The sequence below is a fragment of the Meriones unguiculatus genome, chromosome 1, assembly GCF_030254825.1.
Source record: "Meriones unguiculatus strain TT.TT164.6M chromosome 1, Bangor_MerUng_6.1, whole genome shotgun sequence".
Lineage (NCBI taxonomy): Eukaryota > Metazoa > Chordata > Mammalia > Rodentia > Muridae > Meriones > Meriones unguiculatus.
This window is the reverse complement of record NC_083349.1, coordinates 5,597,778-5,710,402: the sequence shown is the minus strand read 5'-3', so window position 1 is coordinate 5,710,402 and position 112,625 is coordinate 5,597,778. Positions and strand designations below refer to the sequence as shown.

At 50.1% G+C, this 112,625-nt stretch overlaps 9 protein-coding genes and 1 long non-coding RNA gene across 19 annotated transcripts; 7 read left to right on the top strand and 3 right to left on the bottom strand.

Annotated features, from left to right (window-relative positions):
- Positions 1–19,402: 19,402 nt before the first annotated feature.
- Positions 19,403–29,328, top strand: Siglec10 (sialic acid binding Ig like lectin 10). Of its 3 annotated transcripts, XM_021645827.2 has the most exons (11): positions 19,406–19,685; positions 19,763–20,140; positions 20,277–20,555; positions 21,344–21,391; positions 21,717–21,980; positions 22,181–22,228; positions 22,327–22,584; positions 22,653–22,937; positions 23,157–23,244; positions 23,340–23,451; positions 28,592–29,328. In XM_021645827.2, the coding sequence occupies exons 1-11, from the start codon at positions 19,433–19,435 to the stop codon at positions 28,865–28,867; spliced, it is 2,289 nt and encodes a 762-aa protein (XP_021501502.2). In that variant the 5' UTR covers positions 19,406–19,432; the 3' UTR covers positions 28,868–29,328. The 3 variants fall into 3 exon arrangements, with proteins under 3 accessions (XP_021501503.2, XP_021501502.2, XP_021501504.2); XM_021645828.2 differs by lacking the exon at positions 21,344–21,391 and having other exon boundaries at positions 19,403–19,685; XM_021645829.2 differs by lacking the exon at positions 22,653–22,937.
- Positions 29,329–38,331: 9,003 nt separating this feature from the next.
- Positions 38,332–39,355, top strand: C1H19orf84 (chromosome 1 C19orf84 homolog). The gene is made up of 2 exons (XM_021645809.1): positions 38,332–38,366; positions 38,824–39,355. The coding sequence occupies exons 1-2, from the start codon at positions 38,332–38,334 to the stop codon at positions 39,353–39,355; spliced, it is 567 nt and encodes a 188-aa protein (XP_021501484.1).
- A 1,197-nt stretch (positions 39,356–40,552) lies between these two features.
- On the top strand, positions 40,553–46,476 carry Lim2 (lens intrinsic membrane protein 2). The gene is made up of 5 exons (XM_021645822.2): positions 40,553–40,610; positions 40,935–41,115; positions 43,958–44,107; positions 45,782–45,916; positions 46,129–46,476. Exons 2-5 carry the CDS (start codon positions 40,941–40,943, stop codon positions 46,188–46,190), a joined length of 522 nt encoding a protein of 173 aa, XP_021501497.1. The 5' UTR covers positions 40,553–40,610; positions 40,935–40,940; the 3' UTR covers positions 46,191–46,476.
- Positions 46,477–47,550: 1,074 nt separating this feature from the next.
- On the top strand, positions 47,551–48,675 carry Nkg7 (natural killer cell granule protein 7). Its single transcript, XM_021645818.2, has 4 exons — positions 47,551–47,894; positions 47,972–48,118; positions 48,207–48,341; positions 48,453–48,675. The coding sequence occupies exons 1-4, from the start codon at positions 47,738–47,740 to the stop codon at positions 48,509–48,511; spliced, it is 498 nt and encodes a 165-aa protein (XP_021501493.1). The 5' UTR covers positions 47,551–47,737; the 3' UTR covers positions 48,512–48,675.
- LOC132653125 (uncharacterized) lies at positions 48,664–54,229 on the bottom strand. 3 transcript variants are annotated; one of them, XR_009590841.1, is made up of 4 exons: positions 54,105–54,229; positions 53,533–53,652; positions 53,170–53,312; positions 48,664–50,024 (listed from the first exon to the last, which is right to left on the bottom strand). It is a non-coding gene; the product is annotated as an uncharacterized LOC132653125 (long non-coding RNA). The 3 variants fall into 3 exon arrangements; XR_009590839.1 differs by lacking the exon at positions 54,105–54,229 and adding an exon at positions 53,937–54,086; XR_009590844.1 differs by lacking the exon at positions 54,105–54,229 and adding an exon at positions 53,937–54,086 and having other exon boundaries at positions 53,533–53,648.
- On the top strand, positions 52,013–53,857 carry Cldnd2 (claudin domain containing 2). Of its 2 annotated transcripts, none has more exons than XM_060380427.1 (4): positions 52,013–52,181; positions 52,485–52,625; positions 53,200–53,290; positions 53,568–53,857. In XM_060380427.1, the coding sequence occupies exons 1-4, from the start codon at positions 52,013–52,015 to the stop codon at positions 53,767–53,769; spliced, it is 603 nt and encodes a 200-aa protein (XP_060236410.1). In that variant the 3' UTR covers positions 53,770–53,857. The 2 variants fall into 2 exon arrangements, with proteins under 2 accessions (XP_060236410.1, XP_021501452.1); XM_021645777.2 differs by having other exon boundaries at positions 53,200–53,319; positions 53,568–53,641.
- A 66-nt stretch (positions 54,230–54,295) lies between the features above and the next one.
- On the top strand, positions 54,296–67,570 carry Etfb (electron transfer flavoprotein subunit beta). The gene is made up of 6 exons (XM_021645791.2): positions 54,296–54,454; positions 62,431–62,589; positions 62,778–62,924; positions 64,427–64,489; positions 66,352–66,510; positions 67,352–67,570. Exons 1-6 carry the CDS (start codon positions 54,398–54,400, stop codon positions 67,520–67,522), a joined length of 756 nt encoding a protein of 251 aa, XP_021501466.1. The 5' UTR covers positions 54,296–54,397; the 3' UTR covers positions 67,523–67,570.
- A 4,644-nt stretch (positions 67,571–72,214) lies between these two features.
- Positions 72,215–80,802, top strand: Vsig10l (V-set and immunoglobulin domain containing 10 like). Of its 2 annotated transcripts, none has more exons than XM_021645788.2 (10): positions 72,215–72,450; positions 72,540–73,340; positions 73,915–74,208; positions 74,323–74,607; positions 75,432–75,686; positions 76,264–76,542; positions 76,783–77,079; positions 77,480–77,593; positions 77,795–77,949; positions 79,580–80,802. In XM_021645788.2, exons 1-10 carry the CDS (start codon positions 72,411–72,413, stop codon positions 79,631–79,633), a joined length of 2,574 nt encoding a protein of 857 aa, XP_021501463.1. In that variant the 5' UTR covers positions 72,215–72,410; the 3' UTR covers positions 79,634–80,802. The 2 variants fall into 2 exon arrangements, with proteins under 2 accessions (XP_021501463.1, XP_060236351.1); XM_060380368.1 differs by lacking the exon at positions 79,580–80,802 and adding an exon at positions 78,709–78,894.
- A 1,979-nt stretch (positions 80,803–82,781) lies between these two features.
- Iglon5 (IgLON family member 5) lies at positions 82,782–96,874 on the bottom strand. 4 transcript variants are annotated; one of them, XM_021645778.2, is made up of 8 exons: positions 96,721–96,874; positions 88,205–88,283; positions 87,655–87,887; positions 86,741–86,860; positions 85,464–85,598; positions 85,171–85,291; positions 84,706–84,860; positions 82,782–83,387 (listed from the first exon to the last, which is right to left on the bottom strand). In XM_021645778.2, the coding sequence occupies exons 1-8, from the start codon at positions 96,797–96,799 to the stop codon at positions 83,299–83,301; spliced, it is 1,011 nt and encodes a 336-aa protein (XP_021501453.1). In that variant the 5' UTR covers positions 96,800–96,874; the 3' UTR covers positions 82,782–83,298. The 4 variants fall into 4 exon arrangements, with proteins under 4 accessions (XP_021501453.1, XP_060236368.1, XP_060236362.1 ...); XM_060380385.1 differs by lacking the exon at positions 96,721–96,874 and adding an exon at positions 88,784–88,907 and having other exon boundaries at positions 84,683–84,860; XM_060380379.1 differs by lacking the exon at positions 96,721–96,874 and adding an exon at positions 88,784–88,907.
- A 1,474-nt stretch (positions 96,875–98,348) lies between these two features.
- Positions 98,349–110,205, bottom strand: LOC132653118 (sialic acid-binding Ig-like lectin 10). The gene is made up of 7 exons (XM_060380394.1): positions 110,110–110,205; positions 106,363–106,692; positions 105,703–105,984; positions 104,422–104,703; positions 104,180–104,282; positions 101,974–102,108; positions 98,349–101,414 (listed from the first exon to the last, which is right to left on the bottom strand). The coding sequence occupies exons 1-6, from the start codon at positions 110,147–110,149 to the stop codon at positions 102,003–102,005; spliced, it is 1,143 nt and encodes a 380-aa protein (XP_060236377.1). The 5' UTR covers positions 110,150–110,205; the 3' UTR covers positions 98,349–101,414; positions 101,974–102,002.
- Between the last annotated feature and the right edge of the window lie 2,420 nt (positions 110,206–112,625).

Here is a 112,625-nt window from a genome sequence, read left to right as displayed (position 1 = left end):
GGTCATGCCCTTGGTGACTTTACAGACAGTAACAACCTTACCTACTTATCTATCACACCAGCCGAATACCTGACCAAGACTGCTTAAGGGAGAAAGGATTTATTCTGGCTCACAGTTCTAGGATACAGCCTATCATGATAGAAAAGCGGGAGCAGGAGTTTAAGGTGGTTGATTACTCTGCATTCTGCTGGGAAGCAGACAAAGGTGAATTCTGGTGCTTCACTGACTCCCTCCTCTTTAACCACAACCCCAGATTATGGGCTGGTATTGCCCACATCCAGGGTGGTGTGGATACCTCAAACAAGGCATGGGCTTTTGAAACTTCAAAGAAGATGTCTTCTCCAACAAGGCCACACCTCCTAATCCTTCCCAAATAGTTCCATGAAATGGGGACCAAGTCCTCAAATATATGAGCCTACAGGGGGCTTCCTCAGTCAAACCACCACAATAAGCAAATGTCTCTGTAGGTGGGGTATCCTTTTGGCCGATGCTCAGGGGTGGTATTGTCAGTCATGGGGTAGTTCTCTTTTTAATTTTTGGAGAAACCTCTGTTACCATTACTATGATGACTATAGTAGAATCTACTCCCACCAGCAGAGGATAAAGGCTCCCCCTCCCCCCCACATCCTTTCCAGAATTTGTTGTCATTTGTTTTTTTAATGGTAGTCATTCCCACTGGGCTGAGATGGAATCCCAAAGTGATTTTCATTACTATTTCCCTGGTGGCTAAGGATGTTGAGCACTTCAAAAAAATATTTATTGCCCATTTCTGTTTCTCTTTTGATAACTGCCTGTTAATTTTATTATCGTCCATCCTAATTGGCAGTCTTGTTTGTCTTGTGTTTAGTTTTTACCCAACCTGCTATGTGAAGTACAGCTGACAAAGAGTTTCTTCTCTTCTATAGGCTGTTTGTGCTCATGATAATTCCCTTTGTTATGAATAAAGTTTTAATTTTATTTGCTAACTTGTTTTTTTCAAGGGCTTTAATATAATATAAATTTAATTTCTCCTTTAAGAGTTAGATACATACATACCAACATACATACAATACATTTCTATTGTATTCATTCCTGGCTCCTATTTCCAGCTCCTCCAAACCCCACCTCCCAATCCCCTTCCCAATTTCAAATTCTTCTTTTTTTTTTTTTTTTTTTTGACACAGGGTCTCCCTTGGATATCCCGGTACTTGCTCAATAAACTAGACTAGCCTCAAAATCACAGAGATCTGCCTGCCTCTGCCTCCAAGTTCTGGGATTAAAGGCGTGTTCCACTACCACATGGTACCCTGACCCCCCTTTCTGTAACACACTGAGTCCGGCTAGTTCTGCCCACGTTTGCTTGGATAAGGGGACCTTCACAGGAGCATAGCAGTGCACCAGGGACCACATCCCTTACGGAAATAGATTCTTCCTTTGCTAGCAGCCATCACCAATGCTTAATTCTTCAAATTGTTTGCTGTACGCTTGGAATCCTGTTCAGAATATTATTGTCTATTACTATATCTAACAGTTTCAGCATTTCAGGTTTCAAAATAATACCCTTGATCCATTCTGAATTAACTTCTGTTCGGGATGAATTAACTTCTGTGGGGCTAATTGTATTCTTCTGTAAGTGGAGAGTCCATTTCGCCAGCAATGCTACTGACAAGACTGTGATGAATTTGCAACATGGAAGGAAGTGCTCATCTTCGTGGTGAGGACACAGACCCAAGACAGATGAAAGGTTGACCCTTTCCTGTGCCCTGTTTCCCTTTTGTGCCACACGAGGGCACTGTGGTTCCTACAGCTTTACCCAGTATGCCACCGTGGCAGCTGGCTAATTCCTTCGCCTGCTTCCTTCAGATGGATGATCTGAAGATGGGGCTACGTGTGTGGGGTAAAGTCACAAGTCTCCTGCACATGGACATCTCAGGATATAAACCAGAAAACAGGATCCCCTGTTTTTTTGTGTCCGTTTCCCGATGCACAGGACTCACTGTGTGTTTGTAGAATGAACAGCCATGTTTCTGCAAATGAATAGATGCAGACACGCAGTCCCCAAAGCATCTTACATCCTGCAGGCTCGCCACCTGCTGAATCTAGAGGAGGCTTTGATTCTGTGGGGCCATGAGAGATGAGAGGACCACAGACTGCTCTAAAGAAAATCTTTCTAGAATGGGGAAAGCTTACATTCACCTCATGCCAGGGAAACGCATGAGAACATCTTTGCGGCTAGGTCTCTTGGGTCTCTTTAATGTCTGGCTTGCTGGTTTTTCCATCTCCTCTCTGCAGACAGGAAGACACCTGTGGTAGCTAGTTCCCCTTCCGTGAATGAAATCTGTTGATTCTCTACAGCTTTCGCAGTTCCTGCAAAGCTTTGCCTGTTTTCAACAGGCAAAGCTCACTCACAGGAGGCCAAGACACCACTGCCTCCCATTTGGGTGCTATGACCCCTGCTGCACCCTGCTCTGGGTGTGTGAATGTGCATCTGAGAACCACCTTCCTCTCTACAAGGTGTGTGGTTACATATCCAATATACAAGCTGGAATTGCAGGCGTCAGGGGCAGTGCCAGAGAGTGTGCATCCTGTGCCCTGTACAATTTTCTTTCCCTTCTGGTTCTACAGTATTGACCTGGTTCTGGCAGCTGGTTCCATGCAGAGTCCAGTACAGATTGTAGCCACAAACAACCCATATAGACCAGAATAAGACTCATGGCTGATTCTTTGAGCTCTGTTGGTTACAGTTAGTTTCTGGACAACAGAGATGCTCACAGAGAGTCAAGAGCAATTCTTTATTTCTTTTGGATAGAGAAAGAACATATAAGATGAAATTACTTTGAGCATCACATCTCTGTATCTGTTAGAATCAGACAAGATTCTAACTCCAGCAACCACAGCTAAAAGTCATTGGTGCCCTAGGGCAGTGCTGGTATGGGGTCTGGCACTGGGAGTAGCTGGGGTTGGATCATCAGGGCTCATGAGAGGAATTGGATGAAGGCATGGACTTCTTTCCCAAAGCTGCACCTTTAACCCCATTTGATCCTTCGTGTCCCCCTCTTCTCACCACCCCTCACCCAGAACCCCTACATTGACATCCAACAGACCCTGGAGCCTGGCAATGCCAGCAACCTAACCTGTTTTGTGTCCTGAGCCTGTAAGCATAAGACAACCTCCATCTTCACCTGGATGTCAGCTGCCCTCACCTCCCTGCACCTTAGCCCAACCCATTCTCAAGGCTGACTCTCACACCTCAGCTCCAGGACCCTGGCACAACCCACCCACCCCCCCGTGAGGTGGACTTTCATGGAACAGGTAGATGTGACTGTGGAGACATCCAGCCCAAATCCACTCCCCAGAAATCTCCACCCTGGAAAGCTCTGCCGACCCCTACCCCCACCCCCACCCCCACCCTCACCCCCACCCTCACCCCCACTCTCACCCCCACCCTCACCCCCACCCTCACCCCCACCCTCACCCCCACCCTCACCCCCATGAAATGCTGTATAAATCCTGTCTTCTGCTCAGTTCTCTGTTGCTTCTTGCCAGAGCAGAGGCAGCTACACTCCTGTATTTTCTCTCCCGGTGTCTTTTGGGTGAGGTTTGTTATGAGGCACGATTTTCTGGTATTCTTCGGCTCCCAACCGCCAGGATACTTCTCCCTACAGAACTGTAGCACTTTAAGGAAAGCTCCCCCCACCCTGGAGCAGAGCTGTAAGGCTTCCACTGGGAAAGCCTGAAGTGGAAGTTTCTGGTTTCTTTGGAAACTCAGCTGTGTCTTGTGAATATGTTTCTTGGTTTTGGTCCCAAGGGTGGAATGTAGACGTGTTTTTTCCCCCGCAAGAAGCAGCCTCCTTGAAAAGCTGTGTGATGTTTGTCAGCCGGAAACTACCTCGTGGGAGAGGCACAGCTTTTGCTTGCTGGAAAACATCCTTGTGTGGACTCGGATAAATAGAATTTCACAGACAGTGAGACAACATTTTTTTTTTTTCTTTTTGCATTGCTACACTTTGCAACTGTTCACATCACTTTGCTGGTTTTCTGCAGAGAGAAACTCTTCAGAGAACTTTTCATGCTGCTTTGGTGGAGTCTGGCCACTTCGGCTGAGTGGTGCCACTGCTGTTGCTGTTGCTTGCTGTTTGCTGCTCCTTCTGTGGTTTGCTGATTTGCTGTTTATCGGACTGCTGGTATCCTGGGGACTGAGATTGGTATATCCCTAATCAGCAGTGTAAGACCTGGGGTCTCACAGCTCAGGAGTTCAATCCCGCCCTTCCCAGAAACTCCCCCAGACCAAGACTCGTTGCAAAAGCAAGAGGTTTATTAACCATTGTATAACGGGGTCACCCTTGCTGGTCAGCAAAGAGTGGCACCGGGAGACAAAGGCCTTTAGGTTTTTAAAAGAAAAATTGCGGGAGATTTGAAGTTTAAGTTTTGGCAATTTAGGATTGGATGAGGAAGCTATAAAGTAAGATAATTGGTTAGGCTTAGTTGCTCAAGCTTGGCCAGTCCTGCCAAGTGTGGATGCAGCTGCACTTTAAGGTGGGGGTGGTTAGCTCATCCTTGAAGATTAGGGCTGCGGCTCTTGGCTGGAGGTCAAAAGCTACTCAGAAGAAGTCTAGGTTTGTTGCTAAGAAATGCTATCTCAAGGACAAGGGTCTGGTCGTTCTTTTGCTGAGTGAAGGTCATTGCTAGCTTGCCCTTTTTTTATATCTGTCCTCACAGATAGGGTCACATTCCTTCACTCTCTGGAAAGGTACTAAGAGGCTTTAGCTTAACCTGGACCTAAAACTCAAAACTATAGGCTTTAGAGGACATATAGGTTACAAAGTTAGCCTAACCCTTTCAGCAGGAAGTAGCTAAAAGAGGTCTACAGACTGTTTCCCTACTAATCTCCTCCCTAAGGTGGGGGGGGGGGGGTTGGAAGAAAGATAGAGGCATTTAAAAACATTAAATAAAGTAAATGTTTTTTAAAAAAATTAAGCCAGCAGGTGACACCCAACATGGGGCACGAGAATGTTAAAATTATTTTTACAAAACTGTGTTTGTTTCTCAGTTTCTCTCTTAACCCAACTACCACACAAACTACTGAGACTCTTTTATATTTGGTTAGCAATAGGCTTCATAACACAATGATTGAGCAGTTATTACTTTATTCTGAACTCTCAAAGCTAATCTGGTTTCCTCCTCGCATACCTCTCAGAGATACTTGCACTTTGTAGCTTTCCTGATTTCAGCTCCTCTCCTGATTTCATTTCAACCTTTTCTGTGGCTGATCCCCCTGCTTCCTCCTCTAACTCTTCCTCCCCTGGCTGGCAGGAAGTCCAGCCTTCTTCTCTCCCCTGCTCAGCGATGGGCTGTAAGCCGCTTTATTGGCATACCAGGGGGACAGTTGTGGAGCCGTGTTTACACAACACTGAGCCAGGAGATTCTCAGAGCAAGGATTGCAACCAGATACGTGCAGAACAGAAATCAGGATGCTACTTACACAGTAATCTTACGCCTACAGGAGGCTTTCCCCCCAGAGCTGTACTACTTACAGAGAATTCCGTTTATGTCTCTACCACCATTTAATTGGATTATTTGCTTTGCTGATGTCTAGTTACTTGGTTTTTTTTTAATGTATTTTGCATACTAGCCCTTTATGTTGACTTGGAGTTGGTGAAAATCTTCTCTGTAGGCTGCTGTCTTATTATAGTTACAGCGTCCTTTGCCTTATAGAAGATTTTTAGTTCTATGGGGTCCTATTTTGCCCTTAGTGACTGTGCCACTGGTGTTTTGTTTGGGAAGCTAGCTGCAGTGCCAGTGCTTTTAAGGCTAGTCCCCACTTTCTCTTCTATCAGGTTTCATGTGCCTGGTTTCACGTGGAGGTCTTTCATCTATCTGGGCTTGAATTTTATGCAGGGTGATAAATATAGATCTGTGGGCTTAGATTTTTCAAAAACCTACTTTATTTAGAATTCCTAAGTACTTTTACCTCTCTTGCAGCCCACTGACTAGTGGTAGGGGAGAAGGTTATTAGGAAAAGGGGGTTGTGGACCTTTTTAGTCATAGTTCCTTGAGGGCATTTCCACTCTTCATTGTCCAGACGCCAGCAGTCCGGTCAAATAGCAAACACCAAACACCAACACGAATCAATAGCAGCAGCACAATTCAGCAGAAACAGCAGGACTCTGTCAAATCGGCATGAGTCAGCAAAAACGGCAAGACTCAGCCAGGGTATCATGAAAAGTTCTCTGGGGCATTTCTGAGAAGTGAAGTGTAGAAAAATGAGGACCAGTGAAGTAATGTGAACCTTACAAAGCGGACTGATGCAAAAGTGAGCGCTGTCTCTGTCCGTGGGCTTCTATTTATATCCCTTGTCCAAGTCCACACAAGGCTGCTTTCCAAGCTGGCAAAATGTGCTCATTGCATGAGACAGTGTCCAGCAAAACATCACGTGTCCTGTCACGTGACTGTTTTCAGAAGACCAAGATCATGTGCTCTCTCATGCGCTTATTTTCAAGTGAGAACGAACTAAAAACACTTCCACATCCAAAACAAAAAAACACATAAAAGAAACCAAAACTCTCACTAAGTGGATCTCTTTGCACTCTTTTACGTGCAGACATCCAGCCAGAGGAATGTGATTTGTTGAGGATGCTTTCTTTTTCCCATTCTGTGTTTCTGGTGTCTTAAAAAACAAAACAGGTATCCATAGGCGTGCAGACTCAGGTCTGGGCCTTTGGTCCCCACGATCAGCCTGTCTGCTTTGATGCCATAATACTGTAAGACCTGGGGTCTCACAGCTCAGGAGTTCAATCCCGCCCTTCCCAGAAACTCCCCCAGACCAAGACTCGTTGCAAAAGCAAGAGGTTTATTAACCATTGTACAACGGGGTCACCCTTGCTGGTCAGCAAAGAGTGGCACCGGGAGACAAAGGCCTTTAGGTTTTTAAAAGAAAAATTGCGGGAGATTTGAAGTTCTAGTTTTGGCAATTTAGGATTGGATGAGGAAGCTATAAAGTAAGATAATTGGTTAGTCTTAGGTGTTTAAGCTTGGCCAGTCCTGCCAAGTGTGGATGCAGCTGCAATTGAAGGTGGGGGTGGTTAGCTCATCCTTGAAGATTAGGGCTGCGGGCTCTTGGCTGGAGGTCAAAAGCTAATCAGAAGAAGTCTAGGTTTGTTGCTAAGAAATGCTATCTCAAGGACAAGGGTCTGGTCGTTCTTTTGCTGAGTGAAGGTCATTGCTTGCTTGCCCTTTTTTTATATCTGTCCTCATGGATAGGGTCACATTTCTTCACTCTCTGGAAAGGTACTAAGAGGCTTTAGCTTAACCTGGACCTAAAACTCAAAACTATAGGCTTTAGAAGACATATAGGTTACAAAGTTAGCCTAACCCTTTCAATACTACGCTGTATTTCTTTATTACTCTATATCTGTAACACAGCTTGAAATCACAGATGGCGATACCTCTGAACTTTTTAATTTGTTTTCATTTCGCTATCTGTTTTTTTTTTTTTTTTCTTTTCATATGAATTGAGTACTATCCTTTCAAGGTCTGTAAAGAATTGTGTTGAGCTTTGATGAGGACTGCACTGGATTTGTAGATTGTTTTTAAGAGGTTGGCCATTTTTACTATGTAACTCTACTGATCCATGAGCAGAGGAGGTCTTTCCATCTTCTAAAATCTTCACTTTCTTTCTTCAAAGATTTGAAGTTTTTGGCATTCAAGTCTTTCACTTGATTGATTAGGGTTACCCCAAGATATTTTATATTGTTTGTGGCTATTATGAAGGGTGTTGTTTCTGTGATTTCTTTTTCTTTCTTTCTTTCTTTCTTTCTTTCTTTCTTTCTTTCTTTCTTTCTTTCTTTCTGTTTTCCAACACAGTCTCTCTGTGTAGACTTTGCTATCCTGGATTTTCCTTCATAGACCAGGCTGTACTTGAACTCACAGAGATCCATCTGCCTTTAAAGGCATGGACCACCATTCCCAGTTCGTCAGTGTTTTTCAAAAGCAACTACTCAATACAGGAACAGTACCATTTAAAAACAGTTCAAGGACACAGACATCTGTCTAAAGATACACGCATTGGCAATACACACATGTCAGAAGGCTCAAAGTCACTGGTAATTAGAAATAAAAGCCTGAATGATACAGAGATGGCTCAACAATTAAGAATGCTTAAGCCTCTCCATCAGAGTTCCATTCCCAGCACCCATATCTGCCAGCCCATTTGTCGTTTGCATTTAGGCGTACTACTGATCTCTTTTTTAGTTAATCTTATATCCAAACACTTTGCTGAAGGTGTTTGTCAGCTGTAGAAATTCTCCAGTAGAATTTTTAGGATTGTTTATGAATACTGTCATATCTTCTGCAAATGGCAATACTTTGGCTCCTTCCTTTTCAATTTGTATCCTCTTGATCTCCTTTAGTTGTCTTATAGCTCTAGCTAAAATTTCAAATACTTCATTGAATATATATGGAGAGAGCAGACAGCCTTGTCTTGTTCCTGATTTTAGTAGAATTGCTTTGAGTTTCTCTCCGTTTAATTTGATGTTGGCCATACCCTTGCTGTAAAATATCTTTAGGTATGTCCCTTGTAGCCAAGACTTTTAATATAAAGGGGTGTTGGCTTTTGTCAAAGACATTTTCAGCATCTAATGAGCTGCTTACGTGATTTTTCTTTCTGCTTGTTTATGTAATAGATAACATTGATGGATTTTCATATGCTGAACCATCCCTACATCTCTGGGATGAAGCCCAACTTGGTCATGGTAGGTGATCTTTTTGATGTGCACTTGGATTCAGTTTACAAGTATTTTATTAGATATTTTTGCATCAATGTTCATAAGGAAAATTTGTCTGTACTTCTCTTTCTTATATCATTTTTAAGCACAGTAATTTTAGGACCAGAATTGGAAATTAGATATTTTCTTTAAAAAATGTAAATAAATAAAAATAGCTTCAAAATAAAATTTAAAAAATCTACTGGGTTTTTTTGTTTGTTTGTTTGTTTGTTTGTTTTTAGATAATTAAGAGTGTTTATGACTCTCCATCAGAGTTCCATTCCCAGCACCCATATCTGCCAGTTCACAACATCCTATAATTCCAGCTCCTGGGGATCAGAAACTTTCTTCTGCACACTCGAAACCTATAGTAGTCAGCGAGATGCCTCATGGGGTAGAAGCCTTTCCCATGCAAGTCTGGAGACATGAGCCTAAGCTTAATCTTGCAAAAGAAAACCAACCCCCTCAAGTTGTCCTCCGACTTCTACACGCTTCATGGAGTGTGCACATGCTCACACCCACACACAGTGACAATAAAATAAAATTAAAAATTATAATAAAATTAAATTATAATAATATAGAAATATAAATTATAATAAATTACATAAATTATAATAAAATTAAATTATCATATAGAAATATAAATTATAATAAATTACATAAATTATAATAAAATTTAAAAAATAGGCCATAATCAAAATATAATTTGCATTGTAACTAAGTAATAAAAATAGGAAGTATGTGTGGTGGGGAGGGGACGCCATTCTGTTAGGTAAAATAAGCAAGACTGAGAATTGCAAGTCTAAAAAGAAACTTCTGTTAGGTTCGGAATCTAGGAAAAGCAAAATGATATGAAAGTAGAAGAGAGACCATTAGAGATGTTGGGAGGAAGAGAAGAGAGGGCAACTGAGGGTCAAATGAGATAAAATCAGACAGCATGCATGACATATGCCAACAACCTAAGATCAAAACGAGACACCGCTTCACAGCCATTTCAAGAAAAATTGCCAAAAAAATGGGAAGTGGCAAGTTCTGAAGGGGAACAGAGGAACTGAAACTCTAGGTTGTCACTGCTGAGACCAGTGCAGGTGCTGCAAAAAGCTTGATGGTGGAAACTCCAACAGACACAGACACAAGGCACGTCTGACCCAGTGACTCTACCTCTGACCATGTCTGCTGGAGGCTGAGACCAGGTTTTTAAGATAACGCCATGATTGGGAACCCGAACATGGGAGTTTCTTCTCATGTTCGGCTGACCAACTGTTCAGAGCTCAGTGTATGTGTCATTGATGGGTGAGTAAGTAGATGCAGGCTTCAGCTACCCGAGGGCCCTCTTCCTGCCAAGACACTCACCACAACCTTATAGCATCCTGAATCCTTCAGTACCCACCACTTGCTGAGTGTGGACTGGGTTGTGACAAGTGAGGCCAGGCATGATGGCCCTAGCCGGTGCACAGAAAGTCCCTCAGAAGTTAAGTGTAGGGCAGTGAAATGCTGTCTTCAGGACACCACATGCCGTCACAAATAAAGTCTCTCGGCAGCTGTGGTTGTCTGCGGTGGGCCTGTATGGGGCCTGTCCACAGTCCATCACAGACTGGGAAGAAACAGATGGGGACCTGCCCCTTTGTTGGTTAGGTTTTGTCAATATGACACAAACTAGAGCCATCTGAGAAAGGGAACCTCAGCTGAGGGATTGCCTCCTTCATCAGACTGGCCTATGGGGCATTTTCTTGCTTGTCGATTGATGGGGGAGGGCCCATCCACAGTGGAAGGTGCCATCCCTAGGCAAGTGTCCTGGGTTGGATAACAAAAAAGGCTGAGCAAGGAAGAGAAGGCAAGCCACTAAGCCACAACTTTCCATTGCCTCTAGTTTAGTTCCTTTCTCCAGGTTCCTATCTTGAGTTTTTGTCCTGACTTCCCCTAGTGATAGAGTATTATCCGAAAGTTGTAAGGTGTAATAAACAATTTCCTCCCTAAGTTGCTGTTAGTCACAGTATTTTGTTACAGCCCAGGAAACCAAACCATTGCTGAACTAGTTTCTACGATGGATTTTATGGGAGGACAATTGTCTTCAATTGAGTGCCCAAGGGTGAGCCCGCCAGGCCCCAATGGACGGCTCCAAACCTGTAGATACATACACAGCCGTGGTTAAAATTCACAGGTCACAAACCAAACCAAAAAGACATTAATGTGGGAAAAGGACCTGTAGGGAGGAGGATGACAAAGAGGAGAGGGAGGTGAGAGGGTGGGAGTGAAAGAGAAAATGATGTATTAAATACATGTATGCCGAAGAACAAGCTCAATCAATAAGAAAAAGAAACTGAGTGTGTGGTGGGTGCCTGCAATCCCAGCAACGGAGAGTCTTAAGTCAAGGGAAAGCTAGTTCAAGGCCAGCCTGATCTACATAAGAATGTCAAGAACCAAAATCACCAAGAGACACTGATGAGTTCTGTGGGAGAGTTACGAAAGGCCCAGGGTAGGATCCACAGCACTGCAAGAAATGAAAAATGGTTGCTCAGAGTGGAAGGGCCTGATATGACTCCTGTGTCTGGTTCCTACTCAATGAAAGCATCCCCTTCCCCTGTCCTTCCCTTCCCTCCCTCCCTGGAGGACCTGGCTGTCTCACAAACCTAACCTGCTTCGTGCCCTGGGCCTGTGAGAGAGGGACACCCCTATCTTCTGGATGTCACATACTCTCACCTCCCTGGGCCCCAGGACCATTCTCTGACCCTCATGCCCAGGCCTCAGCACAATGGTTCCAACCTCACCTGTGACTGTCCCTAATATGACTGTGGAGAGGGCCATCCAGCTCAATGTCACCTGTGAGTTAAGCTAGGACAGTCTGTCCATGAAGACGTAGAGATAGGAAGGTGGGGCTGGACCACCATGCTGGGTGAATCCTGAAGCCGTGGTGAACTAGGGACACCGAAGGGCGCAGATTCTGCCCCTCTGAGCTGATTTCTGAGATTCCTAATTTCTGTGTCAGAGATTGTTGCCTTACCTCATGCTCACCCCTAAGAGATGAGAGAATCTCAATATCTATGCACGTGCTACAGAGAACTCTCAATCCCCACCTCTCCGGGTGGAGCCGGCTGCTGGAGACTCAGCTGAACCAGCGTGGCTCAGAAATGGTGTGGGAGGTTCCTAGTCAACCACCCGTCAAGCCTCCTCCCGGGGATCTCTGATACTTGCAGGGATATTCATGGAAGACCAGCAACTTCTTCCCTGTTCTTCTGTGTGGGCTTTTTACCTCCAGTCAGTGGACCTCCTGAGGAGGTTTTAAATGATCTTTAGTTTTCAGATTGGCTTAATTTCCACAGTAGAACTGAGTGGTAAATACCAGCATTTCCTACGTACCTGCTGCATACATGTATACAGCCCCTCCCCCCCCCCCCCGTTACCGTAAGATATTCTATTGTCACAAAGAATGAACAGCCAGAGACAGGTCACTCTCACCCAAAGACCACAGGTCTCATCAGGGTCTATACTGGCATTACATGACCTTGGGTTTGACATGAGTATGTTGGCCTCTACCATAATGGTGTCAAACCAAATATTGACTCAGCTCTAAAAGTCTCTTGGTGATGCTTTGTTGTTATTGGTTGCCAATCCTCAAGCTCTTAACCCTGACCTCTGCCCAACCATCACCATTCCCTATCCTGCCCCATTCACACTGTTAATGGCATGTGATCTTAAAGAGGCTAAACAAAGCAGACTCCATTTTTGTCACTGGCTTCCATCTTATACGTGACCTAAAACTTACCCTACCTTCAGAAAAACATGTTTGTTACACTTGCAGAAAACTACCACATTTCTGAGAATGTGCCAACCCTGAAGCTAGCTGATCAGAAAACAGGTCAAAATGACCTTTGCCCTTGAGGTGACTAAAACAATTGCATGTTATCATTATGGTTGCCAAAACAGTTACTCCCGTTGGTTACAGCTTGCCTCTAACCAATCACTATGTAACAAGCTTGCTCTTGCTAAATACCACAAAGTCTGGAAGCCCCTTCCCCTTGCTAAAAACCCTATAAAACCTAGCTTCTTTCCAGGCTAGGGGCTCCTAGCCTCTGACTGCTGTGTCAGTTCATGCTGGGAGCCAAAGCTTAAGCCCAAAATAAAGGCTCTTTGCTTTTGCATATGACTTCTGACTCCTGGTGTGGTTGATGGTCTTTTGGGGTCTCGCAAACTGGAGACAACAATTAGCTTGTAGTGCGAGGCCAGAGGACAGCAAGTTCCAGGCCAGCCTGGACTAAATAATGAGATTTTTTTTTTTTTTTTTGTCTTTAAGAACAAAATAGAACTCAGCATCAGAGACGTTGACACAGTCCAATCCCAAAAGATGGATCTAGGTGAGAGTGATTCCGCACACGTCTTGAAGGAAGACTCAACGGGTAAATGAGCACCCGCGTTGTTTATCAAAAGAAGCTTGCTGTCTGTCTTCATCCCACATGTGTCCTAGCGGTCAGGGATGACTCAGAGACATTGCTAGATGTCATGGGTGGCTACAGAGGTCACACACCACAACTCTGTGGTCGCCCTGAGTAATTTGAAGAACCAAGCTGCCAATGACTCCCACAGCCAGCCCTGCAGATGGAGGAAGGCCTGGGAAGCACCATTAGTCTAGTTCACCTGGTCTAGGACGAGGGGCCTGAGATAGCTGCTGGCATTCCCGATCAGATGCAAAGGTATCCTGGGACTCAGAAACACAGGAACCGCACAGGTCTGGGGTGCGACACTGTGCCAGGGAAAGGGTCCCCTGAGACATGGGAGCCCAGGAAACACATGGCTCTGAGAGGAAGCCCCTCCAGCAGAGGCGTTGCAGCTGTTAGGCCCAGCAGGGAGCCTAACTACCAAAGAGGCTTGCTGCGAAGGAAACTCAGAGGCTGCAATCGATGCAATTAGCAAGAGGTTTTTATTTATACCAGCACGCTGGGGCTAGCTCTAGATTTGGGCTAGAGTCAGCAGTGATTCTCAGTAGCCTCCAGTTTTTAAAGGGGTAGACGAGGGGGTTACAGGTCTGACATCATGGGAGCGGATATAGGGTCTATTGTGGGCACCAGGTCCGGTCGGCTAGACATCTGGGGTTTCTGATATGTGCAGATTCAGCTATTGTTAAAGGTGGGGAAAGGATTAGTACATTGGTGCAATGGTCAGACTAGGCCATTGTTAAAGGTGGGAAAAGCAATCTGCTCATCCTGTGGTCTCTGAGAAACGGGGCTACGTGCCTTCAGTCAAAAGGTAAGGGGCTATTTGGGAGGGGAAATAGGACCATCTGGATCCGCTGCTACTTCCTTCTGCAACTGGGTGGAGGTCTTCTCATCTCCATCCGTGCAGATGGCTAGGGTCAGGAGGGGCTGTTACATTCTCCCATTCTCTGGACGAGTACTGAGAGAATTAAAAAATATCAGTTATAAGGCTAGTCTGAGTCTTTCACAGCCTTGAGGGAGAGTATCCCTGGCTGAACTGGAGTGCCAGAGTGTGCCAGCTCTGCTTCACCACGCCTCTTCTTCACATCCCCAGCTGAGCTGAGGAGCCCAGAAGCCTCCACCCGACTCTACTTCTTCTTCTCTTCCCTTCCTTCTTTGCTTCCTGGCTTCTTCAAATGAAAGAGTAACATGAAGCAACAAATCCCGTAAAAGAGATTTATTGGGAGGGACAAATCCAGGGTTTGGAGAGACAAATTCAGGGGTGGCTGCCTTTGTCACCCGGGAGTAGACAACAGGGAACTGAACAAAAGGCAGGGCTTACATAGGATTTCCTGGAGTGGGGGGTGGGTGCTTTCCTGGGTGAGGATTGGTGGGATTTCAAGTCCTGAGCTTGGGGAGCTCAGGGATTAGTGGGTTTTCCTGTTCAGAGATTACTGGGATTTTTCTTGTAGGGCAGGGTTTGGGCACTCTTCTGCCTTGGGGCTGGGAAAGACAGGTACAGCCCTTAGAAAATGAGCATAGGGCCATTAGGGAAGTCTGTGGGGGGTGGGCCTGACTGCTGGAACTCTTCAGGCAGGGTTCTGGCTACTTTCCGAGTGTTTACAAAGTTTACAAAGGGAATGCTTCCCCGCTGCTTGAGTTGGCATGAATGGCCAACAATATGCAGATGGAAATGGACAGTAGAATCCAGAGCATGGAGTCAGGGGAGGGGTCCAAATTGGATGGAATCTGGGGGCTCCCCACATCCAGGTCTAACGTGGTTAAAACCACACATACAAGGAAAGCCTACATAAAATGCACTAAAGCCTCTGTCATTCAAAGTCAGAGACATGAGGTAGAAGAAGCAAGAAAACTGGGAGGAGAAGCCACTGAGCAGAGTCCAGATCTGGGTCCTGTGGTCACAGGTGATGATGGGGTGTCAAGGAGGGGACTGAGAGTCAGTCTCAGGTGTGACTGGAGCAGGTGGCTGGGGTGAGCATGACGCTGGTATTTAACTGAGGCAATCAAGATGATCTTGGTTCTCAAAGCTCTAGGAGCTGGGTTGGAAGAAATTCCTCTGGGCAGTACCTGAAGAAAGAAAGGAAGGTGAGGCGGTGGGCACTGTGGGTGTTAAGGATGCTTTTGAAAAAACCTGCAGCTAATCAGAGCTGGAAAATGGACCAGCAGCAGGAAGGGGCTGTTCTCTGTAATCTTCAGCCATTTCTGCCAAGGCCCAGTGCTACGTCTCCAGGGCATGCCACCCACTTGTACGTGACAGACATCTCATGCTAGCGGTAGCTGGACTCCCCTGGTGTCCCCACCACGTAGAGACCCAAGAAGAGAAGCTAGGGTCTGGGGAAACTGCTGTCCTTTGACCATACATGACCGCAATGTCAGCTATCATGAAGATTTAGCCTATGTCTCCATCCCTCTAATACCTGAGTCACATGACACATCTTTTGCTTCTCTGTAGATTCATGTTCAGCACGTGAAATATCTCAGAGAGATCTGTGGTGCGGGCTCTTTGACCTTCCCATCCCCGAGGGAGGAGCAGTCTTGCTAGGCCACAGACGGGGACATTGCAGCCAGTTCTGATGAGACCTGATAAGCTAGGGTCAGATGGAAGGGGAGGAGGACGTCTCCTATCAGTGGACTTAGAGAGGGGCAGGGAGGAGATGAGGGAGGGAGGGTGGGATTGGGAGGGGATGTGGGAGGGGGCTGCAGCTGGAATACAAAGTAAATAAACTGTAATTAATATAAAAAATAAAAATGTAATAATAAAAAAGACACTGACTAAAACAACCTGGGGGAGGAAAGGGTTTATTTGGCTTACATTCTCATGCCACAGTCCATTACTGAGGGTGCCAAGGCAGGGACATTGAGGGAACTGAAGATGAAACTATTCAGGAGTGCTGCTTGCTGGCTTGTTCCCTCTGCCTTGTTCAATTTGCTTTCTTATATAGCCCAGGACCAACTACTCAGCAATGGCACTGCCCGAGGTAGCCTGGACCAGCTTAAGAAAATATTCCATAGATGCGTCCACAGGCCATTTCAATGAAGGGAACTCCTCAGTTGAGGTTTCTTTTTCCTGGGTGTGTCAAGTAGCAGCTGCAGCTAACAATGACACTATGGATGGGGTGTGCATGCCTATAATCCCAGCACTCAGGAGGCTGAAGCAGAAGAACTCTGAGTTCCAGGTCAATTTGAGTTAAATAGCAAGTTCCCAGCTGCCCAGCCTACATACATAGCATTAGATAGATAGGTAGATAGGTAGGTAGGTAGGTAGGTAGGTAGGTAGGTAGGTAGGTAGAAGATGGATGGATGGATGGATGGATGGATGGGTGAGTGGGTGGGTGGGTGGATGGATGGGTGAATGGATGATAGTAGCAGACAGATAATAGGAAATAGTGCTGGCAAGCAGCCTCTGTATATCAGCCCATGTACTTTAAGACATTTCTGAATTGTGTGTGATCCCTGACACAGTGTAAGCTCTGTGCATGCTTTAGTATTCAGGGAGTATTGGTCAGGACAAACTTTGCATACTCTGGATAGACACATTATTTATGCTTTTAGTCCGTGACTGGTTGTATCTCTTGAAGCAAAACCCAGAGACCAACGTATTTTCCTACCACACTTCACACCAGCCAATCCAGCGAACATGAGAACCAAACATGGTGCAAAGATCAAGCCAGGAAAACTTCCACCCCAGCAATGGCTGGGGAAGAGCCTAGGGCTCTAACCCTGGTAGAGAAACTTTTGGCAGCTGTGCAACAACCACCAGATAAGTGAGCTGCACAACTTGCAGACGCTCAACAGGAGAGTGTCTCTTCCAAGCAGTTCACCAGGTTCCCTGCTTCTTCTGGGTGGCTCAGGTGGGCTGAGCCTCTTTTGGATGCCCAGTTTGTCTGAGAGTACCTCTCAGAAGCCCTTACTGCTTCTATACGCCTGGAGAAGGAGAGAGCTAATGAGTCTGCTATGTTTCAGAGACTTCCTGAAGCCTTTGAGTTGTATGTTTTCTGAACTTAACAAGCTTCTTTACAGAATGGAATGTTTCATCTCTTCTTAGAACCCCTAATGAGCTCCCCTAGAGGGCAGAAAATTTCGTACGCTACATAGCATGGGGAGGATGGGGGAACACTAAGGGTATTTGGAGGTAATTAGTAGTGGGTAGATATGATCAGTATTCAATGTATAAATGTATTATTTCTTTCAAAGAATAAATAAAACATTATTTCTAAAGGGATGCAGGCAGAAACAGCTAATGGTCACTTCCTCCAGGAAAGCTGTTGTGACTTCTTTCTAACAGGAATAAATGACCACTCCATCCATAAGGCCTGTCATGAATGCTAGGCCCAGAACCCCCATATTATGGGCTTTTGAAGTTTATAGATTCTTTATTTGCCAAGCCAGATACTCCTGAGGTCAGACACCTTGTGGTGTTCACTGTTGTACTCCTCTCCCATCAAGCACTGTGCTGGATCCACAAATGCACAGCGGTTGATGATGAGCACAAAGAATCATTTTGGGAAGGATTAGGTAAGGGTGCTAGAGAGATGGCTCAGTGATTAAGAGTCATAGTGTTCTTCCAGAAGACCAGAATGTGGTTCCCAGAACCCGTGTCAGGTGCCTCACAACTGCCTGTAACTCCAGCTCCAGAGGATCCAACACATCTGGCTTCCAAGGGTGACTGCACTGATTTGCACACACGCATGCACACACACACACACACACACACATGAAATTCATACACAAACACACAGAAGTAAAAGTAAAATAAACCTTCCTTTAAAAGGAGGACCAGGTAACAGGGCAGCATCTTGAAGAAAATCTCAGTTGCTCTTTTCACTGCTGTGATCAGATACTGCACAGAAGAAACTTCAGGGAGGAAACATTTTGACTCACAGGTCAGAGAGCGCAGCCCACGGTGGCAAGGAAAGCAGAGTGTGGGGACCCACTGGCTCCTTTCTGTGCTGAGAGCAGGAGGCATCTGGCCACACGTCAGTCATGGAAAGGCATCAAGGCAGACCTCTAGCCCTGGGAGACCTGCCCCATCCCAGTGAGCCACCTCTATTAACCTTTGACCCTGCCCCAAAGGTTCCACGAAATTTCAAAGCAGCAACACCAGGAATTAAGCTTCAAACACAGGAGCCTTTGGGAAACACACACACTGCACACCCTTTGGGTTTTGGGGTTCCTGGACTCCTAGTACCAATGTCAGCCCCAGATATAGAAAACCTCATCAATGCAGAGATTACAAGCAGGATCTTCAGCTCCCTGACCGAAGAGGAAAGAAAAATGGGGAATTGTATTGAAGCCTATGGGTACTTCTGGAGTTCAAAGTGTTCTGTATGAATAGCCTCACAAACTACCCAGACTCTGATCTCAGTTAGGTATGGATGGTTTATTGGAACATCTTTTCCAGGCTGATCGATCAGGGCCACAGACTTGGGAGCCTACCTGTGACATCTACAAGACCTCACAACAGACTTTTTATAGAAAATTAACCAAATGCAAAAGACATGGTAGGAGCAGTACAAAGCAATATTACGTTTCTGGCTAGCCAGACAAAATGTTATCAGCTAACTGTTAAGCTGATTGGTTCTAGGTGAGGTGAGTGAGGGTTTTCTACTCTATACAACTGACTGCAACCAGATAACAAGAGTGCAACCAGATTGTAGCTAAGTGTATAGATAACCAAATATGAGTGGTGACACTATTGAATCACAAGGTCAGCTATGAACAACCACTTCTAGGAAGCAGAGTTGAAAAGTTTAAAATTTTGACCTCAATTTCCCCTTAGAAACAAAATGGAAGCTGAAGACAAAGATGGCTGGGGCTTTGTCTCAAACAGCAGGCTGCAACAGAAGGTCAGTCGCACGTCAGGGGCGGTGAAGCGGTAGACTAAGACAAGTCTGTACTTCTGGAGTTAGCACAAGGAAAGAAAAACAGTGCAGTAAGGAATACCCAGTTACATTTGAACATCAGACAAAAGAAACTTTTTTTTTTTGGCATGAGTAGGATCCAACAAGTGTTTGGGACATTTTCCTACCAAGAAATAAAATGATTATCCATTTTTTAAAAAATCTGAACATCAGTTTAGCCAGAAGTCTCACTCCCCTGCACCCACCAGAACTCCCTTCAAAAGGCACCAACCAAAACTTTTACTTCTGCTTTCTCACTGACCTAGCACCTAAAGGAAAGCCCCCAACCAACAACCACCCACAGCCAGGTCCCCAGGCCAGACATAGCCCTGTCCCTTCCTTCCCAGCTGGGAAGGAAGACATGGCTGGGAAGGACCAGTTCCAAATTTCCCACAACACATTCGGTGGGCAAGTAGATGTGGGGGGAGTGGAGAGAAGGAAAAAGATCAATGGCCTCACAACTTGCCATCAGCAGGGCGTCTTGCACCACTTCCCAGGGCTCAGCTTCCGCCTACATTTCCCCTTCTTTTTCACCCCAGTCAAACACCAACCAGATGGGGAAGGAGGCCTCTTTACGATGTCACTGCTGCTGCTTCTGCTTTTGCTGTTGTGTGGTGAGTAGGCCAGAGGCCAGAGTGACCCAAATTGGGGCTGGGGTTGGGGCTGCAGGTTAAGCCTCTGTCTCCTACAGGGTCTCAACTTCAGGCGGGAGACTATGCCCTACAGGTGAAGAGAGTCGTGAAGGCACAGGAGGGTCTGTGCATTTTGGTGCCCTGCTCTTTCTCTTCCCCTGAAATCCACTGGTATAATTCTTTCTCGGCTTATGGCTACTGGTTCAAAGAAATCAGAAAATCATCACTTGACTTTCCAGTGGCCACAAATAATGAAAACAAAATACTAGAACCAGGAACCCAGGGGCGATTCCAGCTCCTTGGGGATCTCCTCAAAAGGGACTGTTCGTTGCTGATCAAAGATGTGTATTGGAGAGACACAGCAAAGTATTTCTTCCGGATAGAGAGAGGATTTGAGAAATACAGTTTTCTGGATGGGTTCACTCTGCAAGTGGAAGGTAAGAGGTCAACATGACAGGCAGGGACTCCCTGTCTCTCCCTGGGGGAGGGGCACTGGAATATAAACTCTGATGCAAAGAAGACAGCTCCTGGGAGCAGCAGCTGGAGCCACAGGGTTGGTGCCCTCTCCCTCAGCCCTGACTCAGAAGCCAGATATCTTCATCCCTGAGATCCTGGAGCCTGGGCATCCAGTGACAGCTGTCTGCCTGTTTTCCTGGACCTCTGAGCAATGCCCAACTCCTTCTTTCTCCTGGACGGGGGCTGCTGTCTCCACCCAAGAACCCAGACAGCAATCCTGCTATTACTCTGTGCTGAGCTTTACCGCGAGACTTGAGCACCATGACACTGAGCTCACGTGTCGGCTGGAGTTCTCTAGGAAGAGCATGAAAAGGACTGTCCAACTAAGCGTGGCCTGTGAGTGCGATGTGGTATTTGGGGCCAGGTAGAGTTCGGGAGGTGGGAGGTGGAGAGTGCCCCCAGCTCCACGCTCGGAAGAGTTCATGGCTGTGCGCTGGGGATGTGACTTGGCTGGTAGAGTGCTTCCCTGGCTCCCATCCCCATCACCACATAAACTAGAGGTGGTGTTGCACTTCTGTATGCCAGCACTTGGGAGGTGAAGGCAAGAGGCTCAGGAGATCTAGGTCATCCTTGGCTGCACAGGACATATGCAGGCCAGAATCTATGAGATCTTGTCTCGAAGGACAAGAGATGTCTCAGCTGATAAAGAGTTTGACACACAAGTATGGTGGAATGAACTGTGAACCCTCAGAACACACGTAAAAGCTGATCAGTCACTGTGGTCCTACTGGCAACTTCTTTACTTTGTGGGGGGAGCAGGGTGCAGAACAAGCGGGGCCTGAGGAAAGTTAGCTGGGAAGACTGGCCACCTCACTGGCAAGCTCTGACTCAGTGGAAGACCTTGCCTCAGCAAACAATGTGGGCAGTGAGCCAGGAAGACACCCTACCTCAACACCTGGCACCACACACCAATGTGCACCCGTACACATACCCATGCTCACCACCTACATTCAAAAAGAAGGGAGGCGGGCACACCATCCTGGGTGCGCCTGTGGTGTGCCCGTACCCTGGGAGGCAATGGTTGCTTCATTTCTGGCTGGTCACTAGCCTCCCCTGGGATGGTGGTGCTTTTCTTTCGCTGAGATACTATTCCCCTCTGAAGCTGACATATAATCTTCTCCCAGATGCCCCCAGATCTCTTGCTATCAGCATTTTCCGTGACAATGTGTCAGGTACGAGGGTCTCCTGGGATGGTGTAAGGTTGGCCCAGTCCTCTTTGAGAAATGACAAGGGCAACAGAGAAGTGGGGGCAGGCCTGAACTCTTTCTGCTGCCCCCTACCCTCTGTCCTTCTTCCTCTCCCTTTCCTTATATCTGTCTTTCTGCCCATCTTTATCTCTATCTGTGTCTATCTATTTCTATGTCTGTATCCATCTCTATCTCTATGGCCCTCCTCTTCCTCTGTTTCTATATTTCTGTGTCTCTCTACTGCTCTCCTCATTCCTCGCTCTCTCTCTCTATCACTGTCTCTGTCTCCTCTCCATGTGTGTCTCTTTAGTCCCAGAATTGCTTGGAGACACTCCACATCTGGAAGTCCAGCAAGGCCAGTCTCTTCGCCTCCTCTGTACTGCTGACAGCCACCCCCCTGCGGCACTGAGCTGGGCCCTGGAAGACCGAGTCCTCTCTTGGTCCAGCCCTGTGGGTTCCAGATCCCTGGCACTGGAGCTGCCCTGGGTAAAAGCTGCAGACGCTGGACGCTACACCTGCCAAGCAGAGAACACGCTGGGGTCCCAGCAACATACCCTAGACCTCTCTGTGTTGTGTGAGTGTGACCTAGGGAAGGCTCCTGGTCCTGAGGAGGGGAAGGAAGGGACAGGGAGGGACAGGGTTATAAAACCACTGTGCAGCTGTGCTGCTTGTGTGAGGGATTTGCCCACCCATGGCCTCCATTGCTGGGAGGAATGCTCTGCCCAGGGAGAAGGCCCTGGCCTGCCTGGAGCCAGTTCCCTGTCTTCATTGCAGATCCCCCAGAGGACCTGAGAGTAACTGTTTCCCAAGAGAACAGGACAGGTAGATAGATGGGCAAAGGGAGCTGGACATCTGGGTGGGGGATGGGAGGCGTCCCAATTGATGAGCCTCCTGTTGACTCTGCCTCCTGTCCTCCCCAGTGTTGCAAATCCTCAGGAATGTCACCTCCCTCCCAGTCCTGGAGGGCCAGAGCCTGTACCTGGTCTGTGTCACCTATAGCAACCCCCCAGCCAGTCTGAGCTGGGCTGGGGGGACACAGACCCTGATCCCAACCCAGTCTTCAGAGCCTGGGGTGCTGGAGCTGCCTCTGGTCCAGAGGGAACACGAAGGGGAATTCACCTGTGCTGCACAGAACCCACTGGGTGCCCGGAGCATCTCCCTGAGCCTCTCTGTGCACTGTGAGTGGGAGAGGGCTGCCTGGGACCTGTGATGAGAGCCGCCTGCTGACCCTTCTCCTTCCCCACAGACCCTCCGCAGATGTCTAGCCCCTCCTGCTCCTGGGAGGCTGAGGGCCTGCACTGCCACTGCTCCTCCCTAGCCTGGCCCGCCCCCTTCCTGCGCTGGCGCCTGGGGGAGGACCTGCTGGAGGGGAACAGCAGCAATGCCTCCTTCAAGGTCACCTTCAGCTCACTTGGACCCTGGGTCAACAGCTCTGTGAGCCTCTTTGGGGAGGTGGGGCCCAGCCTCTGGCTCAGCTGTGAGGCCAGGAACACCCATGGGGCCCAGACCACCTCTGTCCTACTGCTGCCTGGTAAGGACCCTTTGGGACCAGGGGACTATGGAGGAGGTATTCTCTATAGCTAAGTGGGGTCTGCAGCGGGGCTCTGTGGTTAGAGCAAAGATGCCCAGCCTAGGATGTAGACATGTCTTCTAGAAGGAAAAAGGAAGGAGCTTAAATACAGTATGCAGTAGGCACTGGAGTCCAGCATGCCCAGTGCTGTGGGCATGGGATACGCTCATTCTTTTGCAGATAAGGACAGTCCCTCAGCATTCTCCAAGGGAGCAGTTTTGGGCTTTGGCATTACAGCCCTCCTCGCCCTCTGCCTCATCATGATCCTGTGAGTTGGAAGGAAGTGTTGAGGGAGCGGGATCTGGGCCTCCCGGGAGAGGGCAGACAGAACGGTACATAGCAAGGCAGACGCCCTCCCCTCAGTGTGAAGACCCTACAGAAGAAAGGAGCCCACGACGAAACCTCGAGACCCAAGCTGTCACGCGGCAGCACAGTCCTGGATTACATCAATGTGTTCCCCAAGACCAGGTCCCTGGTGAGTGGCCCACTGTGCTTTCACAGTCAGTACTCCCTCTAATTCTGTCACATTCCCCTTCCCTAACCTCCTGCAGCTTTGCCTTAGAGACATGAAGGTGGGTAAAGCATCCAAGACCAAGTCCACGCCCTGGCTCCCTAAAGACCCTCACATCTTCCTGTTTCCAAGCCTAAGGAACAGAACAGAACCTTTCCATAGGTGGCCTCCATTTCTTCCATTATGTCACCACCAAGCACATGACTAACTACGTGTAACTACTTAATTTGTAGTTGCTGTGCTGGGGATAGAACCCAGAGCCATATGCGTGCCTGGCGCACTCATCCCCTCACTGGGGGATTCTAAGCAGGTACTCTACCACTGAGCCACACTTCCAGTCTCTCTTTGGTAGATGCCAGACAAGTTCTGCACCACTGAACTTTATCCTCAGCCCTACATAATAATTATTAATGTCCTTGTGAGATGGTGCATCCTACTGATTAAACATAGAACTCGAAGTCATCTGCTTGGGCTCATATGCCTTGCTCTTCCCCTTTTTTTGTCATCACTTGGGCCTACTTCCGATACTTCCATAACCCTTTGATCATTCCAAAACATAAAGGTGAAGAAAATCACAGATCAAAGCACCCCGATTCCCTACTTTGGATTTCTGATGCCATCTTCAGGAACTTCATAGCAGGCAGCTTCCACCTGTGTCTTACAAGACGGACCGTGTGGTCGTCACACAGACAATCCTGTTTTTTTAATTTCCAATTTTAACTTTTCTTTAGTAGTGTTTGTTAAAAACTAAAAATAAGAAGAAGCAGGGGGACAAGCGGGATTCTCTTCGAGAGGTTTATTAAGGGGGTATGGAGGAAGTGGGTAGCAGGGCATGGTAGGGAAAGAGAGGGAAAGGAGGGATGGGACGACCCAGAGAAAGAGAAAGAGAAGAGTGTAAGAGTAAGAGAGAGACCACGTGTGGGATCGGCCCTTTTAAGGGGCACGATAACCACGCCTTCCAGGTGTGGCCACTGGGTGGCGACATATGATGACATCATAGGTCGCTGGGCAACCCAGAAGCAGATTGTGTTCCAAAATACTAACATTCCTCCCTTTTTCTATAATTAAAAATAGGGAGCTTGGGCTGCTTTTTATAAGGTAAGTTAAAGTATATAAATTTAGGCTCATTGGAAGCAGCTCTTGGTTGTCATGCAAGAGGTTGAGAGAGAGAAGAATTATAGCAACAAAATGGTCAGATTGCAAGGTCAAGAGTAGGGGAAGCTTCTGCCCTGGAAAATTTAGGGTAGAGGGTTGTTAACAGAGAGAATTGCCAGCCATGCAAGGCAGCAGCAGGTAGGGACTGCGGAACACTAGGAGAACCTGGAACCACTTGTCCTGGTCCTGAAGCACACCATTTCAGCCTTTTGTTAACAAGTGAATAACGGGCGTAGATTCTTTTCTGGCTACTTCCTGCTGACACTGGGGGTGCTGTAGGGAGGTCAAAAGGCTGAAATGTTGGCCAAGTCCAGAAAGAATAGGCTGTTTTGATGCTTTCCAGGGTCTGTGAGAACATCCATGGCTGGGAGGGAAGGTGCAGGTCCAGCTTGTTGGAAGTCTGTGAGGTCAGAGCTGAACACCTGTAGCTTGTTGAAACTTACTTGATCTTAACTTTAGTGTAAGCATAGACATTATGGCGGCGGCGGCATTGTGGCAGATGGCGGGTGGAACTCCTTAGATTGAGGTTTTATGGTTAGAAGTTTAGTAGGAGAACAGGAGGAACAGAGAGGAGATTTAGAGCGAAGGAGAAAGAAAGCCTGGGTACCTCCTTCCCTTTACCAGTTTGATGACAATGTTTGAGATTACGTAAAATACTGGGATTTAATGTGCCCTTAATCGGCCAGTTTGGACCCTTACCTAAGAGTATGTAGGCCAGGTTTTATTATACAGGCGTATGAGTTTGGAAGTTTTTAACTGGGGTTGTAAATGCAGTTTTAATATTTTTTTTAGAAGACATCTCAGTGGAGAAGCTGAGGGAATAGACGGTGTCGTATGGGCGTTCCCCATCGGGAACGAGAGAGATGTGACCTTTAATGGTGTCCCAGAAAAAGGCGAGCCTCTAGAGAGACCGGTCCAGTCTGGTCCAATATCTCGTCAGATTTTGGCCAGGGACTGGGGCACGGTGCCCCGTGGCATGGCCGAGAGAACACGATTTTGCCTAGCTAGGGCTTTATGCAAGAGCAGGTAGAGAGAAACCGCGTGTAGAAAGCTCTCCCAGGGGAAACTGAGGCCCTAGTAGAGACGGGGTCTAGCAATAGGGATTAACCATAGTCAGAGGAGTGGGGAGGTGCCGGACTCTCATCAGTCACTCTCCCCTTGCCCAGAGAAACGTTTATGCTGACCAAAAGGGAAACTCACCAATCCAGCCGGTGTTGGATGCCTCCGTAGCAATCTGGTAGCAAGAAAGTGGAGATCTTGGGTGGATTTGGAGAAAAATAGGTCTCCAGAAGCCCCGGTGGGTGCCGGCATTACCCGTTCGGTGTGGTTACTGGAGGTAACCTATCCCGGCCAAAATGCACCGATGTTAGGAGCAACGCACCAATGTTGGAAAACGTGCGCCTGTGCACCTGTGGAGGTTACACGCGGGTTCACAAATCACACCACAAGATCGGTTCCACGTGGGAGGTTTATCAGGGGAAGGGGGTTTGCAGAGAGAGAGAGAGAGAGAGGAGGAGGAGAGAAAGAGAAGAGAGTAAGAGGGAGGAGAAAAAGAGAGAAGAGAAGGAGGGGGGTCTCCAGTTCTCTTATAGGGTGACCCAGGACATGTGCAGGTAATTCCAGGTGGTCTGGGTGTCTTCACAAATGCCTGATAACCGGTTTGTCAGGTCCCTTGGGGCTGGCTGTAGAAGTGCCTGCCTACTGATCTCTACAGTTGGCCAAGTCCAGGAAGAATAGGCTGCTTTGATGCTTTCCAGGGTCTGCGAGAACATTCATGGCTGGGAGGGAAGGTTCAGGTCCAGCTTGTTGGAAGTCTGTGAGGTCAGAGTTGAACACCTGCAAGCTTGTTGGAAGTCCGTGAGGTCAGAACTGAACACCTGTAGCTGCTTTGGCGCTGTTGTGGCTATAGGAAACACCTGTGTCTGGCAGGACACTGAAACACATATATAGGCAAAAGATAAAGTTGAGTATGGAGAAAACCCTGTAGGTATACATTGAAAGGTTTGGATCGATGAGGCTTGTACATGGGAACCTCTGTCTACCTGGAGGGGACTTTTATTTACCCAGTCACTGGCAATATTTAAAGAAGGCTTTGTTTTCGATCTGTCATTGAGGTGAGGTTTGGTTACAGAAGCATGTGAACTTAGAGGCCCTAATGCCAGCTGGCACTAGGTGTAGAAACCTGAAATTCTCCAGCCTGTCTGTAGGGATGGGTGTCTGGGCATCTCTCATTGGGGGCAGAGAAGTCAAGACCTTCCAGTGGTGTCCCAAGGGAAAGTGACTCCAAGTGAGGGTCCTGCCTGGTCAATAGCTCGTCAGCTCTTAGCCAGAGACCAGGGCACGGTGCCCGGTGAGGCATGGCCAAAGCATGACAGTTTTCCTAGTGCTAGGTCTTCCCACAAGCAAGTGAGAGAGGGCCCATGAGCAGGTGAGAGGGCAAGCTAGTGGGGAGAGGAACCGTCTGCGAGAGGGGACGTACTGCCCAAGGAAGAATGTGGCCCTAAAATGGAGGTCAGCATAGAGGGTCAACCCTAGACAATTAAGGCTACGGCTGAGGGGGGGTCCCTCCGTCTCAAAAGATAGTAGGAAGTTGCCAGAGCTCTGTGGTCAAACTTCCCCTACCAAGAGAGGTGTTTATGCTGAGAAAATGGAGTGAACTCATCAATCCAGCCAGTGGTTGCATGCAGTAAACAGCAGTCTGGTAGCCAGGAAAGGAAGTCCCAAAACCAGGGAAGGGGAGGAGTCCCACCTTTTGAGATAGGCAATTGGTGCAGTACTTATCTGGAGTCCAATTGACCTGAGAGGTGGATTTAGGTGGAGTTTTTGCAGCTTACAAGAATTACTTTTAAGTTTTAAGAAGGAGATAAAATTTTAGACGTGTTAGTATCACAATTGTACTCTGCGCAGAGAAAAAGGCAGTAGACATACATATGTGTTAACGGCATAAGTACTTTTTAAGGTGAACTCTGAAAAGGCAAAAGCCTTTTATGAAGTAAAAGGGAAACTCACTTGATCTTAACTTTAGTATAAGCATACACATTATGGAGGCTTGCAATCTTGAGCTTAGGACCATAATAGTGGAATAGTGGTATAGTGGAATGTTTTTGTATCAGAGTTAGATTAATAAATTAGAGTCCTATTAATAAAGGTCAAAACTCTGGACAGTCAATATAACAGTAGCATAACAACAGTAGCATAACAACAGGAAGAAATATTAAGCCTTTTTACCTATTTAAGATACCTTAAATCACCTTAGACCTTGTAATCTTTATAACTTGCATTTACCAACCTTAAAACATTTTTTAGACCCTCAAACATTTATAAGTTGCATTACCAATCTTAAGACACATTTTTAGACTCTCAAACATGTATAACTTGTATTTATTAACCTTAAGACATCTCTCAAATATGTTTTTTGAGAGGGACCTTTGCATTTAGTTATTTACCATGAGACATAGTTGAAACTGCTATGAACATTTATTGTCCTTTTAGCTAAAGGGATGGTAAAAGGTTTCATTTAGGCCTGTTTCTTGAGTCTGGACTGTGTCTAGGCCTGAAAATAGCAGCTCTAGGACTTAGGCTTAAGGCCTGGTTCTCCTGCATATGAAGAGAGCTGGGAAGGCGTAGGTGCAGTTTTGTAGGGGCCAAAAGAAGGTTCAGATTCTCTGCAGTTAGGTGCCAGAAAGGGGTGCTGATAAGAAAACTTGGGTCCTCTGGAAGTGTAGCAAGCACTCTTAACTGCTGAGCCATCTCTCTAGCTCCAACCCCTGCTTTTTATTTTTTTCTTCACAACATTCATGCTTGCCTTTATTACATCATTGTTTATGTGCTGTTTCCCTTTTTGTTCCCCCAAAGCTAGATCCCCAGTTCCTAAGTCAGTGTCTGGCAAATGCTAGGTGTACAGCTGCTTGCTGAGTTAGTAAGTGAAGGATGTTTGCTCTCTCCTCAGGCTCGGAAGTGCAAGGCCAAACCAGAAACTCCTTCCAGGGTCCCACCCCTGGATGCTCAGTTCCCCAAATCAAAGAAGAACCAGGAGGAGCCACATGTTACATCTCCTGGCTGCCCAGGCCCCAGATCATCCTCTCAGGCCCCAGTCTCTGAGAATAATCCAGAGGAACTCCATTATGCTGCTCTCACCTTCTCCCGCCTCAGACTGGGGGATACCCAGGATCCCCAGGATGCCCAGGATGCCTCTTCTGATTATGCAGAAGTCAGATTCCACTGATGGCACCTTGGACTTTAGGACTGAGACCACCCACAGGGAAAATGGTACAGCAGTGAAGAAGGCCTCCAAAGAGCGCAGCTTCTTAGTTGGCCATGATAACACAAGCCTTTGATTCTAGCACTTGGGAGGCAGAGGCAGGCAAATCTCTGTGAGTTCTAGGCCAGCCTGGTCTACAGAGTGAGTCCAGGACAGCCAGGGATGTTACTCAGAGAAACCTTGTCTCGAAAATAAATAAATATAGATTCTCTCCTTAAAAATAATCCTGAGCGGGAGCAGGGAGCAGGTGGGTAAATGTGCTTGTCACCAAGACTGATGAACTCTGAGACTGATCTCCAGGATCCACAGGGTGGAAGGATCCTCCCACAAGCTGCTCTCTGAGTCCCCCCGCCCCTCATGTGCATCACGGCTCACACACATGCATGCACATGTAAGTGAAACAAATAAATGCGCAGAACAACTTACTTGAAAGATGACAGCTCTTGTTTGGGTATGCTCTAAGTGTGTCTCTCAAAGGCTTATGTGCTAGACATGTAGCCCACTTTTTGGCAGGTGGAGGAGTGATGTGCTCTTTCAGGGATGGGACATGGCGGAAGGTGTTAGGTCAGAGGCATTGCACAACCCTTGGAAGGTGTCAATGCTAGTTTCAGAGTGGACTGTGGGCTTAGATTTTTCACCAAACCTACTTTATTTAAGGTTCTTAAGCAACTTTTCCTCCCTTCCAACTCTCCTCCACCCGTAACCTTAGGTAGGAGATTAGTAGGGATTGTAAAGAGTTGTAGTTCTCTTTTATCTACTTCCTGATGATTAGGGTTGGTGGGTCATTAGGGGATTACCGGACTCAGTCATCATGATACCATCACATGACAAAACTCAGCCTTCAAGGAAATCAGAAATTTCCACTTCTGTGTACCAGTTCTCAAGAGAAGTTACAAGTTTGGTAGGGTTGGTGAAGATCCTTTCCCAATCTGTGGGTAGTCAATTTCTTCTGATGACAGTGTCTTTGCCTTATACAAGCTTTTCAGTTTCATAAAGTCCCATTTATTGATTGTTGCTCCTAGAGCCTGTGCTGTTGGTGTTCTGCTCAGGAGGTTGTCTCCTGTGCCAATGAGTTCCAGGCTCTTCCCCACTTTTTCTTCTAACAGGTTTAGTGTATCTGGTTTTATGTTGAGGTCTTTGATCCACTTGGACTTTAGTTTTGTGCAGGGTGATAGTATGGATCATGCATTTTTCTACATGTAGCCACCCAGTTAGACCAGCACCATTTGTTGAAGGTGCTATCTTTTTTTCCATTGTATGGTTTTGGCATCTTTGTCAAAAATCAGGTGTCCATATATGTGTGGGTTTATTTCTGGGTCTTCTATTCAGTTCCATTGATCCACCATTCTGTTTCTATGCAAGTACTATGCAGAACTAAACAGAGAATTCTCGATAGAGGAATATCAAATAGCAGAGAAACACTTAAAGAAATGCTCAACGTCATTAGTCATCAGGGAAATGCAAATAAAAATGACCCTGAGATTTCACCTTACACCCATCAGAATGGCTAAGATCAAAAACTCAAGTGACAGCACACGGTGGAGAGGTTGTGGAGAAAGGGGAACCCTCCTCCACTGCTGGTGGGAATGTAAACTTGTACAACCACTCTGGAAATCAATCTGGTCTTTCTCAGACAATTAGGAATAGTGCTTCCTCAAGATCCAGCCATACCACTTCTAGGCATATATACAAAAGCAGCTCAAGTACACAATAAGGATATTTGCTCAACCATGTTTGTAGCAGCTTTATTTGTAACAGCCAGAAGCTGGAAACAACCAAGATGCCCCTCAACTGAGGACACAGAAAGTATGGTACATCTATACAATGGAATACTACTCAGCAATAAAAAAACAAGGAATTCATGAAATTTGCAGGTAAATGGTGGGAACTGGAAAAGATCATCCTGAGTGAGCTGTCCCAGAAGCAAAAAGACACACACAGTATATACTCACTCATATAGACATATAATATAGGATAAACCTACTAAAATCTGTACACCTAAAGAAACTAATCAAGAGGGAGAACTCTGGCTAAAATGCTCAATCTCCATCCAGAAAGGCAAAGAGGATGGACATCAGAAAAAGGAGAAAAGAGGGAACAAGTTAGAAGCCTGACACAGAGGGCCTCTGAAAGACTCTGCCCTGCAGACTATCAAAGCAGATGCTGATACTTATGACCAACCTTTGAGGAGATTGCAGGGAATCTTATGAAAGAAGTGGGAGTTAGTAAGACCTGGAGGGGGCAGAAGCTCCACAAGGAGAGCAACAGATCCAAAAAATCAGGGCACATGAGTCTTTCCTGAGACTGATACTCCAACCAAGTAGCATGCATGGAGATAACCCAGAATCCCTGCACAGATGTAACCCATGGCCTCCATAGTAATGGGAAGAGGGACTGCCTCTGACATAAAGTGATTGGCCTGCTCTTTGATCACCTCCCCCTGAGGGGGAAGCAGCCTTACCAGGCCACAGAGGAAGACAATGCAGCCACTCCTGATGAGACCTAACAGACTAGGATCAGAAGGAAGGAAAAGAAGACCTCCCCTACCAGTGGACTTGGGGAGGGGCATTCGTGGAGAAGGAGGAAGAAGGGAGGGATTGGGAGGGAGGAGGGAGGGAACTATAGGGGGGATACAAAGTAAATAAAGTGTAATTAATAAAAAAAATTTGAAATAAAAAAAGCAAAAAGAAATTACATTTTGTATCTGAAGGTCAGAGAACAACTTAGGGAAGTCAGCTCTGTCCTTTCATCAGGTAGGACCTGAGGCTTGAACTCAGGCCTCCAACTTGGTTGCAAGTATCCTAACCTGATAAGCCATTATACTGGCCCAGGAAAGGGTTTTAACAGAAACAGGCCTGGATCTGCCATTAGTAAAATGAAGCTTTCTTGTGCTTACACATCTTGAAGGTAATGATCCCTGATGGGCTGGTTGAGGAGGGGTCCTGGCCATTCCTCAAGTTCAAGCTGGCTCTCCTGACTCCCAGCCTGATGTTCTTCCCCACCCCGACCCATTAACACAACACTTCTGGGAGTTCTGGGTGCTAACAGCTCTCCCTCAAGTCCTAAGCCGTTATTGCAGAAGTTACAGCCTTAACACACGTATTTTGAAATAACTGACTTCTGCCCAAATCTGTTACTTACTTTTTTTCCAAGGATAAAGAAACCTTCAAGTGTGGCTTCAGAGTTGACGCAGACTATAATAGCATCTGCTATCCCTTATGCTGCTCACGGACACCCAGCCTGCTTTCCCTGAAGAGCCTTCCAGTGTCCAGCCTGAAAACGGCAGTGTTCCCCCACTCCAGGGTCTACTTGGGCCTCTCCCACCACCCATGTTTATGTGTATATTTGTATGTGTGTGGATACACACGTGTTAATGTGTGTGCCTGTGTGTGTGTGTGTGTGCAGCTCTGATTTTTTTAACACTCTGCCTGGGCTGGTGACAGTTTAGCAGGTAAAGGTACCTGCTGCCAAGCTGATGACCTGGGTTCTATCCCTGGGATCCAAAAGATGAGAGGAAAGAATTAATTGAAATGCAGTGAATAGAATAAACAATAAAGCTTAACCCAGCCCTAAATCAAAAGCTTAAACCCAACTCAAATTCCAGTTTCTCTCCCACAGCCAACTGTGGTTCACCTGGCGCCTGACCTAGAAGAGGTAGACCAGTTGACTTGAGAGAACTTTTATTTATCTCATCCCCACTTCTGAGCCTTGTCTGAAAAGTCTTGGGGATACAATGACTGCTAATGGGACAAGCAATTCTTGACCTAAATGGCCATAACTGTGGCTTCTCTTGGCTCAAGCTGCATGGTGAGTATCCAAAAATGGGCTTTCCTTGGAGCAAAAGCAGGAGGATGTGTGCAGCAGAATGCCACCTGTAGCGGTCTTTTTCTTAACTCTACTTTATTTGGGGTGTTTAGGCCTCTCCCTCCCTTCCACCAACACCCCAACCTTAAACAGGAGAGAGAAAAGGTCAGTGGGTAGAGGGGGCCCAGACTCCTCTACTTCCTCTGGCTGCTGAGGGTCAAGGGGTTCTTTTAGGTCTTTATACCAATCTCCCTCAACCCAGACACAGCCAAAAGCCTCCTCCACACTGCCATACCCCGAAGCATTTCTCTCCGTGTGTCTGCTCCAAACCGCTACATTGTCTCTGGGACTCTGGGACTCTGGTCTCTGGTCTCTCCAAACTTTTCCGCGCCACGCGCCAACACTGAGCGCCACACTGAATGCCACCATATGTTTTCCTTCTTGACTGCATATTTACACTCTCAGGGTCCTAGACCATGCCCCTCTCTGTGCTGCACGAGGAAGGCAGTTGCCAGCTGCCAAAGATGATGCCAGCACGTGACAATTAACAGGTGTGGCCAAACGATAGCCCAACTAAAATCCCACACTTGGGACTAAAACAAAAGCGTATTTACATAACATACAAAGAAACCAAAACTTCCATTACAGACATGGTTGGCCACAAGGAAATTTCCTCAATTTTTTTGTCTGGGGGGTATAGATAAGGATTTATTCACTTTATGGCTAGGAGTGTTTTGCCTGCATATCTATAAGAGTACTATGTACAGGCCTGCTGCGTGGGGTGCTCAGAAGAGATCACCAGATCCCCAAACCTGGAGTTACAGGTGGTTGTGAGCTGTCATGTGGGTGCGGGGAACTGAACCCAGGCTCTTTGGAAGAGCAGCCAGTGCTCTTAAGCACTGAGCCATCTCTTCAGCCCCTCAATAGAGGGGCGTGGGCACTAAAGTTAAAAGACCCAGACAGAAAGATGAACTACCTGAGGGCACAGGTGTGTGCATCTCCAAGAGGGAGTCACCAATTCTTTTGTCTTTTGACAAGAAAACAAGGGCCTCTTGCTAGGCATGATGGTGCTCGTCTTTAAAGCAGCACTTGAGAGACAGAGGCAGGTGGATTTCTTTGAGTGTGAGGCCAGCCTGATCTACATGGTGAGTTCAAGGGACCCTGAAACAAAGGGGTAGAACTTGTCCAGTCCCACCACTGTATGATAACACATAGCTCCTCAGTGTGTGGGGGGGGAACTCAGCTTAGTTAGAGGGGAGTGCTTGCCTAGCACGCAGGAAGCCACCAGCATGGCAGAAAGAGGCCATGGCGGCTCACTCTTGTAAGGAGAATGGGGAGGTTAAGGTCATCCTCTGCTACATAGCAAGTTTGAGGCCAGCCTGAGCTACATGAGGCTCCGTTACAGGTAGCACAGGGATTAGTCCCTTTAATCTGAGCACTTGGGAGCCATGTCTCTGTGAACTTGAGCCCAGACTGTTTTACGTAGCGAGTCCCAGGCCCATCGGGGGTTACCATAGTGAGACCCGTCTCAAAACAAAACAACCAAAACATTTCAATCCACAAAGTAAATAAGCAAATAAACACACCCAAGCCTAGTCTTGCCTTCACACTCAGCCCAAACCCTTCATCTGCCTTTTCTACCTAACACGAGTCCACACTGGTACCTTGCCAGATCTTGAGCCTTCCGGCTGGCAGAACAGTAAGGAAAAACTTTATGTCTTTTATAAGTCACACAGTTTGTGGAACTCTCTTATGGCTGTAAAAACAGCTTCTGAAGCAGGAGACGGTGACAGTGGTCGCATCCCCATCCCACTCTGAAAAGAAATGAAGAGAAAAATGAGGACTTGGGAACCGAGGTGAACCGGCAAGGCTCCCACACCTGCACCGATGGCCTCAGCCTCTAGAGGGCAGCACAGCATATGTAGCTGTGAAGCAACAGCCTCCGCGCCCCCTCCCCCCCCCGAAGGTACTTCCTGGGGCCACTACCCACCGGCACCCATCTTATCATCCCACTACCTCCCCCGATGCCCTGACACAAAATCTAGAGTTGCCGAGAATTCTCCATACTGAATGTCAAAGGGTGCCGCTTCCTCTACTATCCCAGATACTGCCGATCTGACCTCCTGTCATCTGAGCTGCCCGTGTGTTTGTCTGTGCATCTGTGAGTGCTTGGGGAGGGGTGTGTCTGTGTGTCTGTCTCTGAGTGTGTGCTTGCGTGTGTTTGATCTCCAGGTTGAAAGACAAACAATAAAGGCCTTCAAGATGGTTAGTGGGTAAGAGCACATCCTGCCGAGCCTGGTGACTTGAGTCCCCAGGACCCACCACGGTGGAAGGAGAGCACCAATGACCACAGCTGGTCTCTGACAGGTGGATTCCTAGGGGGTGATGGCAGCCTACCCACTTGACTAGTGAGGAACCTGTCTCAAAACAGGTGTATGAGGTTTGAAGAATGATATCCTTTAACCCCCACACATAAGTGCATACACATACATGCACAAAGAGAAAAATATAGATGCCCATGCCCAGAACAAGCCACAAACAGCTTACTGAGGCCTCTCTACACTACTGCTTCCTAGCAGTGTAAGACCTTAAAAGCTAGAAGAGAAGTAATTTGGCTGAGGGGCCGCAGCTCTGCAGAGCAATGAAAGGAGAGACCTCACTTTAGCAGGTTGGAGGTCACCCCATGATCAGCACATCCTCCCCAGGTCCTCCCTCTCTGCTGATTTCTAAACCACTGTGACATTCACAGTGACTTAGGGACAGAGCAAAAGAGAAATTGGAGTTTTGCAGCAAACTCCAGAGCTTGCTTACTGGTTTACTTACCCAGATTAGGAACTGGGTACAACACACTTCCTGGGTACAAGGAGGTACGGCCTTCACCTACCCAGGGCCAGAGCCAGAACCAAGGGAAGGAGGCTGTCCTTAGAGGGCCAGGTACAAGGAAGCTTCCCTTGTTCAAAGTGGATCTGAACCTGGAGGGTAGCAATTAGAAAACAAACAAACAAACAAACAAACAAACAGCTAGAAGAAAGCCCTTCACTCTGGAAATGGATGCACATAAGGACTCTGAAAGCCTCTGTGGCTTTCTCAAAGCCGTAGGCTAGTTAAGCGGCAGAGCAGGGGACCAAAGAGGAGTTGGAGATTTGGTTAGTGAGAGTGACTCTAACATGTGCCAGTCCTGTATCCGGCCCCTAACATCGAGAAGACAAACAAGAGCTCTTTGTCATCTTTGATTTGGGGACACCTATTCCAGCAGTCCAATAGGCTCCCCAAATGCTTCTCAACTTGGCCCCTAGCTCCCGGGTTCACTACACATCAAAACCTGCTCTCCAGCCACAGGCAAGGTCTCAAAGCACAGGTCAAAGTATGTCATACATGACTTTAAAATCATTCGAAGCGTGTGTGGGACTTGCCTGGGTTGACCCTAGCCATCCTGTCTCTGCCTGCTTCCCCAGTGCTAGGATTACAGCTGTATATCCACGGTCCAAGCTCTTCCATTCTCTTACAGTGAAAGTGGGCTGAGGGATACAGCTACAGAGGGCTTGCCTGGCATACCAGAGGCCCTAGGTTCCATCCCAATAGTGCTGAGAGTGAGGGGGGTGGGGCTATTTTCTGTAATGCCAGTACTGGGAAGGCAAGAGACAGAAGACTCAGGAGTTCATGGTCACCATCAGCTACAGAGCAAATCTGAGAACAGCCTAAGCTACATGAGACTCTGGAAAGAGAGCAAAAGGGAGGAGGGAAGAAAGGAGAGGGAAAGAAGGCAAAGGGATGGGGGATAGCTAGCTGAAGAACAGAAGAGCATTTGGAAAGCACTTTCTGGGCAGGTGAGGTCTGAAACTAGAGAAATGGCACAGCGATTAAAAGCACTTGCTGTTCTTGCAGAGGACCAGGGTCTGAGTCCCACTGCCCACACAGCAGCCTGCAACCACCTGTTTACGCCAGTTCCCGGGGGATCTGACACCACCATCTAGCTTTCTCAGGCACCGCATGCATGTGATACGCAGACAGGGCAGGCAAAACACCACACTTAGGAAATTAAAAAATCATAATTAAAAAAGAAGTCTTAGGTTTTGTTCTCTGCATCACACACACAAAAAAAAATGGGGGGCGGTAATCAAAGGTTCAAAAGTCTTAGGCTGGGGCTGTAGCTAGTAGGCAGAGTGCTTTCCTGGCATGCACAAAGTCTTGGGTTCAATCCCCAGCGCTACCTAAGTGGTGGCACATGTCTGCAATTCCAACTCTTGGGAGATAGGAGATCCGAAATTCAAGCTCATCTTTAGTTACAGTGTGTGGGGGGGACTGAATTGAAAACAACAACAACAACAAAATCCAGCCTTTTCCTTTCTCTTTGCTGTGCTTGCTGTGACCAGAGCCCAACCCTGTTTGGTCCACTGGACCAGTGAACCTCTGGGTGCTGAGTGTTCTAGGACCTTTCTAGATATACTTTTCTAAGCATGCCTCCCAGTACCTCCATAGTATTGGTTTAGTATCTTCAGATCCTCTGGTTGGTTGAGTTTTGGTTTGTTTTTAAAACAGGGTCTATGTAGCCCAAGCTGCCCTGGAATTCCCTATATAGCCATTGGTTGTTCTCATAATGTTGCCTGGTCTCCTACAGTTTTAACGAAACTATTGCGTATGCAAAAAAACAGTCTTAAGGTTAACTGCTGCTTTTGCTTCTGTAAACAGAATCTTGTTTTGCTCCAGAAAACCTTCTTCCTGCAGGTAAACAATGTAATCTTCTGTTCCTTGATTCTCTAAATCCCTGACTGATGTGGTTGCGCTATATTTGGGAGTCCAGGGTCCTAGGTGTGGACCTGACACCAGTAGCTGAATAAAAGCCTCTTCTTTGTTTAAAATCTATTAACGGTCAGACTGCTGGATCTTAGAATGACCCCCGACCCATAATAGCAGCTAGACAGTATTTACACATACTGTCAAGAGTCTCACCAGAACCGGTGACATTCGCCCCATTTTAGAAACAGGGAAACTGAAGCAAAAAGACTAGGTAGCCTTAAAGTCACAAAGCAAGTCAGAGATCACTGGTAACAGAATCCACCCCTAGGAAGCCTAACTTTATCATGACTCAGGGTCACCAGTCTAAAAATCACAGCAATTCCTAAGAACATCCTGAGGAAACGGCAGAACTACAGAGAGAGCCATAAGCATCTAGGCCTACATCTCTGGGTCTGAAGGAAGAGGCTGGGGTCTGAACCTCTGGGTTCAGAGGCACTCCTCGGCCTTGGGGAGGAGGCTGTGTCTGAACCTCTGGGTCTAAGTGAGAAGGATGAGGATCTGAAGGAGGGGGCTAGATCCTGGGCCGCTGGGTCTGAAGAAAGAAGGCTGCGGCTGGACCTCTGAGTCTGAGGGAGGTGGCCTGTGGCCTAGAACTCCAAGCTCCGAGTTGGGATTGCAGAGCCCTTGGTTCCTCACGCGCTACCTGGCTTCTGTCTAGGTGGGCGTCTACTCTGGGCTGCCCAATGGCAGCTCCTTGCATTCCGGTAGCCACGCCCAGAGCTTCACGCTTTTTACCTATAGGCCCTGCCCTGTTTCTTCTTTTGCCCCTCCCTTTTCTGCTAAAGCTCCAGAAGGATCTAGAGAAGACTTTAGACACGGTTGAGAAGATGGACAAGCCAAAAGATGAGGCTTTGTGTAACGGGTGAGTGAGATAAAAAAAAAAAAACCTTCTAGGAAAGAGAGCCTTGCAAAGAAAAGGGACAGACAACTTTAGCGCAAGGAGTGTCTTGACCTGAGCGTACCGTTTAAAAACCAAACAGACTCAGGTATTATGACCTAGGAGCTCTCGAGGACTTTGGTGGCCGACTGTTGAGCAAGATACTTCTGGATAAGGGGGCAAAGGGGACAGAAGTTCGAGGTCACCCTCAGCTCCAGAGCAGCGTATGAGACTAGCGTGGCTCCTTGAGACCTTGTCTCTAATAGGTAAAATAGTTAATTACACAGTTAGGCCTTAGACACAGCAGCTGGGAATTGGAACTGACGTGTTGGGTCCTGGAACTAATGGGAAATGAGACAGTGGGTGGAGGGAGTCCCAGGGGCTGTCTCCCGTGGAGGAGGTGCAGTTGGTGATGTACTGACCGGCCTTATTATCTTCCTAGGGACAGCCCTTCTCTGCCGTTGGCTGGGACTGAGGCATGGCCTGCTTCAGCTGCCCCAGCCCTACCACCCTCGCTTCTGAGCACCCTAGACCCAGCCCACCTAGGGCTCCCAGAGCAACTGGCCTCTGTCACTGTCCCCATCCGCCTGGACACTCTGTCCTACCTCCTACACAGTGCCCTGCTGGGGACCTACAACCTCCAGCAGTCCTTACCCCCTTGCTCCTGCTCCACCCAGCCATGCCACGTCGGGCCAGACACAGTCAGGAGGCCACCCCGGAGATCAGGCCAGGCCCGTGGGGGCTGGGAGGTTGGGCACAGGCCCTCCCGGGGCCGGGGCAGGGGCCAAGGGCAGCCACGATGGGGGCCTGGGAGAGCCGAAGAGCTGGAGAAGAGCATGGCAGGGCCCCCTGGGGCTGGCCCCAAGACCCTGCCAGTGACACCACCATCCCAGGATAGGCAGAAGGAAGCTGGAGGACTGGAGCCACTCGTGCCCCCAGCGCCTGTTTCTGAAGACTGGGAGACAGACTACTAAGGACCCTGAAGAGCACCCAGTCACCTCGGGGCGTTCCCAGAGCCCCATGTTCTTAATCCTTCAGATGTACCCCAAGAAATACCATCTCTACCTTCTCCTCAGCCCCCAAACCACAACCTCTAACAGCCTCCTGAAGATCACCTGGTAAAGCCTGAACCTGACTTAACATCCCAAATAAGAAAACTCCCTCACCCAGACTCACAGCATCCCAGCGTCTGCTCCTATCCGAGCTTTTTCTCAGTGTTCTCACGGCCGCCCCAATCCCATTTCCAGACCCAAAAGCATTTCCTTTCTCCATTGCACAATCAACCCATCTTCACCAACCTCCCCCTACTCCGTTCTTGGCCTTCAACCCAAACCCATGTTCATTCCTAATTTGTTTATTTGCTGGTTTTATTTTCCATACTAGCCTCCGAAATGCCAGTCAAACTCTGAAGTAAACTGCAGTCCTCTTTTATTTTTATACTGAGAAAGGGTCTTGCCAAATGTCCAAGCTGGCCTTGAACTTGCAACCCTCCTGCCTCAGTTTTCCAAGCATCTGAAACTGAAGGTCTGGGCCACACAGTCTCCCATTATTCCCAATCTGTTTTGCTTTGTTTTAAAACCAGTCTCACCAATTCTCCTCTCTCAGTTGGCTGGGTGCTAAGATTGTACGGAACACTAGAGGGGACTGGGCTCACTCCCCATTTCTTCATCCTCATTTCATATTCACCTCCTTTCATGCCACCTCCATATTCATCTTCATGTTACAACAGCACCCTGCTCAACTCCGGCCCTGGACCCAGCATCTGCCATGGCCCAGTCCAGCTCTGACAAGCCCTTTATCCTACCCTACAAGGAACCCCTTGGCATGACAGCTATACCACACCGGCCACTGCTGTTTTCTGTCCCTCAGGCTGGGAAGCCCTGGTTGAACAATAAAAGGATGTCTGCTTGATCTCCTTTTATGGACTGTGATTTCTGTGAGGCACAGGCTACCCAGAGTGAGGACCGGGTAGAAGCCTGGGAGGTGGAGGGGTTCACAGACAGAGCTTGGTGGGGCCCCTTTGTCCCCTGCTTCAGCAAATTCCATTGGGGCCTCTGCTGCCACTGTGTTTCTGCCTACTGGAAGCTGCTGGGCCGTGCAGCCATTGTGTGGGGAGGCTTAAGGGATTTGGGGGAACCACGAGGCAGAGACGGCAGCAACCTGGCTCGGCTCAGTTTCCACAGAGGGGCTGTGGCAGAAGGAGGGCTCAGGACAGACTCTACCACTCAGGTAGGCACCGGAATGAGACCTTCAGCCCCACCCCAAGAAGTTAGGCTCCCAGGCCCTACTCTTCTGGGAACTTGAACCCCAGGGCCAGTCCTTCCTCTCCAGAAGCCAAGAACAGAGGCTCATGGGCATTTTCCTGTCAGGAATGAAGAATCCAGGCAACTGCCCTCCACCCTCAGACCCAAGCATCCAATCTGCTGTACCCTCCTCTCCTCCTTTAGGCCCATAAATCCATTCCCCAGCCTTCCTCTCAAACCTGGGGGTCCAGACTCTCCTCTCTCAGTCCCAGGATAGCCACTTACAACCTCAGCTCTCCCCTCTCCACAGATCACCATGTACAGCTTCATGGGTGGTGGCCTCTTCTGCGCCTGGGTAGGGACCATCCTGTTGGTGGTAGCCACAGCGACGGACCACTGGATGCAGTATCGGCTGTCGGGGTCCTTCGCACACCAGGGCCTGTGGCGTTACTGCCTGGGCAACAAGTGCTTCCTGCAAACGGAGAGCATCGGTGAGCTTGAGGCCAGGGTCTGAGTGGTGCTAGGATCTAACCCTCCCCCAGAGCACAGCTCAGAGCCATCCTCCCTCGTATTCTGAGGGAAAGCACAGTGGCTCAGAGAGGCAGAGGCACTGCCACGGGGATACTCAGCAGGGAGTGGAACAGTCTTGGCATCTCTGGATTATTTCCTAGTTGCAGGGACAGGGTGTAAGGTTTTGTGGTTGGGTTAATGGGGTGGCATTTTCCCACATGAAAAGGCGTCAGATGCAGCAGTGGGGATGGAGTTAGCTCACTTTTTTATGAAAAGCATTTTATAAACATCTGCTATGAGCTGAGTATGATAGTGTATGCCTATAATCTTAGCACTTGGGATGTGGAGACAGGAGTATTGTGAGTTTGGGGCTCCATATTGAGACCCTGTCTCAAAATAAAAATTAAATAAGTAAATGCTATGAGCCAATAAACAGTGTTAGGGACAGGGACCACAGAGCCTGTTAATAGGCTGCATGCCAGATAAAAGGCTTTTTGCTACCTGCTGTGTACCAGGCCATGTAATTATAGATGAATGGATCCATGGATGGATGAGTAGGTGATTGAATGACTGATTGGTGATTGACTGATATAGATAGGATAGAAAGATGATGGGTAGATGGGTGAGTGAATGGATGGATGGATGGAGAGATAGGTAGATAGATGATAGATAGATAGATAGATAGATAGATAGATAGATAGATGAGATAATAGAGTAGATGGATTTGTAGTTACATAGGAGAAATATGCATAGAATGGGTGGATGGTTAGGATAGGATAGCTGTATGTTGGGCTGGATGGAGATGTAGAAATATAAAAAGATAAAAAGATGATGGGTAGAATACATAGATAAATGGATAGCTGATAGATAGATAGATAGATAGATAGATAGATAGATAGACAGAAGGATAGGACTAACTAGATGATAGAGATAGGAAGGATAGATAGATGGGTGGATGCATCAATAGGCAGAAAGCATCTTAATTACTCTTCTACTGCCATGGTATTCAAAACACCATGACCAAGGCAACTTATGAAGAGAGAGTTTATTTGGTGCTTTCAGTTTCAAAGTGTTAGAGTCCATGACCCTCGTGATAGAGAGCATGATATCAGGCAGGTAGGCATGGTGCTGCAGCAGTATCTGAGCAATCACATCTTAATCCTCGAGTAGAGGCAGAAAGAGAGACATACACTGGGCCTGGCATGGTCTTTAGAAACCTCAAAGTCCACCCTGAGTGGCACACTTCCTCACAAGAAGGCCACACTTCCTAATCCTTCCCAAAAAGTTCCACCAACTGGGGAACAAGCATTCGAACGAGTAGCCTACGGGGTCTATTCTCATTCAAACCATCAGAGGTAGGTAGGCAGGCAGGTAGGCAGGCTAGCCAGCTGGCCAGGTAAAATGACCTACTCCTGTAATCCCAGAACCAGGATTGCCTGTCACCCAAACAAACAAATAAAAGGCACTTAAGTTCTAACCCGGAAGCAGCAGAGAGAGAGGCAGATGCCTGCGGTTCTCCGGCCAACCAGCTTAGTCTACTTGGTGAACCAGGCCAGTGAGACTGTATTTCAAGAAACAAGGTGGAGAGCTCCTGAGGCATGACACCTAAGGTCGACCTTGGGCCTCAACACGCATATGCACACACGTGCCCACATAAACAGCGCAGGCATGTGAGAAAGAAGGGTGACGTGGAGAAATACATTACATAGTATATATTAGATATGAATGTAGAATATTAAGGAATAATACTGTACATAATATGCTCTCTAAAGCATGGGAAACTGGTAATACCTAATATATTTTGTTTAAGGTATCATACAATATAGCGTATGATAAGCTAATACATCAGGATACAGTGTTGCACTGTACAAGATCTTCGACAGGATATTAATTATAATTAGTATAATTAAAAATCATTGGGTCTTATTCCTGAAAACAACAGTAATAGGCTGACCCTACTAGGTGCTTACCTAGCTCAAGGGCTTTCCATGGGTCATCCCCCTCCCATCTCCCAGGAATGATGGCAGACAATTCAGTTGCGTGTAAGGATTGGGCAGATGCAGACGTGATGGTGCACACCTACAATTTCAGCACTTGGGAGAAGAGAGGGTCTTAAGACGTTCAGGAAAACCTGGGCTACGTAGCCAGAGCCTGTCTTAAAAAAGAGGAAAGCAAGGTATCGCAAGCCTGTAATTCCAGCACGTGGAAGGCGGAGGCAGGAGAGTCAGGAATTCAAGGTCAGTTTTAGCTATGTCATCAGTTCAAAGACAACCTGGGCTACAAAAGGCCCAGTCTCAAAAATTATTACTTAACATCTATCATGTGCCAGACAAGTGTCAGGGGCCAGGGATGCAACAGAGAGTGAGGGAGTCAGCCCTGGTCTTTCCAGACACATAAATACAGTTAAAACAAAAGAACAGGACTTTGGAGATGCAGGAAAGTAAGATGGATGAGCATCAGTAAGATAGAGTTTATTGTCAAGAGCGTATGGGGAAACAGTCACTCGGTAAACACTTCACAAGGCCTTTGTGTAAGCCAGCCTCTGCTGGGGGTATGCACAGCAAGAGCCAAGCCAGCCCTTGTCCTCAAGGAGAAGTCAAGCTGGGGTGGGTGACATAGAAGAGACCGTTAGAACCCAGAGCAGAGGGCCATAGTCAGAACAATGCTTCCCAAGAAGCAGGTCCTGAGAGCTTGGGTTTTGAGGGATGAGTATGAGTGCACCAGGTGCAAAGACGGAAGAGCTGAATTAAATACATGGAGGAAAAGAAGGCACGGTGATCCCAGAGGCAGCTGCTCGGGAATGACTGCAGTGTGTCCCCACAGCATACTGGAATGCCACCCGGGCTTTCATGATCCTGTCTGCCCTGTGCGCCACCTCGGGCATCGTCATGGGGGTCCTCGCCTTTGCACAGCAGTCCACCTTCACCCGCCTCTCCAGACCCTTCTCGGCCGGCATCATGTTTTTTGCCTCGAGTGAGTGGGCACGCCCTTCCTTCCCCACCCAAACTTTCTAACTCCTCATCCCCACTGCGCCCAACACCCTCTTCTTGTCACTCTCCACTCCGCTCCCTCCCTCATCCCTACGCCCAGATCTACTGACTTTCTTCTTTGCTTTTAACCTTACTTTTTAATTCGAGGCAATCACTCCCTCCCTTCTTTCCTTTCTCCGTCTGTCCTGGCGTTGAGGAAGGTACATACACCAGGAACGTGCATACACTAGAAAGACACTCTACTGCGGAATCACAAGCAGCCTCTCACTGAGGGATTCTAGGCAGGGCTTCCGACACAGTCACAGTCTCCTTACAGGTGTTCACCTCAGGGCCAACAAATGAAGAGATATATAAGGTGAGGCCTGTCAGAATTTCATTGCACAGGTGATGAGCAGTACATTAGTGACATCTCTCATTTCTGTGACCAAATATTTAACAAGAAAAAACCTAAGGGAGGTAGGGTACATTTGGTTCACAGTTTGAAGGCACAGACCATCATGGCAGAGAAGTCATGGTGTAGAAGCACGAGGCAGCCGGCCACATTGCAACCAGAAGTCACATTGCATCACATTGCAGTCAGGAAGCAGAGAAGACAGCTGGTATTCAACTCACTTTCTTATGTTTTTATTCTGTCCAGGACTCCGGCCCTTGAGATACTGTTGTCCACATTCATTGTGGATATTTTGCCTTAGTTCAGATGCTCTGGAGGGCTGCTGAGATGGCTCACTGGCTAAAGACACTTTTCTGTCACCCCTGTCAAACTGAGTTTACATCCCCAGAAACCACATACTGGAAAGAGAGAATAAACTCCTACAGATCATTCTGTGACCTCACAAGTACTGTGGCACACAGACATGAATAATAAAGTGTTTCTCTAGAAATGCATTCACACACACACAAACACAGAGAGACAGACAGAGACAGACAGAGAGATGTCTCTCAGCTGATTCTAAATCCAGTAGAACGACAGAGACCAGCCATCACAGATGTACTCACTGCAGTGGGCTGGGTCTAACCCCCAGCTTCTTCTGCCACAGAGACAGTGCTGATATCTCAGGCTCAAGATCTCAATAGCGTTCTGTCTTAGTCATTGCTGTGAAGAGACACTGTGACCACAGCAACTCTTCTAAAGGAAAGCATTTAATTGAGGCTGGCTTACAGTTTCAGAGATGTAGTGCATTCGTTTCACGACGTGGAGAATGATGGCATTCACAGCTCTGCAGAAGTAGCTGAGAGCTACATTCTGATCCGTTGGCCAAGAGAGAGACGCTTCCTGATGACTAACTATTCAAAAATGTGCGCCTATGGAGGCCATTTTTATTCATATCCCTACACCCTCCCATCCCCTGGTAGGTGTTTCTGATAGGTACCTTGAGTCACCTGTTAGTTCATACAAACTCTAGTGTGATCCAAGGAGCTCTTTAGAGTAATGAGGCACTCAGAACACTGCAAGGATTTAGTTTTCTCCCAGAATCCAGAAACAAGGACCTGTTAAATGCTTTATTGTGCTTCCCAGCCTTGTCCTCACCCAATCCCATCTCCACTGAATCCCATATCACCCTTATTCTCACCACTGTCCCCACCCCCGTCAACCTCCCTTCTTCCTTATCTCTAATTCTTTTGCCCAACTACACCCCATGTCATGATCTCTCCCCAGCCCTATTTGTCCTGTTGGCCTTGGCCATTTACACCGGAGTCACCGTCAGTTTTCTCGGCCGCCGCTTTGGGGACTGGCGCTTTTCATGGTCTTACATCCTGGGCTGGGTGGCCCTGCTCATGACCTTCTTTGCAGGTACTGAGGCAGAGGGGTGGGAAGGCTGAAAACGTGGGGCAAGGCAGGCAACTTCAGAGGGTGAGTTGACAAGGTATTCTGAAGGCAGACTGTAGGCCTAAGGGGTCTGGGAACTGGCCATCCTAAGGGAGGGAGTTAGTAAGGAGTCTCTTGGGGTGAAAAGGTAGGCTCAAGAGGGTTTTGGATATCAATGGAGATTTCTGTCCACACAGGAATTTTCTACATGTGCGCCTACCGGATGCATGAGTGCCGGCGCCTATCCAACCCGCGCTGAGCCCTGGGGTAAAATTTGCAGCTGGAAGTTACAATGAGGGCAGCGAAGAGAAGGGGGAGAACCTAGAGGCTGGAAGTCCTGACTCCTGAGGGAATGATGGGGCTCAGTCCTCGATTCTAGATAGGAAAGCCCCGGATCCCTCTGTCCTGTGTGGGGAAGAAAAGTCGGGTCAGATGGGAGGAAGCTGAGAAGACATGAGCCCCCACCTGCCCCGAGGGGTGGTAGAAAAATGGAGACTCCTTTAGGGGGCCATTTTGGGATCTAATAAAACTGATGTGAAACTATCGAAGTGTGAGTCCTCGAGGGGCTGGTTTGGAGAGAAACGGGCCAGTGTGGCAGGGGTGTTTTGATGTGGTGGCCTCACTTCCTCAGTCCTTCAGGGAGGGGAAGGTAAATGGGTCCCTACCTAGAAGACAGCCATGGTGCAATGTCTAGAAAAGGTTGTGTGGTATAACAGGATGGGCGAATTGATCTCTGAGAACATAGCCTACCTGCTTCCCACCCACCCAAGCTCCAGGCAACTCCTCATCTCCCCTCCCCTCCCCCTTCATTAGAGAAAGCATACCTCTGGCCCCCTCTCTATTTTATTTTACTGTTTTGGAAGGACAGGGTCTCAGGTAGCCCAGGCTAGCCTTAAACTCAGAATGCTCCCTCGTCAGACCTCCTGGGTGTTGGGAGGACAGGCCCCTGTGAGCATGTGAAGAGATGGCGCATACATCTGTGCTTCCCGCCACTACTGGACGGCACGAGGCAGAGGACCCTGAATTGTCACCCAGACACCCTCATCTTGGGGATAAGGACACCCATGCTGGAGGGTCCAACATAGTGGGGTGACTTCTCACTATCTCTGCAAGATTAGGCTATGGGAGGGTCTTCCCCTCCTCAAGCTTTCCGGAATCCTGTCTGTCGTGGACAGAAGCCTTGACTGGGAACTCCGAGTCTCTCTTCCCACCTAGTCAAGTCCTTCCTCCCGTGGAACTTGTGTTTTGACCCCACTGCCCCTTTGCTGCTGGGAACTAGTGCTAGAGTCTAGGAGCTAAGCGTAAAAACCACAGGAAAGTGTGACACAACTCTTTCCTCAGCCGCGTCGCCCCTTTCGGTTAACTCACACCCTCGTAGGATTAGCCCACCTCTCACCTCTGAGACCCCCAAACTCCTCCCTAAGGCCTTCCAGGAAATGTGCTGTCTCCATCTGTGGAGGTGCAGAACCTGTGAAGACAGTTCAAACCACTAACTAGACCACTGAGGGTGGACACCCCAGAGCAGCCAGCAAGTTATGACATCAGCAGGACCTCCTCCACCCCACAGAAGAAGAGCCAATGTGAGAGGGGAGGGGAAGCCACTCCGGAAGGGAGGGTGTGAGAAGAGTCAGATGCCAGGCCTGAAGCCACAGAGGACTACCAGCCAGAGTGACTGCTTGCTGGCCGCTTCTCCGGCTTGTAGGACCTGGGAGTCTGGGTGCATGGTCCTTTCCTTTCTCTAAGACCCAACAGTCTGGGTCCTCTGTGTCTTTATCCTCTAAGAAGTGGAAACCCAGAGCTGTGCTCATGGAGCCCTGCCGGTCCCTGGCCCTGCTTGCTGGCTGCCTGGGCCTGACTTCTTCTCTGATTGCTTTGAGCACTGACTACTGGATAGTGGCCACAGACTCCAAATTTTCTGCCCACTCTGGCCTCTGGCCAAAGAGCCAAGGGATCCAAGTAGCAGGTAAAGGGGCAACGGGCTTTCTGGTGGTGGGGATTTCCAGTGGGAAACAGACACCCAGAAATCTCATCTTGCATTAGGTTATATCCATGTGACACAGAGCCTCTATATCCTGGCCGCCCTATGGGGCCTGGTGTCCGTGGGCCTCCTGGTTCTATCCTGCATCCCATCTCTGTCCACCCCGGGCCGTGGCCCTCTGGTCTCAACTGTCATGGCTTTCACTGCAGGTATGAATGGGCTCTGGGCTGCACTGGGACACCAGGGCTGGTGAGTCATGCAGTGGACAAGCCAACTCTCTCTTGTTCCTGTCCTCAGCTCTCTTCATAATAGTGGCCACGGCAGTGTACACCAGTAAGCGATGGAGCCAGACACCAACCCCGCAGGTCCAGATATTCTTCTCCTGGTCCTTTTACCTCGGCTGGGCCTCCTCCATCTTCTTCCTCTGTGCAGGTAACCACTCAGCCCACTTCCCCAGTGGAAGTCCATGATGGGGACTGGGGTAGGGCAGGGCAGGGAACCCAAGTACTTAATCTCCCCTCTCCTCCTGTGTCTCCACACCAGGCTGCCTAAGCCTGGGTGCTCACTGTAGAACCCGTCGGGCTGAGTATGAAACCTTGTGAACGGGAGCCAAGGATAGCAGAGGCAGCAGGGTGCTTGGAGCCCTGTCTTCTCAGGAGCCACAAGAGGAATGCAGAATTGTGTCTCTGCACCCCCCACCCCTCCAGCCTTGCTTTACCCTTCATTGGTTTCTTCACATGCTCAATAAAAACCTGCTGAGATCTAACTGTTCAGATCTATCAGTTCAGCCAAGTCATAAGCCAGGCCAGGCCTATCATCGCAGTTACTCAGGAGGCTGGAGCAAGGAGTTTCCAGGTTCAAAGCCTGCCTGGGCTACATGGTGAGTTCAAGGCTGGCCTATGCAACGAAGTCAGAGCCTTCACCAAGGCAGACATCAACCAGAAGGCTGGGGTGGTGCTGAGCATGAATGAGGTCCATGCTGCAGCCCCGTCCCTAAGCCAACCATACGTAAGCCTTGTGGTGGGTGACACAGGAACTCTCAGGGAGGCTAAGAGAGACGCACACCTGCCCGCCTACAGCATATTCTGCCCTGTGTCTCTCGACCCCCAATAGTGCTTTTCTTTCTCTCGGTTTCTATCTTTCTCTTTTCTTCCCTCCTTTACTAGCGATTCCGCTCTCCCCCACCCTTCTGTGGGTCCACTTTGGGTCCACTGATATGTATCACACCCAAGCCTTAACCACCAGCATATGACACCAGCAAGATGACAGCCACAGCCTGAGGATGTGGGAGGAAACCTAAGCCCAGGCCTGTCATGTCATCTTTACTGGAGATGACATTTAACAACTGTTATTTTGGTTTAACATAGAAGATGGCACACAGAGCTTCCTGCCAGCTAAAGCAAGCCCTCAACCACCAAGCCTTATCCCCAGAGTTCCTATACTTTTTGCATAAGGTATCCATAATGTGCCACACAGTTCTTGAAATTCTCAGCAATCCTCCTGCTTCAGCCTCTCAAGTATTAGGATTACAAACACTCATTAGCACAGGAATGATACTATCCAGGAAGAGGTGCCTGAAGATGGAGACATGGACAGGGTATGGAAAGTGGCCATTTGTTTCCCGGAATATAGAATGTGGGGGTGGTAGGAAGAAGGTGGGATCCAGGGCCTCTATTGCCACAACTATCTTTCTCCTGGAGATGGTGGAAGTTGAGCAATAACTGTAAGAAGGGGAGAAGCTCTCCCAAATGTGAGAGAGGTCTCCCTCCAGTGGCCTGCGGGTGAGATCGGAAGGTTGAAGAGCAGGTAGGAAGGCACAGGCCCTGGGGTCAGAGGCACAAAGGAAGCAAGGAAAGCACCTGAGGCTCTGGCTGGACAAAGTGAGTGACACATCAAGTTTGAGGGAAGCCAGTGATCTTGGTGGCGATGTGGCTGAGTGGCCATGGAGGAGAGCCAGGGGCAGGAGAGGGCTCCTCTCTAGGGATCAGATGAGGAGCCTGGGGCTAGACGTGGCATTTTGGTTGCTTTCTCAGATGTCAGGGTTGATATCCTTGAGGAGAGAGGGCTCTCCTGGAGAGAGGCACGTGATGGCAGCCAGAAGAGATCAGCATTTGCCTGGGGAGTAGAGAAGAAGACTGAGTCCTGCTTGCAAGGACAGAAAGCACAGAGAACTGGGAACCAGGAGGCCCCATGAGGTACCACGATAGCTAAGCCTCTAGGACAACTTGGTCAACCATGCAGTAGCCGCAGCTTTGGAGCTCCCCCTTCCTTCTCTTATTCCTTTCTTTCTTCCTCCCTCCCTCCCTTTCTTCCTTTGCCTCCTCTCTTCCTTCCTCCATCAGCTGTCCTCCCTCTATCCCTCTTCTTTTTCTTTTTGAGACAGGAGCTTAGCTGGCCTGAAGCTCACATGTAGATCCAAGCTAGACTTAAAACAGAAGGCTATCCTGCTTCCTCCTTCCAGGTGCTAGGATTGCAGACAGGAGCAGCCAAGCCTGGTTCCCAGGCTCGCTTTCTGAGCTGTCATCCTGTTAAAAGAGCTTCTGGAGCTAGGCTCAGAAAACAAGAGTTCAGCTCCCAGCATCCTTATCAGGGTGGCTCAAAGCCGAAGGAGCTTCAGTTTCAAGGGATCCAATGCCTCTGGCCTCAGTTAGGCCCATGCACTCACAAGCACAGATCCAACCACATATACATAATTAAAAATAATACAAATGAATTCTAAAAATAAAATTAAAATTACTTTAAAAATTTTTTAAATGTAAATCAAAATTTTAAAAGAGAAGCTTGGCTTGGTGATGCACTCCCTGAACTTGTGAAGCTGGGGCTGGAGAGTTGCTGTAAGTTTGAGGTCAGCCTGGATTATGTGGTGAGTTCTAGGCCAGCTAAGGACTACATAGTGAAACTCTGCCTCAAAAACGACAGAACAGAACACAACGAAAGATAGGAATGGTGGTGCAGGCCTATAATCCCAGGACCAAAGAATCAGAAGTTCAAGGTCAGACCTGGTCTGCTCAGATGGTTTGAACACGCCATGGGCTACAAGAGTTAAATGACCCTGTCTCAAAACAGCAATCCCGCTGGGTGTAGTGGCACCTGTCTTTGATCCCCAGCACTTGGGAGGCAGCAGCAGGCAGGTCTTTGTGAGTTTGAGGTCAGGATGGTCTACATAGTGAGCTCCAGGACAGCCAGAACCTTGTAGGGAAACCATGTCACCCTGTCTCAGAAATAAACAGAAAAATTCTAGACCAGGGACATAAAATAAATATGCTTCTGGAGGAGGGTGCCCCTTTAAATGGTGGCTAAGGGAAGGGATTCTGGAATCTCTGCTGCCTCACAGAGACCCATCCTCCTCCCCCCCCAACCCTGTGGGCTGTCTGTTCCAGGGGACCAGGCTGTAAGTCATTTTCTGGGAAGTGTTTGTATAGGGGTGGGGGTGGGAAGAGCACCGAGCCAATGGGGCTACCTTCCTCAGCTGAGGACAGAAATGCCTGGAAGTTAGTCACTGAGCTGTGAGGCCTGAGAACTTAGAGAACTAAGTTACTTAGAAGGAGTCATAAGTTCTTAGGCAAGGTGGTTGAGGAAGAGACTAGGCGCAAGGGGGTGATGGGAGATTGGAAATCTTTTTTTTTTTTTTTTTGAGTCTCACACATCCCAGACTGGCTGTGAAAAATGACCTCAAACTTCTAATCCTCCTGACCCTTCCCCCACGTGCCGGCTGTGCTGGCGTGCCCCACTCTGGCTGGTGGAACCCAAACAGGGCCTTGTGGTGGGGTCAAGCACTTCACCACTGAGCTACATCCCTACCTCCTGCTTCCTTCTTGTTTTTTGTTTTGGTTTAATGGAGATAGGGTCTCACACTGCGGTCTACCCAGCCCAGAACTCATTCTGTAGCCTAGATGTGGCCTTGGACTTCTGGCCTGTTGCCTGAGCCTCCTTGAGGAGAGGATTATGAGGCCTGAGCCGCCAAGGGGCTGCTGTTGGGGATTTTGAGGTTGCCAGGCAGGAGTACTTGGGAAGGGAGGCTCTCTGAAGAGGAGGAGCTTCCCCCCCAGTCAGCGGTGTGAACCAGTCCTACCTATGATGTCCTTGGCAGCTGCCTCCTTGGCATGGGGGTGAAGAGGAGCCTTCAGATTGGAGGCAATTTGCTTAATATCTTGACCAGCGTCCTCACAATACTGTCCACTGCCACCAACTACTGGAGCCGAGAACAGGGGGGGCACAGTGGCCTGTGGCAGGAGTGTAGCCATGGCACCTGCACGAACATCCCCTGCCAGAGTGAGACCTTCACCTGTCCCCGTGTCAGACCACACCTGCCCCCAGCTCCAACTGGGACTTTCCAGCCCAGCCTCGGATCCAGCTGTCCTCCACCACCAAGGCCCGTTCTCCCCAGATCTTTGTAGCTGCCCTCTCCCTACCACGTCCCCCTCAGTCCTCGTTTAAACACCTGCTTCCAAAAGGAGACAGCCGAGCTCTAGACTCGCACGGTCTGTATGTGGTGAGGTGTGGGTGGCCAGAAGACTTCAGGGCTGCTTTCTCATGGCGGCAGGGCGCCCAGCTGATGCCCTCCTGTCTCTCCAGACACCCTGGCAGTGACCGCGGCGTGCATGGTGTTGGCAGCGACCTTCAGTACCATATCTTTGGGTATGGGGATAAGGATTCAGTGCCAAGAGGGCCAGTCACTACGCAGCCAGAAAGTCATTGCCTTACTTTTTCTCAGCGGTGAGAAGGCAGTCACTCCCATGTAGCGGGGGTGGGGGTGGGTGGGGGGTGAGAGGGTGATGGAGTTGGGCAGAGAGAGGTTGATTAGCATAGTTAGAAATGGGAGGTGGGGGTGGGGGACGCGACGGAAGGATGAAGTGGAGAAGGGCAATACAGGGATAACAGACTCCTAACAGCGGGAGCTGGTGTTATCTCTGACTCTTTTGCCTGCCCTTGGAACTTTCCTTCTCCTACTGGGTTCTCTTGTCCAGCCTCAATAAGTCGGCTTTTGCCTTGTCTTGTTAGATCTTGTCTTGTCCTGTTTGGCTATTGTCTCTTGCAGACCTGGTCTTTTCTGAAGAGGAAACGGAGGAGGAGTGGATCTGGGAGAGGGTGATGGAGGGAGCTGGAAGGAGTGAAGGGAGAGGAAACTGTGGTGGGGATATATTGTATAAAGGAAGAGTCTATTTTTAATGAGGGTCCACGAGAGGGGAGACAAAGGGTGTGCGCTGGTTAGTCCGAGACGTGGGAGGTTCTGGGAGGCAGCGCTGGGTGCGGCCCTTACCTGGTCACCTGACGGGTGGGCGTGGCCCAGGGCTGCTGCTGCTGATTGCATTGATCGGGTATACTGCAAGGAATGCCTGGAAGCCAGAAGTCTTCTTCTCCTGGTCCTACTTTTTCGGATGGCTGGCTTTACCCTTCTCGTTCCTTGCGGGTAACCAGCACAAGGGGGAGAGGGTGGAAACTGCCCCTCCTGAGGACTCCCCTCCCCAGAAACTTCCCAGTCACCTGTTCCGTCACGAAAGCCCACCGTGACTGCCAGGGACACCTCCCCTCCTCCCCAACTCCATCACACCCGGTGGAGACACGGTTGGAACCCCCAAACCCTAGTCCCCAGGCAGGCCAGGTCATCCGCTCCGCCGCCCACCTTCCTTCCCCGGCTCTGCACTCCCCTCCTGCCAGGCTTCTGCTTTCTGCTGGCGGACATGATCTTGCAGAGCACCGAAGCCATCGGCGGGTTTCCAGTGTGCCTGTGAATGCAGCCTGCCTAGGGCAGAATAAAGGAATGGCTTTTAGCGCCGGCCCTGCGTGCTTTTCTGCGGAACGTGGAGATACATGTTTGAAGAGCACGGGGACACAGATACTGTGGCTTGTAGAGAGTTAAGGAGGTCAGGAGGAATGCGGGAAAACAGGGACGGAGACGTGGACACTAAAACAAGGAGTGGACCCCGGGGATTCACAGGAGAAGAGGGTGAGGGTGTAGGATCGAGCCGATACCGGAGAGGGTTAAGGGACATGGGTACTGGGAAGGGGTGGCGAGGACGAGCGGACCTGGAGAGTCACAGGGAAGGAAAGTGTTGACGCGTGGATACGAGGGAATCCAGACAGAACGCGGAGGCAACTGGAGCGTGGGGGTAAAGACACAGGGTGCGCGTGGGAGCACGGACACAGAAACCTGGAGTGGTGGAGCAAGGGGGAACCTAGATGTGGACTGCAGACCTGGGACAACTCCGAGGGAGCAAAAGACCGCGAACTAGCAAAGCTCTCAGCAAACTTCACGCCTGGGAATGAATGCCCTTTCCCCTACTTCCGCGCCACGCCCCCTCCACCCTGCAGTCCACCCAGGATCCCGCCTCCCTCCCTGAATTCCACTTCCCATTGACTTTCTCTGTGCTGCGCGGCGGTTGATTGGTTGGTGTTGTGGCGCGCAGGCGCAGAGACAGATATGGGGGCGGAGTGTCCGGACGCCTGGATTAGGTGCAACCCAACCCGGCCAGTGACTGCTGCAGAAGATGGCGGAGCTGCGCGCGCTCGTGGCTGTCAAGAGGGTCATCGACTTCGCTGTGAAGGTGACTTTCCCCAACCCCACTCTGTCCCAGCACCCTGAGACCTGAGCTATGAGCTTCCAGGGTCGGGAGCGTACCCCGTATGGGAGATCCTTTCAAAAGCCAGCTTCTGTTGCCCTTTGACCCAATGTCAGTCATACCTGGAGCAAAGATCAAGGGCTGTGAGTTTCTGACAATCAGATCCCCCTGAGGTCATGATCCTGCTTTCCTCTTTCTCCGTCCCTTGATAACTGTGGGCTGGAGGAGTCATAGTTGCTATTTAACATGTGGAGAAACTGAGCACAAAGAAGTCACCTAGCAAGGGAGAAGCAGAATAGAGACTTGTATGTGGGGCCTGCGATTCAGTCATTAATCACCTTCCAGGCTGCATTGCCTGCGCTACAAGTACTGGCCCCATGGAACTCGGAAAGTGCCTTACACAGCCCTGGGATGCTTAAGGAAATTCTCTACCTAGAACAGGAAGGATACCTGTGTTTGCTGGAGAAGCAAGTTCAAGGGATCCAGTTTGACTGAGACACCAGAGTGCCTGGCATTTCACTGTTCATTAGAGGTTTGAGGGCAGCACCCTTGAGGGCCTGGCTTCCACACAGACAGAAGCTGGTATAGCCAGCATTGAATCAGAATGGGTTCTCTCTCAGTGCTTGGCCTAACCAGAACTGAAAAAGATGGTGGCAGTTCATGTCTGTCTGTCCCCAACATGCTGGAGTTCACCTCTGTGGCCTTAAAATTTCCTAGCAGAGGGACTGTGCACCCAAGAAACGTTCCAGATTGGTGAAAACTGGCTACAACACTGGCATTAATGCTGTCATCACTACAAGCTGCCACACACACACACTGAGGAATGAGATCAGGAAAACACAGGAGACAGATTCGGACATGACCCTAACAGCAGACGTTGAAGTGGGTGCAAAGCACCAGCAGACACAAGTCTTGTACAAAGACATTTGTACATTTGTACATCTCCTGTACTCTTAATCCCATAGGGTGGATGAGGAAACCGAGGCCTGTGGGGCCCTGTTACTTACCAGATCCCAGCTGGGTAAGCAGCAGGAGTCCAGGAAAGTCTAGCTCTCTGTCTGTCTGGCTTAAGGAGGCTTCTAACAGCCTGTGACGGAGATGGTACTTCCAAACTAATTGAGATACACAAGGGTTTCTGGGTTAAAACTCAACCACCATTTATTTCTTTAGTGTGTGTGTGTGTGTGTGTGTGTGTGTGAATCCAACCCAGGACCTCCCAAATGCTAGGTCAGGCCAGTGCTGTGCCACTGTAGTCCTTTTTCTGTTTAAATTATCATATTATTATTATTATTATTTTAACATTTTTTAAATGATTTACTTTTATTTTATGTATTTTGGTGTTTTGCTTGCATCCGCGCATGGATGAAGGTGTCGAATACCTTGGAGCTGGAGTTTGCACAGTTGTGAGCTACCCTGTGGGTAGCCCAGGTCTTTCTGGGAGAGTAACCAGTGCTCTTCGCCACTGAGCCATCTCTCCAGTCCCTGATTTTATTTTTTAATTATGTCTATGTGTATAGATATGCACATATAAGCATAGGTACCCAGAAGAGGGCATCAGAGCCCCTGAAGCCAGAGTGACAGGTGATGGTGAGCCGCCTGATGGGTGTGTTGGGCTCTGAAGCTGGTTCCTTTGAGAGAGCACCAAGTGTTCTTAACCGCTGAGCTGTTTCCCCAGCTACTAGAGCCGGTCTTATTTAGTCTATGTTGGCCTGGGAACTCCCTCTGAGGTCAAGGATGACCTTGAACTCCTGATCCTCCTGCCTCTATGTCATGAGTGCTGGGATTACAAGTGTGAGCTATCATGCCTGGGCCTCAGACTGGCCTCAGACTCTCAACTGGCTTTGATGCTGGGCCTGCAGCTCCACGTCCAGCACCCTCACCACCTTGAATCAGCTCTAGTCCTCCTGGTGCAGAGTCTGGCCTATGGTCATCCTTGCCGTGTTCCAGTGAGAACAGAGAGCTAAGAGGTGGACACAGCGTGCTAATCTGCCGCTCTCCTTTTCTCGAGGTCGGTGCGCTTCTCTCCCTCACTGTGGATGGTTCCCTGCCTCACAGCCAGTGTCTGATAATACTCCCTTTAAGGAAGTCAGTGAGCCAGACCTTGCTAGCCTGCTTCTGTGGTACCGTCTTTTGTTCATCTGAGTACCTGGACCAGACTTAGGCACCTTTTCTCCTAACCCCTAACCTCCCATGAAGTCAGTTCTCAGCCCTAACCCTAATACACCACTGTTTCCTTTCCAGCCCCAGGCCCTAGCCCATGAGCCCCTGTCTCATGGAGGACCCAGCTCCAGCCTTCCCCCTGGATGGTGGGCTCTCCCTTCTAGCCCTTTCTTATCCAGCCTTAGGAACTTCCTACACAAAGGACAGTGTTTCATGGCTCCCCAGAACTCCCAATACAGACTCCCACATCCCCAGGCTGGCTTTGGGGACCCTTGGTTACTTGGTGCAGCCAAATATGCCCTCCTGAAGCCCTCCCTTGCCATTTCTGCTTCCACCTCTCCAGCCTGTGCCCCATGTCAACTTTGCCTTGATGTCCTTTCTGCTTTACTCTCCAGCATCTTCCTGTCTTGACAATTTCAATTGATTACATCAACATTGACTCAAGCTCCTTTCTCCTCAGGATCCCTATAAGCCCTTTCCATAATATAATGTGGTCCTCTCTTTACCCCAGTGTGCCACCTACTATTTCCAGACTGTCAGTTCCATGCAGATTGGACCAAGTCTGACTCAACTCAGTGTTCCAGGATTACCCAATTCTTTATAGTGTTTCCTCATAGACCACCTTCTCTGAGGCCTTCTGTAAACCCCTCCTGAAGATCACGGTGCTCAGAGGCCCTGCTTCCTCCACACTCCTGCCATGTAACCGGTGCCACGTTTTTCCAGTCGTTCTGGAATTTGAGATCTGCTGGGGGAAAGACTGTCCATGTGCTCACAGTGAGGAAGTCTCCTGCTGCAGCCATGCCGAGTGGTTCATCCCACTGATAAAGTGGCCCTTAAAAATTGTTGTCTTATTTGTTAGAATGCTTGCCTGTGAACGTTATGTGCAGCAATCGTGTGCACTGCTCTTGGGGGCCAGGAGAGGACATCTGATCCCCTAGGACTGAAGTTACAGCAAGCCACCATGTGAGTGCTGGGCACTGAACCTCAGTCCTCTGCAGGTACAGCCAGTGTTCCTAGCCACCGAGCCCTCTCTCCAGCTCCAGATGAAATGGTTCTTAGCTGGCCTCCAAGACCAGCTGTCTGGGCCTGTTGTAGGCTCTGTGACTTTGAGGAAGTTAATTAGCCACTCTGAGCTCATTCCCCTCCTCTTGGCAATAGTCTTATGGTAGTATCTACTTGATGAGGGTTAATTGATTTTTATTTCATTCGTTTATTGGGGGGGGAGGGGGCCATGCACATGCCATGGCACTGCTGTGGAGACCAGAAGCCAGGCTGAGGTCAAATTTAGGATATCAGGCTTGGCAGCAAGTGTAGCCCAGGCTGATCTGCAGCTCTTCATCCTCCTGCCCGTGCCTCTTCAGCATGACCTACTGGCAAGTGCCACCATGGTTGACTGTTGGATTTAGGTTAAGTAAGTCCTTGGAGCAGTGCCTGGTGTGCAGTGAATGGTGTTAACTATTTGGATTGTGAGGGATGGAAGTCTCCATAGTAACTTCCATAAAATATAACCAGTGCGTGCAGGCCCAGGAGAAAGTGTCTTGATAGGTATTTGGCACCTCAGCAGTGCTTGTTTCTGGTCAGGGGCACATTTTCCGTGAAGGCTAGCCTTCTGCATTAACCAGGAGAGGCTGGGTAGTCTGAGGCCCAGAATGGACCCTTCCAGCCCAGGAAGCATGGATCCCCGTGTGGAGTGGCCGCCCCACCCGTTTAGTGTTTGAGGAAACACTGGTTGCCCACACATTCACTTCCCAGAGTCGGGCCCTAGTGTCACACCCAAGAGGCCTGTGTTTGCTACCATTTATCGCCCTTGTTGGAAGTTCTCAGTGTGTTGGCCACAGTCTGCCTCATTGCTGCTGCCAGTGTGTGATCTCCCATCAGGCTTTGCTGCTCTGCTCGTTCTGTGCCCCATGGGTGCCCTTTCCCATCAAGCTCTGTTAGAAGAATATGGCATAGGCCCAAAGGGGAGTCTGTGCACTGTGTCAAGGGTCAAGGAAAGCCTGACAGAAGCTGCATTTTAAAACCCACTCTTAAAGAAGTGTGTGTGTGTGTGTGTGTGTGTGTGTGTGTTGACAAACAAAAAATCAGATATGTGTCTATGGGTCCATGTGCCTAGATCAGAGGACAATTTGAGGAATCATCCCTCTCCTATTACTGCCTAGATCCTGGGGATCAAAGTCAGGTTATCAGGCTTGGCAGCGGGCACCTTTACCCACTGGGCCTCCCATTGGACCTTTACCCACTGGGCCTCTTTTTCCCTTATGTTTGTCTTTGTTGGTTTTTTTTTTGTTTGAGTTTCGTGTGTCCCAAGCTGGCCTTGAACTCCTAATTCTCCTATCTCTATCTCCCAAATACTGGGATTCCAAGTGTACACCCCTACACTTTGCTCATAGAAACCTCCTTGACCTGTAATCCCATCTACCAAGGAAGCTCCTCATGAACACTAAAGTTCAAGGCCAGCCTGAGCTACAGTGAATCCAAGGCTATTTGAGCATTGTAGTAAGACCCTGCCTCAAAATTAAAGGTTAATATAGTTAAGTGGTCTAGTGTCTACTCAGAACAGAGCAAGCTCTGGGTTGTGTCTCTTAAAGGGAAATAGATAGTTTATTCTGGAGCCATTTTGAATGACTGTAGCCCAGAAACACAAATTAATGTTACCCTAAATCCCGTGTTCCAACACGGAATCAGTTTCATGACGTTTTCATAGTTTATCAGAACAAAGAAAGTCATAAATCAGGGCAAGTTTTAGAATACATTGGTGGCTACACCAGAGAAGCAGGTGCATTGAGATGGGGGAGGCTTTTCTATAGACCCAAGGTGCTACATGTGGCATTCTTAGCCTTTGGATTAATGGAAGCTAATGGTCTGCTAAGTTAATAGCTTGTAAATGTTTTTATGTGTTAGTCACAGACCTTAGCTCCGACACAAGGAGGACCAAGACTAGGCTAGAACTAGCTCAAGATAAAGTGATTACCCTGCAGCATTCCAGTCTCAAATCTGCAGGTACAACTTATTTTCAGGCGTTTTCTACAAAAACCAAAACCCCTCTTGGAGGTAGTGGCAATAGACAAAATTGCTGACTCCATGCAGCCTCCTATTTCCAAGACAGTCTTAAGCTAGACGCCCTCTCTCTGTTCCCACTTCTTGGGTCAGCACTTGGCTTCTCTGTGCACCAGTTGCTCCAACATGACAATAACAGTGACCAAGTTCCTTGGCTGTTAGGACAGATTACAAGAATCCAGGCTGCTAAAGTGAATTAGACCCTTGAGGCAGGGCTGCCTGCCTGAGCAAAACTTAGAATGCTGAATCATCTGAATCCATAGCTAAAATGCAAGCAAGAGAGGGCTGGAGATTCTACCCAGTGACATGGTACTTGCTGGCATGCTGGGCTGAAACTCAGATCTGGGGGGGGGGGATAAAAAATACATACACACACACACACACTCAAACACCACTGCAGATGTGTCAGGCCAACCATTGTTTTTGGGCTTAATCCCTCCAAAGCTGGAAAAGGTATCCAGAGTTGGATACCTTGAAAGGTGTCCACGAAGCAGGTGAACTGGCAGGTTTCCCTGGCCCCTTTTTTCCTAGGTTAGCCCTGGGCCTCCCTCCACTTAACAGCACAGGCCTTTTCTGAGGAGTTTCCTCCTTATATTAAAGAGGAAATTCATATATTGCTTGCTTGCTTGCTTGTTTTAAGATAGGATCTGATGAAGCCCAGGTTGGTCTCAAACTTACTAGGTAGCCAAGGATGACCTTAATTCTTCTCTTATTTCCCAAATTCTGGGATTACAGGCCTACATTCACCATGCTTGATTTACCTGAGGCTGGGGCTGGAACCCAGGGCTTCTTGCCTGTCGGACAAGCACTCTTTAAACTAGAGGACATCCCCAACCCTACCTTGAATTTTATTTTATTTTCTAAGGCAAAGGTTTTTGCTTTTACTTTCCATGCTGGTATGTCTAAGAGCATGGACAGGTGACCTGGGGTTTTAGTTGTGACCTTGTAAGGAGGTTTCACTGGCTTGTGGACAAGTATTTGCTGCACAGCTAGTGACATGCATGGCAGTTCAAAACCATGGTCATTACCCCTCCCCCCATGCCAATGACAACTCTAAGGCTAGCTTGTGCTACAAGGTAAATTCAAGGCCAGTATGGGCAAATTTGTAAGACCCTATCTCAAAGTAAAAAGAGATGTTGCAATTTCACTGAACTGGCAGAATGTTTGCCTAACAACCACGAGTGGCGAGCTGGGGTAACGCCTCTGTGTCAGAGCTTCTAGAATCACCAGTGAGGCTCTGAGGGTGTGGCCCCGTGTAGTGCCCCTGCCTAGGATTTCCCAGCGAGAAGCTGGGGGCATGCCTCGGTAGAATCCCTGCTAAAATTGCTGGGGCATAGGATGTGGCAGAGCACCTGCTTAGATTCCCTCTAGTGAGGGATGGCTCTGAGGTAGAGCCCCTGCATCGCACACCTGTGGTGATCCTCTACCTTGCGTGCCTTTGGAAAGACTGTTGGTGGCTGTCACCAAGGTTCCGTACTGCTGGCCTCTCCACGGGGAAGCCACCCTACTCTACTCTGCCTCCCCTCCCAGCTCCTTCCTACCTCAGGGTCTCAGCACCTGCTGTAAACTTCTCTGGAATGCCATTCCTCACACTTTACCTGGTCACCACAGGTCCTCTTTCAGAGCCTAGCCTAAGGGCCACTATCCATCCCAGCTCTTCCCTAACAGCTCTTGAAGCCCAGGTTACCTTCCCTCACAGCTACAGGAACTAGACAGCGTCAGGGGCTGCCAGAGGGTGACACCTTCACCCAGGCGCTGCAGCTCAAAGCCTGCTTCCCCCTGCGCACGTGGGAGATGATGAGAGCTGGTCTCGGAGCTAGATCGAGACATGAGGATAAGTACAGTGGCTCAGAGCAGGGCTTTGACATGGTGCCCCTTCATTCGTAGCGGGTGACAGTCTCATCTTCATGTACTTATTCATGGGAGCAAGGTGTGGCTAATGACACACACCTGTAACCTCATCATTAGAGGTGAAGGAAGTTGTCCATTAATCTACACATATACACCATGACACACGAAGGAATACACAACAATAATGCCATTAACATTTTTATTTTTAATTATGGGTGCATGTGTTTGTATGTGCTCACGTGGGCACAGTGCATATGGAGACCAGAAGAGGGCATCAGATCCCCTGGAGTTGTAGTTAACAGGCAGTTGAGGTGTTCCAGTCCTCTGGAAGAGCATCAAGTCTTTAAAAAAACACACACAAATTTAATAAACCGATTCTCCCCTGGGCCTTTAAAGGGAAAATTCTGCCGACATCCTGAGTTCAGGTCTACGAAACGAAACTTGACTTTGTTTTGAGGTGATCTCAGTACTTGACCTCAAGCTTCTGAGCCTCCTGCCTCAGCCACCCTAGTGTTGGGTTACAGGTGTGTGCAACCACACATGGCTGCTGGGTGCGCTTCTAATACACTTGGAGATATCCTGGAAGGTATTATTATTCACTGGGGCTGAAGCATGCAGAACTTTCCCATAAACACACACACACACCAAGAGTAGAGACAGAGTCTGGACAGCCATGTCAAATGTCCCTGCTGCTTAGCAAAATCTGAATATGAAATAAGAGGGTGGCCTGTGAGTTCTAAATGGCTATGGGGTTAGAACCCATGACCCCCTACACAAGAAGGTCTTGGCCCTTTGTGGCCTCTGCTTTCCCTATCTGGCTGTGCAAGGGTCAGCAGTAAGGCCCTGGCCTTAGCCCCTTCCCTGATGCTGTGCCTTCTCTGTCCACCACACAGATTCGAGTAAAGCCCGACAAGTCTGGAGTGGTCACCGATGGGGTGAAGCACTCCATGAACCCCTTCTGTGAGATTGCAGTGGAGGAGGCTGTGCGGCTGAAGGAGAAGAAGCTGGTGAAGGAGGTCATCGCTGTCAGCTGCGGCCCCTCGCAGTGCCAGGTGCTTAGGGAGCCTGAGTGTGAGTGAGAAGGTGGGGACCTCAACCTAGGTCGGAGGCTGTGTGGACACATGGGTCTGAGGGAGGAGGGCTGGGGCCTGGACCCTGGGTCTGAGGGAGGAGGGCTGGGGCCTGGGCTGTATGGTCACTAGCATGATAGATGTCTAGTTAACTGCTCTGCCCTCTTCAGGAGACCATCCGAACCGCTCTGGCCATGGGTGCAGACAGAGGCATCCACGTGGAGGTATCAGAAAGCTTAGGCCCCCTGCAGGTGGCCCGGGTCCTGGCCAAGCTGGCTGAGAAGGAGAAGGTGGACCTTTTGTTCCTGGGCAAGCAGGTTGGTATGCCAGGCCTTGTGTTGCCCAGCCTCCCCCTGCTTAGGATGGGTGTGAGACCACACTGCAGCAGGGTCAGGCTTGGCAGCTTACACAACCCAGGTCAAGCAGCAGGACCCTGCATCTCCACTGACAGAGCATGAGGTGGCAACACAGATGCTTCTGGCCAAGTGTGGAGTCCAACAAGCTGTGGTTTGGCTCCCTTGGGTGAGACAGAGACTGGCCCAAGTCGGGAGCAGTGTAAGGGCAGTGACAGGTTAAGAACACAGTGAGTCTGGCTTGATGACTGGTGTGTTTGGGGCCAGAGTGTGGACGACAAAAGAACATGCCTACGTGGAAGAGTCAGACACCTGGGTGTGTGAAGGCAGAGACACTGTGGAGAGGTAGGAACTGAGGAGACTGGCCTGGCCTTGAAACCACTGAGAGTGTTGTAGGGCAGTGGTGAGCCACAGCTGGTCGGTGAGCAGCTGACAGGATCTCCTCTGGGGCCAGGATGAATGGCCTGGTGTTTGGAGAAGGTGGACCGAGGTGATGGCTGGGCGGCATTAGGCCTCTCTGTGTCCTTTGGAGACCCAAGGACACTGCCCTTCCTGTGGGCAGCTGCCTCCATCCTTCTCATGAAGCTAAGCTTGGTGGTGTCACAGGAGGACAGAAGAGAATGAGGGAAGAGTCACAGGCAGAAGGAAGGAGAGGGAGGCAGGGAATTACGGAGGGGTGCTGAGAAGGTGGGAGATGAATGGGCATAGAGGCAGAGGCTACAGGAGGCTAAGGAGCCAGCTGGGGTCCTAGGGATGGGGAAGGGGCCCCAGCACACCAGGCCAGCGCTGGGGAGAGGGTGTGGGTGCAGGTCATGGGAACCCTTCCAGCACTGTGAAAATCAGATACTAGAAGACATTACCAAAAGCCAGGGGGTCACAGTAGAATTCCAGAGAGCAAAGCCGCAGAGATAGAGCCTGGTAGGGTTGGGGTCCAGGTATCCCTGGCACCAGATGTTGGCAGCATGGCATTTAGCACCTCCAGGAATATCAGGCTTGTTCTTCATGTTCCAGCTTGAGGCCTGTGTCCATCCCTGAACCAACCAGTGGAGTAAGAAGGGGAAAGTGGATAGAATGTCTGGTTTTGCTCTTGTTCCTCTGGGCTTCCACTGTGTCTGGCACAGGTTCTGGCTCCCTTGGAAGTTAGATGAGTGCATGACTGCACAGAGCTCCAAAGGGGTGCCAGGTTGCTCCACATCCATGCACACGTGGCTGCTTGTTCTTTCGGTTCCAGGGAGGAAATCATTCTAGACGAGGTATCAACAATCTATGGCTCCAGGCAACATCTGCGTTGTCAATAAAGACCTATTGGAACACCCACACATCTTCATTTACCTATTGCCTGTAGCTAGAGTACCACGTGACCTGCCTGAGCAGCTTTCAAAGTCCAAAGTGTTTCCTGTCTTGCCTGCTGAGCACTGTTATCGGTGAGACTATTGTGAAGGCCTCCCTCTCTCTCACCCTGCTAGGCCATCGATGATGACTGTAACCAAACAGGTCAGATGACAGCTGGACTTCTGGACTGGCCACAGGTGAGGCTAGGGTAAGGAGCCTCTGACCTCATCCTCCAAGCCCCGCTCCTCCCTAGGGCCTTTGCGCCTGCTGTCTTTGCCTCCTGGGGTGCTGTTTCTCCACCTTGCTTCCTGGCTCCCTCCAGGCCCCTTTTCAGGTCTCTGCTCAGAGAAACCTTTTCTGTCCACACTGGATGAAGCTTTGTTTTGAAGAGATTTGAAAGTTTGCCAGTTACTAGACTATCAGGGCTTGGAACAGCTTTCCTGAGAAATCAGGGACCTACAGTAAGCTATGCGCACCTGAAGTGTGTGATTTGCAGTGAGAGACCTTGTCTCAATGAGTAAGGTGGAGGGCTGACAAGATGGCTCAGTGGGTAAAGGTGCTTGCTGCCAAACCTCATGACCTGAGTTTGATCCCCTGGATCCACACAGTAGGAGAAAACTTGCACACATGCACATACACGCGCGTGCGCGCACACACACATGCATACATATACAGACACATGCAATAAATAAATAAATGTAAAATTTTAAAATCATATGATTGAGGAAAACACCGGCTTCATCCTCTGGACTCCACGTGCACCTGTACACCCTCATATGTACACAAACACACAAAGTTCACAGCCTGACACATTTTGACACAGGGTTTACCCATGAGATCGTTGCCAGTGTCATGATAGTGTACCTCAAGTGTCAGGTTTTAAATTTAAACTAATTAGGACATGCTGAGATGGCTCAGCAGGTAAAGGCACTTGCTGCCCAGTGATTCCCCGAGTTCAACCCAAAGGTAAGAGTTACCTTTGTCTTTACCTCATGAGTGCTGTGAGGACAGGCATGCACCCGTAACCTGGCTTATGTGATACTGGGGGTGGAAGCCAAGGCTTTGTGCATTCCAGGCAAAGACTGTAGCAACCGAGCTTTGTCCTCAACTTCGAGTTCCTAAATCTATAGCAGAATTAAAAACCTGGTGTAGGGTTCTTTAACCAGTGTTGAGGACTGGATAGATGACTTGTCAGTTACAAGCATCGGCTGCTTTTGCAGACACAAGACCATGGTTCCCAGTGTTCATGTCAGGCAGCTCACTGCCTCTGACTCCAGTTCCAGGGGATCCAACACCTTCTTCTGGCCCGCTCTGCGCACTGCATTCACACACACACACACACACACACACATATAAATGATAGAGTAAAAATGATAAATGCAGCTGGTGTTAAAGTAGCAGAGGTGGCCACAGGGTGAAGCACAAAGCAGACTGGAGAAGAGACAGGTCCAGTATGTTCTACCTTTCTCCTGTTATCTGTTAAAGACTCAGGCCAGAACGTGGCAGTGGATCCCCTAGAGCTGGAGTTACAGATGGGTGTGAGTCATTGTGTGGGTGCTGGGAATCGAACTCGGGTCCTCGGGAACAACAGTAAGGGTTCTTAACCACTTAACCGTGTTTATTTTATTGTTCATTACATGGATGTGGGGGAGGGTGGCAGCAGGGGTGAGGGTAGGCGTGATGGTGGGGGTGTGTGCACATGTGTGCAGGTGCCTACAGAAGCCAGAAGAGGGCGTCAGATCCCTGGAGCTGGACTTACAGGCAGTGTAAGCCAGCTGACATGGATGCTGGGCACCAAACACAGGACCTTTGCAAGAGCAGCAAGTACTTTTAACTACAGAGCCACCTCTCCATCCCCATGTCACATTTGACTGAAGAAGTGAAGATGAGCTGCCCTCACCGCCACCAGCGTTGGCTTACTGTGGGTCGCTCCTGATTTTTCATGTCACAGGAGTCTTTGTCTCTTGTTCTCATCTGTGCATGTGCTCAGCAGTGGAGCCTAAGGCCTGCTCGGTGGCCTGTTCTGAATTCGCTTTCCTCTGATGCCATCCCCCCCCAGGGCACATTCGCCTCTCAGGTGACACTGGAGGGGGACAAAGTAAAAGTGGAACGAGAAATCGACGGGGGTCTGGAGACCCTACGCCTGAAGCTGCCAGCTGTGGTGACCGCTGACCTGAGGCTTAATGAGCCTCGCTATGCCACGCTGCCCAACATCATGGTGAGTGGTTGGTGGCAAGCCGCTGGGACCTGTTGTGGTGACCGGTGCCTCCTCAGTGATTGGATGACACAAGACAAGGGCATCCAAAGGAAAGGGTCACCTGGCCATCTTTGGTAGCAGATTCACCTCTGCCAGTGATAGAAGTCAGTAGGCTAGTGTAGCAACAGGAGGACCTGTCAGGGTCATGGCTGGTGGAAAGTCCCTGCAGACAGCAGAGGGGTTTCTTCCTGTCGTCCTGGTTACTGGGAGTTCAATAGCCGATCCTGGGCAAAAAGCAAGACTTCATCCGGTCTTGGCTCATGAGGGAAATTTTAGGAAGCCATTGTTGAGGCCATCTTGGAGGGAACTAAGATCCCTTGGCAAACAGGAAATGGGTCCCAAATCCTTACAGAAGCAAGATGAGTTCTTTGAGTCAGCTTGACCAAAATTATGTATTCGGTGCATCACCTAGGCCTATATGAAAGTTGAGTGTGTCACCTTGGCTAGTAGGGGGGGTTCAATGGATCAAGCCAGCCAATGGGAAGATTCAGCGGGTCAAGTCAGGCAATATAGAGGCTATAGTAGGTCAGCTCAGATGTGGACTATGGAGTCACCATAGCAAAGGACAACATCTGTTCTCTCCGAGCAGCTTAGGATGGGTCACTGAGGAAGATCTTGTGCTGTAGCTGAGCCTCCCAGGACATCCCAGCCTGTAGGATAGATCACATTCCTGGCAAGCAGAGAGGTCCCAAGGGATCCTCTACAGAGAGATAAGGCTCTCTACAGGCACCTCTCGCCAGGAGGAGGTTGGGTCAGGACACAGGCTTGGCAGCCCCCTGAGCCACTCATTTCCTGTGTGCAGAAAGCCAAGAAGAAGAAGATTGAAGTGATGAAGGCTGGAGACCTGGGTGTGGACCTGACCTCCAAGGTCTCCGTGATCAGTGTGGAGGAGCCCCCTCAGCGCTCAGCGGGAGTCAAGGTGGAGACCACAGAGGACCTGGTGGCCAAGCTGAAGGAAGTGGGGCGGATCTGAGACCCTCCCTGCTACTCTGCAATAAAACTGTGCCTTTCCAAGCTGCCATCTCTGTTTCCTCATTCTGTGGACATCTGCTCTTTGATTCACCCATCAAATGTCTACCTAAAGCTGCCGTGTGACAGGCCCTATGCAGGGTGAGGCTAGGGAGCCTTTGAGTCATCCCTGCCATTGACTTCAGAGTAAAGGGATGGATGCTGGTGGAGGCAACTGTAGTACAGGTTGATAAGGGCCAAGTGGGGAGGCATACGGGTCTTGGGATCTTAGGTGGAATGCCTAGCCTGGCTGGTGGGGCCAGAGAACCCTCCCAGGAAGATGGAGTTCAGAGGAGTGCTGGAAGCCTCAAATCCCATGTCTGGCTGGTTCCTAGCTCCAGGGCCCTGAGGCAGATGTTGTTTGAGTCAAAGTTCCAGTTCATCAAGTGGGATTAGAAAAACTATCTATGAATGTGAGTTGCTTTTTGTGGCATGTCCAGTCACCCGGATGTTTTGTGGCTTAGAGCAGCGTTAGGCTTAGCTTGCTTATAAAGCTGTAGTTGGGACATATGCTGCAGCCATCTTCCCACTGTGGTAGCCGCCAAACTGCCTGAGCCCTCCCCAAAGCTTCTTTAAAGAAGAGATTTATTCCTTTTTTGTAAGTATGTGCAGATGTGACAGGAGGGTATGCACAGGACAGCAGGTGCCTTTTCCAGAGGCAATGGAGCTAGAGGCTCCTTTCAGGTGACTATGAACCACAGGTGCCGAGAAGAAAACCTAGGTCCCCAGCAAGAGCAGGATGTAACCGCTGAGCCTGAGCCTTCTCTCCAACCTTAGAATACCTTTGATTTAATTTTTGAAGGTATCATAGATGGATACAATGTATCTTGTCAGGCATGATGGGGTTCAGGCATTTAATTCCAGCACTGGTGAGGCAGAGGCAGGCAGATCTCTGAGTTCAAGGCCAGCCTGGACTACATAACAAGTTCCAGAATAGCCAGAACTACAGAGTGAGACCCTGTGTCCTCCAGTGTGTCCCCATTGTATCTTCACACCCTCTAATTTTTAATTTTTTTGAAACCCACTAATTCCAGTTGGTCCTGTCTGCTGTGATGTGGTCTGACGGTGTCAGCTGGTTTTTTGAGTTGTGGAGTACCATCACCTCGTCTGTCCAGAAGACAGCATTTCACAGCACTTCCTAGCTATTACATTTTTTCTGCCTCTTCTTCTGTGATGTTCAGGTGGGAGGGGGAATGGTAATGACATCCCATTTAGGGCCGAGCACTCAAAAGTCACATAATATCAGCACTTTGACCAATTATGAGTCTTTGCATTAACTATTCAATGCAGAAGGGCTTCTCTGGACAAGTGAAAGAAACACTAACTATGCCAAACCCTGTTTTTAAAGCATTTGTTACTGAGCATAGTGGTGCACACCTTTAACGCCTGCACTAGGGAAGCAGAGGCAGAAAGATCTCTGTGATTTTGCAGTCAGTCTGGTCTACAGAGTGAGTTCCAGTATACCAGGGTGACAGAAAGATCCTGAGAACCTGTCTCAAAAATATTATTTATTTTTAAATTGTATGTGTATGTGTGTGCCACATTCATGTGTGCAGTTACCACGGAGGCCAGAAGAGAACCCTGGACCCCCGGAACTGAAGTTACAGATGGTTATGAGCCATCATGTGAGCGCAGGAAGTGTTACATAGAAAAACCACAGAGAGTAAGAGGAGAGGATGGATAGAGAGACACACGAGTAGAATGAAGGGATATTCAGTTTGAAGGTTTTTTGAGGTGGCGTGGGAAAGGAGATTCATTTCGGGACGTCAGCTGAGGAAGAAGGTCAACTGGGTGCTTTCCCTGCCTCTCTGAGCTAGCAGCCCTGCACCCCAGCAACTGGCTCCTGAGTCTCCATTGGTAAATCAAACAATTGAGATTTTGTTTAAAAACAACACCTTATTTTTATTTATACTATTGTTCTTGGTGAGATAGGGCCTTGGTTTGTCCCAGCTGCCATGAAACTTGCTATGTGCCCCAGGCTTGCCCTCAGCCTCCTTCCTAAGTGTTGGAATTTCAGGCATGTGCTATGAGGCCAGTTCCATGTCTGTCTGTTTGGGTTTAGTTCTGAAGATTGAACTCAGAGTCTTATACTTGCTAGGAATAGGCATGCCCCAGCCACTCACTGGGAGAGTCTAGGCAGTGGCTTTACCACTGAGCCACACTCCCAGCTCCTCACTAGGGGATTCTAGGCAGTGGCTTTACCACTGAGCCACACTCCAGGCCCTTACTGTTAGATTCTATGTAAGAGCTCTGCCACTGAGCCATACACGTAGCCCTTCAAGTAGTGCATGCTAGGCCAGCACTATTTCACCAAGACACACCAGCCCTCTCTCTGTTTCACTAAATTGCCCATCCTGGCCTTGAACTCCTGTAGCACAGAGAGGCTTTGAACTTTGAACAAGCTGTCCTCTAGTTTCAGCTTCTCAAGTGCTGGATGGAGAGACAGCTACCAGACCTGCTCACCATGGACTTTTAAAAGGTCAAATGAAAAGCACAGAGCTAAAGCTTAAAAACTAACATTCACATATGACAGAGAGCAGGCACTGTTTGTCTTCCTGGGTTACCTGCTCAGGAGGACTGTTTCTAGCTCCATTCATTTACCTACCAATCTCATAGTTTCATTTTTCCAGGCAGCTGAACTGTCTTCCATTGTGTAAATGTGTTCTCTTTATCCATTCGTGTAAATGGCACATGTATAGCACACCCCTCCCCTTAATGCTCAGGGATCTATTCAGGAGAGGGGGTTCAAGGACTATAAGAGCCAGAAGTGGTGATAGCTCCAAAGAATCAGAATTCTCAAGACAAGACAGGACTGATGCACACATGAACTCACAAGAGACTGTGAGTTCACAGTCTGAGCTGTCCAAACTGTCCAAGCTCAAACCAGACAAAATCCCAGCATGGAAAATAGGACATGAACACAAAGTTCTACCTCTAGCCAAGAAACTGCCCATAACTGATATCTACTCAAGAGGGAAAAATCAGTTTTCTTCAATGGAGCGACGCTGGGTACATCATCCATACCCAGGGCATGTCCCATGGTCAAGTGTAGTCAGGTAACACAAGATGGACTCTGTGCTTTTTTATTTTATTTTATTTTATTTTATTTTATTTTATTTTATTTTATTTTATGAGAGAGGAAGAACATAAAGATGAGTGGGTAAGAAGGTTGGGGATGATCTGGAAGGAGTTAGGAGACAGGAAAAGAAATGATCAAAATATATTAAATTCTCAAAGAATATGTTAAATAATAATAATAATTATTATTATTACCATTAATTTATTTGTTCTTTTTTTTTTTGAATCAGCCTCTCTTCTGTCCTGACTGTCCTGGAACCCTCTATATAGACACTAGAATGGCCTTGAACTCTTAGAGATCCTCCTGCCTCTGCCTCCCAAGAGCTGCGATTAAAGATGTATGCCACTCTGCCCAAGAAAGCATTATTTTTTCCCCCAGAGGTTTTCTGACATAGCACTTTGGAGCTGTCTATGATATACAGAGCATGCTCAGTGCACAGTGAGGACCATGCCTCCCACAAGCACTGTGAGCACTGTACTAAGTCTCAGAGGTTCAGAGCTGAGCAGAGGCCTAAAGCCTAGCAAGGGGAGGCAAGAACAGCTTTCTGAAGGACTAAGCAGTCCAGCCAGCCTTGACCCAAGAACAGCCTCTCCTTCCGGCTCTTCAAGCTCCCACAGGAAATGTGGCCAGAGATCATCATCTTCTCTTGGCCTGTGAAGTGAGGACCAAACAGCTTGCTCAGAGGACACTTAGAGGAAACCAGCCTGATGATAACACACAGATAGAATTCAGCATAGTTCCTGGCTGAACCTAAGTTGTCATTATTATGGCTGTTAATGAGGTGAGACTTGAAGGACCAGTTATGAAGTGGCCAGATTGGAGAGGTAAAGAGCATTCCTGGTAAAGGAAAGAATGCTGGCAAAGGCAGGTGAGATGGCATCAGAAGGCCACTTTGTTCAGGTGGGTAAGGGCTGAAATGCAGAGAAGTGGGCGAGTCCACTGAGGATGTCTGCAGTGGATGCTGCGGAGCCAGGCAGAATGGTGATATGGAGGGAAGGGTCAGCTGGCCAAGGAGGGGCCTTACCCAGAGCAGGAGGTTGCAGAGAGTAGGTGGGGGTGGGGGGCAGGTGAAGAGGATGAGGTCTGAGCAGTTGGCACCAAGAGTAGAAAAATGGAGAGCAAGATCTAGGTAGCATTTAGAGACAGGGCAGTACTAGGGAGGAAGAGAGTGGGAAGCCTCCCCAGCCTTTGCATAGATGATGGAGCCATTTTGAAAGTATGGGTCAGAGGGAGGTACTGAGTTTAGCAGGTGTTGGACAATGGAAGCTGAGTTCTGGTTATGACAGAGACAGCAACTGGAGACTTGGTTCTGAGGACCACAGGGAGTCGCAGAAGGATCCGGAGAAGGGAACAGGGTCAGAGAAGAGGCTGCAGGTAAGACAGAGTGGAGACCAGAAGATTGGGAAGCAGGAAACCTGAGCCAGGCAGGAAGCTCACAGGAGGGGCTCTGGTTTTTCAGACACTCCTAAAGGAAGTCTTCCTCCACAGTCCCCACAGGCTCGCTGCTTGGTTCCAGCTGGGAGTCCACCTTCCCCTGGGGGTGAGGAGTGGTGGATCAGCCTGGGCCGCTCCATACAACCTCTGCTGAAGACAAGAAGGGTGGGGTGGGCCCTCAGCCACCGTACCATGCCAGGGGACCCTGGCACCTCCCACAGGTCTGTTTCCTTTCCCCACCCAGGAAGCTAAGCAGCCATTCTTGCTGGACTTGTCAGACCTGGACCATGCAAGCTGTGGATCTCTTGGGTAGTCTTCTTTCCAGAGTGCAACCTTCGCCATGGGCCTCTCACCGGCTCTGCCTCTCTTCCTACTCCTGGGTAAGTTCCCTGTACCCCCTCCTCCCTAGCAGCCCACTCCCTGGCAGGTTCTCTCAATGTTCTCCCTTCCTTCCTCTCCCCTCCTGCAGCCTTCAGAGCTGGGCTCCTCACTCTCCAGCCAGCTTCTGGATCTCAACCACCCTCTGCCTCCTCCTCAGACTCTGCACAGGGCTTTGTTTCAGAAGTCTCTTCCAGCCAGGCCCAGAGCTGGAACTTTTCAGATCAACCTCCAGGTTCGGAAGCTTCTGCTGGAATCCATGATTCGAGCTGGTTTCCTTCCGGGCTGAATTTAAGCCATGTACCTGGATTATTCTGGACCAATGTGTCTTCCGGGGGACAGCATCTCACCCCTGATGTCACCTTCTCTAAAATCCCTCCTTCCAAAGACTCTGGGCCTTCCTTCTCTGTCAAGACTCCAGCTTCACACACATCATTTCAAGCCCCAGACACCAAAGTGTCCACCAAAGCCCCAGGGTCAAAGCTATCCCCGGAGCATCAGAACCTTGAACTTTCTGTCCAGAACCCAGAATCTGAAATTTTGTCGGAGACTCGCCAGGCTGCAAGCTTCCCCCAGCAGGTGGGAGGACCCCTGGCTGTGCTAGTGGGCTCCACCATCAGGCTCCCCCTGACTCCAGTTCCCAGCCCCAGGGCCCCTGCTCCTCTGGTGGTCTGGCGCCGGGGTTCCAAGGTATTGGCAGCTGGGGGTCTGGGGTCACAGGCTCCCCTGATCAGTCTGGACCCCATGCATCAAGCCCGCCTGAGATTTGACCAGATTCGAGGGGGTCTGGAGCTCACCTCTGCCCGGCTGGATGATACAGGGGTGTACACAGTTGAGGTCATCAGGGGAGGAGTCTCCCAGCAGATTCGGGAGTTCGTGGTGGGTGTGTATGGTAAGTGGGCCCTGAGGTCTAGAGTGTAAACTGCAGAGCATGCTCTCCTCACAGACCTATGGGCAAGTCTGTGTGACTATGCTTCCGTCCCAGAGGAAAGAACCTGAGGATGGAGATAGAAGCCGAGGCGGGGACCAAGACCCCATCATTTCCGAGGGAGGAGGTCTGGGACCGGACTCCTAGGTCTGGGAGAGGCCTGGACCCAGGGGGTCTGAATTCCTGGGACTGAGGAAATAAGATTGGGATCTAAACCCCTGAGTCTGAGGGAAGAGGGCTCAGGTCTGGACTACTGAGTCTGAAGGAAGAGGGCTGGAGTCTGGACTCCGGGGACTAATGGAATAAGATTGGGGTTTGGACACCTAAGCCTGATAGCTTGATGGCTAAGGTCTGTATCTCGGGTTGGAGGAGGGAGGGCTGGGGTCGGATCCCTGGATCTGAGGGAGGAGGACTGAGAACTCAGATTTCCGGTGCAGTGAGGTGAAAGAGGTAAGACAGGAAGCAGAGACTTGGGGCCCAGGGAGGGAGTTCTGGCGTATTGACTCTCCACTCATCAAAGACTGTTCTGCATCTCCAGAGCCCCTACCCCAGCTGTCGGTACAGCCCAGGGCTCCAGAGACTGAAGAGGGAGCAGCCGAGCTGCGGCTGAGCTGCGTGGGGTGGAACCCAGGTAGCGGGGAGCTGAGCTGGAGCAGAGATGGACGTGCCCTGGGGACCCCAGACCCTGAAGGCGCAGAGCCACCTCGCATCCGCGCGGAAGGGGACCAGCTGCTCATCTCACGGCCGGTACGCAGCGACCACGCTCGGTACACCTGCCACGTCCGCAGCCCCTTTGGCCACACGGAGGCTGCAACGGACGTCAGTGTTTTCTGTGAGTAGGGGGGCGTCTCCCGAGAATGCGAGTCCTGGGCCCCCGGAGAGTCCTGAGCCCCGAGTCTGTGAGGTTTTTACAGTCCCGCTCCCCTTGTCTCGCCCTCCTCCCAAGACGGCCCGGATGCTCCCGTCGTCAGGGTCTCCTCCGACCGCGACGCCAGCCCTGCGCTCTACGTCACTGCGGGCAGCAATGTGACCTTGCGCTGCTCGGCCCCCTCGCGGCCGCCTGCGGACATCGCGTGGAGCCTGGCGGACCCCACCGAGGCTGCAGTGCCCGCCGGGCCTCGCCTCCTGCTGCCCTCTGTGGGGCCGGGCCACGCCGGTGCTTACGCCTGCATCGCCGCGAACCCCCGCACCGGCCGCCGCCGGCGTTCCGTGCTCAACCTCACTGTGGCTGGTAAGAGCTCTGGGGCCACCCAGCGGGAAGAGGGGAAGCACCCGGAGCCACGGGTGTCGGGGAAGGGAGGAGCCAGCACGACGGACATCAGGACGGACAGCACGACGGACTGCACGAGGGCGTGCCCCTCAGGGAGGGAGGAGCTGAGCCAGCAGCCGGTGGGCGTGGCTGCTGGAGGAGAAGCAGAGAGGAATGGGGACTAGAAGCTGGTGGGCGTGGCTCCCAGGAGGGGGCGGAGCTAGCAAGCAGTGTCTGAGAAAACCTTAAGCTTGCAAGGAAGGGACACGGACGTTCGTGGTTGAGGTGGGACCACCTGGAGGAGATTAACGTCCTCAGAGCGGAGCAGAAACGTAGTGATGGGGCGGGTCTAGCCGGGAGGAGGAAGGACGAGATAGATGGGCGTGGACGGGAGGAAGGGTGACATCTGAGGGTAATAACACTCAGCAGTTGCCGTGGGCGTAGCAAGCAAAGTCCTGTGCTTAGGAAGGACCCAAGGGTTTGCCGATTGTAAATTGAAGGGGTGAGGGTGCCAAGGAGAAGGGGCGGAGCCAGCAGGAGGCGAGGGTGGGCGGTCCTGGGAAAGAAGGCTTCTCAGTCGAGTGAGCAGCAGAGTTAAACGCAGAGCGAGTTTTGAAAAAAGACTAGCAAGCCTCTCCAGCTGGTAAGTAGGCTCAGTGAGGGCGGAAGGGAGACAAAGGTGCCAGTCCACGTGGGAGGGTGGAGCTACCTGGGAAAAGAGGCGGAGAGGAACCTGGAGGAGGGGCGCAGCATCCCTCAGGGCTGAGCAGAAGGGCTGAGGCTGGATGGTCTCTCCTCCGCGGCAGATCTGCCCCCAGGGTCCCCACAATGCTCCGTGGAAGGGGGTCCCGCGGAGCGCAGTCTTCGCTTTCGCTGCTCCTGGCCCGGCGGGGTTCCTGCCGCCTCCCTGCAGTTCCAGGGTCTCCCGGAAGGCGTCCGTGCGGGACCGACGCTGTCTGCACTCACGGTGGCTGTCCCCGCCCGCCCGGAGCTCAGCGGGGTCGCCGTCACCTGCCTGGCCCGCCACCTGGTGGCCACACGCACCTGCACGATCATCCCTGGTGAGAGGGGCTGGGCCTCTTTGCTATCTGTAAGGGAAATGGGTGATTTTTCTTTGGTCCTTTGCGGTTTAAGGAAAGGGCCAGCGAGAACTTAACTCATTTCAGGAAAGCCAAGCTTACCTTTCTTTGGGCGCTGGTTCTCCCCTTCCATCATGTAAGTCTCAGGGATTGAACTCAGGTCGTCAGACTTGAGTTATCTCCTGAGCCATTTCCTGAAAGCTCAAACATCGCTTTCTTTGATCAAGGTTTTGCCCTACATTTTGGGCAGTCAGCAGGAACAGGGTGTTTCATTTCAAACCTCTGGGCTCGGAAAGAGGGCTGTCATCTTCCCGGGTAGAGGGGAGAGTAATGATAATGAGTTTCCTGGTCTTGGGGTCCTATGACATGTATTCAACAAATGTGTGCTGAAGAAGTCGGAGAATGAATGAATGAATGAATGAAGAATGGGGTAGGAGGAATGGCTCAGTGGGAAAAGGAAGGGACATTTGCCACCTTTTGCTTTAACAAAGGGCTCAGGACTTGGCTATTCCTATCCAATAAGGTCTTGTTTGTTTGAACTGGGTGTCTTGATCAACAGAAGCCCCCGAGGAAGTGCTGCTCCAGCCAGTGGTAGAGGAAACACAGCCAGGCGATGTGGTGGTGGCACTGGAGGCCACTGGCTGTCCCCCACCCTCAAGAGCATCCTGGGCCCGGGAAGGGCGGCCCCTGGCCCCAGGAGGAGGGGGTCGACTGCGGCTTAGCCAGGATGGCCGGAAGCTCCTCATCAGCAACTTCAGCCTGGACTGGGACTTGGGGAATTACTCTGTGCTCTGCAGCGGTGCACTGGGCGCTGGAGGCAACCAGATCACCCTTACTGGTAAGCTCCAGCCAAACCAAGAACACTGATGTTTGAAAATCAACCCCCCTTCCCCAGGCCCCGGGGTCCAGAACCAGGCCCCTTCCCTCAGACCCAGGTGTCCAACCATCCTTTCCCAGATCCAGGGGTCCAGGACCCAGCCCTCTTCCTCAGATCTAGCGGTCCAGAACAAACCCTCTTCTTTTAGAGCCAGCCCTCTTCCCTATCTCCTGCCAGACCCTCAGCATCTCTTCCTCCCAGGGCCCTGCATTTCCTCCTGGAGGCTGCAGAGAGCCCAGGAAGCAGCAGTACTCACCTGGGACGTGGAGCGAGGCGCCCTGCTCACCGGCTTTCACATCCAGGCATGGACAGATGGCTCTGACCTGGACAGAGTCACCATGAGTAGGGACTGGGTCTCCCTGCTCATCCTGGGCCCTCAGGAACGATCAGCCGTAGTGCCACTCCCTCCTCGGAACCATGGGACCTGGGCTTTTCGCATCTTGCCAATCTTGGGGTCTCTGCCAGGGACCCCATCCCAAAGCCGGGTCTACCAGGCAGGTAAGTACCTCCTGCCTTTCTCGCCTGACCAGCCATTCTTAGTCTGTTTGTATCAGGCCCTCTTCTTCTGTTATTCTTTGTGGGGTCTCCCTTGACAATGTCCCACCACCTGGTTGGCTTGAAAGAACAAATATCTATTCTCTCGTGTCTCTTTTCAATTTTTATTTATTTTATTATTAGTTTGTTTATTTGTGGATGAATGCACATGTGTCCTGATGTCTGTATATGGAGTTCAGAGAAAAATTTGAGGGAGTTGTTTCTCCCCTTTTGTCATGACAGTATCAGGGATTGAGGTCCGGTTTAATGGGTCTTCTCAGGAAGAGTGAGTTGGGGGCTTAGATGAACTTAAGTGCATCTCTGGGTCCTGTTTCCCTGCCTCCTTTTGGTGTGTGTCTTCCAGGCTCTGCCCTGAGTCCAGGGGCCATCGCTGGCATCGTCCTTGGCTCCCTGCTGGGCTTGGCACTGTTGGCTGGCCTTCTCCTCCTGTGTATCTGCTGCCTGAGGCATTCCCCAGGTGAGTGAGGAGTTTGGGAAGAGGCACTGGAGCCATTTGGGAGTTTCCCTAGGCAAAGCTGAGCCATGGCCTAGACGTATCAATCAATGCATTAAATAACAGTCCCAACCTCCCTATCACCCTCTGAGACCAGCTTCCCTTCCTGATGACCAGAGTGGCATGTTGGAGTAATCGATCATGTTTCCTGCCGTCCTCTCATAGGAAGGCCATCTGTGAAAAAGCAGCACTCCCTGACCCTGGCTCCTGTGCTCACCCCACCGGGAAAAAAGATGCAGAGTTTGACCCCAGTGCAGACCCCACAGCCCCTGCCCATCAAAAGCCAGCGGCAGAGCCCTCACCCAGTCAAGGCCCAACAAGTGAGTATGGCTGTTGTTAGCTCATGCCCTTGGGAGAAGGGGTGTTCTGATGCTTCCTAATGTCTGTCTCCTAGTTTCTCTTCATGACTTACAAAGTGTCCTAGTGAAGGTTACTATTATTGTGATGAAGCACCAAACCAAAGCAACCCGGAGAGGAAAGGGGTTATTTGGCTTACACTTCCAGATCACAGTTCTTCATCAAAGAAAGTCAGGACAGGAACTCAAACAGAGAAGGAACCTGGAGGCGGGAGCTGAAGCCACAGACCGGTGTTGCTGCTGGCTTGCTCAGCTTACTTTCTTTTATTTATTTATTATGTATACAGAGTTCTGCCTGCATGTACACCTGCACGACAGAATAGGATACCAGATCTCATTATAGATGGTTGTGAGCCACCATGTGGTTGCTGGGAATTGAACTCAGGACCTTTGTAAGAGCAGTCAGTGCTCTTAACCTCTGAGCCATCTCCCCAGCCCCCAGCTTACTTTCTTATAGAACCCTGGTAACCAGCCCAGGGGTTACCCCCCACACACACACACACAGTGGATTGAGTCCTTTCACATCAATCACAGCCCTACAGGCGTGACTACAGCCCTAGCTTATGAAGACAGTTTCTCAATCTTCTTGAGGTTTCCATCTTTCAGATGATCATAGCTTGTGTCAAATTGGCATAAAACTAGCCAGCACATAAAGGCTGCTAAAACAGATTCTACTGTCTATTGTCTGATTGTTTGACAGCAGGGCCTTCCTATGTATCACAGGCTATATGACTAGGACTCTTCCTGCCTCTGTCTCTTATGTCCTGTATTCATCACATCTGGCTTATGTAGATCCGAGGATGGGACCTGGAACCAATATATTCTAGGCAAATAACTGAGCGACAGCCCCAGCCCCTCATGTTTTGTTTTGTTTTGAATACCCTGTCCAGCTCTTATGTATATTAAAAGACTAATAAATGCTAATTTATCTTCCTAAGAAGAATGAGATGTGACTTCTGTTTTCTATAAAAATTAGTCTAGACTTCCATTTTAAACTCTGAGGTAGATGGAATTTCCTTGTTTTCCAATTAAAGGCGAGTTGTTGAATGCCTGAGCTCTCCCAAGGGTGACTGGTCAGTTTTTCATTGGCACACAGAGGATCCACACTTATAATTACAGTACTTGGGAGGCTGAAGCAGGAGGATTGCTACAAATTCAAGGTCATCCTGGGTGATATAGCAAGACCCTGTCTCAGACAGAAAAGCAAACAAACAAAAACAAATAAGAGAGAAAGAAAAAAAGGAGGAGAGGAGGAAGAGGAGAAGGAACTCAACTAGTTTCCTGTAAGATTTATTTATGTTTAGCTGTGTAAGTGCCCTGCCTATATGCTGAAAGCATGCAGTGCTCCCAGAGGCCAGAAGAGGGCGTCAGATCCCCCAGAACTGGAATTACAGACAGCTGTGAGCTGCCACATAGATGCTGAGAATTGAACCCAGGTCCTCTGTAATAGCAACAAGTGCCCTTAACCAGTCAGCTATTGCTCCAGCCCCTCAGCTAGTCTCTGAAAGTCTCAGGCCATAGCTGGAAGGTTAATTGGGTATGTCATTTTATATCCAGGTACTCCCTGAGATCACCTCCTACCTTGCTCTTTCAGGTCATCAGTCCAGGTAGCAGCCCATGGCCTGTTCGGGCAGCCACCCAGGTATGACAGAATCCAGTGGCCCATTCTCCATGAAGTGTTTTGTGGTGCAACTTCCTGCTTTGGCCCAGCAGCATGGTGCCTCCTGTGACTGAGGAATGGACCCTAAGGATGGGACTTCCTGTCTCCCTCTTGTCTAAGAAGACACAACTGTATTTTTTTTTTTTTTTTTTTGCATCTAAGGACATCAGTGTGACTCTGGGGCTGAGAGAGCCACCTGCAGATGGGTGAACGTGGTTGGCACAAACTCAGAACATCTGATGTGTAGGGCTTGCGGTTTAGCTCCAGGCTAGAAGGGGAGCTTGGCCTTCTGCCACCCTTTCCCACCTCCTCCTGGCCACATCCCCTCAGCCTCCAGAGGCTCCCATCATCTAACACATCAGATCTTGCATGGATCCCATTCCCCACTCCCTCCCCCATCTTTGTTTTGTTTGACTAGGAGTCTCATGTAGCCCAGGCTGGCTTCAGACTTGTTAGATAGTCCAGGCTGGCCCTGAACAAGAGAGTTCTCCTGCCTCCATCTCCCAAGTGCTGGGAGTGCAGGCAGAAGCCCCCTCACCTACCCCTTACATTTTTCTTTTTTTTTTTTAATGAGAAAGAATCTCATAGCCCAGGCTGGTTGGCCTCCCACTTCTCAGTCTTCCTGCGTCACTTTCCTGGATGTTAAGATGGTGGCCACGCACTACCATGACTACTCTCTCTGGCTTCTTTCGCTAAGTTTTTCTATGCCTGTACATAGTGTTTAGACATCATTTGGTCTCTGCATTTTAACCTTTGAGGCCTGTGGTTTGACCTCTGTTAACCCCTGTGACTTCCCTCCCCAAGACTACTTCTCCTTAGGCCTTCTGCCAGCCACACACCCCCCTCCTCCAGCGCTTTGTCTCTAGAGTTTGCTCTGCCTGGACACTTCTCTTTCCCATGTTATTATCAAGGCTTGCAGTAGCCGTTAGCACATCAGAAGGACAACCCCTCCCCCAGTGAGGATGAAGAAGTCCCACAGTCCCCAGCGTCCCTTCCATCCTGTGAGTGCATAATGACAGATATCAGTAAGTGTCCCTCTCTGATCTGAGAGCTCAGGGAGCCACACAGCACACCATTGTCCCAGCAGAAACAGCCTGGCACACAGCAGGCACGCAATAAATACGCATGGACTGACGGACTGTTCTGCTGCCTCTGAAGGGCTACTGGTGTTGCTACTATCCTTGGCAAGACATATCTTCCTCTCTCTCTCTCTCTCTCTCTTTCTTTTGATTTTTTGAGACAGAATTTCTCTGTGTAGCCTTGGCTGTCCTGGACAAAGTCAGAGATCCACCTGCCTCCCCAAGTGCTGGGATTATAGGTGTGCGCGACCATGCCTTCCTTTTTCAACAAGAGTTCTCATGGGAAATTCAGAGTTACAACAGAGAGGATCCTTATAGCTACAGGCAGCATACAATCAGGCATCACAGTACAGGGTAATACAAGCACTTGGGAGGTTGAGGTAGGAGGATCACATGCTCAAAGCCAGTGAGGGAGACCTTGCTTCGAAACACCAAGGATGTGGCTCTGTGGTACAGCAGCTACAGAGAATCCACCAGTGAGGGGCTGGGGATGGGGCTCAGTGTTAGAGCTCCTGTCCAGAATCCGCCAGTGCGGACTGAATAGGGGTTCAATCCCTAATACTCTACATGCAAAAAGAAAGAAAGAAAAACAATTTTTTTGTGCCTTTTTTTTTCCCTCACTGCCAACGGAAAGCCCGACACAAATTTAGCTTATATAAACACAGGCTTTATTGCTTGTGTGTGGGAGCCTGGGCTTCAGGTAGGCTTTGTTCCAGCTGCTCTAATGACTGCTTATGGACTGATTCTCTAGCCCCGCCCCTTGCTTTTTCCTGCATTGCTGTCGTTCTCTCAGTCAATGCTGGCCTCTCCTCACTGCTACCTGCACAGCCCTCCCTACTCTGCGCAATAGATAGAGCTACCTGCGCGCTTAGCCTGCGTGACCCGCAGAAGAACCTGCCTTCCTGGAGTCAGGGTGCCTTCTCATTAGCATCACTGGGTCATGTGATCATGTTTCTGAGCCAAACGTGAGTGGGCTCTGCTGAGGGGTGCAGCCGATCCAGGTTCACTTCCCTAACAGGCAGAGATAATGATGGTGCTAGGCATCTCTACCACATGACCACAGATCTTTGCCACTCGCTTGTCCAAATCCTCAGTGACATCGATTTCCACAGGCAGGGACTTTGGAAAAAGGCGTTTATTGGTGTGGTGGTCTCAACACTCCCCATGAATCGGAACACACGGCCCCCAGGGCCCCCCTCCCACCTCCCCTGGTAGCCCACCCCCTCCCCACCCCTTCCCGGACCCTGGGAATGGAAGACAATGTGGGATGGGGCCCACGCCCCCGTCTGAGGTACAGTCACTGCCCCTTCCCTCCCTGCCCTTCTCTGCCCTCAACTTCACCAGGCTCTGAGTGGTGTGGTTTTGGGTGTGTGGTTACTGAAGTTAGGGCTGGGGGCATGGTGCCTCTGCCTGGGCTCAGGATGTCTAAGTGTCTGCTCTCTCCCCAACTCCGTGAGGCCTGGTGTATATCAGAGTGGGGTGTTCTCACGCCCAGAGCCTGTCAGCTTCCTCTGCGGATAACAGTGGCCCACTCTGCAGGAACTACTGCTAGTCACAGGCTCTGGGGCAGCTGAAGCCAGGAGCTATTGCTGGTCAGTCGCTGGTGTGCATGTGTGCATGTGTGTGGTGTGTGTGTGTGTGGTCACAGCAGCCTTTGGAGGTACTATGGATTGAGAGGCCAGGAAGCGGGTGGCCAGGGAGCCCACGCTTATGGGCCTGAGAGCTGCTGGAGGGTGCCACTGTGGCCAAGGGGAGTCGAGGGTGGGGGGCGGACAAAGCACTGAGACAGACGGGTGACAAGTTCCACCAGCCTATCAGTTGAATGGAAGCACCGATCGGCCCGGGAGTGGGGCCAGAAAGTTCAGGGTGGGGGAGGGATGGGGCAGGGGAGGCTTCAGGCCACTGAGCCAGTGATGGGGCCTCTGGCTGCAGGCAACTGGTGATGGAGCAGGGAGAAAGAAACCATAATGGAGATCCCCACTTATTCACAAAGGCCGAGTGACACCTGACGCCCACGCCACCTGCCCCTTCAACAGGGAGGGGAGGGGACGTGTTCGTGCATATATGGGAAGGTGGGAAGCCGGCAATTTTTCATCAAAGCTTCCACCATGAAGCCCCCATACCTACCTCCAGCCAGAGGAAGAGAGGCGGCAGGAACGGACAGGGGCCATGGGAGAGTCGGTGCAGAGAGGGAGGTCCCCTGCTTCCCTCCCCCAGCACACCTTCACACACGTACACAACATGCAGACTCACACTCACTCACATACATGACATACGCACTCACACACACGAGCCAGTTGACAGCCTGAGCTAAGAGAGGGTTTCGGGGTGCCTGGGGGTGGGTCACAATTGGGAACGTGAACGGGGGTGAGAATGGCCGTAGAAAGATGCATAATTTCGCGTTATCCCTCACAGTGATGGGTTCTCTAAAAGACCTTCCTCCTCCTCTTCTCTCTTCCTCTGTGGCTAAGAGCTCTTCTGTCCCCCTCGAGACCCGTGGCGCTCGCTCACCCCCTTTCCCTTGCTCCTGGCCCGAGGCCCTGCTGGGGGGAGGTGCGCTGCACTGGGTGACACCTACATTCTCCACCACAGCCAGCTCAGGGCGGAGAGGAGGGCCAGGGGCCCCGGGGGTCTCGGAGCTGAGTTCTCCAGGGATCCTGGACCTGGGAAAAGAGAAACAGTCACAGAAGGATGCTGGCATGGCCAGGCCCTGCAGCCCTCTCCTGGGTGCCTCTCTCCCTCCAGCTTTGGATCAGCTCGGGGGGGCTTGGTTCCTTCTGCTGCCTCTTATGTTTTGGGTCTCAGTATGCTCCCAGATCTTCCCCACTTCTTTCACATTGCTTAATCTGGATCCTTCGGGTTTGTTTTTCCCTGTTAAAAATTCGGTCAGCATTTCTACCTTCTCAGTCCACCAGAAACTTCAGTATGGCTAGTGTGTGTGTGTGAGAGAGAGAGAAAGACTTTGTTTGCTTTGCTGGGGGTGGGATGTACTGATTTGCACATGCTAGGAAAATGTTCTTTCTACCCCTGCACCATACTCCCAGACCCTCATTGGGGGATTCAAGTGCTAAGCTACATCCTGACCTCTCTCTACTTTCTGTTCCACAACAGGGTCTCACTAAGTTGGTGAGGCTGGATTTGAACTTTCAATCCCCTTTCTTTAGCCTCCTGAGTATCTGCGATGACGCGCTACAATACCAATCTCTGGGGTTCAGAGTCACTTTGACTCGGCTTCTCTCTTTGCTCCCAAGTCTGCACCCATCCGCCTGAGCTCTGCCTCCAAACAGCTTGGGAAGTTAAGCTGGATCCCTAAAGCAGCCTCCCCGCCACTCTGTCCTAGTCTGTCCCTCAAAGAGCAGGACAAGTGCTTGTAGCCACACGTTGCTCACTGTCTACCAGCCTCCAGAGACCTTGGCCAGGGCCCCCATCACCGCTGAGAGGCTCTGCGCTCTCCGTCTCTAACAGCGGCTGAAGGCCGCCCTCCTTGACGGAGTACCCTTCCCATCGGTCTTTGCAACCACTGTTCCCTCTTCCTGCCGGCTTGCATAGAGCTCCCCCTCCTCCAATAACCTTATCTCAAACCTGCCGCCCCCAGTTCTGCCTATCTTTTTGCACGTGTGCCTGTTTCTTTGATGTGCGTCTATCAGCCCACTTGTTTACTGTTTTTCTACTAAGCCGCGGGAGTCCCCAGATCTTGAACTCAAGTGTGTGACTTCCTGCCTTCCCTTCCTGGGTGCTGAGATTACAGGTGTGCACCACCACGCTGGCTTTAAATACTCCGAAAACTTCATGGATGAGACATAAGCACCCTACCACCTGAAAATCAGTTTCTTTGCTCCGTGGCACTGCCGGGGTTTCCTAAATTCTGGCCCAGAGGCTACCCTTGTATTTCCGCTCCGGGTCCCACCCACTGAGGTCTGGGACCCACCCGTGCTCCGCCCCCACAGCCCTGTCCCACCCCGCCGCCCGGTGCAGACGCACGCAGGAGCCGCATGGAGGCGCTGGATGCTCCCAGCCGGTTGGCTGCGCGACAGGTGTAGTTGCCGTAGTGCCTGGCGCTCACGTTGGCAAAAAGAAGCATGGATCGGGTGCGCTCCGTCTGCACCTTGAGGCCCTCCGCCGAACCGCTGCTGAGCCTGACGGGGACCCGGATCAGGGTTGGTCTTGGACTCCCTTGAGGTGCACAACCCAGTTCCCCCACGTACACTCAGGTTCCTCTCTTCTCCCAGGAGACCCCAGCTCTGCTACGGACCCCAGGGGCTCCTAGCTTCGCCCAGCATCCCCTCTCCACGCACCCGGGCCTCTGCAGTACACTCCCAGTGTGCGTCCTTAATCCCCAGGGTCTCTTAAACTCAGCCCCGGTGGCCTCTTTAAATTTGTCCTTCAGACCCTTAGCATCGACCCTCCCTCCCCCTCTCCCTCAGCCCTGCCCGGGGCAGTCCTCACAGCCTGTCATCCTTGTACCACTGGAAATCGGCAGGCGGCACCGCCATGGCTTCGCAGCGGAGGAGAGCAGCCCGGCCCAGGGCGGTGCGCGCGCTGGTCACGTCGGTGATGGTCGGGGGATCTGGAGAGACAGAGGCCAGAGCACATTCTCACTACATGGGAATTCTGAGGTCCCGTTTTAGCGCACACACACACCCCTCAGATGCGAATTCCCACCTAGCTATCATCTTCATGCGTCAGACCCCTCCTCCCCAGGCACCCAGGGTCGGCCCGTGTGTCCCCTTGATGCTCACAATTCACTGTGACCAGCACGCGGCGGCTGTCCGGCGCCGAGTTCACCCCGTTGTGAGTAACGCATTCGTATTCCCCGGCCTGACCCCGCTGGATGTCGGAGATTTCCAGGATCTCGCCCTCTGAAGTGAAGCCGTCTGTGGTGGGAGGTGGGGAAGGGGGCGGGGCCGGACACAAACACTTAACACGGGACAACACGGGCACAACACAGACACACATCAGCGGGGTGGGCACAGCAGGGCCTGGAGTGCCCGAGTCTGTAGGAGCCGGGAAGATCCTGTAGGGGCAGGTTGGGGCTGAGGGTGGGGCTGGGGAGTTGGAAACCCAGTGGAAAGGGCTCTGGGATTTGGGGTGCAGGAGACCTAGGGATCTAGAATCTCCTGTGTCATGTTCAGGGGACCCACTTGGGAGTAGGGAGTGAAGCCAGGATCTTGGTTTTTGGCTTTCAAGGATCCAGGAAAGGCAGACTCAATAAGGGAGGGTCCAGAGTTCTCTTGGGGTTTAGGGAATTCGGATCTGATGAGTGAGATTGGTAATCCAGAGACCTGGGATCTTTTAAACAGACCTGAGGTCACAAAAGACCGTTTAGAACTTATGGCAAGTAGGATTGAGGGGTCAGAAGATACCACAGGGCAGGGTGAAGGGACACAAGGCTAGACTAAGTTTCCAGCGTTTAGTTAATCCAAGGAACAGGACCCAGGGATGGTCACTATGGGTCTGTGAAGATGCAGGAAAAGCCAGAGACTGGGGCATCTAGGGGTGGAGATGAGATGGTGTCCTGGCCTGATATATGCCAGGCAGCTTGGCAGTCCCTTTTGGGAAACTGGATCTCAGAACTCATTAAGCACGGTGTGGTTAGAGGGGGGAGGGGAGCCCCTGATTGCCTCTGGATTTAGGGCAGAGGCTTGTGCATTTCTGTAAAATTCCCAGGAGCTGCTGATGCTGTTATCTGGGCCCGTTCAAAGCACTAGGCTGCAGCATCCAGCTGAGGAGAGGACTGGACTGAGGGGTAATAGAATGCAGGAGCAGCCTCCGTTTCAACCTGACTCAGGAGAATCCATCAAGTGGAGGGAGGCTGGGCTAGGGAGTGCCAGGTCACTCAGGGACAGTCATACAGCCTGGACATCAGGTAGGAGACCACCAGATAAGGGAATGAGAATCTGGGGAGGAATCAAGTCACCAGAAGGGCCACAAGGGTTCAGAGCGAGGGCCTCTGGGACTCCTTCTAGGGACTTGGGAGAACCGAAGGGCCCGGATTACAGCTGGAGAAGATTCTCACCTCGGAGCTGTCTCCAGGTGACCGTGGGCTCTGGCCTTCCCACAGCCAGGCAGAGAAGGTTCACATTGCCTCCTTCATTCACCGCCACAGGGGAGGAGATGTTCACAATACGGGCGGGGACTGGAGACGGAAAGGAGTGTCACGGAAGGGAGTGTCGGGGTGAGGGTGCGTCCCTATATCTCAGTCCCACCGTTTCAGACCCAAGATCAAGGCCTGGTCCTCCTCTCCCAGACCCCCATCGCAGATCCCTCCTTTCCTCTGTTAGACCCAGGGGTACGGGCCCAGGCCCTCCTCTCACTCAGACCCAGGTTGTAGACTCCAGCCCTCACACCCAGGACTGCAGACACCAAACCTGTTCCCTCAGCCCCAGGAGTCCGGGCTTCTGCCATCCTCCCTCAGAACTGGGAGTAATACTCAGACTCAATCTCGTTTCTTTGGAGCCTGGACTGCCGAGCCCAGGAGTCCAGACCACAATGCTGTCTCATCAGGCCGAGGAGTCCAGACCTTAGCCCTCCTCTTCATACCTAGTTCATACCTAGGGTGCATACCCTAACCCTCCTTCCTCATATCTAGGACAAGCCCCCCCCCCCCCCGCCTCTCCTTGGGAAATGAGTGCAAATACGGAGAGACAGTCTGGTGTGTGTCTTCAGTGCCTAGGAAGTCCCACTCACTCTCACAGCTCAGCAAATGCACAAAGCTGTAGCTGGGCACCTCTTCCACTGCTTGCTGGGGAGCCACTGGGGTGCCACTCCCGCCTGGCTGAAATCCCCAAGGGCGAGGTGGACCAGCAGTCGGCCAAGTGCACACGGCACGGCGCGGGCCGCTCAGTGGTGCCTCCTGGCAGGCCCGTCTCCCCGCCCCTCCCACATCCACATCCTGCCTCCCGCCTTGTCCTCGCGGCCACCCAGGCTCACCGTGGACAATGAGGAAGACCTGGGTGGTGAAGGGCTGGTGGCGGGTCTGGAAGGAGCAGGTGTAGAGGCCCTCGTCCCCGAGCCCCACCTGGGTGATGAGGATGGAGAACTCCTCCGGTGTGTTGATGAGCAGGCGAACCCGGGGGTCGCTGGTCCAACGGTCATTGCCCGCGTACAGGATGTTGGAGCGGTTCAGCCAGGCTACCCGGGTCACGTGCTCATCAATGAAGCAGCTGGCGGGGGCCAGGGAAAGAGAACGAGGGACAGTGAGCCAGGTGGGGGAGAGGTCCTAGCGAGGAGACAGGGCCCCAGGAACCAATAGCCCTTACTCCGCCAGCTTCCCTGCCATGAGTGGTCTGCAGGATTTTGAATCCTAGTAGTTCCCATCTCTTCGCTTTTACGAGGACAGGAAGGCCCGTGCGTGGAGCTCGGCTTAGTGTCCACACCCCTCACAGCTGGCTCCAGATGGAAGTGATGTCACTCAAGGCCTTCACATGCATGGGTGGGAGTAGCCTTATGAAGCCCCACGCTGCCCGGAACTGGGATGTACCTGAGGGTGGCATTGTCACCTTCGCACACTGTGTAGTTGTCCGCGGGTGAGCTGAACTCCAGGCTCTGAGACAGCAGCCCTACGGAAGGGAGGGGGTGGCTCAGCCTCGGCAGCTCTATTCACGGGCGCACATACAGGCACACGGCCTCGGTGACACAGGCGTCTGCTTCCACTGCCACATGAATCTGTTGTTCTCAGAAATTCACACACAGTGGACAAACTCTAACTAGGTCAACACGCTGCGTCCGTCCCTTCCTCTCCGTCTGCTCTGACTCAGAAACAGAACTCATGGAACAGTGCTCCCAGTCACAGCGCATCCATACAGACAAATGTGCATGCAGAGAGAGACACTCACGCCGGCACATGTGTATCTAGACACGTGCACAAAGACACCTGTGCACCCAGACACAAACGTGCACATGTCAAACACAGTGACAGACATGCACACACATCCAAACACACAGCTACACAAGCATGCCGACCATGCTCACAGGCCACGGGCTTAGAGACACGAGTGTGTGCGGACTCCCAGTTACATAATACGGAAGTATCCTCAGGCAGCGATTGCCGCCTCCATACCAGGGCGCCGCCCGAGGCGTCTGCAGCATCGGACTAAGTGACGTTCCCTTGTGGAGACGGTGCTCTCAAAGTGCTGGAGACAGCATGAGAATGGGCCATGCCAGCTCATAGGCGCCCCCTCAGGAGGCGCCTCCTGAGGTGTGGAAGGACAAGGCTTCTTTAATAGTGTTGCTGCCCACACACCTGTGAGTCACTCTCACCCACGCGCCTGTGATCAGCCCCATTTGAACTTTTCAGTCCACCAAGCTGGGCTTGCATTTCAGAATCAATTCTCTGGCCCGTTCTCTGTGTCCTGTCTGGGGTGGGTAGACATTTCTCTTTGTTGTTGCTTAGGTTGTGTGTGTGTGTGTGTGTGTGTGTGTGTGTACACACGGATGCCCTTGGAGAGGATGGCAGTGCCCTGGAGCTGGAGTTACAGGCAGTTGTGAGCTTTCTGGTGTGCATGCTGGGCTCTGAACTCGGGGCCTCTGCAGGAATCGCCCTCACTGTGGAGGCATTCACCAGCTCCACGGACACACACTTACCCAGTCTCCCCAGGAAAAGTCACACAATGCACAGACACCACACATACACACACAGATGTCTTCACGTACAGACACAGGTAGCAACACAAACATACAAGTGCTTAAGACTCTCATGCATGCACATATGCACCCACAGAGGAACATATGTGCACATTCACACACACAGACCGATATGTAGTTCTCATGCACACACAGACACTGGTGCATGCAAGAAATATATTCCCAACAAATATACATGTGAGCAGGTTCCATACATGCACACAGATGCATATAAACACAGATTAACTCAGACACAGAGGGAGCTATCCGCAGATACCAAACATGGGTTTGTATGCACACCTGTAGGCAGCCTGTAGAGTTGAACACAAACCTTCACACACACACACACCTGCCAGACACACTTGTCATGCCACTGCTCACAGTACACGCCCAGGCCCGCCTGCACACAATGGGGCAGCCCAATCGCACCACCACTCAAGTCTCTGTGGCTCAGGGCCAGTGGGCTGGACCGGGGCCAGCGGGCGGGGGCTGGGTAAGTGAGGCGGAGGAGGCTGCGCTGAGAGGTCTGGCTGGGTGACCTTGGATGATTGGAGCGGGAGGGCCCTGAGTGGGCTGCCCTGCCCCCAGCCTGGGAAAAGGAGCTAATTAATCTAATGAATTAATTGCCCGTGGTGTCCCAATGACTCCCCAGGGGCCTCTCAATCAACAGCCCCTCAGGATGGAACTAGGACAGAACCAATGGAGAGGCTGGCTAGGCCTGGGGCTTGGGTCTGAGCCCTGAAGCTTCCCAGCGTGAGGTCATCCAGGCCAGAGCCATTGCTGCTCTGTGAGAAGTCCATATACGGGACTCTGTCACACATGCTCAGGTAACAATAAGATTGTGCACACATATACACTCCACCAGGGCCCAGGAAAAAACTTAAAGGCAAGGCAAGCCAGCTTCCTTGTCATGCATATATCTACAGCCTAGCTTACAGGGAGCCACAGCCCTGACAAACGCCTGACAGAAGGTCTGAAAGTCACAGACAAAAATACTCATCCAGAGTAAAGGAAGTGAGGGAATGTGACATTTGATTCAGGAACTCAACCCCACAGCATGCTGAGCTCTTGTAGTGTCTTATGCCGGGCCCTCAACCTCTCAGCCCATGGAGGGCTGGAGGGCCCCTACCTCCCCCACCCCACAGTAGTGACAACCCAGGACACCCACAGATATTGCCAGAAACTTCCGGGAAAAGTTTCCGGGGGGATAGGTCATGCTCCACTCTCCATTGCTCTGAAGAAAGACAGGTGGGGACCAGTGCGCTGTCCAAGGTGCTGGCCTTTAGAGCTGGCGTGCCCAGTCCCACCCACACAGTGTGGGATAGAGAGCCTTGGGATAGTCGTCCTAGCTATGGCCCTCCAGAGAGAAGGACCAGCATGAGGCACCCCTTGCCACAGGAATCTTCCCAACACTGACACTAACAGTTCTGGGGCCCCCAGTGGCTCCTGGGACAGACGTTTGCCTGTCAAGACCCCATGTCACCCTACTGCCTCCAGTCCTCTTTCTGGTGTGCAGCCCAGACACGCTTCTTTCTGCTGCTCCATCCACTGAACCCTCACATCCCCTCTCCATCGGCTCAGGTGAACTCCAGCCTCAGTGCTCAGGTCACATGACCTTGAACCAAAATGGTCTTGTGGACAGTTAGGAAACATGAGATAAACGAGCCAGGCCCTCAATGGGCCTTTAGCTCCTTGTCTGTGAATATGGATACCCCAGACCTCCACATATGTATCAAAACAAAACAAAACAAAAACCAGAGCCTGGGATCAGGTGCTGGACAACCTTCTGTGAGTCCTATTTCTTCTCTGGGCTTCATTCAAAGAGGGTGGAGATCAAGTCAGGCAGGCATCCATTTACCCAAAGACAATCTTTTATTATTTTTTTTGTAGGGGGGACAGGGTATCCCTACATAGTCCTGGCTATTCTGGACCAGCATGCCCTCAAACTTACAGAGATCCACCTGCCTCTGCCTCCCCAGTGGGGGGATTAAAGGGATGGTCTGCCACACCTGGCCCCAAAGACAATCCGATGGACCTGAATTCTCTCTATATTGCCTGAGTTTCCCAATTGTGGCCATGTCTGGGGGCTCCTCCAGGGCTCCTGTGCAGTGCCAGGCCCATGGTAAGCCTCAAAAGATGTTTGATGTACTAACATGTATACCCTGCTAGGAGCACTCCCCGACTCCATCAGTACTGGTCTTCCTCCCCACCGAATGGGTACTCTCCATTTCCTCGGCAGACTGAAGCCTCAGGGGGACTCAGATCGATGCCCCTATGTCTCCCAGCTCCCACCGGAGTCGCCTTGGGGATCGCTGTTAGCTGAATAAATATGAATGAATGCCTGTGGCTCTTCAACTCTTGAACTCCGTCTCATTCCTCAAGAGCCCAACATAAATATGCCATCCAGGAAGAGCTCTGTGATTCCTCAGGGAGAGCCCTCACGCTCTGTTCCAGGTGGCCAGTTTAGATGTCTATGGCACCCCTTTCACCTGACCTGGAGCTTCTGGATGGTATGGTTAAAACTAAAGATTCATTTATTTGCATTTCACGTGTGCACGTGTGCCCCTGTGTGAGTTTATGTGCACCGTGTGCGCGCAGAGGCATCCAGAGAGGCCAGAAGAGGGCACTGGATCTCCCAGAACTGGAATTGGGGCAGCTGTGAGCTGCCATCTGGATGCTGGGAGCCAAACCCAGGTCTTCTGCAAGAGCAGCAAATGCTCCTACCCACTGGGCCATCTCTTCAGTCCACAGGGTGTGATTTTTGTCTGTGTGACCCAGGACTGTGCCTTTCTGGGGTCAGGGGGAGGTCTGTGGAGAGGAAGTAGAAGGTTCTAAAGACATATAACAGATCCCTAGGAAGCCCAGTTTTTCCCGGCCATGTCTTGACTACACATCTCCATGGACTGAGCCTCAGTTTCCTCATCTGGAGAAAAGGAAGATTAAGAATTCATCGAGAGTTTTTCTTAGGGCTGCCTTGAGCTCCTCAGCACCTGACATGTAAAATAGCTTCAGATAGACTGGGTGTGACTAAACTCACTTTTTTTTTTTTTTAAGAATTGCAAACCGCTCTTCCTGACTTGATGTCAGCCTCCCTGGCTGGGGCAGAGAAAGGACTGTCTGGTCGGGTGATATTTCTGAGGTCTTCCACTCCTGCATGACACCTAGTGTCCTAACAACCCTGCCTTGGCTTGCCCTAAGAGAAAAGTGGGAGTCCCAGGATAAGGTTCACAAAGGTTTTGTCCCTCGGGTACAAAAGTCCCTCTATCTCTCTGGGACTCAGTTTCCCCATTGGCAAATGAAGATGGTGATTATTAGCCTCCCTCTCTTACTGGCTAGAGGGAAGATTAGAGAGATACTGTGAAAGTGAGGCTTGGTGGCTCAGGCCTGAAATTCCAGCACCTGGAAAGTGAGGTAGGAGGAGTGACCACAGAGTTCCAAGCCAGCCTGGGCTACAAAGTAAATTCCAGGCTAGTTTGAATTGTATAGTGAGACCAGGTCTCAAAAATAAAGAATGAATAAATAAATAAAACGAGAAAGAGAACTGAAGGATTTAGAAGGGCTGGGAGGCATCCTGTGAGGACAAATCCCTGCTCTTGTGAGATTTCTTGTCTAGACTAACAGAATAAATCAATAAATAGAGGTCACAGTAACGGAAGGAAGAGATTTCTGACAGGCTCCGTGTCCAGTATTAGAGGTAAGAATCTGCGGGATCTTGCTTGAACCCCAGGCAAAAGCTGGGGTCCTTGGGTGGGGACCAGGGCTGGAATGCAATGGTCATTGGCAGTGAGGAACCCAGGGTCTGGAACCCGTAGGCTGCCTAGGGGCGGGCTGCGGAAGGTGTAATCTCTGACATGACAGGCACCCAAGAGCCCACCTCTCTGCTCAGCTCGGAAGCCTGGGGTCCTCCACCCAGGTGGTGTCTGGGCGCTGCACATCAACCATCCTTTCTTGCAGACTTCCTCAGGACCTGTTCAAAGCTGACGTCTCCTTTTTCTCAGGCCTTAGCCCACTTCGCACCTTCCTACCACCCCCTCTAAAATGGACAACTCATTCCCCAAGGCGCTTTTAGCCTCTTCCCAATACATGATACTCTCTGTGATGACCTACATACTTGTTTGCTAATTTTCCCCCAGCTGATTCTTGGTCTCTCTTCTTTTCACTATGAGCTTTGTGAGGGAGTGCTTGGTTCCTGGCTTGCTCCCTGACCCCTGACCCCTGACCCTCACCACACATATCGCATTTCTCAAGAGCTTAGGATGACAGTGTACACAATATTTGCTAAGCTGGTGAGGCAGGTGTGGTGATACACAATTGTAATCCTGGTGCTGAGGACACAAAGGCATGGCAGATGCTGCAAGTTTGAGACCAGCCTGGACTATCCGAAAGGCGTGAAAACTACGTCACTACCCATTGAGTTCCAGACCAGCTTGGGCTGCCAAGGATAGACTTGAGTTCTATCCCCTGGACCCACATGGTGGAAGTAAAGAGCTGACTCCCACAAATTGTCCTCTGACCCCAACACACAAATAAGTAAAATGGAATATAAAATGTAATATTTTTTTTTTAGAAAGCAAAACAAGGAAAATATAAAAAGGATCAAAAGTCAGAGCGAGGGTGACTAAGCTTCAACCCTGGCTGTTGAAGCCCTCTCCCCTCCCCAGGAACAAGAGGCATCCCTCCTACCAACTCACTCCCTCTGTTGGATTTTTTTTTTTTTTTTTGATGCTGTTAGTTTTGAGGCAGGGTCTCAGGTAGCCCAGGCTGGCTCAGCAGCAGAGGATGACGAACCTCTGATCTTCCTGCCTCTGCCTTCCAAGTGCTGGGAATACAGGTGCACACGTACTTTACCAGCGTGGCTTAAAAGATTTGGGGGACGGATGGTTAATTGTAGGTTAATAGTCCCATAGTCATGGAGGTTTTGCTAAGTGTAAATATGCCAGCAACAGAGAAATGTGCTGACTTTATTCCTATTTTAGGAAGAAGCAGGCTTGCTTTGCTTTGCACTGAAAGTTGTGGGGAATGAGTCCGTGAAAGGGAGAGAAAGCTGGAGGAGTATGATTCTCTTGCTGCCTGGCTCCGGATCCATCAGCTTCTCTCAGGTGTGTGTATGAGAGAGAGCTGGGCTTGGGAGCCCACATCATAGTCCCAGGATCCAGGAAGAGGCAGAAGGGTTGGTTGCTGCCTTCAGTTCAAGGCCAGCCTGGTCTATATATTCCAAGCCAACTATGGCTACATATTGAGACCCTAGCTATAAGAATGAAAGAAAGAAAGAAAGAAAGAAAGAAAGAAAGAAAGAAAGAAAGAAAGAAAGAAAGAAAGAGCTGTGTATGTGTTCCAGATTCACGCCCGTAATCACAGCATTTGGGAAGCTGAGGCAGGAAGATCCCCTTGAATTGAAGGCCAGCTTGGACTACATAGTGAGACTCTGACTATATGTGACTATATGTGTACATTACTATATGTGAGGAAACTGGCGTCGGGGTTTTGGCTCATACATGCTCCTCATGAAAAACATGGATGAAAGAAAGGAGACACTATTTTGCATACAAAATGAGGCAGTTTTCCCCTCCAAAGTAACAAGGGGATATGAACAGAGAAACTGCCCGACAGGTAGGTATGTCTTAGTTCACCCCACTGGGTTCCACCTTCTCTCACTCTGTTCTCAGACTGGGTACCCGAGGCTGGAGACTTGATCAAGGTCAGATGACTTTGCCGCTCTGACCCCGGGGAAGACCTGAAAGTCACCCGTGGTAATGATTTCTGAGAAGCAAGTTAGTAAGTGGGACAGTACCTAAAGAAGGGAGTGGCGGCAGCTGAGGGGAAGGAAGAAACAGGTGCTGAACTGAACAAGGGTACAGTGAGGGAGTAAGAAAAGAGGAGGGACTCCAACCTTGCTGGGTGCAGGGTTGGGGAGCTCAGTTTGAGAGGCAAGTGTGCCCCTGTGCTGAAACCAGCAGGGATGGAAAAACAACCCAGAGAGTCAGAGATCACAGAGCCTGGAGAGGGAGCATAAATGAGCCAGAAGCAGGGACCTAAAGTGACAGGAGAGAAAGGCACCCAGCCAGTGGTCAGCAGGTCAGCCACTGCTCAGCCTTATACAGTAGAGGGTGGACTTTCTGGCCCGTTCCATTCCCGGCAGAATCTGGACCCTCCCCCAGTGGGTCTGTATTTGGGTGCCCTGCGTGGACAGGGGTGAGTGTGTGACTCTGCAGTCTGCAGGTGCGTCCTGGCTGAGATGCTGTGATGTTTGTGCGGCTGTGGGTGACTTGATTGGAGGACCAGAATAGCTGCTTCCCTTGGGACTGCTGGGGTCACAATGTTAGGGACTACTGTCCCTGATGGCAGAGCGTGTCCCTGATTCTGGGATGCTTGGTTGGACAAGGCCTGGAGGAAGTGATGCGGAAACACCGGATTAACACTTTCCTGGCTTCCTGGGTACCCACAGCTCAGCCTGCTGGCCCATCCCTCTTCCTCCTGTGCCCTCAGGACCATTTCCTTGATCCACTGATTTGTACACTCTCCTTGACAGGCCCTGCAGGACAGACACATTCCACACACACGTCCTCAAGGCAGGACTGCAGTTACAAGGGTCTCTAGGCCCCCTGGACTGGCTGAGACCAGTACCTGTATGACCCTGAATTAACTCTTTTCTGTCCTGCCTTCTCCAGCCCAGCCCCCACCCCTTCATTTGTCTAGTTCTTCAATCAAAGACTTTAGATCAGAATCCTTACCCCAGCACCTCAACTTTCTGGCTTTCCAGGACCATCTCCCAGTTAGCTGCAAACACCCCAAAGGCTGAGAGGGAAACCTGGAAGGCGAGTTTCAGCCCCTTCTCTGATTTTCCTGGGTCTGTGAACACACTCTGTCCCCAGCGCTCGCTGACTGTGGGAACACATTCCCTCCTCCACCTTCACCTAAAGACGCCGAGCCCAGTCCCCAGGCAAGGACTGCGCAGGGAACCCGCTCCAAAACGCAAAGACAAGACCCCCTCCACAAACGGGGCATCATTCCAGGCCTGGTACCCCAACTCAGTTTGGAGACCCTGCCCGGGTGGGGACTGCCAACCCAACGTCAGAGCGGCACGATCCTGCCACCCAAGGCCGGCAGCAGGTGTCGGCGACCCCCTTGCTAGTGATGGAGCCGCGGACCAGATGTGGACGGACGTGCATCCCTATGCCCCAGCGCACATCCATGCACCCAAGGACCCCTTGCCCAGCCAAGGACTGCCGCCTAGGTCCCGGACTCCAGACCTCCGCATCCCCCCTGGAGGGGTGGTGCTCCCTGCCTGCCCCCGACCCTGTCCTGTACCCCTTTCCCGGATCCCGGGGTTCCCCGCCGAGCCTCCCCCCCACCCCGCCCCCGGCGCTGCGGTACCTCGGCTGATGACGGCCAGGCCGGCCAGGGCGGCGGCGGCGAGGAGCCGGAGCCGGGCCCCGGGCGCAGGGGGGGGCATCGCGGCGGCGCGGAGGGGGAGGGGAGGGGGCGGTCGGGGCGCGCGAGCCTGGGGGAGAGGGGGAGGGGGAGGGGGACCCCGCCTGCGGCTGCACCGGCCCGGGGGGCGGCGGGGGCGGGGGGGAGGGGGCTGGGGGGGGCGCGACGAGGTGGCCGGAGCTGCTGCAGACCCAGGGAGGGGGGTGGCGCTGACGGGCGGGGAGACCGGCCAATCAGGGCAGGCAGGGGGCCGCGGAGGCGGGGCCGGGGGGTGTTGCTCCTTGGAGGGAGAGGCCTTTGTTACTGTGGCCCTGCCCCTCCTCCGCCCTCCCCCGGGCGACCGGCGTCCTCCCGATCTCCAGAACCCGGCCTGAGATGCACTTCATCCAACTGCCTCCTGCTGCAGGAGCCCAGCCCTCCTCCCAAAAGCCCGGCTCTGCCCCTCCTCCCTCACACCCAAGGTGTACTGACCCTAGATTCTCCTCGTCTAGACCCAGTCTCCCTCAGACCCAGGTGCAAGAGCCCCAGCCTCCTTCCTCATACCTAGCCTCCTCGGTCAGACACTGGGAGTCCAGAGCCCAGCGTCCTCCCTTACATCCAGATGTCCAGCCCTCCTCTCTTAGATAGGGTCCAACCTCAGCTTCCTCCCCCAGACCCACCTCCCATACAAAACAAATAAATGCAATAATTTACTTTATTGTAAGAGCCACAGCTCTGAGCCTAAGTAAACTAAGCTAGACAGGGGGAAAATAGCTGTTCTCATTTCATGCTTGTGGCTGAGGGGTGGAGGGGTGCCCCACTCCTTGGATCAGGACAGCTGGCCTAAGCTGTAGCAGAATTCACTGAACTGTAGGAGTATGGCAGGAGAATCCCTACATTGAACGCAAATCCTTGGTCTTGCCAGGCAAGAGATGTACCACTTAACCAGCCGCCCACTCTTCAGTGGGGGGACAAGACAGTCTGGGAACTCTAGGGACTGGGCACGCCTCTGTCTTCTCACTGGGGATTCTAGGCAGGTGTGTCACCCGAGTCACACCCAAGCCCCTCGAGGACTCTCACTGAGCCACACCCCCAGCCCTTGGAGATTCCGGGCAGGCAGCGTACCTGTAGCCCCAGCCTTAATGAATCCTTAATGTAGACAAGTGTAAGCCTGGAAAACCAGCAAAGGGCAGCAATCCCCACTACTGTGTGACAGCACGGCACAGAACAGTACGTGACACACAGGTCATGTCTACCCACTCTTTCCCCACTGGCTACAGTGGACCATTTCCTGTTCCTCGAAGTACTTCAGGCTTGATGTTTATTAAATGCTGTTCTCACTGCTGTAACAAAATGTCTGACTCGGACGACTTAGGAAGGGTTTAACGTCTTTCCAACATCCTATTCTGAACAACTAAAATTCAAATCTCTCCAAATTCTGAAGTGTTTAACTTTTAATGACATTTTATTCATCTTGGTGTGGTGTTGCCCAGCTGTGACAATCCCAGCACTGAAGAGGGGAGGCAGCGGGATCAGGAATTCAAGATCATCCTTGGCCATATATCAAGTTCAAGGCTAGCCTGGGCTACACCAGATCTTTTCTCAGAATAAACTGTTTCAGGTTCTTACGCATTTTGGATTTAGAGAAGCTCACCCTGTCATGGTGTTTGGACTCTGTGGAGCCGTCTCTGGGTGGTTTGAATGGGAATGGCCCCCACTGACTCCTATATTTGAATGGTTGGTCCCCAGGCTGTGGAACTCTTTGGGAAGGATTAGTAGGCGTGGCCATCTTGGAGGAAGTGTGTCACTGGGGGTGGGCTTTGAGGTCTCAGGAGCCTACGACATTCCCACTTAGCTGTCTACTTTCTCTTTGCCTTGCACTTGTGGATGAGATGTGAGCTCACTACTGCTCCAATGCCTTGCCTGCCCGTCCGTCAGTCGGCTCACCTATGCAACCCGCCTACCTGCTGCCGTCATGCTCCCCACCGTGATGGTCATGGACTCTAATCCTCTGGAACTCTACGCCCCCAATAAACTCTTCCCTCTGTAAGTTGTCTTGATCACAGTGTTTTGTAACAACGATTGAAAAGTGACTAAGACATCATCCTTTATTGACTGCATTGCAAAAACAGAGCCACCGTTTTAAAATAGTTCTGGCTTGCTGTGGGCAGCAGAAGGACCCTGGAGGGACTCTGCAAGGAGGAACAGGACACACCTTCCTTGTCTCTCTTCCTAGAAACTCCTTAACCATGCATGCCTCAGTTTCCTGCTCTGTAAGGTGGGTGTGCTGACTCCCCACCAGGACCCAGGGGCTGCTGGATTGGGTAGGTCTCAGACTGGTCTCAGTTGCTCCCTTCATCTGTGTGAATAGGAGATGGTATACAGCTGTCTGCCTGACCCTTGTTCATTCTGCCATCTCCTCTCCTCCTCCTCCTGACTAAACTAGGACCATTCCCTTGGGGGCTTAGTCATCCTTTGATCCACAAAGGCAGTCCAGAAGAGCCTGAGTTGAACAAGCCTAGATGGGGACAGAAGCATCTTCATCCATGTTATTTGCCTTGCTTCACCCCTGCTGTATAAATCTGTGTCTTGGTCTAGATGGTCACCACTCCATCTTGACCATATGTCTCCATAGTACTCACTGTGGCACCTGGGTCCATGGGGGAAATGTTTGATAAACAAGAAAGAGGAGGTAGGGAGGGAAGAGTGAGGACTGGCAAAAAAAAGCTAGGCACGTGGCTCTGTCAGCAGAGTGCTTGCCTGGCACACATGAAGCCCTGGCATCTACCCTGGCACCACAGAAACCAGGCATAGCGATGCATGCTCGTAATTCCTGCACAGGGCAGATGAAAGCAAGAAAATCAAGAGTTCAAGGTCATCCATGGCTACATATCAACTCAGAGACTAGCCTGGGCAATATGACACTCTGTCTCAAAGAGAGGAGGGACAGCTGAAAAGAGGTCCATATACACCTAAAGTGCATGGAGCACGCAAACACCAGAATAATGTGAGGTATCAGAAACAGGGTAAAGCATGGTTGTGATGGGGTGGGATGGAATGGGGATGTATGGAGCAAAGAACATGAAATAGCAGATACAAAGAGTGAGTAAGGTTCAGAGAGCCCATCCACAGCAGGGTAACTGTGGCTAACAATGTGATATTGTACTCAGAACTGCACTCTTTTTACAGTCTCAACACACACAGAAAAGGTAGCTGGTTGATTCACTCCTGTTGTCTCTGCCTGACCCACAACTGCTCTCTCTCTAGCACTCTGAACCCTTCATTCTTATACTTCCACTCTTCTGCTTAACCCTTTCCTGAATGACTTGCAGGAGAGCCAAGGCCCTCCCTCTCTGCCTGATAACTGCCCTTGAGCCACAGGCAAGGACCAGATCACCCACCTGGGATGAGACTACCTGGAGGTTAGAAGAGGAGGAAGGGAGGAAGAGGAAGGAGAGGAGAGGAGGAGGAAGAGGAACATGATAGCAGAGGAAGGGAGATAAAAAAGAGCAGAAGTAGGGGAGAGGATGACTGTGGGAAGAGGGGGAGAGGGAAGGAAAGAAGGGGGAAGGTGAGAGGAGGAAGGTGAGGAAGGGAAGGAGGGGGAAAGGGAAAGGGAAGAAAAGGCCAAGGAGGGGAGGAAAGAAGAGGAATGGGAGAAGAGGGGAGAGGAAGAGGAGAAAGGAGAGAGAAAGGGGAAGGCCTGGAGAGGGGGAGGGGCTCCTGTGCCCAGCCACAGGGAGGGCTGGGCTGTAGGTCTCTGCCTCTGGAGTCTGAGGTGGAGTCTGGCTCGCACCATGACCCATCTGCAGTTCCCATGTGGACTTTCTTCTTTCTCTCTCTGTGGCCCTGGGCTGCCTTTCCTTGGTGTCAGAATTCCAGCTCCTGTTCTGAGAGTCCTGCTGGCTTCTTTAATCCTTGGCCATAGGTAAAAGGTGTTTTGTCATAAAAATGACTTACCTTTTTGTCATTTATTTATTTATTTATTTAGACAGGGGCAAATATAGCCCAAGCTGACCTCCAACTCACTCTGTAGCTTGAATTCCCAGTGCTGGCATGAATGTGATGTAAACAACACCCCAATTGTATGGCGCTGGGGATCAAACCCAGAGTTTTATGCACGCTAGGCAAGCACTCCACCAACTGAACCACACTGTCACTTTATCCTAACTTCTGTGCTGAAACCCACGCCCTTACCACCTAGACGACAATTACATTTGGAGACAAGACTTTACTGAGGTAATCAAGTTAAGGTGAGTTCACACGGATGACTTAGACTCCAATATGGATTACGACAAGAAATTAGGGTGGAAATGGCCAGGAACAACTGTCATCCTACCTACTAGGAGGCTTAAGTAGGAGGATCTTAAAGTTCAAGGTCACCCTGGGTGACTTAGTGAGACCCTGTCTCAAAAACAAAAACAAATAGCAATGTAAAAGAGGACTGGACATATACGAGTGTGGTGGAGTTCTACAATCCCCCAGTGAGGGGCTGGGGTGTGCTCAGTGGCAGAGCCCCTCCTAAAATCCCTCATTAAGGAGCTGGGACGTGGCTCAATGGTAGAGCCCCTGCCTAGAATCCCCAGTGGAGGGGCTGGACCATGGCTCAGCCATGGAGCTTTCCTGGTATCCGAATGAACAAGGCCTGGATCCCAAACCTGGAGCAACAGAAAACACACAAATATAAGAGGAAGAAGAGGAGGGGGCAGTGATGACGCAAATGCATCCAGAGAACTTCCTGGGAGGACACAGAAAGGAGACTGCCAGCCATCTCCAGGTAAAGAAGAGCGCCCCAGAGAAACGAGCCCTCTGGACACCCTATCTTGTGTCATTAGCCTCCAGAATTAGGGGGGGGGGGATATCCGAGGTTTAAAGGCACCCAACCTGTCGCACTTTTCCACGGCAAACCCAGGTGACTTCCAAAGCACTTACACTGGAATTGACTCTCCTCAACAGGCACCTCCTGCCAGTGTCTGAAAGGTCTCCACTGTGGGGCCATGGTGGGCCTGAAGCTCCCAGGGTCCTTACCATAGTCACTGGGGGGCTCTGCTGTTCCATGGGACCGTGACGTGAACAAACCCAGACCCACTCCAGTTAAGATCCTTCCCCTCCATTCTGGTCAAGCTGGGGCAGAGCTGGAACTCTGGGGCTGCAAGCACCTTCTGGGGGTTGTGCCTAGAAGGGCCGAGAGGCCTGGCTTGTATCCCTTCCACTTACCCCCAGACAAGGCGAGTCAGCATGCAGCTTCAAACTTCAGCCATTTTGGCTTCTCCTGAAACTGGTTTCTTGAGGGCCGGGGCTTCTGTGTTCTTGCAAGTATGATTTTCCTCCCACCAGTCAAGCACCTTCATTCTGAGACAATAAATCCTGTGGTGAATGCTGCATTTAGTCCCCACCCAGACTTCGGTGCTGGATACTCTACTCCCTGCTGTCTCACCCAAACCAGCTCCGGGCTGCCTCCAGAACGCCAGGCTGTCTCCAAATGCTGGTTCTATGAATAGCTCACTTACCCGAACAAAATTAAACCTACTCTCTAGCTCTCTCTCTCTCTCCCCAGCCTCTTTACCGGCCTCCTGATCTCTAAGCTATCACCTTCTAAGCCCTATAAACTCTCTCTTGGTCATAAGACCTGAGGTTCCCCATTAACTCCAGGATAAAGTCCCAGCCCTTCATGACCCCATGACAGCACCTTCTCTCTGATTCTCTCAATATCTCTCTCTCTCTACACACCACACACACACACACACACACACACATCCCTTTTTGTGTGGGTACAAGTTTATTTTGCACATTTTTTTCTACTCTTGACATTTTGGCACATATATGTTCATCAGAACACAAGGAACTCTCAGGGTTTTGGCGGCACTCTAGTATTCTAGTCAATGGACATAACACAGGTTACCTGAAGTCATCCGCTTCTCTCGCTCTAGCAACAGCGAGGGGCCGTTGGATCACTTCATAGCTGTCTGTGGGCTTCGCCCTACCATACACCTCACCTCACCCCAAGAGGCGGAGCCAGGTTTTTATAGCTCTTCGTCAGCCTCTACCCTTTCCAGATGAATAGCTTTCTTTGGCTTCTGTGTAAATTGAGAGAGTAAGATCCAAATTTTCATTTCCTGTCTGAAAACTCTCATTCCACAAAAATGACTGAAAATGGCTTTGAAATCATTGCCACAAACCAGAAAGAAGCTGTAAGGAAGCCATGCTCTGCAAAAGTCTAGGTGTGCCTTCAGTTTGTGGAGTTGAAGGAGACCTCAACAACTCAGTGAATTTCACAAAATTACATTTTCTTTACTTATTGTGTGTGGGGGTTGTTTTTTAAACATGAGTGTAGAGCTCAGAGGACAACTTGCAGGAGCTGGTTCTCTTCTCCTGCCATGTAAGCCCTGGGAGATCAAATTCAGGTCCTCAGGGTTGGAGGCAGGTATTTTTACTCACTGAGACATTTTTCCAGCCCCATCATGAATTTGACTTAAAGAAAGTATTTATCATGACTGCATTCAACAAGAGTGAAACGCACATTTCACTTAAGCCCATGTGGAATGTTTATTAAAAAATAATAAGTTGCTGCAAGTAAAATAAATTGGTATTATGAATAGCATATTTATTTTATGATCCTATTTAATTTAATAAAGAGGATCGGTTAGTCCTGGTGGTACAGGCCTGTTATACCAGCTGCTACAAAGGTGACAAAGTCTAAGACCAGTGTATTGAGGCTCTTTCCTAAAAGAGGGATGAAGTGTATGAAGAGGGATGGGGGTGTATCTCAGTGGTAGCGCACCGGCCTAGAATTCCCCAGTAAGGGGCCTGGGCACGACTCAATCATAGAATAACTGTCTGGCATGTTCAAAGGCTTACATTCAATCCTCAGTACTGAAAGACAGTATGTGTGTGTGTGTGTGTGAGGGGGGGAGAGTCATTAGAAAACATTGACATTTCTAATAAGTCAAAAATCATAATGGAAATTGGAAATGGTTCAATTAAATGATGATAACATAGTTCATAATCACATCTGTGAAATGCAATTAAATTTATGCTTAAAGGGACATGCATAACCCTAAATGCAAATAAAGAGTGGCTGGAATTTAACAATGAGTCCATTTCAACAGAAACTAAACGGGAAGAAAATGCGATGAAGAAAATGAACACCATTAGTCAGTGAGGGGTCAGTGAGATGGTCCCATGAGTGACCCACACAGTGGAAGAAACAAGCCAACTCTTCAAAGTCATCCTCGGATCTCCACATGTATACTGTGTGTGGCATACGCATTTGCATGCACGTGCTCACACGCATGCGTGCACACACACACACACATGCACACAGACAAATAAAAGAATAAATGTAATTTTAAAAATAAAAGAATAAGTCAATATGGTAGGCCTTAGGAGGGGTTTGATGTTAAATTTTAACTCTGATACTCACACCAGGACAACGAGGAAGAATAAGAATAAAATAGATGCTATGGTCCCATACACAAGGCCCTGGACCAGTCCTCGCAGGAACACATTGGAAATGGAACTTTTGTCTGAAATGAAAGGGAAGAGCACATGATCGTCCTGAAGCTTTGAACTATGGCTCTCTTCCTTCTGCTCTGTGTCTGTGCCCATCCTGGCCCTCAAGTGCTGGACTTCCCACCCAGTCACACTAGAGCTCTGTCTACTAGCCTGGTATCAAGAAAATTCTGGAAGCATGGACTCCATATTGGTTCTTCCCCTCACATCGAAGACGCTTAATGACTTCTGGTTCCCACACGAGATTAATGGTGCTGTTGGTCCAGGGTTCCAGTGTGGTGGTGGTCATGTGCAGGATGGTATCAGCACTATTCACACTCACAGGGGTTCTTCCCAACCACCACTGCACCGAGGGTGTGGGGATCCCAAAGAAGGAACAGCTACACACCAGTGTCCTCGTCAGCACACAGGAATAGTTGAGCAGCCTGGCAGGTGCTGTGGAGAAGAAAGGGCAGAGGTCAGAGAGACACCCACACTTTCCCTCAAAGGCCAAATTTATTTGACTGTGTCCATATGTGTGTGTGCATGCATGTGAGTGTGGTGCCAACAGAGGCCGGAGTACGGCACCGGATCCCCTAGAACTTGAGTTACAGGTAACTTGGGGCTGCCCAGCATGGATGCTAGGAGGAACTGAACTCAGTTCTTTTTTTTTTTTTTTTTTTTAAAGATTTTATTATTTATACAACATTCTGCCTGCACACCAGATCTTACTATAGATGGTTATGAGCCACCATGTGGTTGCTGGGAATTGAACTTAGGACCTTTGGAAGAACAGCCAACGTCCTTAACCTCTGAGCCATCTCACCAGCCCCAGAACTCAGTTCTTATGCAAGAGAAGTGTGGTGGTTTGAATGAGAATGTCCTGCTGACGCTCATGTATTTGAACACTTGGCTCCCAGTTGGTGCTGCTATTTGAGGAGGTTTCGGAGGTATGGCCTTGCTGGAAGTATGTCACTGGAGGTGGGCTTTGAGCATTTAAAAAAACCAAACTTAGGTCACTTCCCGTTTGCCCTCTGCTTCCTGCTTGTGGTAAAGGATGTGAGCTCTCAGCATCACGCGGTAGCCGCCAGGTCTGCCATGATGGCTATCCCTCTGGAACCATATTAAGCAAACTCCTTTTTTCTGTGTTTCCTTTATCATGGTGTTTCATCACAGCAACAGAAAAGGAAGTAACAAATTACATGTAATGAGCTCTCTCCAGTGTTTAAACCGTCTCTATAGCCCCCAAACTTCTTATTTGTTTCCCAAAGATATTTGGAGGCTTTGAGACCCAGAGAGGTTCTCTTTCATCTTTTCTCATCATCTGCACCAGACTCGGACTTCACTCTTGCCCGAGGTCTCTCAGCCCCAGGGGATCCCTTCAGGGCCCAGGTCTTTCTCTGGGACCCCATTTCCCCCGGACTCTAGACCCTAAGAGTGCCCACCAGAACTCACAGACCAGCTGCAGCTTGAGCACTTTGCTGCTGAGCAGGTTGTCTAGGGGTAGGTTTACGTGGCATCTGAGAGTGGTGCCCTGGTCCCTGGGCTGTGGGGCAACAGCCTGCTCTGATGAGGAGTTGATGAAGATGATCGTGTTGGAAGACACAGTGGGGCCTTTCCAGGAGAGAAAGGGGGCTTTGGGCTCCTGGCAGGTGTCTTGGATGGCACAGGTCAATGTCACAGGCCCTCCGGCCAAACCGCTTTCTGGGTTGGGAAGCTCTGACTTTTGGGTCAGGTCTAGAGGAAAGAGAGAGAGAAAGTTTATGTTTAGATTTGTATTTAAGGGGCAGGCCACTGCACAGTGTGTGTGTGTGTGTGTGTCTGTGTGTGTGTGTCTGTGTGTGTGTGTCTGTGTGTGTATGCATCTGTCTGTGTATGTATGTGTGTATGTGTCTGTGTGTGTATGCATCTGTCTGTGTATGTATGTGTGTATGTGTCTGTGTGTGTATGCATCTGTCCGTGTGTCTATGTATGTATGTATGTGTGTGCATATGCGTGTGTATAACACTTAAGTTTTTATAAAGCCCAGTGGCTGAGGAAATAACAGCCACCTGATCACTAGCACGCCCTCTATATTTCCTACTTCCTAAACCATTGTGTGAGCCTGGACATCACCTGACATGGAGAGTCCAGCGTCCTCCATCAGGACAGTGTCTTTCTTCTCTCCTGGACCCACATAGAGTGAGTAGGCCATGTTTTCTCTTCTGAGCGCGCTGTGGGTCAGCAGGATGCAGTATTCCACCTCCTCCGTGGAGAGGTCACCCATGGGGGCCCTGGGCTGGCTGGTTCCAACATGGAAGCTGATATTTTCATTAAGCCTGTAGTTCGCAGTCACGGGATTTCTAGAAGATGCCTTGAAAAATTCAATCACACAAGAGACCGTACTGCATACAGCATCTTCCACTGCTGTCTTCTTGATATCCACCAAAACCGGAGAGAGGAACCCTGTAGGGAGATACATAAGATGGAATCCAGTCTCTCAAGTTTTCAGAGTCCAGCCTGTCAGTCAAAGGTTCATGTCATTCAGGACAGGCTTGGCCTTTGTCCAGCTCTGGAAAGTCACCTCAGAGGCCCGGAAAAGTCTTGGTAGGAGAGTGTTTATAAATACTCAGCATTGGGGCACCCCAGGTATCCTAAGAGTCATATGATGGTGGAGTCCTTGGGATACGGAGTATTGTTCATTTACAGTCTCTCCAGCTGTCACACTCCCCCACATCAGCTCACACTTGGCTGACATTCCCTCTGGACAGACAGTTGATATGTGTTACAGTTTTTGTTAATTCAACAAAAGCCTAGACATGTATGGGAAGAGAAAAACTCAATTGAGGAACTGCCTCCAGCAAACTGGCCTGTGGGCAGGTCTGTGTGTGAGGGGATGTCTTTTCTTGATTTATGATTCACATGGAAGGGTCTAACACACTTTGGACATGGTGCCATCCCTGGGCAGGTGGGCATGGATTATATAAGAAACTAAGCAAGCCATGGAGAGCAAGCCAGTAAGCGGCACTCCTCTGTGGCTCTGCTCAGGTTCCTGCCTCCAGGTTTCTTTCTCAGCTTCCCCTGACAGTTGACTATAAACTGTAAACTTAAATAAATTCTTTTCCCCGAGTTGTTTTTGGTCAGCGTTTTCTCACAGTAACAGAAAGCAAAGCATATACGACCAGCTGTGGCCTCACATTCTCCGGCCCTCTGCAGCTGGAAACCCAGTCCTCTGTGATACCCACACCAACTCTGAATTAAAACGTTACTTTGCCATTGCATTTGCTTATTCATCCGCTCACTTATGTGCACGCCCTCATGCGTCCTTGCTTGTGAGGGTCAGAGGACAACTAGCAGAAGTCAGTTCTCTCCTTCCACCATGTGGGTTCCAGAGAGCAAACTCAGATCATGAATCTGACAGACACCTCAATTTGCTGAGCCCTCCCCCTGGCCTGAATTAAAATTTCACTTTTACCCACTGTCTGCCTGTCTTGACTCTGGGCTTGTATGCTAGGTCACATGCTGTGCAACTTACCCTCAAGTCCCTCCGTCTTAAGGAATGTAGGGACATTTCCATTCAGGAACCTAAGGTGCCATCTGTGATGACTGCCGCTCTCCTAAGCTCGCTCTTTGTGCGGGGAGGGGTTATCTCAGCTTTCCTGCTGCACAGCCTGTAGCATTGCTATTATTTATAATAAGTATCATCTTGATCTCTGGAAATACTGAATGCTAAGGTCTGTCACAACTGCATGACCAGACTCCCACTGAAAACCTTGTACTTAGTGGACTCCCTGAGTAGGGAATCTGAACTTAAATTCTGTGTATCACCAAGCACAAGAGAACAGTAATGTCTGGCCAGATTTCCCAGGAGAAGCCAACTGGGTGCTTGTACTTAGTCCTCTGGCAATGTCTCCCATCATCTCTTCCCTTTGCTGCTTTTCTTTCTTTCCTTCTTTCCTTCCTTCTTTCTTTCTTTCCATTTATTACTTATACAGTATTCTGCCTGCATGCCAGAAGAGGGCACCAGATCTTTTCATCTCAGATGATTGTGAGCCACCATGTGGTTTCTGGGAATTGAACTCAGGACCTTTGGAAGAATAGCTAGTGCTCTTAATCTCTGAGCCATCTCTCCAGCCCTCCCTTTGCTGATCTTAATCTTTGTGACTTTGATATAACTGGTCATTACCATAATGATAATGGTTTCACTGAAGTCTCTCTTTGGGACAAAGTCTCTGGCCGAGATTGGCTTCAACCTGACTATACAGCCGAGACTATTTGAACTTCTGATGTTCCTGCTCCCACTCCCGGGTACTGAGACTATGGCAGGAGCCACTGCACACAGATTTATGCAATTCAGGGAACCAAATCTGGGGCATGCTGGCAAACACCTTACCAACGGAGCCACATCCTCAGGCCCAATTCCATTAAATTATTTTTTTAATTCTATTTTTATTATCCTGTGAATATTTCATGCATGTATACAATATAGCTTGATCATATCCACCCAAGCCCCAGCCCCAGAACCCCTCCCTGACATTCCCACCACTGAGCTCAGTTCTTGCTGCCCATATGTGCACAGGATGGGGTCATCCATTGCAACATGGGTAGCCTACCAGTAGCCAGCACCCAAAGAAAAGGGACAGCCATCTGCTGTCAGGAGCTGTGCCACCCGTGCTGAGGTCTTTAGCTGGCTTAATCCTGTGCAGGTGACTAGACCTGCCAGGAGCCCATGAATGCAACAGCCAAACACATCTACGAGACAGCACTTCACAGCTCTCCTCTCCATCCTCCGGCTCTTACGTCCTTCCTGCCCCTTCTTCACAATGTTCCCTGACCCTCGGGCCACAGATGGAAGGTTGGTAAAGAAGTCCCATCTCCAGCAGAACACTTTGTCTCTCTCCCTTGTAATAAAAAGTTACCTTTTTTCAAGATTTATTATTTTTAATTAAGTGTGTGTGTCTCTGTGTGGGCATATGCACATGTGTTTGTGTGCCCACAGAGACCAGAAGTGTCCAGTGTCCTGGTGGTTGCGAGCTACTTGATGTGGGTTATGGGAACTGAACCCACATCCCTTGCAAGAGCATGCTCTTAACTGCTGAACCATCTCTCCGGCTCCAGGCTCCTGGTCTCTTAGTCTCAGCACTGGCACCAGCTGTGAGTCTCTGCATTGACCACCGTGCCCTGCAAGACCGCTCTTTCAGGCAGCGCCACCCAATCCAGCTTCCGGTTTTGTCATGGTCCTTATTAGCATGGACTATTTCTGGTCACCTCACCTCTCAGCATCATTCTTAAGCTACTGAAAAAAAAACACCTTAGTTTCCACAGTACCAATGTTGCAGTGATGTGGGAATAAAAAAAGAAAAGAAAATGAACCTTATTTCTCTGTAGCTGCTCCCTCCAGACTGCTCTCCTTCTGGAGAAAGGAGAGGGGCTCAGGAGGGTCATTACACTTTCAAGATTTACGAGGCCCCTTTGTGAGCTTATCTAGACAGTGGGGATTTATGCGTGAGAAGGGACTCTTCAGAAGAGCTGCCTACAAGTTGTGCAGGGAGCTGCAGGAATGAAGCAGCCACCCATGCTTGGAGGCGGGGACAGATGAGTGTTTTAGTGATGCAGCTGTCTCCAAGTCACCCATCTCCTGTAAGTCATCTCAATAAAGCCATTGGGTCCCCTCGAGGGGCTCCAATGCATCATTTCTCTCGTGTGTCTACCGGCAGTGAGTGGAAATGGTCTCCCGGGGGAAGATCTGCAGCTACAGGCGCATGCGGTCTCCGGCAACAACCTCACGGACCTTCACTTAGCTGTAGCTGAGAGCAAACAATTATCCCTTCCCCTTCCCCTTCCATTGCCCCCAGCGACAGCCTCACAGTGTGCATCACTTACCCAAATACAGCAGAGGCAGGGCCTTGAGCCCCCACAGCATTTCAGGGACAAGAGGAAACGATGATGGCTCCTGCTGCTGACTGGCCTGGGACCAAATGTCCTGCAAGGCATGATTTGGTATGGGTGAGAACAGGGGAGACCAAAGAGGAAGGCAGCGGGAGCAGAAATAACGCTGATACTTAACACTGATAATAACACTGGGGCCGTTTGTCTCTTTAATCACATTTAGGATCTCTTCATCAGGTGAACTGGGTTCCTCTTGGCAACTGATGCAGGGAAGCCTCGAGAACAAGGATCTTCCCCAGGACTCCCTGTGAGCCTAACGTATCTGCTTTCTTTTTTTCTAATCATCTCTCCTGTCTTCTTCCTCCTCCAAGATCTGGGGCACTGGATTCTCTCTAGTCGACAAGGCAGTCTCAAAGTTCATGAAAAGGTTTAAGACTGCTGGGGGACCAGATCTGGTGGTTATGAAGGTGGGTTTGGGTCTACACCCACGATTGCCCTCTCACCTTCACAAGGGCGCCCTCCACACACAAACCCACAATAAAAATAAAGAAAATAGGATGAAAAGGGAAAATATTTTCTAATCCCCCTTGGGTTATGAGTTGAACTGCTGTGTGTGTGTGTGTGTGTGTGTGTGTGTGTGTGTGTGCGTGCGCCCGCGCATGTGTTTAGTTCTGAAGAGGGTGTCAGATCCCTGGAGCTGTAGTTACAGGAGGTAGTGAGGCCTCTGACACGAATACTGAAATTCCATTTCAGGCTTACTGCAAGAGTAGTACTTACTCATAACCACGGAGCCTTAAGAGCCCTTATTTTTGACTCGTTAAGGTAGGGTCTCGTAACAGGCCTGAATTTAAGCCCGTGGTCCTCCCGTCCCCTTTTCCCAATGCCGAGATTATGTGTTTGGCTTACAAGTTCAAATCAAAAGGTGGAAACTTTCTGCGTTGGTTCCAGCAACTCAGGGGTGAATGGCTTCAGGCCCGTCCTGCCCAGCTCTCCTCCTTTTCCTTGCCTGTAGGCTGGAAGCTGTTCTTGTGGCTCTTTTGTTTGCAGTCTCAATACGTGTCGAAGGCTGACCTAGAATCTCCCCCTCCCCCGTAGTCCTGTCTGGCCTTGATCTTCTGATAGCCCTGTTTTTCTTTGGATGCCAGTGAAGACCGGAAGAAGGCATTGTATCCCCTGGAGCTGGACTTCTATGCAATTGGGAGCCACCTGACCTGGAAACTGAACTCCAAAGTTCAGAAAGGAGTGGCAGGCACTCACAACTGCTGAGCCGCCTCTCCAGTCCCAACAGCAACTTCTTGTCCCTCCCTCTAAATTACCAATTTCTTCTCCAGTTCTCCCTGCTGGTCTTGGTTTCCTAGGGCTCTGGGCTCCTCAGCGTTCCTTCCTTTGTGTATTCCAGGGCAGTTTCACAAGAAACATCCAGTAAGGGCTGACTTACAATTACAGACACTGACTGAGGAGGGGCACACTGATCGGACTGATTTACGGAGACAGTACCCACCCTCAACAGCCCACAGGAGGAAGGACGTTGCGCAGACCGGGAGGGTCTAAGGTTGAGGAACTGTAACTGACCGGCTCAGAGACTCACCTCTTGAGAAGCCCCGCCCACATAGGGACCAACGAGCAGGCGCATGCCTGCTCAGGACAAATCAGAGTCTGGAGGTGCCAAATCCGAGTCTAAGGAGGGTGGAGCCACCGAGAAGCCCCACAGCTATGGAGCAGAGCCTCCACCAGCCTTGATCTTTCTTTTTTTTTTTTTCTTTTTTTTCTTTTTTTTCCTTGAGCAAGTTGTTCTAGACTCTGGACTAGCCATCTCTTAAAGGATATTCCTATGTCAATACCTCTGCACAAGTCGGTGACAGGTGGATGGAAGGTATTGATCCAAGAACCAATGCCTGGCCAAGCTTGACTGCCACAGCCAATCAGAAAATATCGCATGTACCCCTTCCTTTTTTCTACTTTGTAACCAAATCATCCATAACCAACCAACCAACAACAACAACAACAAAAAAAAAAAAAAAAAAAAAAGACTTAGGAGGAAGCACAGACTCGTCCTCGTAAGTCCAAGCACTTTCTGGCCTATTTCCAGCAAGGCCCATTTTCCCTTAGTTCCTTTTGTTTTGAGATAGGATTTTACTCAGTAGCCAAGGTTGACCTGCTATTAGAACTCACTATGTAGCCCAGGATGGCCTTAAGTCTGGGATTACAGGCATAAGCCACCACATGTGGCTATTCCGTCTCTCCTTTGGTCTTCTACTCTCCTTTGCCAAACCTACCGACCCTGGCCCACTCCCACCTCAAACCCCGGTCCCTCTCTGAGGGATTGTGTCTTTGAAAGAAGCAAGACCAAGCCATTGTAGAAGGTTCTGTCTTCGCCGTCAGTGGCCATGTAGCTGCTTCCTCTGAGTTCAAATGGTTACATTAAAGCACAGGAAGTAAAACACAAGTCCAAGGAGCTCCTGAAACTTACAGGATTTACAAGGCCCTTCCCCACAATGGCTGCTACAAAG

What these genes read in the sequence shown, in the direction of transcription:
- Siglec10 (XM_021645827.2), top strand. Translation starts at nt 19,433, where the DNA reads ATGGCTGGGAAGGACCAGTTCCAAATTTCCCACAACACATTCGGTGGG. An exon ending in TCTGCTTTTGCTGTTGTGTG is followed by an intron (nt 19,686 to 19,762) that starts GTGAGTAGGCCA and finishes TGTCTCCTACAG; the next exon opens with GGTCTCAACTTCAGGCGGGA. An exon ending in CTCTGTCCTACTGCTGCCTG is followed by an intron (nt 22,938 to 23,156) that starts GTAAGGACCCTT and finishes ATTCTTTTGCAG; the next exon opens with ATAAGGACAGTCCCTCAGCA.
- C1H19orf84 (XM_021645809.1), top strand. Translation starts at nt 38,332, where the DNA reads ATGGACAAGCCAAAAGATGAGGCTTTGTGTAACGG. An exon ending in GATGAGGCTTTGTGTAACGG is followed by an intron (nt 38,367 to 38,823) that starts GTGAGTGAGATA and finishes TTATCTTCCTAG; the next exon opens with GGACAGCCCTTCTCTGCCGT.
- Lim2 (XM_021645822.2), top strand. Translation starts at nt 40,941, where the DNA reads ATGTACAGCTTCATGGGTGGTGGCCTCTTCTGCGCCTGGGTAGGGACC. An exon ending in CCTGCAAACGGAGAGCATCG is followed by an intron (nt 41,116 to 43,957) that starts GTGAGCTTGAGG and finishes GTGTCCCCACAG; the next exon opens with CATACTGGAATGCCACCCGG. An exon ending in CATCATGTTTTTTGCCTCGA is followed by an intron (nt 44,108 to 45,781) that starts GTGAGTGGGCAC and finishes ATCTCTCCCCAG; the next exon opens with CCCTATTTGTCCTGTTGGCC.
- Nkg7 (XM_021645818.2), top strand. Translation starts at nt 47,738, where the DNA reads ATGGAGCCCTGCCGGTCCCTGGCCCTGCTTGCTGGCTGCCTGGGCCTG. An exon ending in CCAAGGGATCCAAGTAGCAG is followed by an intron (nt 47,895 to 47,971) that starts GTAAAGGGGCAA and finishes ATCTTGCATTAG; the next exon opens with GTTATATCCATGTGACACAG. An exon ending in CATCTTCTTCCTCTGTGCAG is followed by an intron (nt 48,342 to 48,452) that starts GTAACCACTCAG and finishes TCTCCACACCAG; the next exon opens with GCTGCCTAAGCCTGGGTGCT.
- Cldnd2 (XM_060380427.1), top strand. Translation starts at nt 52,013, where the DNA reads ATGGGGGTGAAGAGGAGCCTTCAGATTGGAGGCAATTTGCTTAATATC. An exon ending in CACGAACATCCCCTGCCAGA is followed by an intron (nt 52,182 to 52,484) that starts GTGAGACCTTCA and finishes CTGTCTCTCCAG; the next exon opens with ACACCCTGGCAGTGACCGCG. An exon ending in TGCCTTACTTTTTCTCAGCG is followed by an intron (nt 52,626 to 53,199) that starts GTGAGAAGGCAG and finishes GGCGTGGCCCAG; the next exon opens with GGCTGCTGCTGCTGATTGCA.
- Etfb (XM_021645791.2), top strand. Translation starts at nt 54,398, where the DNA reads ATGGCGGAGCTGCGCGCGCTCGTGGCTGTCAAGAGGGTCATCGACTTC. An exon ending in TCATCGACTTCGCTGTGAAG is followed by an intron (nt 54,455 to 62,430) that starts GTGACTTTCCCC and finishes TCCACCACACAG; the next exon opens with ATTCGAGTAAAGCCCGACAA. An exon ending in CCACGCTGCCCAACATCATG is followed by an intron (nt 66,511 to 67,351) that starts GTGAGTGGTTGG and finishes TCCTGTGTGCAG; the next exon opens with AAAGCCAAGAAGAAGAAGAT.
- Vsig10l (XM_021645788.2), top strand. Translation starts at nt 72,411, where the DNA reads ATGGGCCTCTCACCGGCTCTGCCTCTCTTCCTACTCCTGG. An exon ending in AACGGACGTCAGTGTTTTCT is followed by an intron (nt 74,209 to 74,322) that starts GTGAGTAGGGGG and finishes CCTCCTCCCAAG; the next exon opens with ACGGCCCGGATGCTCCCGTC. An exon ending in ACCCAGTCAAGGCCCAACAA is followed by an intron (nt 77,950 to 79,579) that starts GTGAGTATGGCT and finishes TTGCTCTTTCAG; the next exon opens with GTCATCAGTCCAGGTAGCAG.
- Iglon5 (XM_060380385.1), bottom strand. Translation starts at nt 88,892, where the DNA reads ATGAGCTGGCATGGCCCATTCTCATGCTGTCTCCAGCACTTTGAGAGC. An exon ending in ACGCCTCGGGCGGCGCCCTG is followed by an intron (nt 88,284 to 88,783) that starts GTATGGAGGCGG and finishes TCCCTTCCGTAG; the next exon opens with GGCTGCTGTCTCAGAGCCTG. An exon ending in CACCTGGAGACAGCTCCGAG is followed by an intron (nt 85,599 to 86,740) that starts GTGAGAATCTTC and finishes CTCCCACCACAG; the next exon opens with ACGGCTTCACTTCAGAGGGC.
- LOC132653118 (XM_060380394.1), bottom strand. Translation starts at nt 110,149, where the DNA reads ATGCTGTGGGGGCTCAAGGCCCTGCCTCTGCTGTATTTGG. An exon ending in CGCTGGACTCTCCATGTCAG is followed by an intron (nt 105,985 to 106,362) that starts GTGATGTCCAGG and finishes TCTTTCCTCTAG; the next exon opens with ACCTGACCCAAAAGTCAGAG. An exon ending in GCTCAAGCTGCAGCTGGTCT is followed by an intron (nt 104,704 to 105,702) that starts GTGAGTTCTGGT and finishes TCTTCTCCACAG; the next exon opens with CACCTGCCAGGCTGCTCAAC.